This window comes from Scomber scombrus, chromosome 21 (assembly GCF_963691925.1).
Source record: "Scomber scombrus chromosome 21, fScoSco1.1, whole genome shotgun sequence".
NCBI classification, from domain to species: domain Eukaryota; kingdom Metazoa; phylum Chordata; class Actinopteri; order Scombriformes; family Scombridae; genus Scomber; species Scomber scombrus.
The window spans coordinates 11,953,416-12,094,725 of NC_084990.1; the positions used below are offsets into that span (position 1 = coordinate 11,953,416).

Here is a 141,310-nt window from a genome sequence, read left to right on the forward strand (position 1 = left end):
ACTTTAATCTGTTGTTCTCATTTTCAGAAACCTGCATCTTTAACAAGAACTCTAACTTGAATGTACATATAAAATTATTACATTTTGAATAAATCTTGGAGTGTTCTTCAGTGGATGTTTACAATGGATATCTAAAATGAAAAACTTCAAATGAATGAATATGTTTGCATCCACATCCACAATCGTAAAAGAAGCACGCTTTCATCTCCTGATGTCAGAACATGAAATAGTCCTCAAAATTCATGACTTGGTGTGAGGTGGTTTGTGGCTACTGGAGATGCATTATTTAACGCAGGTCAGTACTTTGGGAAAGGTCATTTGTGGCTAATGATCTAGGAATAGAAGAGGACGGAGAGACTAGGCCTGTTACCCAAGATAAGAGTGACGTATCAGGTGGCCGATTCTTCTTGTTTAATTTAATTTACAAGAGAGAATGTGGGATGGAGAGATTATGCTGGTCGGCTGGCTGCTATTAACACCAGCCAAGTCCTCTATTATCATTTGATCTACTCGCAGCGTCACTTAACTAAAGGAAAATCTCAATGTGCCTGGAGTCCTGTAAATATTTTAGCATTCTTAATCATCTTTTTATAGGAAGTCATATATTTCTACATTAGGTGCAAAGTCAAAACAGCCTGAAAAGCTGCATGTTAACTGCTAAAACAAACAAAAAAATTCCAGCCAGACACACCAGAAATAGAACTATTTTCAAAGCACTATTTCAATGCAAACAACTGGAGGCCTTCCCAGACTGCCTGACTTTGAGTGTATTAACATGGCAGATCAAGCACTTGGGCCGTCCCAGTCTCTCAGATCATAGTTAGTTTTTAGACAAGATCTCAGACCATGTGCATGTGAATCTGAATAAACATGGGCACAAGGAAAAAATGTAGATGAGGGATTCGGAGATGAATTCATCGCATCGCTTCGCTGTTGAGTGTTTCTAGCCAAACTTACCACACTAAGCAGGACAGACAGGCAGAGAGATCAAGGGCACCAAGTATAGCTCTTAATGAAGGAACATTCCTAATTTCAGAGATACAATCGACACTCACCAACCCAATGGTGGGTCCAGTGTTCAAATTAATCAATTCAAAATGAAAAAAACAAACTGTATAGTGGAATTCAGAGTATCTAAAGATGGCAAATACTGCTGGAAAATGTCTATTAAGTGGAGCTTAAGGGGGCAGAGGAAATAACACTAACATATTATCACCCTCTGAGTTGATACAGTGAACCTGTTAGGGTTATATATAAAATACAATATTCGCTTTCCTTTTAGCTCTGTTTTTGGTCTTGATTATTGGTGTAGCTTTGTTGATGTAGCTGCCAACAGCTGGACAATCAGAACAGAGTGGACTCATCAGTAAGGGGGCCTTAAAGAGACAGGAGCTAAAACAGTCTGTTTCAAACAGAGACTGAGCTGAGGAGCTGTGTGAAGTGTCATCATGAGATAAATAACACAAATAACAACTGTGAACCATGCAAAGATAAAACAGTGAAGTCCCAGATTAAAAATATAACCCTTCAAATGTGCATGAAATCCCCCCTTTAAATGCTCCATAGAGCTGAGAAGAACTGATTCAGGTGATAATCCTCTGTGGGTTCATCAATATGAGTGACCCATCTACTAAAATACACATTATAGCTGCTTTAAAGAAACACATTTGAGCCTTGAAATCTATCTAACAATAATGTAATTTATATATGTTCACAGCCCATAAAAAATACAATGTGATCAACAATGTGGTGTCAAACCCAACCAGAAATATAAAATAACATTATGAGGCACAATACTGCTCCTAAAGATTGTGCCAGATAATAAAAGAGGAGAAGACCAAATTGCTTTGATTATTTATGCAGTTACAGACTAACTTTTGACTGATTGCACATATCCCAGAAAGACAGAAACTACTTCTCGAGGTCCGCATATTTTCTAACACCTTAGTTTACAACAATAAGTGCTGAAGAAAAGTTTTTAAAAAAACAAAAAACATACCTGTGCAGGAAAAGAGAAGGATGTTCACTGAGGATGAAAACAATGGTAGTAACAACTAGAGAGGGGAGACTGAGCTTTATATAAAGGGTGCTGTGGGGTGACAAGGAGGTGACTTAGAAAAGAAGGAAAGGGACATTATGTGGATTATTGGTGGCTTTTGTGGGGCATAAGCTAAAGTCAGACAGGCAGGATAATGAGCGAAGGGTTTATTGTTGACCTCACAGCTGAAACAGGAGACAAAAAGACAGGTGGCAGGATATCAGATAAGAAGAGGGTAAAGTGAACGTACGGTGCTAAAACAAGATAATTTTCACCAGAGCACAAATGTTCTCAACATCAATGGTACCTTTGGTCTTGATAGCAACTTACATTACACTATGCAATCTGAACCTTGAGCCTTGAAAGGTGATTTGAGAAAGGAAGTAACTTTAGTGCTTTCCAGCTTGTTCCTCATTTTTCCACAGACATGTCAATAATACCTGAAAACACAGTATTTCACAAGAAAACTACATAACCACGCTTGCTTCTGACAGATATTCTTTGTAAAAGGCAAATGAACCCTGGCAATGGTCGAATGCAAAACATGTCCATAAAAACAAATCCTTAGTCTCAATGTGTAAATGTTAAAACAACAGCTATGAGGAGTGAGGGGCAGAAACAGCCTGCAGGAGTGATCTTTTTCTGCCATTAGGAAACATTTGTGTCAGGTAAGAGGAATAATTTGGGGGTATTTAATGACATAAAATGAGTTGACATCCTATGATTAAACACAAATATTAGACATTTTGGGGTTTTTAAGCCTGATGTTGATATTGTAACAAGAAAGGAATCAGGTTGGATGTGATTCCTGCTGTGGTCAAGTATTGGTGTTGTGGATAGGATCTCTCTTAACACTGTGCCCTAAAATAATAACTGACTCAGACTTCAAGTTATATGACTAAATTGAAATAACACCCTTTAAACCAATAATCACATTAACAAGACACTAGTAAGACATTAACACTTTTAGCATACAGTATCTGTGCAGGAAGTTTTCATTTGACTTGTATAAAATGTGTCCTTTTATGTCCTAGAAAAAATATGCTCCATCTGGTGATATGTCTGCTAGCTGCAGGTAAGTGGTTTCGTATAAACACACTGACTACAGCTACAGAACCAGTGCAATGATTTACATGCCGGTTCTCTACTGGCTTTTGGTCCACACTGGTTTTCTATGCCGATAGTAGTTCAGTCGGTATGGAATAGGTTTCTGGATTTTATTGCCTCTTGACCTCTTGTAGACTACTAACTGGACATGTTTTACCATCACATCTGGTATTTCAGTGCTGATAAACAGGACATTTTCCTACATTTTAATTTTTTAACCCAAACCCAAATCCTAACCAAGTGGATTTTGTGATTAAACCTAATCATTTTAACACAAACCATGGGAAGGATTGGCGTATCACCTGTGAGCATAAACATTCCTCCATTGTAAAATAATTTGAATTTAATAACCTGATCTTTTGCTATTAAAACCAATGCGTCATATTACTTCCATACCAAAAATAAATGGACTATTGACACAGAGGAATCTATACCATTAGCCACTTGAATGCAAAATGTTATAACACCTAGTTCACTGAATATTTCAGTGGTTATTAACATTAAGCCTCTCTTTAGGGTGTTTGACATTATCTTCACATATTTATCGAGAGTACCATGTGATGACTCAGCCGAAGAGCTGGGATGAGGCCCAGATTTACTGCAGGGAGATGCACACAGACCTCGCCACCATTGGCAGTCATGATGACTTGAACAGGCTGGTGAACACGATGACAAAAAGCAACATGACAAAAAATATGTGGATTGGTCTGAAAAAGACTGGGGGGGCAGAGTCCTGGCTGTGGTCAGTGGGAGAAACTCCAAGAAGTAATGGAGTAGCAGAATACACAAACTGGGCCAGTTTACCTGATTCCTCTCATGACTGTGGAGGCCTGAGGGATGACGGGAAATGGGCAAGTGCATTGTGTACAACAAAGCTTCCTTTCATCTGTCGGGAAGGTGAGTAAGATTTAATTTGACAGTCAGATATGATTCATAAAGGTCTCAGTTGCAGGAACAAGCTAGGGAAACTACACTCATGCATCATAGCCTCATGTTTATTCACTTGCTTGATAAGACTTAGATATGAAAATAACACCGTGATGACTGTCAATAAACAAAAGGCTAGTATGTAGTGCTAATAGTAATGGTAGCATAAAGATTAAAGTTCAGTCTGAAATGAACAAAATCCACCTTCAGTGCCAGCACCACTAAAGCCCACAAATTAACACATTACACCTCTTTTATATAATCCATACAAAAACTGGGGTGACAGAAGGACACTTCGTTTTTTTACTAGAATTATGTGCCGGACTATTTCTTGGCTGAGAGCAGTGACTTCCCGGAGTCCTGTTGTTATTGTGAGGTTTCCAGGCAACCAGCAGAGATACCAGAAGCTAAGTTAAACCAGTGCTGGCTGTAGCCATTCAGTGTGTGCGGGAGATATGTGTTTAATAGATTTTGGGTGGAGCAACACATTAAAGGGACTAATTAATAACTGATTTATCTACTTCAGCTACAATGGGATAAGAGGGCAGGTATCGTAAATAAGTAACATTAAACCTATCTATACCTTTGGCAAGTGTGAGTCCCAGTTAGGGAGAGCGGCAGGTGAGCAAACTGTCAATCACAGCTGCAAATCAATGCCCACACAGCAGACATCAAAGCCTACTAAATAAGTTTTCATGAAAGATGCTGTCAAGTTGCATTATGGGGATTGTAGGAAATGTAGCATTTTTGGAGCTTGACCAATATAAGGGACTAAAGTCAGGATATCTTGGCTTCTACTGCTTTGATTTGAATAATTCTGTTTTATATCTGTCTACTGTGAGTCCCCCAACTTTATATATCACTGTAGTATAATGTATTGTTAATTTTTTCCTATTCTCTCCAAACATTTTAATCTTTACTTATTCACAGCTACGAGCTCCGTTGGGCTTTTGTATGTTGTATTTCAAGAGAACACTTGGAGGAAAGCCCTAGAGCACTGCCGATTGAATAACAGTGAACTGGCCAGTGTGATGAGCCCGACTGAAAATGTGGCACTGCAGAGAGTAATTAATGAAAATGCACCATCGGTAAACTGGGTCTGGATTGGTTTGTTCAGAGACGAGTGGAAATGGTCGGACCAGGCCACCAGTTCCTTCAGAGACTGGCTTCCCACTCAGCCAAATCATGATGGAATCTGCACATTGTATAATCCCACTTCCACCCAGTGGTATGACAGAGGTTGTGACACTTCCTTTCCGTTCATCTGCAATGATGGTGAGCATGTAACAGGCCTACATGTTAGTCTGAATCTGTCACGTACAGTATTCCATATTGCTTGTAAGGAAATGTAATCACAAATTGATATTAAATCTGTCCTCATATTACCTACATTTTTTTTCAAATGCCACCTTTTCATTTAACCATACAAACTCAGTGTACTATACTTCATAGTAACGTGTATTTTTGCTTTTTTAGTCACAGTAAAAGTCAGAAAGCAGATCGTGAAGGTGGAAGTGCAATCAAACTCACTTATTAACTTCAATTATTTTGTTGTGAACGAAGCCATTTTGAACCAGGTATGTTTTCCTCCACTGATTTTGATAGTAAAATAATGTTGAATGTAAATTTATGTAAATTAATGTAAAATAAATGTTGCATTTTATTTTTTTCCATGCTTCCATAGATACAAAATAACTTTGAGGGCGCCAAGCTGTATTGGACAGTCCAGCTAGATGGGAAGATTTTCCATAAGAAAGAAAAGAAGAAAACCATTAAAGCCTTTGAGAATGTGACGTAAGATGAAGCTGCCAGCTATCTGCAGTGTCAAACTAAATATTATTAAAACTTTTGAACCTTGTACTGTTTGGGTGTCTTAGCTGTATAAAAAAAGAATAGTATGAGTGTCAAGGAGTGTCAGTGAAATAATTAGAAATTAACCAGAATCAGGTGATTTGACCTGTTTGAAATGTTGACCTCTGGTTGGCAGAACTATAAAAAGTTACATTTCAACAGTTTTTACAACATGTAATCAGTATAGAAGTGATATTTATCTGACGGTGTACACACACAGGTTAAGGCAGTGAGAAAAAACACACTGGAGGCTCTTTTTTCATTAAGAATGACTTTACGTTCCCTTGTAATTTTGCAATAAAAAAGGTTGACAATAGCAATATAATGGGACAAGCTCAGCTGATCTGGAGTGAAAATAAACCAAAGAAAAATAAAAAATATGCTGTCATTGAATAATAATATCATAATATATATAATGAATAATAACAAAGAAATCTGCATCACTATCTTCGATCATAAAATGTCACTTCATATGTAATCCACATCTGACCTGCAGCACTGCTTGGGACTGAATACCTGCACAGGTTGATCATAGATACAGCTTGCATTGTGGTGCATGGTGCTTGTTTAATAACACAGTGATAAAAAATAAAATATACAAAACAGATTTTATACGTCGATGGCAGTGAAATAACTGGAGTTTATCACAGTACAATTTTATAACTTGGTTAATTTGAAATGTCTACTGACCACTGAAGGAAAATGTATATTCAAAATACTGTCTGTACAGTTTGAATCAGTTTGAAAACATAAAAGTTATTTTCTGTGTGAAATGGCACTAAAATGTAATATCAGGTTACTGTGTAATAATGCCAACCTACAAATCTGATTGAATTGTGTCATTTCACTACATGTATAAACAGCCTGGCGTTCTCAGCAGAGCGTTACAATCATTTGTTGCTGGTGAAAGCAGATGAATACATTATGAGTAAACAAGATGTTTAAATACCTGGTGTCACAGCAATGTCGCACTCAGATGGTAGAAACTGACATCAACTAAACAGTCCTGCGTGTCTGTTCTCGAGACGTATTGCACACATCAGTTTATCAAACAAATTCAACAACAGTAAATAGTGGCACAAAATGTTCAGAATACTTAACTGTGTCAAAAACATACTGCACTTGAATGTATGTTAAATTACTCCCTGCAATAACATGAAGTGTTAGGAAGTTCTACCCTAACTTTTAAGTGGATAATTCATAGTGGCTTCTTTTAAAAAACAAAAAATAAAAATGATACTAAACAAATAAGCCGCACTGTACTTGAATCACATTTCTTGATTTGTTAGTCTATGGACCTTTTCCCTTCTCTCTCATCATACACGCACACTAATACAGAGGCGTTTCAGTAAAAACATCACCCCACTTAAACCAGTTTCCCCACTGACCTGTCTCTTGAATATTATCAGGCTGGCTATAAAAGTTTTCCAATGCACGAGGAAAACTCCTGACTCTCCATGATGTAACAATTATACTTGCACACCTTCCCTTCATCCTCCTTTTTTCCCTGAGCGTCGGCCTACTTGTCTTTTTTGAACTCGGGCTGACTCTTTTCTGTTCTGCTGAACTCTCTTTGGTTGGGGCCAATCAGCTGTACCAGGTCCTGCAGGGCTTTTCTGATCTGAGCACCGAACTTGTGGGAGTCCTTTAAGGGAGACACAGAGTGAAGAATAAGGAAATCAAGTGTCTGAGAGGGAGATTGCAAATTACAAAACTCTGTGAAAAAAAAAAGAGAATAATGTCAGAAACAATAGTTAACAGAAATAATATGTCGGCCAGAAGTAACAGTTTATGGTTTAGTTGAGTGTTTGAGCTTCACTGTGCAGAGTTTGACACTCGAAGACTCTTACCATTCATTCTCTGCGCCGACCTTAAATCTGAGTTCAAGGCGAGTACCTACGAGCATGATTTGAGACATCACAACTAGTTTGGAGCCAATCATGGTCCAGTATCCAACTTACACAAGTGTGATTTGGACTTTTCAGTAAAGTAGGGCGCATTTTGTGTCCAGCAGTTTACACATTTTAAGATACAAATATTCATAGATTCTGAATTTTCAATGAGGGAGAAGCAGATGTTATTTTTAAGGTTTTAATGAGTTAACTGATTTTTTTTTGTGGAAAAACTTTAGTACATAAATGATTCAAAAATATTTTTAAATATCTTGACACATGCCTGGAGGACATGTGTAAAATCTGACACTTTGATTAAACTTACAGTGTCTGGACATGAATGTTTGCTGGAGATGTGGAAATTAATCAGGTTCTCTCCATAGATGTAGTAAGAAACCCCATAACCATCATCAGCCACCTGAAACAGATACAGATGATATTTTCACTCATGGCTGCCTCATTTGAGGTGTACATACAAAAACATTACAAATATTTTCGTACATACGTGTACAGAGTGTCAAAAAGACAGCAGGTCATTGCACATATGAGATATTTCAAGAAACTGGCTGCCATTAAAATAAGTGGTTTCCATTGGAAAGATATCCCTAAAGAGTCTACACGAATGCTATCATACTGAAAGCTACCATATGGCGTACAACGAAAATTGAATTTCAGCACTGACCGGACCAAAGCCCCCTCCACAGGAGATGTACTCTGGGTGGTTAACCAGGTCAAACAGCTCCACCTGCTGGAGTGGAGTCTGACTGGTGGACAGCCTCCAGGGCTCAGACAGCACCTGAAACGCCCGTATGAAGCATCAGTAATAAGTCATAATAAACTGGACAGTCTGAGGTCAATAAAGTGACAAAACAAAGGAATAAACCTCTTTCAAGAAAGGAGACTCCACTCCGAGGTATTTGGACACCACGTAGAGGCAAAAGAGGTGTCTGTCGATGCCAGTTCCGGTCATTGCCATGCGACACAAATTCTGGTGCTTCTCTAATGCTGTGCGGAACAAACGCCTGCACACATCTGTTTCCTGTTGGAGAATTTTTAAAACAGACATTGAATGATTTATGCCAGGAAAATAGTAGTTACTGCCAAAACTATCTGCAAACACTGGACAAAAGTGATCAATTCTGGAGACGGTTTCCATGGTCACACCTCTTCACCCTCCAGCGCTCGGACGAAGGCACTGCTCTCGTTGCTGCAGGAGCGAACAGTCTCAGTCCTGCCCTCCCTGAACAGGCGAGTCATGGAGGCTTCGTACGTTAAGCAGAACATCCTCCGCTCCTAAAATGCAAAATCAAAAATCACATGCGATGGATAATATTGACACAAGTAAATGTGACTTTTAGTATTTGGATATTAACACATTCACTTTGGCTCTGTATTCCATCTTATTGGATTTTAAATAAAACTACAACGGAGAAGCACTGGCTTTGAGCATTAGTCGTGTTTTAGTGTGTGCAACTTCAAACTGGATCACTCAGTAAAATCTTCACCTTTGTAGTCATGGTTTCATTTCAGATCCACTGTGCTGGAGTACAGAGCCAAAATAACACAGACTGCCCGGTGCTGATGTATGTACCAGCTTCTTAACTGTATAACCAGCCTCACCCTGTAGTAAGCCAACTGAAGAGCGATCTGAAGGAAGGCATCTGGACTGACTCGACACTTCTTGATCCTCCCCTTGCCAAACTCTCGGAAGGAGAAAACGTGGCAGTCGACATCGTCAGCCAGGGCCTGGGCCACTGCCAGAGACTGGGATATTTGCTCCTCACACTGAGAGAGACATATCCAAACTGTTAACATCAGCAGGAATGAGACTCCATTAAACATTGAACTGTGGCTACAAAAGAATACGGCACACTTTAATACGGTTAGAAATGTTGATTCACCTTTAACACCCACTTCTACATCTTCAAATCAAACCTTAAAGCTTATTTGCTTTCTTGCCCGGTTAGAAGAGAAAATCGATAGTGCTATCAAGTCCGTACGCGTATTAAGATTAAGCACCTGCTATTATGGTTAATGTATACACAGCAGTGCAACGTGCCAAAGAGCTGAGTAAACGTGAATATTGATCAGCAGGTGTGGTGATTAATATATACTCTCTCAGCCAGTCATATCACTGCTTTCATAGCTCTGACACAGTTGTGCCAATCACAATTAAACATGGTGACGGCAGCTCAGCAAATGGGAAGATTTTGCTCAGAAATGTCTGGATGGTTCAGAGAGTCACAAGATGACAAAGACAGATGGAGCCGTTTTTTCCCATCAGTTAGTTACTGTAATAATGATAGAAATAAAACATAAAGAAATTCATTTGATAATGCTGTTTGTATGATTATACTGGACCGACCCTCAGTCGTATCTTTAATGTATCTCATGACATTCAGAGCAGCCCAACAGTCCAACACTGTAATAAATCCTTGAGATCATTATGTTCAAATTCACCCATAGTCTCTAATGATCAGAACTGGTCAATTTGCTTTAATTCAGCCAGGTGTTAAAAAGCTACTGTTTTGGCCTCATTACTAATTTGCTATTGTACTGTTTGTTTATATTACTTCTTGGTTAGTTACACTTTACACAGAGGAGAAGTTAACAGGCCTCATTACGTGACCTGCACGATATTAAACAGTAATTATTAACTAACTAAGCCCTACACACACATAAAAGTGTCACGCTACAGTACACATGGAATAATCTATAAATAGTAAATAGGTCACTGATTTCTCATAATTGGAATTTAATGTGTAATTGGAGAACTAACTTCTGGAGAGATTTCCCAGGTCAGCTTCTGCGGTCGTGGTAGTGATGAATCCACTTCTCCTTTGCAGTGACCCTCTGCATTGTATCCGAGCTGAAAGCTGTCAGTGGCCAGAGCAAACTGAAAACACAACACAGTTATGGACTCTTCTAAGTATCAGATGACAATGAAGTGCAACCTACTTTTCTTTCATGTACTTTACCTCCCATAAGTGTGCCACCACTGGTGCATCGGCCCATGAGTGCTCTGCATTAATACCAGTCTTTCCATTCTTGTAGTAAACAACCGAGAAGGACTTGTCAAACCACCTGCATAACAACAAAAATAATGACTGAACGCTGTGGTGAAGATTCTGCTTCATAACAGGAAAAACTTGAATTATGCTGACCAGCCAGGGTTTAGGTTGAGGTTATAATTACCTGTCATAACACTTTCCATGCAACAAGGACTTCGCATAGTGATCCAAACTAGCTTCTGGGTTCTCTCCCAACATGCCCTCCTCGTCATCATCTAGAGTCACGAAGAAAGCAGCTTTCTCAATGCAGTCCAGAGAGCGTTTGTTGACCCCGCTGCTGAAGTAGTTCATCCTGGCTTTAGCCCACAGCACTCTGAAAAATGATGACATCACATTAAGGATGAAGTGCGCTGTTTGGTCCATGTGTCTTAAACATCGGTGGCTTATCAGACCCACCTTTCACCGGCGGTCAGGGCCCCAAGTTTTGCCTCTCCTTTGGACGGAGGTGAAGAGTCATCGAGGATCCTCTGAACTTGGAATTCAATCTCCCTCGGGGACAGGAGTCTGCCTGCCTGGTACACCCGAAGCCGGAAGTAGCGTCCTTGGTGGTACACCGCGACGTAGTCACTGTCCTGCCAATGCTGCACCGTGTCTTCAAGCAGAAGAAAAAGGGGGAAAGTCTAAATATGATTTTAATAAGAGAAGCAGTTTAATTTCTTTTATTCATTACACATAAAAATATGTGTTAGATTTCAGGCTGTTTTATATACAATATGAATAGTAAGCAGCTGCTTTAGAGAATTCTCTATTCCAAGTTAGTATTGAAGATTTGAGGTGTTATTTGTGCAGAGGTTTACTCAAAATATCAGCATTTTTATCCTTCCTATTAGCACGGTGGAAAACCTAATCAAAGATGTTTTGTCATTTTCAAATTTTTTATTTTTTGTGGGTTGCCTTATACTTACTTTACTTACTATACTAACAGTTTTGGCAAATCTGGCAGGAGACAATTAAATTTCTGATATTCTCTTGTGAAATTAACTGGATGAAAATATAGGTAGTAGTTTGGTAATTCTGCAAATAATTTTGGCTATAATATTCTGTGAAAGCAAAGCTCACCATTTGACCAAAGATCACCAAAGTACAGTGAACTAGCAACACTCCCGCTTCCTAAACAACTACAGCTGAGAAGACCTTGAGTAAGTGGCCAAAAATAAAAGCTATTCATGAACTGGGCAGCTCCCAAGTAAAATTTGTGGTTGAATCTAAACTTCACTGAAAACTAAAACCGTCCTTTAACAACTTCTATTGCAAAATGATAATGAACAAAGAATTTGAACATGCAGAGACGCCTGAATTTTATCAAATCATGCGACACAACCTGTTGAACAACACTACATGTCTCGTCATGTCTCTACTCTACAATCATCTTATGACTAAAAGCTACATGATTATGGTCCGACCACTGATGAAGCAACCAATGTATTTGTTGTCAATTAATCTGTAAATTATTTTTCTTGATCAAGTGATTGATTGTTTGATCTATAAAATGTCAGAACATGGTGGGAAAAAAAATCAATCAATTTCCCAAAGACCAAGATGCAGCCTAAAATGCTTCTTTTGTCCCAACCAACACTCCACAAACTAAAGATTTGTAGATATTATCATCAGAGGATAAAGAAACTAATGCCAGGACAAGATACTTTTTTTTTTTTTTTAGCTTACTTTTTTTTTATAACAATATAATAATTATCAAAATAGTTTCAAATTAATTTTCTGTTGATCAACTAATCTGCAATACAACTCAGATAGAGAGTTTTATATTGATTTTACTATCAGGATGAATGAGATAACTCTAAAAAGGATGATTAAAGGTCTAGTTAACAAGTGGAGAAATTAAGACATGGAAGGTCTGATTATGCAGTCTGTGCTTTTTAAATTCTGCTTTCTAATTGAAAACTACTCATAAACATGAGGAACTATAAAGAGAGGTTGGACGGTTCAATTTTAAAATATACACAATAAAAATGTCAGGCACATGTGTATTAATCTAAAAATAGGATTGGTCCAGTTGTGTTAAAATATGAAAACTACCTGTGAGCGTTCCAGGGATTCGACAAGTGTCAAACATCCGCTCAAATTGATAGGAACAGCAAGGAACTGCAGACCTCAACAACCACTGAGTAGGATAAAAGAAGGATGGTGCAGAAAAAAAACAACAAAAACAGCAAAGTAAGGTAGAAAAGAAGATGACAGAATGATGAAACGGAAAAAGGAACCGGGAAAGAGTGGAGGGAGGAGATGAGAAAAAAAATTGTGTAAGCAGATAAAATAGACGTTAGTTTTAGAAAGAATCTTTCAAGCAGCTCAGACAGACCTGATATGAAGCCAGAACGTAAGAAGAGACAGATGAGAGATGACAGGATGGATTGTACAGCAGATATATTATGACTCAGTGAATCACATACGCCTTGCTGCAGGAAAACACACACCCACACACACACACAAGTTTGTGCAGCCATCCTTGTAAGGACATTATACTGACTTCCATTCATTGTGGACAGCCTACCTAACTCAAACCCAAACCTTAACCTAACCTCAAATCACACCTGACCCCTAACCGCAACCAGGACCTCAGAAATGATGCTTTGCCTCATAAGGACTGGGCTTGGGTCCCTATGAAAATTACTAGTCCTGACAAGGTGTTTATACTGGAAGGTCCCGAAAATGACACAAACACACACACTCACATACTGTCTTTCACACAATTTTTCTATCCCTGGTTAAACTCCAGAGGGTTCAAACACCTTCAGTAAGCCTCATCATCTTTGAAGCTGCAGTGTGTTAGGATGGCTGCCAAGCTGAAGTAAGAAACTGGTAGGGATCATCACTCGGGTGAATTTCATTGTTGTCACAGTGTGTGTCTAAGTGTGTGTACATATCAGTCTCTTTACCGGTCTCCTCTCCAGGAGTGCGTGTGGTGTTGAACATCCTCTCACACTGAGCTGAGCACAGAGGAATGACAGTGCCTGGTATGCGACTCTGGGAGATGGACAGGAGAAGACGAAGGGGAGGGGTATAGGGAGAGCAGTGTGTGTTGGGAGGAGTGGAGGAAGATGCAGAGTCAAGCAAAGAGACAAAAAAAAGAGGGGAAAAATTCAAAAAGAAACAAAAAGAAGGCGATAAATAAGAAGAAACGAAGCAAGCGAAAGAGAGGTTGAAAAGAGTACAAGAGGAAGGGGTGAGAGATGAACATGGTGTGAGAACATGAGGGAAACGTCTTCACATAAACATGAAATCTAAATAAAAGAAAGGTGATGCACGTTATCTACTATCAACAGTCAAGACACACAAACACTGACGGGTGGATGCTGCTCACACAGTCAAGACAATCATAACAAATACTTAAAGCATCATGAGTCTATGGTAGCACACAGATTATTTACCTTGAAAATTACAGTAATTGTCTCAAAATGTAGTTATTGCCATAGCAAAGAGATATGAATAATGACTGGCTCTGTGCATATGGAGCGGCTGAGGTTGACTGGTGGCTGAACTCACAGGTTTAAGCTCCTCTTTGTTGAGTTTACGGCGGTAGAGAAAGAATGCATATATGGTGTTGCCCGCTCTGGCCGCCTGGATGGGAGTGGGTGTCACATACAAGAAGTCCTGGGAGATAAAACAGAGTGAGGAAGTCAGGAGGGTAAACAGGAAGAAAAATAACAGAACTACTAAAATAGTTGGTGTGCTGGGAATCAGGATTGTGAGTGACGTACTCTGTCTGATCATCGCTATGGTGCTGTTGGTCAAAACAAAGGCTTTAAGGTGATAGCTGGTATCATATTTTTTAAACCATAAATAAGAAATATCGTCATTAGATAAGCGGTGTCCTATAAATCTTGATTATTAAATGCAACAGTGCTGCTACCATAAACTGCTGGTAAACTTTTCCAGAATTACTCAAATCAGAGTACCTGTCTTAGTCTAATAAGCAGTTAAACTTAAACATAGCACACGATTATCCATCATTTTCACTCCTCTTGCCGAACAGTCACAGACAAATGAGTCACAGTATCCTTATATACAGTACTGTGCAATGGTCTTAGGCCAGCAATAGATTTATTGTTTCAGCAATGCTATAATAACCATATATAATGATTTCTCAGTCTCTTTATTAGAATACAACCAGAAAATATGTATGCAGTATCAAAAAAACAGAAAAAATAGAAAAGAAAACAGCTTCTATGACCTAAAGTGGCAAGTATTTAATGTGACCTCCTTTTACACTTGAGCAATAGCAAAAAAACCTGGCTCTCTTAAACCTAAATGGAATGGAACCTTAATTAATAATCATGATATTTAATAATTAATGTAAAATTTAGTGTACATATTCCCTGTATTTTCAGTTTTTATGATGGTGGTGGCTTAAGACTTTTGCACAGTACTGTATATTAAATAAAGGTCATGAAATGAACTAACTGAGCTGTGGGATTGTGCAACCTGTAAACTACAAGTCTTCTCTCAATGCAAAAAGATATATGGAGAGCTTTCATACCATGCCGTAGTAGTTACTGTTGACCATTATTGGGCTTCGTCCCCGTAGGTAAATATATTCCTCCCACCAGTCACTAACCTATAATACACACACACACACACACACACATATAAAAAAAAAGTGTTAAAAGCTAATATTGCAGCCAACTAGCAGTCACATCACATATTCAGACAGGATAAATTATTCAGACGCACAGAACCTCACAAAGATATACATTGTTAATGGAATTTTAAATTTGCTCCGTGCATCTTAAGGTGACATTTTTATGTAGCCACAGTTGCACGCGCCGCTGTGGTCGACCACTTACATAGTTGGAAGACCAGAGAGCTTTGAGTTTGAGGTACCACTGCAGCCGGTTACCGAGGCTGCTCTCAAACTCTGCAGCCAGCTTGGTCATGCGTTCATACTCTGCGTCATTCATCAGCGGACGCACCGACTCCAAGTACTATACAAGAAAAATGTGCCAAATAAAAAAACACATTTGAATGAAATAATAATAAGCATTATTTAAGCAACAGCATTACCGGTCACATATACATGGAAATATAAAGAAAGGTCGGCTAATTCCCACAGTTGGGTGATATGGGCAAAGCTTACACCATTACAACCACATTTAATTCTGCTGATATAATAACCACATCTCACTGACACCTTCACTGGCATCTCTGCTGGTTTCTATCTCCTGCCATCTGTCAAATAAATCTAAATTTAGCAGAATAGATTGCTTGCGTTTTATACATTTCTCAACTAGCGTATAGACAGATGAAAAAAATATATAAATAATGACTCTGTCTCAGGGCCAGTTATCTGTGTGTTATCATTTCCTTTGCTTCGTGTGACATCTCACCCTCTTCACTGTGTCCTTGACGACAGGCACAGGCAGGTTTGGCAACGAACCCTGGTAGCTGTAGAGAAGAGGCTTTCTGCCAGAGAAGATCCGCACCAGCGCCTGGCGTGCAGAAACAAGCGTATACAGTGTTCATTTGGAATATTAGATCATGAGATTAAATACACACAGCGTATATAAATAAAACAAAAGTGCAGTTTTATCCAAATGTATTTCTGATAATGTATCAACATATGTGTACTATGCATATAAATAATTATATGAACGTGTCACCTCAGTGTGTACACCAAAGACCACAAAACTGAGGGACTGTGAAAATGATAAATTAGAGGTGAGAAGATGAATAAGACAGACTAAATAGGCATGAAACAACACTGACCACCCAGACTTTGGTGGTGTTGGACATCTTTCCATGGTTCTCGAACATCCAGCGGTGGTAGGAGAGGAGCTGCTTGAGGCACAGGCGCATGGTGAAGATGAGCAAGAGCCACAGCATGGTGCTGAAGAGCACGGCCGACACAACCGTCTGGCACTGGCTACTCATGGACTGGCTGGGAATTGTGGGAGACGATGGAGGAAAGTGGGAGGAAAAAAAAGAACGATGAGATTTTTATATCAGTTATAAGAGAGAGTTTTTAAAATGCTTATTATCAAGCCAGGAAATCTGTCTAATTTTTCTCTTTCTAAATCAGTCCTATGATCCCTCCACTTTAAAGTGAATGCAATATTTGGTTTTACATAATAAAATGAAGATGACCTTTGTTGGTACAAGAGTTAAAAATGTTTAGTCTCGTCAAAATGTTTAAGAGCAATTTGTCTGGTGTCATTTCCACTTTATATGAGATGAGATACGTCTAGTTTTTATTAGAGTCATGAGATGTGTTACCTGACAGGCAGGTGCTCCTGTATCTTGGCTATGAGTCCCATGGAGGGGTCGGAACGAGTGTACATGGTAGCCAGGATTGCTATGACCACAAAAAGCCAAGAGGACGGGCTGGCGGGATAAACGCCTGTTACCACACTGTTCTGTGAATGTTAGAGGAGAGAGATTGATTTTAAATCCAATCCTGTTTAGAGTCAGAGTGCACTCATATGTGATAGCTTACCTTTGATCAGATTAAAACATTTAGCTCATTGACCCCATTTACTCAACAAAGGAATGCTAATTTTCATTCATTTTCACTTTCATTCATGGTAAGACTTAAACAGTAGGTGCCATTCAAACTTGGTACTTTTCAACTTTTTAGCATTTCTTCTAACTGAGAATGAATGACAAAGATGAGGATCAAACTAAGCCAAGAGGACAAACTCTCATAGACTCTCACATAAAGGAGTTTACAGTATTATAAAGAGTAATGTAATTTAATGTTAAAATACAACAATGCAAATTGAGAAAGAACAGTTAAAACTACGACTTAAACTACAATTAAAACAATTTAAGACAATTAAAATTAAAACTGTCTCATTCAGTTTGTGTCAGTGTTTCAACAACTGAGGTAAAAGCACAAGAGGGTTACTTCTGAGGTTTACTCTATCTGAAAGGAAGGACGTAAATGGAAATGGATTTTTCTGCTTTAGTGTAAAAGAGCACCCTGATGAAGATGTACACAGACTTGTGAAGAGGCTCTTAAAAGTTTGCAGCTCGCAAAGGAGTGAGCTACAAACTACAAAACCCATAATCCATAACTTGGACAGGCCAGCAGAGCAGAACAGATGCTGACATGTAGAAAGGAGGAAAAGCAGTAATAACAAGGAAGAGGAGGCCCACTGTAAGCATGGGTTTTATTATTACAGATTTCTTTGAGTGCAGACACAGGACAGATGTGAAGTTACCTTGAGTCTGATGATACGTTTCTTCCAAGAGCGCACGCCAGAGAGGTAGATCTCAGTGAGGGCCTGGTGGGACAGCTGCAGATCGATGCCCTCCGGGGTGACGGTGAACTGGAAGGCCACCGCCTGGTGGGCTTCTGCCATGATGACTGGTGAATAATCGGGAAGCACAGACGGAGAGAAAAAACTAAAAGATTGTCACTGACAGAGGGAGAAGAAGTCGAGTGGAGCTGAAACAATCAGTTGAATGGCAAAAGAAGAAAACAACTTTTCCAGCCTCTTAAATGTAAATATTTCCTTTTTTCATTACTCTTGTTCAGTAAACTAAATGTGTTTTGGCTGTGGGCTGTTGTTTGTCCAGACAAAACAAGACGTTGCAACCTGGGCTTTCGTAAAACAGATTAGCATTTTTCACCATTTTCTGATTTCTTCCTAACTAAATGACAAACCAATTAATAGAGAAATTAACAGACAATTAAAATAATCATTAGTTGCTCAGTTAAAACCTGAGCATACCACTTTAAGAAAAAGTGTCAAACTTCAAACACCACATAAGGCACAAGAATATTAATGAACAACCAAACATGGCCCACCTAGGTAAAAATGTAAATTATACACAAATAATTAATAGCAGTTGCTGACATTTGTCAACAGTCCCTCCAAGATAGAGACACAAAACCCATGGTCAGGTGGCTTACTATAAACAAACAAGATTAATACACACTGTATACTAATGAAGAAAATATTCACTCTATACTGTCACAGTTGTAATAAAGTGTGGGAGGTTGTTAAATGTTCTGTAATTTCAATCTTTAGCCAGACACACTGCTGTGTCCTGCCTGGTCTTGGAGGTTGGGGTTTAGGAATAATACAAAATATGTGTGACGAGACCTCGACTGTGACATTTAGGTACCCAGGGGGCAGAAAAACCACGAAGGGTACATCTCAACAGCTGCTTTTTATACCATGAATGACCCACTTAACAACGGGACACCGAGAACTGTCAACAAGAAGAATAAACACAGAGAGCGATGTGAGCGGCCCGCAGCAACATCTCTTCTGCTCTGTGATCCCGATGCAGACACGCAGCTGCAGCTGATGGGAAACTGAGGTGGTAGCAAGTGCCGTGAAGATGATTCATCAGACTGACGATGAACTGCAAAATGTGTGTGTGTGTGTGTGTGTGTGTATACCTGGAAAAACACATCCATCTCATGCGTGAGCATTTTTAAGAGACGCTAAAAAGACACATTATTGATTCCATTCAGATGCAAAGTCAGCTTGAAATTGAGAGAGTTTGAAGGGAAAGTGCTGACTCGCTACTGATGCCATTAGGTATTTTTTTTGTTTAAGGCAATTACTGCTTCTCTTCACAAAGGGAATTGATTTACCCCCCCCCCCCCCCCCCCCACCCCCCCCCCCCCCACACACACACACACACACACAGGCAAATATAGGCTATGGATAATGCCCTGAGGTTTAGTCACTCTGACGCTGGACTGCATTGCTGCGGAGGCGACAGCAAAAATGGCAAACACACACACACACACACACACACACTTCCCTCATGGTCCCACCGAGATTCTGCTCTTTAGGTCAGATCCAGCAGATACACTCAGGTCTGTGCCGATATATAACAGTGGGTAAATTTCACCTTCCTTTCTGTGAGTGCCAACATAGACACAACACACCTGCTCAATCCAGAAATAACTGTACACACACACACACACACACTTTGCAGGAGCCGCTTGCTAGTCCCACTAGATTTTATATCCAACATCTTTTTGACTAGACTGAAATGTTTTGAGAGCTTAATCGTCAATGATAGCATGGTAATCATTCACATCTCTGCAGCTTTGATTCCCAATTCACTCCCGAGCTGATGTCTTCATAGATGTGAATAAAAAAAAAGAAAAGACAAAAGCTTAACAATGACATCTTTGTAATGATTAGGTTGCAGATTTAGTAAGATTTAATGAAGCGAAGGGTCTCTGAGTAGTGAAGGGTTTCTGAGGAACTGAGACAACTTTGTATTTTAATTACTCGCTTGATACTAAACAACAACTTTGCATTTTTTGTTGTTATTTCAGTGACACAGATGGATGGAAACCTGCCAGACAGAAAACAGAGCGGAGCAGCATGTTAGACGACGGGTTCAGAGGAGGAGGAGGAGGAGAGGAAAGAGGAAAGCAGAGCCTGCGTGTGTAAACAAGGTTAAAAAAGGAAAAAGATAAACACTTATGAAGTGTTGAGATTGTTCCAGGTTATAGACAAAATGTGTAATATGCAGGTGATTTCAGGCTCTGCTGATAAAACTAACCGTTTCATGGACTTCTCTTAAAATCATTGTTTTTATGGTTTTATGACCCTTTGCCCTCCACAGGATCAACCAGGCACAGTAAAGAGTTACAGGAACTTTAGACCCAGACAAACAGTAACAGACGTGTTTCAGTAATCTCTGCCTTATCTTGACTTATCATGACTACCTATTGTCTGCCAGGTATCAGAGAAAAGATGAAAAACCAAGCCTTCTGTACAGCGCCACGCAGTAAATATTGAATATTTGTTCAGCTTCTGTTGTCATATACTCATAAAAGGATTAGTTGCATATTTTCACATAACACAGAAATGGGAAACACACCTCAGAGAATATCAGCTCTGAGGTTTTATTGTTTTCATGTTTGAATTCACCACAAAATTCACAAATAGGCTGCACAACCAGAACAAATCACCATCAAATAAAGCAGATTTGACTCTAAACTAATTGATTAAAAGTTAATGTCTCCATGGGATTGTGAGTGTTGACCGTTACATTTTTCTACACCTTATTGACTAAAAATTGGAGATATTTTTATTAGGTAACCTGATATTTTAGTTGCTCTTTCTGATGAAATCACGTTAACATGAGAAGTAAGTAAGTTAGTAAATGAAGTAAGCTGATTTTTATTCTCATTTAATGGTCGAGTGACTCAGTGAACTCAACTATAATTAGACTACTTTTTAATCATTTACAGACTTTGAAAATGACAGTACTATCATTGACTCATCACTGATATGCACACCATTATATATTTGACAGTAAAAAATATCACTCACAATATTTAGAGTAGTATGCCTGACATCCTCAGATAAGACACTCCTTGTTCTTAAAACAAGGTGAATCAGCCTTGGCTGTGGCGCTCCCAAGGTGTGAATTTCTAGTGAAATCACAATCATATTTGTAATTACTTCCTCAGTTTGTATGGTGTTTTAAGATCTGCTGCCATTTGATTTGTGATGACTGAAAAACTGTGTCTGTGTATCTTAAGAAATGAAATAAAGTGGAGTTTCTTGTAACCCCCTAAAATCCCTTTGATTCCTATGCTGGTTAAGTTTAAACCTATATATCTTCAGATTTCACCTAGACATAAATGTGAAGTTCCTTTAAGCTTCAGTAAAGTAGCAAGTTGTATTTACTGTCAGTGTTTTATGAGGAAGAGATAATGTTTCACACATACAGACTGAGAACTTCTGCGTATAAGGAGCTAATGTGTAAGCTTTGACATGGAGACACTGGTGAAGCTATATAAGGCCTGTGATAACCTGGGACAATTTCCATAAGAGCTGTTAAGTTATGTCAACAAACAGAGCAAATACCAGCTAAGTTTGAGGTGACCCTACAGCTCTTTCTGGCCAAATCACACAGACGACAGAGGGATTTGGAGAATGGCAATTAAAGGCTATTGTAGCTAACTTAGCTAACAGTTTATACTTCAATTAAAACGACGCCAAGAGTCGTTTAACGTAAAGTGGTCCTGAGCATAAAGAAAAATATTCACGTTATGTGCACGTATTTATAATCAGACTTGTATTATGATTAGCTAATATGTCTGAGAAACCACACACTAATGCTAGCTATAATGCACCTATTAGGACAAAAGCAGTTTATAAACGATACCGCGAACTTTAGCAGACATTACTATCAGGGTTATGTTTGATATCTGAGGCTAGCTGCGGCTAACTGTGGCTAGCCGAGCGCCCAGCCCATCATGTAACGGTCAGGCTGCCCGTTGCTCACCGAAAAAGATGCGACTATTTCTGAGGTCGCTGCAACCCGCTACATTATAGTTAGATGCACGTTTACATACCTGTTGTCTGTTTGTACGGGAGGCGAAATCAAATATCCACAGAAGCAGGAGCCGAGTGTTGACTTATGACGTCGACCGACCGCCCGCCGGTGTCTGTAGGCGCGTCGGTATCGACTCGGCCCTCCTCCACAGAGAGGAACAACTGGACTACAGATGCTGGATCATGGACCTCACGCTGCCTTCACAGACCGTCGGAAATGTCGAAACCATGCGGTGGTGCGTTTTGGAGACGCCTGTATTGTAACTTTTAACGGATAGCACTGTTGGGGAGTGACTAGTTACATGTAACGGCTAAATCTATATGAACTAATGAATACATTTTCAAATGAGAGATAAATCTTGCTTTATAAGAAATGATCTCCCTTATAAATCATGACAGTATCCATGAAAAACACCTGAACTTAGATTTTGGTGGGCCTAATGGGTACACTTACCTTAACAGTTGAAAACATTCAGCAGAAAAGTAATCAAAGGTAATAAGTTACATTAATTTGATCAAGTAATTGAAATAGTTGCATTACTTACTACATTTTATCACTTATGTGCAATGCACATTTGCTACTAATTATTATATTTGGATGGATGGATGGATGGATGGATGTAAACTTTATTGATCCCCTTGGGGAAATTTAGGGTTTAATTTGTCCGGGTTTCAACTGTATCTTACCGACTTCCTCATCAGTTAGGCCACAGTGGTTAGTTTTCTGATGCAGAGGGAGCGAGCCTATCTGCATAACCGTGAGATACAGTTAAAGGCGCTCGGGAAAAAATCCACCAGTCCACCTCCAGTCAAGGAAAACTGTAAACAAACAACTGAAAACTGCTGGAAGAGCAAGTAATACTTTCATATTTCATTTTCTGTGCTACTTTGCCACTTACTGTGCTTGTGAAGTAATGACCATTTAGGTTAATATAATTAATTTGCTGTTGCTGATGTAAAAAAAACACAGCTGCATAAAATGAACAGAAACTAAACAGACACACACATGAATTTAGGGTTTATTATTGTAACCATAACAATAAGGTGGATCTCTCTTTATTTTGACCATCAATTCAATCATAATTGTTCTTTTTATCACAGGCAATAGTTATAATAGTGCACTTTTTATATTTAAATTATGATACAGACATTTCTTTTTTTAAACACCTTATTCTACTGACCCTTATGGATGGAGAATAGTTTACAATCTTAGCCAGAGTTGGGTCAATGAAAGATGAAAGTGAAGGTGATGTGGTGATGAGAAAGATGAAACTGATGATGGGGTGAGCAATCATAAAGTGTGTACGGACAGTGAGGCAAACAACTTAGAAATAGTTTCTCTTGTGCTGATGATGGCTACACGACAGGTGAAGGAGACAGACAGGTCAAAGGGACAAGGCATAAAAGCAAGAGATGAAGCTAATTAGCAAGCATTCAATGTGTGTGAGATAAATAATGTGTCTGTTAGGGTTTGGCTGTGTTAATCCATCTAATATTCCCGGGTCAGTCACTCATCTCGACAGAACACCCGACGAAGGCTTCTCATGTTATAAGCTCAAAATGCATCTGCTGCAAAGTTTTCAGCTCACTCTCACTCAGCTGTCATCCACCCATCTCCCACACACACACATTCCCGGTACTAGAGATAAAAGCGTGATAAAAGAGATGTGAGATACAAGAAAGATACATTGGAGAAGTAAGATGAGAGCAACTTGTCAGTACTGCTATCAAAGTCGTTCTTTTGGGTTGAAAGAAGCGCTCAAAGAAATAGTAATGAGAAATGATAGAGAACGGGTTTCTTGAATTAGCTCTTGATATATATTTTTGTTGGCATAAAATCTAGTTGTAAACTAGAAATAGTACATGACACAAACAACCACATGACCAAATAACTTAAATAAATAAAAATAAATAAATAAATGGATAGATAAGTGAACAAATATATAAATTAAAAAAATAAAAGTTATCAAAGAAACTGAACTGTAGCACTGTGTATCTCTCTGAAAACATTCTGCACTCTTGTTGCATATTGTGCTGTATGGAAGACTGGTGATGAACATCGACTAGTCTGATAGAGTACTGGAGTAATACTACATGACTGTCTCGAGTTGCTACTTCTGCTTGCAGAATGGTGCGACTCCCAGTGATGAGCATGGGTGCGATGGACTACTTGGCTTGTTGGTGAACACTGATGCGAGGCGCATGGGGGTTAGGAGACTCTTAGCTTGCTTCCCATTTTGAAGTCCTGTTTAACAAGGAATTGACATCGCAAGAGTTGTAAAGTCCGGCATCATGAAAATGTCCACTGATGAATTTCCTTTGTGTTTTTTTTTTCCTCTTTTTTTTTTTGTTTTTTTGTTGTTGTTCAGAGTCAGTGCGTGAATACTATGGCAATAGAAGACAAGCTCGACAAGAAAGGTGGCCTCTGTCTGATCCACAGGCCAGGAACGCTCTTCTCATTCAATGTGGGCACAAACAGCTGTGATGAGGTTCATGGAACTATTCACGCATAGTGTTTTTTTTTTCTCCATCTAGTAATGTTCATATTTCTGTTCAAATCAAAAATACTTTTCTTCAGAGCAACAGGTGTCCAATGCAAAAATCGTAGATGCATTAGTTCATATTGTCTCTGAGACAAAAGAAAATACAAAAGAATAAAAACATTTAACTTGAAACGAATGCCCGCCAAGAAGCAACTGGTTGGCTTCTCCTCACCAACACTGACGTGTTCTCTGTCTTCACTGCTGTCACTGTGCTACTGACATCCTCAAAAGAAATATGTAAACCTAAATAAAAACTAAATAAAAAAATATTTTTTTTCACATTCACTTACTTAGCTTACTTTGTTGGTTTTCTTTACCTCAGGAGAAGACACTGCTGGATTTCTCATTTCCAGGATGTAGTTTCTCCTAAGAAAATCAGGACCTTTTGTTCAGCTCATCACCACTCATTGGAGTGGTAGCAGGGTTCTAACTCTTAGGGTTCATCTGCTGAGATACATCTATATTTCTTTCAGTATGGATTGGTAATTGCATGTTGCTTGATAGTGATATGAGCGTACTGGTTAATTTTAAGAGTAATCTCGAGAACCATCACAAAAGTGTTATTTCTTTTTGGTGTCAGATACTGTATTACAATGATATGGTAGACTAGCCTATCTGATCATGTCAATCCTTTAGCAGGCTGATTTGCTAACTGGCATGCACATTAGCACTTCAAAATTCCTAGTTTGATTTGTGAAGCTGTATCTATGATGGATACCAAACGGCTCATTAACATATAACTTTTTTTCATTAAAGGGTGATTCCTTAACATTTCGTTCTCATTTAAGGGTAGGAATCCTGGTGATCCAAAGGATCAAAACAATGTTGAGAAAAAAAAGTATGACGGGGAAAAGGCTCAATCCTTGCTATGGTCAAGCACCTTCAATAACTTAGTCAAGGAAGAATAGGAATAGCTCATGGCTTGCAGGGATACTTGGAGATGAAGTTATACTGTCTTCTTTCCGGTGTAGTTCAGGCATCCTGCTGCATGGTCTCACTTTCTATCCTATGGTTGAGATTGGGTTCCATTGGAGGACAGCAGTCGGGTTCTCTCTTTCGCTGAGCCTCTGCGCTGCAGAACTCCCCCACTGCCTCCTATGCCTCCACCATCTGCTCGGTCGCCCCACTCGCACCTGTCGCCCCCACCCTCCGAGCGCCTCGAGTTTTGGCGGGTGGGGGTCCCATGGGGCCGGCCGTTCTTCTCATCTGGGAAGGGATCAGGAGACAAGAACAAGAAAGTCACTCTTACGTACAGTATACTATACATGCTACAGTGTCTCTGGTCAGGGCCAGAAATAAACAGCAACTTCATACACTAAAAAGTGGTCCAAGTGCTTAAAAAAGAAAGAGTTGACAGTCTATCAATCAAAGGTGGTGACTACTGTAGATGCTGGGAACCTATGATCTCTCATGAGTATTCTCAACATGTCCATAGCCTCTATAAAATATTTAAGCAGACAGCAATTAATGCTGATTCCACAAATTAAAAATTGAACAAAAAAGTAAATAATAGTGGACAATCAGAAAGCATGGGTTAGTAGATAGGGTTCTTTTTGGACAGACAGTGCTGAAAACAGCCGCATCATCTGCTATAAATCCTGAAAGTTTTCAGCACAGGGAAAGGAGTACATTCCATGCCCTTTATTACATAGAATAAAATATATTTCAGTGTTACAAATTTTAAATAGTAATTAATTTTAAAAAAATTAAAATAAAAATTGTTTTATAAGACTGCCCCTGGATGAACCTAAATGGATCAAATCAATAGGGACAAAGGTTAATTTCTTACAGTGGTTTGTGTTTCTGTTTGTGTAAGCAGTCTCACCAGATAGGGCTTGCACCATGGGTTGATCATGGGAGCTGAGAAGCTGGGCTTGAATCGTTTCCACCACTCGTCTGAACCTGCGACTTGGACCTAGAGATACATAAATGCACACAAACATAACCAAATGTGGATATGGTGCAAAAATATTTGATACCAATGCTACTGTAATATAATAACTTAGTTTCATGATCAAAAAAAAAAAACTAGACTATTTTAAGGTCTTATTTTACCGAGATTGAAAATAGTTTTCAACAGAAACCTTTCGAGACTTGTCAAATGCATCAATGTTTAATGGTGTACAAAATACAGTCTTAAAAAGAAGTGGTAAAAGTGAAAATTTTGATTTAATTTTGGAAACATGTCATCCAAAAAGTAAGTAAACAAGACAGAGAATCTGAGTCAAATCCATGCTTTTAGTGGCAATTTTCATGTCTTAAATAACGATTATTTAATTTTTCTTCATCAAACTTCAGAAAGTACAACCAAAGTCAGTCCAAAATGTTAATATTAATAAGGTTTTATGGCCAAAAAACCCCCCAAAAACAGTTCCATTCCCAACTTGCCTGATATGAGGGTGAATGTCACGCTGTAGATCCCCGTCTCCCTCCTTCCCTCCCTCTCGGTCCTCTCCCTGTCCCGCTCCCTCTCGCCTTCGGAGAAAGCAATGTCCACCTGGAATTTGACGGGCTTCTGGAAGACGGAGGGGCCGCCGGAGGACTTGTACTCGGCCCGGAAGCTGGTCTGGGAGAGGACGCTGTGACTGAGTGATGGGATCTGTGTGGTGGGGAGACAGAGAAGAAGCAGAGAGACCGACAGACTTACGAGGCGGGAGAGGTATGGGGACCAACGTGAGTATAGGGAGACAAAGGGTGAGGGTGAGGAGAAGAGAGAAAGAGTGAGCCATTGGTGAAAGCGAAGTGAGCCATCAACATGCCAAGAGTGAGCAAGACTCAAATAAAGAGAAAACTGAAATAATGACAGAAATGAAGCGCGTACAGTGTGACAGTGAACGTGAATTCCCTACAGCTTTACCAGTGAGAGCCATGCTTTCTGCAAACGAGCTGGTGAGCTTCGAGATACTTTGAGCTTTGCGAGGCGTCAGAGACAGACGGCATCGGATACTCACAGACAGGAAGGCGTGGACAATGTCAGCTTTGACAGAACTCAGAGGTTTGTCTCTGATCACCACAAAGATCTGCTCTTCTTTCTCCAGGCCAATGAAGTTCCCAAACCAAGACTTCTTCGCCAGCCTGGTAGAGACAGAAAATATGGAAAATGAGCAGAATAATTGAAAATGCACGCTCGCACATACACATACTCACACACAAAAACACTTGTCAATGGTAATTCATCTCAAGCGACTTTGTCTGTGCATGAATGATGACTTACTCAGGGCTGGACTCTGGTGTTAGACTAGACATGTCTTCTGATGTGGGAACTAAAAGAGACAAATCACTATTAGTTAATGCGGTGTACAATATTGCATCATTAATTGGAAGCCAGAGGACATAGATAAATGAGATATAATATATTTTTTGACATTACAGAGGTCTGGAAAGCTGTGCATTTAAAGGGGACATATACTCTGTGAAACTGTTATGATGTTAAATATCTATGCTAACCAAGTATGTAGAAATTTTCCATGTAGGTTCATATACAGGCTTCAAGCTGCCATGAATGGTTTTTTTTAGACGATTTTTTCTACCTTACCCAAAAACTATCGTCTGCTCTGTAGTCTTTGTTGCTAAGGTGTTACACATTTTGTCTGTGTTGCCCACTAGCATATCTCAGCTCGAACATCAAGCACAGATGTATTTGAGAAGTTGACATTTCGAGTAAATAACAGGAAAAAGTAGTGAAATCCTACTACTTTATGTTTGATTGTTGACGTGGACTCAGGAGCCAGCTGAAGTTTCCTGAGAGGCAGCTTCCAAGAGCTTGCCAATCAGAACAGAGTGGGCTCATTGGGAGCAGGGACCTTAAAGAGACAGGAGCTAAAACGGCCTGATTCAGACAGAGGCTGAACTGAGGAGTTACATAAAGGGCGAGTATGAGTTAAATAAGGAGGTTTGAACTGTAAATTATGCAAAGATATTCCAGTAGAGCCCCAGAATAAAACACATAGACCTGTAAATGTGCATGATATATCCGCTTTAAACAGAAAATTAGTGATTGTCAGTGTAAACTCTCACAACTCCAATACAGTATCAAGTTAAACGTACAAAGTTGCTCACCTTGCAGTTTACGGCGATGGAATCTGGGTGAGCCCAGCAGATTATTCTTGAAAGAGTTGAGGCGAGTCCTCCAGTGGGCAGAGCTGCTGGCCGCCATGCCACTTCCTCCACCTGGGCTGGAGGGCGGTGTCAGCGACAATGAGCCCACCCCTCCCCCTCCCTCCGCCCGCGAGGAGGACGAGGATGAGGAAGAGGAGGGCGGGGTGGAGGAGGGGTGGTGAGGGTGGTGTACAGGGGTGCCCAAGGGTGTGGGCAATGGAGAGCCCTGGGGAGTGACCTGCGGCACAGAGTGGGCAGAGTTTGGGTAGAAGCTCTTAGTCACTGACTTTAGGACAGAGGAAGAAGGGAAGAAGAAACGGGGGATAGGTGAGAGGAGCGGAGATGGGGAGGGTGAGCGGGAGGATGGGTTGTGCAGTGGCAGGGATTTGATGGGCTGTAGATGGGGTCGGTCGGCAGGTCCCTTGGTGGGCAGGGTCTGGGTCTTTGGATGGGGGGGAGCTTTGAGCTTGTCATGAGCCCGTGCTGAGCGAGGAGTGGTGGTGCTTCCCTGTTTGGGCTCCTTTGTTGGGGGCGTAGCGGTGGCAGAGGTGACGTCTGATTGGCTGAAAGTGAAGACGGGGCTTTGATAGGACTGGGGAGTGGGTTTTTGGGGTGGGGGTGGGGGGGTAGGAGAGATGGAAAACGAGAAAGAGAGGGGATGGAACATGGAGAAAGAAGGATGGAAATGAATAACATGCTTCATGACAAAAGAGTGCATTTTGTGAGTAGTGAAAGTGTCAAATGCAATTCTACTGCTATTATGAAAGCTTTCATTTTGGATCATTTTTTTATAAGTGCCATTAATATCTCATGGTGACAGTTGTGGTAATGACAGGGTTAAGTATGCAGTGACAGAGGACAGTGGCAGTGAAAGAGTTACTGTAATTTCTGGCAGTAAGCGTTTCCTTACTTTTCTTATTACTGGTGGTTTTCATACAAGTTTGAACATTATAAAACCAATAGAGCAAACTGTTCTGTAACCTGAAAATAAATCATGCAATTTAAAGTTCTATATTCACCTTTGAAACTATTGTGAGTTCAACTAGTTCATGCATGACGTAGAAGAGAAGTGACGTGAAGACGGTAGAGAAACTATGAAAATGCCACACAAACCTGTTAGGTGAGATTTATTCTGAGGATCTGGTGTTGTGATCATGTGTAAAAAATGACTACAAGAGCTTGATAAATGGATGTTTCATGGGGTTGTGAAGTGCGGTCAGAATTTTAAGCAGTTTAATGTAGGGATGGGTGGTATAATATGTTAAGTAAAGCAAACATCATTACAATTTTAAGTTAAACATGTTCATACACTGAATCTTGACTTATAGTTTAAATAAAATACCATTTTCTAATATGTTCTGTTATACGTATGTTATTTTGTGAATAATATCACACACCTTAAAATCCCAAGCCACAACTGATGTGCAATACTATTTTCACCCAGCAGTCAAAATGTAGATGGTCCAAATTTGATCACAGACAATGTAAACACTGCTGCATGGACTGAACCATGTGAACTCTGACTGTTGGGAAACTGTGCAGCACATGAATTGGGGATTGAGGCTTTAATTGTAGAAGTAGGTTACAAGAGGGAGATAAATAATACAAATTCATGATGTTAAAAATTCAATATTTCAGAATGCACGCTTGTATCATGTTCATAGATAGTGCAAGTACTAGCAACAGTTTTGTGTGTACAGCTGGCCAACAGGCCCTTACCCTGGGACTGCTGAGAGGGCTGGAGGAAAGACCGGTGGATGCTCCACTGACTGAGCGAGACCTGACAACAAGACCACACATTTAAAGATCAAGTCAGTCAGTATATTGAGTATAACCAACGAGAAACTATGAGACTGAATGCACTCTGTATATTTCATATGTAACTTTTAGAGTGGGTGTGTGTATACTGTTATGTGTAAACATAATATACTGTACCTCTGACTGTGTGCAGCTGTGTCCAGGGCCCTGCGAGGTGGGGTAGGAGACCCCTGTTCAGTAACACTCAACACCTCGAGGCTCTTCCTCTCGGGGCGGCAGCGTCCGTGGCGCGTCAGCATTGGAGAGTCAACCCGCTTTCGAGGAGGGTCTGCTGAAAAACATCACCAAAATGTTAACACAGGATTTACATCAATATCAGCAGTTTGGCTTTACAGTAAGTAATGACATAACCAAATAAAACCACTCTCAAAAGGATTGGTTGTTTTTTACCCATGGCAGTATTCTTAGTTGAAGTGTTTCCTTAGTAATAAACCCCATTGTTTCCTGTTTGATGGAGACGTTGCTCCCTGTTGTCACTTTGTCACTATGCATTTTTTTTTCTTTTGCAGTTCTGAAAAGTATGATCATGTAGAACGTGATTTTTCCACAGGCCTTTTGCTCACTGCACCATCTGTCACTGTGATAAACTTAGCTCCATGTGCACTGGCAGAATAGCTGCCCTATCCCAATTTTGTCCCATAGAGAAATCCGGCAGATGCCCTATGAAGTCTGGTTTCTAAAAGAAAATGCAGTGATGACTAAAATGCTACACATGATTCCATAAAAATGCCAAAACAAAATTGAGCCTTATTAAATAAGAGCCTTATTTCCAACAAAACTTCTTCCATCTTAAAACACATGAAAACGTATCCTCTATATTGGTTCATGTTTTATTTCTAACGATGGAGATCATAGTGACTGATTCATTGGCCGATGACAATAAGTCACAAATATTTCACCCATATCCTTCAAAAATCTTGCTAACAATAAGACAAAAAAAATGTAACATTCATGGTCAGATATGTATGTGAAGAAGCAGCAGAAGTATCATTTAAAGGCACCAGACTCACAGGCAGTGGTACAATTCCTACTCAGAAACTGAAGCTGAGAGAACAGCTTCCTTCCTTGAGTGGATCCCTCCTGCCCCCTAATGACTGACCTACGTCATTGCGCGGAGGTAAGTCCTCATCCTCATAGCTGGGGTAGCGCTCTTTCCTGTCCAGCAGTAGGTAATAGATCATCTTCTCCTGGTTTTCTCTGAGGAAAACAAAAGGAAAGAATTAAGTTCAAATCTGGAAGGTAATAGATCATCTTCTCCTGGTTTTCTCTGAGGAAAACAAAAGGAAAGAATTAAGTTCAAATCTGGAACGAATGAGAAGTAGATGTAGAAAGGAGCAATTTGTGACTCGAGCAGATAACGCTGCTAAAAAGTCTGCGTAGAAGATAAGCAGGTTGTGGCAAGTGACCTCACTGCACAGCCACAGGCTTTTAAGAGGGTAGACCATCCATTTATGCATACACACACATGGATTTCATATGTCAGATTATCTTTACAGAACAGTTCACCCTATTTAACAGATGACATGTTCATCCAATACTCTCCACCAAAGCTTATATTTAATGGAACAGACAGGACAGAGTTGTAACCTTTGCACCTCCCTCTTACTCCTTATCATACTACAGTTCTACTACTGTATATTCAGGGTCTGGATCCTCCAAAGGCAGCGTTCCTAAACTGAATATGTCATAAAGTGCATACTTTTATAGTGTATAATTCGAAGCCCTCTTTTTTCCTTTTCTTTTAAAGTTGACAAGGAGGCACGACTGCGCCATCACTTTTATCTTTGTGAGGCAGGATCTTATTATTAGGTAAAGGTGTGAGAGCCTGTCTCCTCAGGCTTCATCCTTTGTCAAAACAATTCCTTGAAATTGGTCACAACTTCAGTCTATTCACGTCTTTGAACACAACCTGACTTAGAACAGGAGTTTCACATGGCATGATGGAGAGGAAACCATATCCCATCTTCATTTTGCACCAGCACTCAAAATGTCTGTCCAATATACACTGGGGCCAATAAAAATCCGAAGCTGAAACATACTGAAAACAATACTGAGTAACCAGAATAACAGCTTCTGTAAGCAAGTCAATATAACAGAAGAGCTGCAATAAAGCAACATAAAAAATGACATCCTCAAACATATTGTAGAGTACAAAAAAATGAACATATCAAGTAAGGCAGTAGTGTATTTATTACATGGATATTTCATTGTATTGTGGTCACTCAGTGTACAACTGGGCAATCAGAAAGTTGGGCAATCATTTAGAGTTGGAAAAAATATAACTTACTCTTCACATTGCAAATCACGTGTGAGCTTGACTCGGTCTCTGAAACAGCCCAGCGAGTGCATGCTGTCCAACACATCTGGGTCCAGCTCAGTCAGGGACAAGATTCGCCTCACACACACTCTCCTGGGAGGAGGCTGCTCAGGACACGGCTCATTACGACCACCCCTGGGAGCCACACAGACACACACACGCACACACACACACACGCAGAAACACACACGAGTGACATGAGTATAATGTGTATGATTAGATATGCCGCAACATCAATTGAAATCAGTGTTCCATTCAACAGTCAAGTACGTAAAAATGAACATATACTCACAGATACCAGGCGTGTTTCTGGATGGTCTCTAGCTGTAAGGGGTGACAGGGCAGATGGGGCTATTAGTTTCTACAGTCTGTTAACATCCAGATGGCCACAGTGCTGCAGTGTGTAAACAGTTCACACCAGATCCCTTGTTTACGTGCACAAAAAGTCACCTCATCAGTTCTGAAAATCTACATTTTTTAAATTTTTCTTGCTACGTTAATTGATTTTGAGAATATAACTGAAAATTATAGTGTGCTGGACATGTTATCGAACCAGTTTGGTCAATTGTACATCTGATACTTGTGATGAAAGCACAGAAATATTGTCTCAAATATGTAGTATTTGGGATTGAACTGTAGGTGTCAACATGAATACAGTCTACACATGAGACTTCCAGGTGTTTTATGGCCATCCATTCATGTGTAACAAGCACAGTCCCGTACCGTGAGCCTCTTTTCAGGGTTGACCTCAATCATGCCCTTAAGCAGGGACTGGCAGTCCGGGGGGATGAAGTGTGGCATGTGGAACACCCCGCTCTTCACTTTCTCCAGGAGCTGGCGTAAATTGTCATGGTCAAATGGCAGGGCACCCTGAGGAAGAATGAGGAAGAAAGATGGGAAAAAGGAGAGACAAAAGGAAAACACAGATGGAGAATACATAAGTACAGCAAACATATAAGGGGCTATTCATGAAGGGATTAATCTAAACTCTAAACTCTTAAGGCCTTACCACCAGTAGAGCAAAGAGGATGACCCCACAGCTCCAAACATCTGCTCTCCGTCCATCATATTTCTCCCCCTGCCAAAGACAGAATCCCAATGAATTCATTCACCACTGACTATTTAAAAATGCAAATGAGCCATATTACTTGATTTAATTCAGTGAGATTATTTCAGATGATTTAAGGCTTATCCAAGACAATATCATTTCATACAGAAGAGATCTTGGTCAAAAGAAACATTGTATTCCATTTTAATGGAGCTTAGTCCATCTCAGTCAAAAACACAATGAATCAATTTGTTCACTGATACTGTACAACTGTATCTTCTCGGGCTGTCAACACCCTCCAGAATCTGGAATCAACAGCACAAGTCACAGACTCCGTTTTCCATTAAGGCTTTTTAGGGTATTTTTTATGATTTTGTAGCAATAGATGATGTACTTTTGTTTGGCTCAAACAGTAGGATCCAAAAGTCTGAGACTGCTTTCCTATTTAAGTGGTGTCAGACTTTTGGACGCTACTGTATAACCTTGAAATAACTATGTCCCTCTGAATGAATACTTTACTAAAGTCCTTTGCTTATTTTTATTACATGTAGCGACATCTGAGGAAGGTGCTGTGCAGGAGCTGGGCACTTACCCGTATGACTTCAGGGCAAGCGTAGTGTGGTGATCTGAAATAAAAGGGAATTATGTTACAGGTAACATTACTATACTTGTAAGTCTGGAAGAATGGTCAGAAATGCTAGTACTACTGTAAAAACTATATATGTTGTACTGTATGCATGTATGTATGTATGTCTGCATGTGTGTATGCATGTGTGTATGTATAGTTATGTACGGATGGATGGATGTATATTGGCACATTACATAACATTATGTAATATGCATTGGCTTACAAGTTACTAAACATCAAAATATGAATATTCTTTATGCACATTTTTATATGAAAACAAACAAACACACACACACACACACACACACACACACACACACACACATACACACAGTTGGTACTCACCCACAGCTGGTCTCTAACAGACTGTCTCCCACCTGTAGGGAGGCCATGCCAAAGTCAGCGATACGGATGTTGTTTTTCTCATCCAGCAGCAGGTTCTCAGGCTTCAGGTCTCTGTGACTGCATCCATACGACAGAAACTGTTTTAGTGCTAGCGTACTGTATCAGTCCTCTTCACTCCTGTGCAGTGTATTACTTGCTACGATTAAAACGAAACATTACAATTATCTCGGTATTACTAATATTATTAAATATGTTTTTTTAAATCTATTTTAATGCTACTGTTTAAGCTAGCCCAACCATGTGACTATTTTCCATGACACATCATACTGGCATTGATTCTTTATTGTTTAAAGAAAAATCTATGGATAAATAACACTAGAGCCACAGTGGTTTTATTTTCAGATCAAAGGCCAAAACAAATTAAGTTAGCAGAGGAGCCCACACATGACCAAAACCCCAATCAGTTAAAGCACAACTGCTTTATGCAAAAACTAACCAGATGGAGTGACTGTGGCAGAAATCCAAAGCAGAGATGATCTGCCTGAAGAACTTCCGGGCCTCTTTCGGAGTTAGCCGGCCCTTCTTTACCAGGTAGTCAAACAGCTCTCCTCCTGACACATGCTCCAACACCAGGTATCTTCCACATACAGGGACAACAGTGTGATTTAAACCATAGTCTCTGAGAGATAACTGGAGGATGAAAAATTATAACCCAGACACTTTAAAACTAATAAATAATCCATTTGTAATTTTCAGTTGATTCTAGGACTACAATATTGAGATGAAATCTTGCAATTTATCTTTTTCATGTATTCACTTTAAGCCAGCCAGCCAGCCAGCCAACCTGCCTGTCTACTCCAATAGCTATTTTATAAAACTGTTCTTCCTTAAGATAGATCAAAAACAGATTTTTTTTTTGGAGGGGAAGGAAAAAGTGAGAATGAGAGTGATGACAGCGGATTATTATAGTTCTTAGAGCAATATTTGTCAATCCTACACCAAAGTTTAGTACTCAGCAAGGGGGAAAAAAGCATGCAGACTGCACTAAGCCCAGTTATGCAACTTCTTTGAATGCAGAGTGAACTCACAGATATTTGTTATTCTCGTAAACATCATGCAGCTTCAACACATGCGGATGCTCAATCAGTTTCAGAATGGCAATCTCCCTCTCAACCTGGTCAGGGAGAGATAATAAAAAGGAGACAGACAGAGACAGAGAGAGGGGAGCTAAGATGTCATTGAAAAGCAGTAGACACAAGGCAGTCAGTGTCACTTTGAAGCAACAGAGCTGTGGTTAATTGATTAACTAATACAGAAGTTAAGCATAAGAGAATAGGGACAGCACAATGCACATTGCTATATAAAAAATTACAATTGCTATTGTCACTGTGAGCAACAACCTCAACCACGTCATACTGTACCTTCATCAACACTGACTCAGACAGCTTCTCTCTGTTGACTATTTTGATCGCTACCTTCTGACCCGTAATACAATGGATACCGAGCTTGACCAGTCCTGAAAGACAGACAGAGATGTTGAGACGGACAAACATGATATACAGAAAGAAGCATCATAAACTGCATTTAATTCTACATAAAATTGCAGTTTCCATCAATTCCACATTCTAAGTTTTGCCATTATTTTATAGTAAAAAAAAATATTTAAAAAAATGGTGTACTCACCTGTCTGTCCCTTCCCCAGTGTCTTTTCCAGTCGATATGGCCCAACATATTGAGCAGACTGACTTAAAGACAGTTCCTTACTCATACTGCTCTTACTGAATGCTAATGCACTACTACTACTACTGCACTGTGATTATTGCAATAACTGTGATATTATACAGCTTATACAGAAGTTGTTGTGGGATACAAGACAAGTGGTAAAACCAGAGGGACTACCTTTTTATTTCAGTGATAACACTGCTTCTCTGAAGTTACTGGGTGAACATGGTTTCTTTTTTCTAAAAAAAAATGTCCAACTGGAGCTGACTTACAACATCTGGATGATGATAAATAACATTCATTTAAACCTGGTTAGCTAAATGCGTTTGCTTTTTTTTGTTTTGTTATGAAGCACGGTAAACATGTATAATATTTAACAAAACAGCGTGTTAGTGGTAGATAAAAGCAGAGAATGATGACAAGTAAATTACTACGCTGTTTTATGCATTAAATACGGACCACTTCCCTAAAGGTAAACATAACAGTGATGACAAACTAACGGGTTTCACCTCTGTACATGAGCTTATATGAATAACTTACACCATGTCACATATATAACGTTACCTAATTGTTAGTAAGAAAAACAACGCAGAGTGACGTTAACGTTATATAGCCTTTAAAACGAGCAGGGTTATCACACGTCCGCAGCGAAGATTTATTTATCATTTGCTGGTTGAGTCTCCCAACAAAATGTCAAATATGTCAAGCGCCGTCAAACGAAATCAATTTAAATGTCTCACTCAGGCCTGTTTTACAGGTGCAACAACATGCTATTTTAGCCTCGCCGCCGCTCTCCCACTCAGCAGCGAGCGAGGCTAGCTTTAGCTTCAACGCCTTGACCGACGGCTGTCTCGCTGTCAAAAAAACCCACACCTCCTGAAGTTTTTGGGCATCGAGAAACGGTAAGGTTTGTCACACGGCTGCCACACTCCTGCAGTATTTCGAGGTGAAACGCGTACTCCTCGCAAAACAACCATCTTTAACGTAGCGTAGTCCTCCCCCTCCCTGTCTGTCCCCCCTCCGTCTCTCCCTCTCTACATCCCTGCAAGTAGCGGATCACAGCATCTTCTCCTCTCTCCTTTGGCTTGTCCTCCTCCCTCACCGGCGGATACACAGGTGAAAAAAAAAACACACAGATACACACAAATAAAATATCAACTGCCCTATTCCCTTTCTCACTCCCGATTATAGTTCACGCAGGGTAAAGGCCCCTGTATTACACTCCCTTCGGTTTTCTTGCCGTAAATCGATATTTTCTCTCTCCTCTTCCTTCCTTCGTCTCACTCGCATCAGCATCCGGGTCCCACTCCCTCTCCATCCTCTCCTCCTCCTCCTCCTCCTCCCGATCGTCTTCCTCAAAATACGCTTATCTCTGCATTCACCTCAGCTCTGTGGGCCTACTGTGCTCCTGCGGGTTGTTGTTATTATAAAAAGACATTTATCGCCAGAGGCAGCGGATGGGACGCTGTAGGTTAGGGGCTAAAGAGGTGCTTTTGCACGGCTCTGGCCCCTCAGAATAACCGGTGTCCCATAGGTGCTATTTTATGGTGGTATTTTTCTGTTTGATTTGACATGAGGTGTCAAATTTGAGGTGTTCCACTTTAACACAGAGAAATGTATTTATTGCATGCAGGTGTGGAAGAAGCATTAGGACCTTGGTGTAAAAACACCCCATTATCACTAGTGTTTCCATTTTATGCCACTTTTTACTTCTCAATTATTTTAGTGGGAATTATTATACTTATATGATATTATTATACTAATTATTATAATTATACTATAATTATTATACTTATCATACTCTACTCCACTACATTTATTTGATGACTATAGTACTTTTCAGTAAGAGTTTACATGCAAATCATAATCACCTTATAAAATATGATGCATTTTTATGATTAAACTACTAAATTAGCTTCATCTCAATCAGTTTCAGCATTTATTTTTAAACTAATATGCAGCATTTTATGTACATTTGATCCTTTTTCTTAATTAAATTCAATTAATTTCATAGTTCATAGTTATTTATAATTATTCAATTCCCAGTGATAATTATTCAATTCGCAGTTCACACAATAATACAATACAGTTTGTTGTAAAACTGTCATATATCATGCCTCCATTACATGTCTTTGTTACACGTGTTTGATAACCACGTTTGAGGGATCATTGCGTTTGTATACATATTCTGTGTAGAGAAGATTATTGGCCAATATATTGATATCAGAATTGTTTTATCCCTTAATATTGGTATAGGCATTAGTAGTATCAGTCAGGCTCTATTTAATAATGCAGCAAAAATAATGATACAATAATACAATAAATGTAGCTTAAATACATTGAAATGGGGTATTATGCATAATAGTTTTGATCATTTAAGAACATTTTGTTGATAATACACTTTTATAGTATTTTTGCTGTTACAATTGTTGATAACACACTTGAATTCTTACATTGTGATATTGCTTTTGCTCAAGTAAAGGATCTGACAACCTCTTCCACAGCTTTACTTTACAGTATGTGTCATTTGGGATATTTAAACCTCACTGAAATCTATACGGTACTAAAAGAGAATATTTTTATTTCCTTAAAGAAAGGTGACCCATCACGCCTCCTCATCTAGGAGGAAACTAAAAAGTGTTGGGTGCTGATTCAAATGAATCACACAGAGATGACATATAACAAAATAATAAGTAGGACATTTGAATGTATCATCTGTAAAGTGAAAAATCTCTTAAATCTCAATTTGAAATGTGTGTGGGAGGATAATTCCCAAAAGCCCATCTTCATCTGCGCCTAGCTGGTTGATTTTCACGCAGCCAGAAGGATATGTCTCCAACCATGGAGCAGAAATAGAACGGGAAAGATACTCATCCTTCTATTTTTCTGGTTTGTTCTGATGGGACAGAAATGGTCTTTTGAGATCAGAATAATATGCCATATCTTGCTAGAGTAGATGGATAAAGGAGACCTACACATGGGGAACACATCAAATAAGTCTACATTTAATATAGATACATTTTTTAAAGTCATGCTTTGTAGAAAACCACATTGTTTGATTTTCTTACCAGCAGGATTTGAAATAAAAGAATGGCAGTAACAAGGGAGTCCATGAAGCACAACTGAAGGAAGAAAAAGTAGGACAAAACTCAGTCTAGTTCTAAGGTTTTTAGGGCAGAATTAACTTTGCCTTATCCATACATCTGAACATATATACTGTAGTTTTCTAATGCAATTCAATGTAATTCTGTATTTCTAACTTTCAAGCAGATATTTTAGGAGCTTGATCCTGAAACTCGGGCAGAAAAAAAAAATCTCTTTTAGGTCCTTTCTCCAGTGTAATCTCTGGACATTCCCACAATCCCCATTGCTAGAGCTCAGACTGGAAAAGTGACATTAGACTACTCAGTGCAGGTACTAATGCGCGGATTAAGCAGAGATTAACAAGCTCTTCTTAATTCCATTAAGAGTAACTGCGCAGTGTAAAAGCCTATATGCTCGGCCAGTGGAAATGGTCCAACAGCCAGTACATTTAAACATGATCCTTTAAGACTATAACAACAAATGCTGATACATTGACATCTGTTATTATCAACAAAAAGAAAAACAATACAGTGTTTATATTAAATAGACAAGCTTGTTATTTATTGTAAAATATCTGTATTTTGTTGCATAAAAATGTGCATTGACATTCAGTTCATAATGGAATTGTAAAATGTAAAAAAAATATTTCACATTGATAGTAAGTGCACACAGTATGAGTGGCATCAGCTCCTCTCCAGTCAGATTGTTCGGTCCAGTGCAAGGGAATGCTGGGAAGGTGGAGTATTTTGATCAACTGAAGCTGGGATTTAAAAAAAAGAGAAGCAAACATGGCAAAAGTTACAAGACTGCATTAGAATAGACAGAATATATTACAAAATATATGATTAAAATAATGAAAAACTTATAACAGAAATTCACACCACTCACAAATGATTGCTTCTATGAATTATAAAGAACAAAATCAAGTGTTATTTAATACAATTATTGGAACGCAAGAGTTAGTGTCTGACAAGTTTGACACAAAAAGGTTAAATCCTCCTTCTACACTTCATGTAAATGTATATAGTACATAGTTTACCTCCTATAGAACTCACTGATTGCATCCTTAGTTATTTGTTAGTATTTCTTATCATGATTCTTTATTTAATTTAGATAAATTTGGCCTCATATGGTTGGTTGTGTTGGTTTTTCCATTTCTTTTTCATTTTGTCCTTGTAAAGCACTTTGTAATGTCTGATTTTGATAAGTGTTGTATAAATAAACCTCATTATTATTATGTTAATATCATAGTATGGATTGTACAAAGGTGGGACAGTACAAACAAAAATGCTTTTGGTATAGAAACATCACACAGAAGCAACATCTCAGTGTCAACTGCAACACACATTCTTCTATGGCTGCTTATGTGTAGTCTTGATTGTGATACTATGTGATACAATGCACAGAGCTCCTACAGTGTTTTTTACACGGTTTATTAAGGGGGAAAATGAATTTGTGTTGATCTATTTTTACAGGGATTTATATGAACTTACATTTTACATATATTTCCTTGTGCATCACGATCCCTCGGACAGGGTTTTTACGCAGGCCTGGAACGCATCTACCAGATCTTTACAGTTCTCTGCTCCCTTCTCTCTGACACTGAAACACAAAGCCACATTTTACAATCAACACGCTCATCACATCTCTACACATGAAGCTGGTTTACTCTTCAACGCATATAACAAGATTTCACACCTAAGAAATTGTACCTCCTGAAACTTTACAGATGACTATCTCTAAAATTGAGTCTACATGTGCATCAGGGATTATTACAATATAGCCTGATAATAATGTACTCCAACTCGAGCATCATCCACAGCTGCCCTTATCTGCATCTAGTTGTGTACAAGAACATGAGTGAGTAATCTGTGCTGCAGCTCTGCTAACACTAATCACCACAGCACGTGGACATACACCAAATGTCTGTCGCTTCTTGTGTGCACGTAACATGAAGCGACAGCATGGAATGCGCCGGTCCTCTGCAATAGGTCATAGGTGTTGAAGCCTATTTTAAACCTCAGGTCTATTAATGCTTCTCAAGACATTTATGTTAATGTAAGAGCTCTCTGTAAATGTCATCATGTACGGTAGAGAGGATTTGCTGAAAGTTGTGAGCAAGTATTCTCCATGAACTCCAGTTACAGCTAATGAACTTCCCCACAAGTTGAGCCCAGATGACAAATTAATATGAATACGTCAGATTTGATGCGTAAAAAATTGAATTAGCGACGACTGAAAATGGCCAAAAGGATGTAATGGAAAGGGAATGGTATTTAGCAGGAGCCCAAACACAGTTAATGAATGTTCCTTGAGGGCACAAAGTTAAGCAAAGACACTAAGTACAGGCACATGCGCTCACCAAAGACCATCATAATGGTTGAAGCAAACTTAATAATACAAGTACGTGTATATTTGGATTTTCAACATCTAAAATTTGACATCACTCCCGTCGACTCACCATTTGTCAACATCCTCTTTGATGACCTGGCACGGCGCTGGCACAGCTTCGTTAGAGTCTGGCATTTTGACAGAGGAGCTGGAGTTTTTGTGGAGGTCTGCTGCTTGCAAGGGCTGCAAGTCAAGTATGGTTACAGATTGGTTACAGAGATAGAGGGAAAGATGGTAGAGGAGGGAGAGAGGGAGGGAGGGAGGGAGGGAGGGAGGGAGTGAAGGAAGGATGAGGCATGACAGTGACCATGTATGATAAACTGGGACAAGTCAAGGAATCTGATAGAAATTAATCACATGGAAGAGATTACTCAGGGGGATCAATTTCAAGTCCTACTGTTTATTGCAATATGTTTAAGTGACCTCTTTCTCTTGTTCTAACTTTTCTCCATCTCATTTATTTACAGCCACCTCTATAATTTAAGGATTCTTCAAATCTTTAATTCCTGCCCTTTGTTTTATTGTCTTCCTAATGAATATGCAGATAGCTGACCTTTTGAGTCAACTATTATGCATTACAATGGCCTCATAATGCATTTTAAATACTCTCTACAGGGGAGCTGGCAGAGAGCCTTTTCCTGAAAAGAGACTAGAGACCATGATTTTGTTGTTGCAGTGTTTTCTCTGCTTAAGAGGTCGAGCCATAGCATTTGTTTAACCGATCGATGCAACTAATAATCTGAAAATAACCCAGAAATCTGAGACTTTTACATATTAATAAAAAAACAGATGTGGCCAGCATTAGAGTGTAATCCCTAATAAAACACACATGTGTTTCTTATTTTTAACATCCAGCTCATCCTGACCTAATTGTGTTGTTACAACCATATTCACACTGACATGCTGTGTTTGAGCATTTTGAGGTTTAACTAAAAAGCAAAAAGGTGTAAATTAATGCACTGCTATCTATCCAAACATATTGCACTTTAAATATTTTAGCATTCACATAATTGCAGGACTTTATATAAAAAGACACTCCTCTTTCCTTACATATAATGTGAAACATTTACCTAATTTTGGATGCATCAATATTTTTTCCACAGAAAATCATTACAAATATGGATTTTACCCATCACAATATATATGAAAAACTGAGCACTTACAATAACATCCTCTGGTAGTTTATTTTTAAATCTCCAAGTTAATTTAAAGAAAGTAAATCTTGTGGACATTCATGAAGAAGACAAGAATACCAGCCACATAAAGAGTGAAATTACAGATCAGGACAAGATAATGAATGTGTCCTGTTTTATTATTTCATTGTAGAGAGTATGTAAGATACTAATTAATTTACAACTAATCACATCTTTTAAGATGACAGTCTCAGGAAGAGCCCTGTTATTTTGCAAGACATGCGATTAGATAAACGTTACCTAAAGGTGACCCAAGGTTTGGATGGATTGAATGTATATTTAATTTAAGTTTGCCTGAATCAGCAAAACACAACACTGCATCTCTTAGATCCACACCCATGACTTATTTATGATGACACAAGCCAAAGAAACTAATTGACCCAGAGACAGTAAAACAAGCATTTTGAATATTTTAGCCATCATGATAAAGGAAGTATAGCTAATATGTATCCAGTGTTTTTGTTATAGAAATGGTAGGCTGCATAATACTGACAGGATGTCTAAAGGTAGTTCAAATCGATAAAATGTCATTGCTGATTTTTAAAAATATATTTTAGTTACAGTGTTTAGCCAGGAGAGGGCAACAAATGCTTATACGCCCTACACAATGCTGAATTTCTTGACAAATTCTAGTGTGCTTTATCATTTACTGTAAACAAAAGAATGACATTTACATTACACTGTCACTAACTAATTTAAATGTTTGTTTGTCCACCTACTGTGTCATTTTTGCAAATTACCTTACCCTCTAATACCAATTAACTTGGGTGCTTTGTGTAATTGCAGACAATGATATGATGGTCAGGGCAGATGCAGTTTCCCTCAAAAAAATAAAAATAAATATTTGTCAGAGCTAGTGTCAATCACCAATTATATGATATATGTGCAAAACCAAAGCACTGCCTCTCTCTCCTCCTCTATAATGACCATAAAAATCCAGTGTGCCATCTGCTGGCGCACAAATCAAGTGCATGTTGGGTCTGGCAGACAGGTTGTCCTAATAATAAAATTAGCAGTGTTCAGTTTTAAAGCAGCTTTTGGTATATTTTAAGAATTTGGCATGCACGAAAGCAGCAAACACAACCCTCATAGTGGCCACTGATTATAGTGAAACTGCAGCTTATCTAATTAACCAAGCATGTTAATTGGATGCAGGAAACATCACATTCTCTCAAACATGCCTCACAAATTGGATGTGCAAAGTGGTTGCTGGAGGCCTGCTTAAATCTGGTTACTGATGGATGTATTTTACTCCAATGTGTCTCAGCCAATCGCATCCACCGAGATAGACAGCTGACTTTTTTTTTGTTGCTCTTGTTGTAAAATGTAGGGTTAAAAAGAAGCACAGAATACGCCTAACAATAAAATGAAATTGTGGAAAGACTTGTAAGGCAGGCTGGTAAGAGTCAGGGTCCGGTGAATGGAGGTCACCGCAAACACGGAGTGAGTGTCGGCGGTGGGAGAGAGAGGAGAGAGAGGGAGGACGGACAGCGGCCAGCCGCCTTCAAAAATGGCGTCTCCGGAGGAAAATGAGTGAAAAATATTAAAACGCGGCCTGCTTTCTTTATACTTCCTCGTTCGTTTTTTTTGTTTTTTCCTTTCGTACTCTGGTTGGCATTTTGCTCCAGTGTGAGCAAAGCCGTCGTCACCTTTTTTTTGTCTCGAGTGGCCGGAGAAAGCAGAAAAATGGGCAGCTAAGTTAGCATTTGTGGAAATAAAGGCAAGCCCTGTTATATTTTGATGCGTCGTTGCTGACAGCTAGCATCTGCTGCTAGCCTTTACAGCTCTGCTCCGGAGGGGGGTGGGAACGATTTGCATGCAAACACAGAGGAGAAAAAAAAGAAAGGATTTTGAAATTGGGGATTTCTTTGCTCCGTCTATGGGGAATGATTGCGACCAACGTGGCCTGTCGATTGCAATATTTTCTAGCGCTAGCAGCATAGCAAAAACTAGCCTAAAGAAAGGGGAGGAGAGACGGGGGAAAAAAAGGACGCATTCAAATCAAATGTTTATCAGCATTTCGCTCCATCACCGGCCAAACCCGCGGCATCTTCATCATGACCGCCACTGATTTTGGAGGAAATCTGCATTCGTGGAAATGATAAACGTAAGAGACGAAGGAAAAGGAGAAAGACTGGCTTTTTTTGGAGGTGGTTGGATTATAACCCCGTAGACCCCCCTCTTTTTTTCATCCAGCTTTCTCCTCCTCCCCTCCATTTCTCTTTCAATATGCTGTTTTCCACTCCTGAGGACTTGCTTATGAAACCGGGGAAAATAGCCTGAAACCGAGCACGGGAAAGACTGGATTTTTTTCCGTAATCTGCTCTGCGACTTTCTTGTTGCTTTCGTCCCCATCGCACCCATTGTACGCCACATAAATGGATAGAAATTACCCGGGAACAGGATTTGGCGATTTGGGCGCTGGAGCAGGATGGAGTTACGAGAGATCGGCAAAAGCAAGGTATGCATTGGATTCAGACAATGTGCATGCATCACTTGGTACTTTGCAGGGCACGGTGTGACCCCATGTAAACAAATTGTCGCCATTCGCTTCATACATAGTGGCATGCCTTGCACTACATTATGTGTAGTGCATTGTCATCCAAACAGATGCATAGTAATAATATTATAAGCAGGAATCGAGCAGTGTGCGTGTCGTGGGGGTGGGCGGGGTAGAGAAAGGAAAGGTTGAGGATATGAATTGATTGTGATTGACAGACAGTGGGGTTTTTAGGTAGACCTGGCGGAGTGGTAGAGGAGGAGGAGGAGGAGGAGGGAGGAGGAGGTGGTGGTGGGGGTATGTCTGGAGCATCCATAGGAATTATTGTTCCCTGTGTGCATGCAGGCCTGGACATACAGAGCCTGATAGATACATTTTTTGATAGGACATGTGAGGAGTGCAGACGCAGCAAACCCCCTCACAGCAGCCCCCCTGACAGACATCAACAAGAAGCATTGATACATTAACCAGGAAGATGCATTCAAGGGAACCTATTAATTATACATTGTAAATTATAAAGGAAATAAAAACATTTTAAGTGGAGTAGATGACACACATAATCAAGTTTGCTGATGCATTTTGCTCCAGCTTTATCTAGACAATTAGTAGTGGATTTTTGGATGGTTCATAGTCATTTGCATAATGAAATGTTGCCATTTTCCCCACCGCATCCAACTTGCAATTTCCTGCTGGTCTAAAATAAATACAATTAAATTTTTTTTAAAAATGGCAGGGTGAATTCACAAGACAACGACAACGATGATGATGATGATGATGATGAAGAAGATGTAAATTGCTTGGTCTGTACCAAATAGCTCTCTGTGTTGTAGCCTCACGTTAGCCTACAAGCTAGCGTTGTAATGCATGGGAGTCAGTTGAGGCCTGTGCACGCAAGCATCACTGCCTCTTATTTAGCTGCACATATTTGAGGTAATTTGACCCACAGATATCTGTCCGGTTATACTCTAAACCCACTATGGTCCTATGGGATGTGATATTTAGTTAAAGAAACCTGGTTAGATGCTGCTATTTGCATGCATCTTAGCATGCATTTGCGTCGACTTGCACCATCCAGCTGTTAGCTACATCAACATAATCAATGCCAGCAGATAAATTTGTCTTTGCTGTTAATCGAGTTTTATATGTATGTATTTTCCACTCGGCCTTAATCTGCACATCGGTCACCTGTGGTTTATTTACACATAAAATACCGACTTTGCACTTTGGGCCTAGTCTCTGCATTTCTACCTTAGCTGCTGTGCATCGCTGCTAGGCGGTGCTACCAGCCAGCAGCACAAATGCTAGCATGTTATCTGGCCAGCCAGCCACGCATTTCTGCTGGCTTTTGAAAGCAAAGTTGTGCAGCTGACTCGTCTTCAACCTTGAACAAGAAGCTTATTTAGGTCGTAAAATTATAAATAATATATAATTATGGTTTTGTCTCGTGGACTCATTATAGTAATAATTGCAAATTAGCCATCCCATTATTTTGCCATGATCATGAAATTGTTTGTCTGATAAATTTGCATCCACTGTAACACTCAAGCATAATACTGAAGTTTGTAATTCTGTCACCAACAATTTATTTGGATATTTATAGGATTTCTTTCCACCTTATATCAAATATGAACTAGACTAATGAGTGATTTTGATTTTCACAGGAATGCAACTGTTGATTTGCTTGAAGTTAAAACTAGAAACTAAACTGATGAACAACTTTGAGTTGACTTTGGATGTTTAATTGTAAAACAATTAAATGACATGAGATTTTGTTTTATTATACCAGTGACCGAAACCAAGGCTGCCTTTTCTCAGGGGTCATATTCAAGGGACAGACAAGGTTTATGTAAATGTTCTCTGAAATTAATGACACTTCACAATCCTCCCGCTCCCCTTCCTTCCTAGTCTTGTATATGGGAGTTCCAGATCATCCCACCCTGAGTCTGAGCTCCTTCACCGACAAGCCTACGCCACCCCACACCCTCTGCAGGGTTATGCCACCAATCACCACCCAGGGAGCTCTGGCCAAGGCGGAGCTTGGGGAGCAGCTGGACGGAGTCTGGGTGAGATAAATGTCATACCTTCCATGTCACCACCATAAGGGGCCCCAGCAATGAATTATTGTGTCTGTCCGTGCAGGCTCTGGTAGAGAATTGTCATTGAAAAATGTGCACAGCATAACTCAATTTGGTTGAAGCCTTATATGTTAAAGGAGAAAAGCCTGTAGTCATAGCATTCATTCTCACTCTGGGAACTAATGGCACTGATTCATATTCTCAGTATTTGTGACAGTAACCCCTGCAAATCAGCTTTCATATATTTGAAATCAAATCTAGACTCAAAAATCCTTTTAATTAATATATTTACTAATTATCTATTATATTTCCATTTACACCTGTGTAAGTAGCTATTAATATTGATGCTCCTGATCAATTAATCAATTTTCATGGTTTTTTCTCTCCTCCTTAAAGGTCTGTCGGGGCTCTTTGACACTGGTCTGCACCATGCCAGCCCCTCCGCCCCCGATGCCTCTGTCATGAATCTGATCTCAGCCCTGGAGTCCCGAGGTCCCCAGCCTCCGCCTTCAGCCTCCTCCCTTCTCTCCCAGTTCCGCACGCCATCCTGGCAGACAGGTGGGGCTCTGTTGGATCTTCCCTCATGTGTTGACATTCAGGCCCTACTGTCAATATGACATTTAAACAACCTGCCAATGTTTGGCTGCATTATTATTCTGCAGGCATTACTTTGTGAGCATTTTCATATCTCATGTAAGCATTTTCTGTACATGTGTTTAGTCTTACTCTAAAAAGATAAGAAGAGGGGATAATAGCAAAGGATTATTTTGTTGTGTTCATTAAATTGATAGATTGTTGGATACTGAATAATTTTCCATTTTTCTCCTTTTCTTAACAGCGATGCACACGCCTGCTCCTCCAGAACTATTCATCTCTGGAGCCCTTCCTGGTTCTGGCTCCTTCCCCTCCTCCTCAGCTCTCTCAGCCTATCAGCACCCAGCATCCTTTTCCAGCCGCTCTTTCCCCACCGGCTCCCTCTCCCTCCAGGACACCCCCACGTTTAGCCCCACATCCAACGGCCTGCTCTCCCCACACGACCCCCTGCTACACATCAAGGCTCCTTCCCAGTCTAGCCTGGGTTTTGATAGACTCCTGTCCTCGCAGGGTGCTGCTGCAGCTGCCTATAGGGGCAGCCAGGATCCCACGGGTGCCACGTCAGCCCAGGCGTCCTCTGCCAGGCATCTGCAATCGCACCAGTTCAACCTGCTGTCGTCACAGCTTCAGGACCAGTCCTCCCAGCTATACAACGCCTCCGTCTTCTCCTCAGCCCAGCCCCAGCCTCAGTCACAGTCCCAGTCCAACTCTGCTCAGGAGCGGGCTGTGCCTCGGCAGGACAGCGTCATCAAGCACTATCAGCGCCCCACGCCTGCCCAGTCGCAACTCTCGTCCTCTGCTGCCCACTCCCTCCAGCACTACCTCAGCTGTGGAGGGGCGGGATACCAGCAGATAGCCACCCACCACAGACATGCTGGCCTCTCTTGCAGCCCGCTGGGCGACCAGAGCCCCTCATCTGACCATAAGGCTGCCTCTCGCACTGAGCAGTATCGGCCAATTATTCAGCCTCCATATTCTTCATCCTCCTCCTCCTCTTCTTCTTCAGCTGGGAAAGGTACCAAAAGCAGCTCAAGCAGCGGCTACTCTTCTGCCAGTTCAGCATCATCCTCAAGAACTCCTCACACGCCCCCTTCTGCTTCCTCTACCTCCTCTTCCTCTTCCTCTTCTTCTGCCACCTCTGGGGCTCATCCCTCCAACTCGATCCCCACCTCCAGCTCCACTGCAGCCCCCCCTTCCAGGCAGCAGCCGCCCCCTCAGCCGGCTCCGCCTCCTCCGGCACCTCAGCAGCAACAGCCCCCTCCCACCTCCACCTCAGCCCCCCAGTCTCTCCCCAAATCCTGCCTCTCAGGCTACGGTTCTCCTGTGCCCCCAGTGAAAACCCCCACCTCTGCTCTTACTGGTCAGACCCCTCCCCAGCAGCAGGCCCAGTCATATTCCCCCAATCAGCCCCCCACCTCCCACCTGGCTCAGTCTTATGGAGGCTTCAGTTCCCCACAAGCCCAGGACCTGAGCTCAGGCACCGGTGGGAAAGGCTATGGGAGTTTAGGAGGGCGAAGTCAGTCATACTCCACTGATATATATGGAGCTGATTCAGCTTATGGATCACTTCCATCCTCTCTGGGTGGAGCTGGAAGCCCATCACTAGGCTACGGAGCCCCAGGTCATTCCCCTGCCCTTTTAAGATCAAGTGGTTCATCAGGTAGTGGGGCGTCAGGGGGAGGAAGCAGCAGTGGTACAGGAAGTGGAAACTCTGGGTCAGGAGGCGGAGCAGGAAATAGTATGACCAATGAGAGAGTTGGAGGAGGGAGTGGAGGAGGGTCTTATCATATTCCAGATTCTAGCCCCTCCCCTTCAGGCAACTCAGGCATTATCCGTCCAGGGTTGCACTCCCCAGTGCCTGCCTGCCCCACACAGTCACCAGGAGGTGCTGGCTCGAATAAATACATTTCGTCAGTTCTCTCCCCGACCTTCCTCGCCTCCCCACAGGGCTACCCCGACACCAGAGGCCCGAGCTCCCAACCTCAGTCCTACCATTCCACCTCCTCCAAAACAAAGGCTGACACCTCCATGCTAGGAGTGGGCTCTCAGAGATCCCAAGAAGAAGTAGATGATGACGACGAGTTCTTGATCCAGCACCTGTTGCAAGCCCAAGCAAGTCCCGGTCCCCAGGCTGCTCATCACCATCCTCAACAGTCACAACAGACATCCCAACAATCGCAGCCTCAGCCCCAGTCGGTGCCACCAACCACAGATACAGGCAAAGGGCTGAGCTACGACATGGGGAAGTCCTCTGAGGAAAGGTACCACCCTCAGAGTGTCATACGTACCCACAGTGCCACATCTTCTGCTGGAGTGGGTAACGCAGGGTCTGGAGGGTCCATCCCAGGGCTGGAAAATCAGCTGGAGATGTCACTAAAGAAACAGCAACAACAACAACAACATCAACAACAACACCATCATCAACAGCAACAACAGCAGCAAAGGAACGAGAGGTCTGTTGGAAGCAGTAGAAGCAGTGGAGGGCGAGGCAGTGCTGAGCAAGTGCATTCCCATCTCCATCACCATGACAACTTAGGCTCCGTAGTTCACTACGGGCGGGGCGACCCGTACACACAACACTCCCTCGCTCCCCAACACTCGTCACACAGTCAGCACGTGTCCTCACACTCGCAGATACCGTCCCGCACCCAAATGGAACTCCAAAAGAAGCCACAGGACCGCGCAGAAATCCCTTACGCTCGGAAAACACCGGAGATCCAGCAACAGCATTCCCAGTCTCAAGCTTCCGGCTCCCTCATGGACTCCCCCACCGATCAGTCCCGCCAGCCGCCACACCTGCTCCAGTCAGTGCTGTCCCATACAACCCGCAACAAGCTGGAGCCTCATCAGCAGCACCACAAGATGGACTCTCACCCACAGCATCAACAGCAGCACCACAAGATGGACTCTCATCGGCAACACCAACCGCATCAGCAGCACCCAAAAATGGACTCCCTCCCTCAGCACCAACAGCACCAGAAGATGGACACCCATCAACATCAGCAGCACCACAAAATTGATTCCCATTCACAACATCAACAGCACCATAAAATGGACTCTCATCCCCAACAGCAGCAGCACTCCATCAGCCAACAGCAAGCCGTAATGGAAGGTGCTGGCGGGAGACTCGCCTCAAGTAAACATCAGCCTCAGTCTCAGTCCCAAACTACCCAGCTCCAGCTCCAACTCCAGTCCCAGGCTTTGGAGGTGGCAGCAGCTCATTACAACCACGGGCCCCCTACACATCCGCACGAGCAAAGCCAGGTTAAACAAAGCTCAGTGGTCTCTTCTTTGGACATGCTGGAGCGCTCTCTTTCTCAGACCTCCAGCACAGACGTGGCCGTCGCAGAGGACAGACGCGGTGGAGGAGGTAGCGGGGGAAGGAGCGGAGGTAACAGCGAGCGCCTCAGACAGCAGGAGCAGCAGCAGAGGCAGCACCCATCCCACCATCAGCCGCAGCAAAGCCACCACTCGCAGCAACACTCGGCCTCCGAGCTACACTCCTTCCTCTCCGAGCCGGACATCGGCCTGTCCACCCCTTCTCACATGCACCACCTTTCGCAGCACCACCCGCAGCAGCAGCACCCCAGCTCTCAACACCAACAAACTCATTCTCACCACCCTCACCACATACCCCCACCCTCTGCCTCAGGCCACGCGCAGTCTCAGTCGGACCCTCAGCAGCCGCTCTCATCCCAGCTCACCCCTCAGCAGAGCCAGCTGGACCAGCAGCGCTCAGATCAGCACCAGTTTGACACAGTCAGCCCGGTGGAGAAAGCAGACCAGAATCAACAAAGTAACCGCTTTGTGCCCCTAACGTCCATCTGCTTCCCTGACTCCCTCCTTCAGGATGAGGACCGCTCCTTTTTTCCGGGAATGGAAGACATGTTTTGTGCAGATGACTACAAGTCAAGCTGTGCCGGTGGTGGAGGACCGGGGCAGGAGGAGATGAATGAAAGCCACACTGGGCAAGAGGGAATGGATTCCATGAAAGGTGGACAGAGTGGAGGTGGAGCAGGGGGAAGTAGTGGAGCTAGCTATGACATAATGGGTCACCATGGTGGAGATCAGGGTTATGAGCAGTACTGTCATGGCCTGGAAGAACCCAGCAACAACACCATGACCCTGGACCTAGACTCCCTTAAAACCCATGAGCTGCCTTCCACGGTCAACACTGAACAGCTTGGTTTGATTCAGTCCCAGGCCCCAGCTATGGGTATGGGCGCCAATAATGCTGGTCCTAACAACTCCGGAGCTAAAATGGCCTCTGGGCCTGGAGGAACTAGCGCGGGAGCGGGTTCTGGAGGCCTCCAGTCTCCCATTTTCTGTTCATCTCGTCCCAAGAAGCTCCTCAAGTCCAGTTCTTTCCACCTGTTAAAGGAGCGCCGGGACCCCAACACACTGCCTAAGAAAAGTTACGCTCAAGAATACGAGTTTGAAGACGATGAGGATAAAGCCGACCAGCCAGCTGACATCCGGTTGAACAGCCGGAGGCTCCCAGACCTTCTGCCAGACTTGGTGTCCAGCTGCAGAAAGGGAGGAGGGGGAAGTGGGTCTCTCAGCCCTCTAATGGGTGACATTGACTTCTACCACTCCTCTGGCTACTCATCTATGGGTTCACACTCTCTTATGCCTCAGGAAGGCCCCAAGAAGAGGGGCCGAAAGCCCACCCGGCCCAAGAGAGAAGGTCCGCCCAGGCCTAGAGGCAGGCCTCGCATCCGCCCTATGCCTGAGCCCTACACCCCAAGAGGGATGATGGGGGAGATGGGTGGAACAGTAGGAGGAGGGGGAGGGGGATTCAATGTGGAGGGGCGAGGTAGGGGCAGGGGCCGTGGAAGCAGAGGTAGAGGAGGGAGGAGGGAGGATATGTACATGGAAATGAGCGGGAAAGAGCAGGAGCAGATGCAGCACCATCACCTCCAGCAGCAGCAGCCACAGCAGCTTCAACACCAGCCCCAACAGCAACAACATGAGCCGATTCCACCTCTGAAGGTCAGTGGTATTCTGTCTGGAAAAAGTCAAAGTCAAAAGGCAATTTTAACTTTAAACACGTGCAACCCAAATCAATAGGAACATTTCAGGGGTATAATCTGAAAAAACTAAAATGTGTGGATGTGGTTCACAAATGGACCCCATCTTTAAATGAGTGAAGATCTTGTGTGGTTGAAAGGAGAGGCCAGAAATACCTGCGGTTTGTGTGCTGAAAGGTTTAGACACACTTACCAATTCCTTTTGAACGAGAAAGTGTATCCAAAATTTTGACTCGTACTACATGTGATCATATTAAGTAGTCTCCATACTTGCAGATCTCTCTCCCTTACTCTTTATTTTTTAATATTTAGGCAATTAGGGTTAGACTCAGATAGTATGTTGCATTTGACTTTGTCTTGTCTTAAGTAAATGCCAATAATAAAAGAATTTCCCATTCTTAAAATCTAACTGTTGTCTTTATTTTCTTTTTAGATTAAGTTACCGATTGGTACCTTGTCCTCCTCGGATGCCTTGCTGAGGACGGACTCTTTGTCCGGCACAGACCCCGCTTTGTCAGACGGCTCAGTGGGCTCAGCTCCCTCACTTGGTTTAAGCCCCGGACCTCCATGCAGCACTGAAAGCAACAGGAGTCAGGACAAGAACAAACATAAAAGCCAGATGATGAGTGAAGGAGTGGATGAAGAGGGGCTGGAGGAGAGGGTAAGAGCTAGAGGATTATATTCCTTTCTGTGTTACATGGAGAAAATAAACAATTTTCATTCAAACTTGTTTTATTGTCAGAGTTCGCTACTTTAATTGTGGTATTTGAACTGATTAAAAGTCTCTGTGTTCCTTTAGGGTGATGAGAAGGATTCTGAGTCCAAGGCTGGCTTCGTTGCTTCATTCTTGGACTTCCTGAAGACGGGGAAGAGACCTCCGGGCTTGGACATCTCACCAGGAATGGAACATGACAACGGTGAAACCTCACCCTGTAAATCCGGGGGTCTCCGCCCATTATCTCCTGCGCCTCCTCCACCGCCACCACCTCCATTCGGGGACGGCGAAGGAAACGGGGGTCTTGCTCTGGGCAACTGCCCCAGCCCCAAGCGCGTGGAGGATGAGCTGAAGAGGAACTTGGAGACCTTGCCGTCATTCTCCTCCGATGAAGAGGACTCGGTCGGAAAGAACCAGGACCTCCAGAAGAGCATCTCCTCAGCCATTTCTGCTCTGTATGACACACCTCAGCTAACGTCTAACATCCAGACCCCGCTACCTCCTCCTCCTCCTCCCCAGCCTCAGCAGTCGCAGTCTCCTCTTACACCCACACTGCAGCCCCCAACGCTTAGCCCTCAGCCCGCCATGCATACACCCCACGCCCAACCCCAGTCCAACGAACCTGACGTGCTCCAGCCGGAAGATGGAGACATGGATGAGAACAAGGAGGAGGAGAATGAGGAGGAGAGGAGCACAGGAGAGGATGAAGAGAGCGATATGATGGAGGAGAGAGAACCACAGCTGGAAACTATGGGGGCTCCTAAGCTTGAAAGTGAGGCTGGTTTTGTATTTATCATACCATCATTGATTTTCTGCAGCTGAGCTTGAGAAAATTAAGAAATTGTTCCACTCCTGCTGAGCTATTGCTGTATTTTAGTCTGATACAACATCTCATTATGTATTTGTTAAAAAATAATTAGATTAAATTCTTGCGGCTGTATTAATATAGTGCTACGTTGATCTGTAAAATTGACCTGAATCTTAATCTCTTTCCTTCCAGTGTCCCTCCCTGAGATTCCACCGGCGCCAGAAACCCCCGAGCCTCCATCCGCCCCTCCGTCTCCCGCCTCATCTTCCTCTCCCTCTCATTCCCCCCTCCCTCCCCTCTCGCTCCCCTCACCCCTTCCTCAACCAGAGGAACAACTGGAGAATTCCCAGCCTCCAAGCCCCATCGCCCCCACGTCCCTGTCTCCGTCACCTCCCCCGTCCACTACTCTCCCCCCACCTGCTGCCACCACTCCTCCTCCTCCTTCTCCTCCCCCTCCTCCTCCTCCACCTGCGACCACGGCGACCTCCCCTCCTCCCCCATCTTCAGCTCAGAAGGAAGAGTCTCCCATGCCATCTCCGGAGTCCCCCGCCTCTCCTGAAGAGCTCCCACCTCCCAAGATCACCTCCCTGCACTTGGCTCAGAAGCAAGAAGATGCAGCCATCGTCGGAGAGAGCGAGGAGGACGAGAGCGAGAGCGGCGGGGAGGGCATCTTCAGGGAGAGGGACGAGTTTGTGGTGCGGGTGGAAGACATTCGAACTCTCAAGGTATTTGTGCGTGAATGTGCAGAAATGTGTGTGTGTGTGTGTGTGTGTGTTTGACTGTTAAAGGACCACAAAGAGAACCATGAGACCAAAAAATAAGTATAATATCTCAAATAATGTCTACTTATGTACATACTGAATAACTTGTGGATTTGAGAATGAGAATTTTTATTGAACATGCTGGAAGAAAATCAACAGAGGAGTTTTGAGTAATGCCACAGTTGGTGTCGTTACAGGCCAAAAATGTCATCTAAATTCAAATGAGTACCACAAATGAGTAAAATGTATTGATATTTGAATTCTTCAGTAGCTGCAGAGGTACTGACACACATTTATATTTCCCTGTGTCTTCTGTGTTCGGGCACAGCTGGCCCTGCAGACGGGCCGTGAGCCTCCACCCATCTGGAGGGTGCAGAAAGCCCTGCTGCAGAAGTTCAGCCCAGAGATCAAAGATGGGCAGAGACAGTTCTGCGCCACAAGTAATGTGAGTTCACCTCAAAGCCTCAGTCGTCTTAACCACAACGGCAAACACTCATATTGATTTGTACACTTTTCACAGTATAGCATGTCATAAAGATACAGTAATTTGTACTGTAATATATGTGCATGAATACAGACAAATGTATTCATACATGTGTCATTTCTCATAAAGTCAACAATAATTAAATAATTTAACAAATTTCATTTAATCGGTTTCTTGCTCAGTATCTTGGCTACTTCGGAGATGCCAAGAGGCGTTACCAGCGAATCTACGTCAAGTTTTTGGAGAATGTCAACAAGAAGGACTACGTCAGGGTCTGCTCTCGACGACCATGGCGCAGAGCCACACCTGCTCTCAGGTACCATTACTTGACACCCCAAAAAGTACTGTTGTTTAGACTTGATAGATTACCTTGCATGATGAGAAATACCAGGCCATGGATGGGGCTGTTTGAAGCAGGTCCCTTTAGTGTCTTTTTAAGGGCTGTTTTATAAGTTGTTGTTTTTTTGTAGTATTTACATTCTGTTAAAGTCAGTTGTGTCCACCTCATGTGCAACAGACGTCAATCCCTCCCCAGGATGGCTTCCCCTCCTGCTACCCAGGTGCCGCCAAAAGCCGTGGAAAAAGAGGAGAGAGTGTCTCCACCCATCCAGCGCGAACAGCGGGAGAAAACGAGAACGACAAAAGAAACACGCAAGAAGGAGGAGGCGCCAGCTGTCGTGCCCAAAGCCAAGGAGAAAGACAGGGAGCCGGAGAAGGAGAAGCGAGTGCAGCCACCACAGGAGAAAGTGGAGAAACGCGCTGCCGCAGCAGAACGGGGGAGGGCTAGGGAGGAGAGGAAAGCGGTGGAGAGGAAGGAGAAGGAAAAGCCGGAGCGCCCTCCCAAGTCAAAGCCGGCAAAAGTGAAGGCAGAGCCGCCGCCCAAGAAAAGGAAGAAGTGGCTGAAGGAAGTGCCTTCATCATCTGATTCAGACTCATCGGAGGAAGCAGCCAGTGAGAATGAAAGTGAGACACCATTTTTCCATTAAAAAGTTAATTATCCCATTTGAATTGAAGCTGATTATATCTTTTGAGTGGATGTAGCTCATTTCACTACGCCATAATAACAAAGCTGTTTTGTTATTAATGCAATGAATAATAGTAAGAAAGTTTTTTTTGGAAGGTTTTCAACTCTGATTTTAATCCACTCAGTGCCAGTGAAAGGTGGAGTGAACAACCGTGTCATGAGGGAGATGTTCAGGAGCTACGTGGAGATGCTGGTGAGCACGGCCCTTGACCCCGACATGATCCAAGCCCTGGAGGACACAGACGGTGAGAAGTGCACACAGCTCACACTGCCTCCTCAGCAGATTTGCAATTTGAGCTTCCTTGAAAAAGTCTACTGACTGGAAATATAATGAGAAGTTCAGATGCAAGCCTGTATAAAGTGAGAACAAATCTCTGACCTAACCAGACCCGCCTGCCTGTCTGGCAGCTTGTTTTCTACAGCTTAAAAATGTCCTCATTCAATTCGGATTGAGGAATTTTGATGCTTTTTCAAAAATTCTTACACAGTTTGGGCAGGTTGAACATCACCACCACTGACAAATTGCCAAATTTCAGGTCAAGCCATCCAGCTGGACCCTTGTGATGCCAGGTGCTTTTGTTAGAATATTCTGTAGCTGCACATTTAGATTTATCTTTAAATTGTTTAAAACAAGATAAACAAGGTGTGGCAGGTTGAAGGGAAACCCCAGGAATGCCGACAGATCCACAGCCAGAAAGAGCTGCTTTGAATCTGCCCTTGGTATTAAAATGATTGACAGGTACATTTATGATGACTAATGTAACTTCCTTTATTGGCCCCCAGATGAGCTGTACCTCCCTCCCATGAGGAAGATTGACAGCATCCTCAGCGAACAGAAGAGGAAGTTGTTGAGGAGAGTTGGTATGAGCTCTCCGCACCAGGTAATGTGCTCTGAATGTAGCAGCTTCTCTCTTTCTGTCTCTCTCCTTCAGGACTTCAATAACATCCTTGACTTTCTTTTCAATTTTTATTTCCTTCGTTTTAATTTGAACTATAAACTAAAATGGTGCTCCATTTAAAAACTATCCTAAACTATTCCATTGGCAAGCACTCACTCATTCCAGCTTCTAAAATGTATTGTTTGGCACTTTTTTTTAAATTGTTTTTTTTAATTTAATGTCATTACTTGTTTGATATATTTGGGATTTTGAGTTTTGGTTTGATAAAGCTTATGCAGCTCTTTTTGTCTGAGTGTGTTTCTGACTCATTCCCTCTTTTTTTTCTGCCTTGTCCTCAACAGGAGGTCCTGCATGCCTACCCACAGATCATTGTAGACCCCCTGGATTCAGGAGTGGTGAGGGTGCGGCTGAGCGGCGACGCTTATAACCGCAAGACCCTCAATAGAGTCAAGAAGACCCTGCCTAAACCACAGGTAGGACTTTCAACGGGGCAGTTTGAGGGTTAAGACTTGGCTTCACAGTTAGGCTTAAAATAGGGTTTAGCTTTAGTTTACGTTCAGGGTTGGGTTTAGGCATTTAGTCGTGATGATAAGGGGGTAAGGAATGAAATTATGTCAATGAGTGTCCTCACAAAGATTAGATTAGAGTCCTTTTTATAGTTGATCAATAAAATTATTTAAAATTGTAATTTAAAAATGCTACACTAATTCCCTATTTAAATTTTATTTACTCAGTTATTAAATATTTATACATTAACATGACCCTATATAGTATATTTTTAGCATATGACCAGGTGATCCTTTGTGGTTTCTGTGTAAGAAAAATGAAGTATCGAACAAACCAAAAAAATGAGTACAAGCTGTTCCAGTTTGCAACATTAGGAGAAAACATAGTGAAACAACAAAATTAACTGTTGCTGTAAAAAGCTAAAAACAGTTAAAGGCCAATAACAGATGGATCACTGGGGCTGAAATGGGTAAAACAACCCCAGCTTCCTCTGTAACACCTGCTGCCAGTTTCCAAAACTCCACTTTCACTCTTTCTTCCACATAACTTTCAGATTAGTATCTACGGTGTTTTAAGGATTTTTCTGATCCATTAAGTTGGTAAAATTTGACCAAATCTTCATCTGATTTCTTCATTTTAGGACCTTAAACTGTCAGGCGAGTCATATCGGATCTACAGTCTGTACCACTCCCTGCATCACTATAAATACCACACCTTCTTACAGTGCAAGAAAGAGGTAAGCTTTCACATTTCAATGTATTTTCCTCAAACTGATGAAGGACAAATGGCTTCCCAGAACCCCAGATTTGAGTCTCGGCGTCACAGTCTGTGTGTTTCTGTCCCGTTTTTCTAGACCAACACCATTGAACAGGCAGCTGAGGACCCGGGCCAAGAGGAAGTGGTGCAGCAGTGCATGGCCAACCAGAGCTGGCTGGACACCCTCTTCAGCTCCTTCATCGAGCTGCTCACGCTCAGCACCAAAGCCTGAGTCGACCACAGAGAGGAAGGGAATTATTTTAACGCAAGAGGATTAAAAAGACAAAGAAAAAACAAAAAACTGAAAGAGATGGATCCCACTGTACAGCCCCCCGCCCCCAACCCTCTTCAAATCTCTGAGATCTGAGGATGAATTTTCAAGGCCCTTGACGAACACAAAAGGGGTCTGTTCATGTGACCTCAGACACTGGCCTCTGGTGTTTTTCTTGTTGTTGATCAATGACTAAAGAAATGTCTTACTTTTGTGAGAATGGGGGGGAACCCCATCCAGATCAGGGGTCACAGTGAGTCAAGATGGAATTGACCGTTGGTGAAAAGGAAGAGACGCGAGGTGGAAAGGACAAAGAGGAGGAGCTGTAACGCCAAGTCAATGGAGGAGCCACTAACATCTTGTTAACTGTGTGTCATTGAGACAATAGTTCAAAGAGAAACTATTACTGCTTAGTTTTTACATAAATTATTTTTTTGAAAAGACTAACATCAGCTGTTGGCTTTTGAAAAGAATGGAAGGGGGTGAGAATGCTTTTTAAACTGCGTGTAGAGTGTGCCGTGAGCAGTGTGAACATGGACTCGTCCACGGACAGAAACATGAAATGTGTTAATAAACGCTCTCTCTCTGTCTCATCCTGTGCTATGTGAAGGGCAGCACCAGTCCGCTCTGTGATAATATATAAACACATTTTTATTATTTATATGAGGAGGTTTTTAACTTAAACTCTCACAAGCGCTGTTGCTGCCCTAACATTTTAAATACCTTTTTATTTTCCACAGGTTCAGTATACAATCGTAACCCACATATCCGAGTCGTCTTCCCCCCCCCCTCTATACAAAAAAGAGCAGACGCTGAGACAGAAATATTGTATCAAATACAGTGGGTGTAAAATAAAAAACAGAAGAAAATGGGGAAAAAAGAAGAGAATGGGAAAATCTATCTGAAACTTTACATTGTTGTGCTTCAGTTCAATCATCAGTCATGCAGGTGCAAAGAAAAAGAAGTAAACTATCCGTTTCCCATGTGGGAAGAAGGAGTATAAATAAGTAATATTTAAAGAGGAAATAGTCATTTCATTTTTATCATTTTGATGTCTGTGCATACTATTGACTTATTTTGAAAACAATCTAATTTTCCATAAAAAAGGAAAAAAAGGCGTGTAAATATTGTACAGTTCTTGATGAAATTCTTTGTCCTTCTGTACATTAACTCCTGTATTTGAGAAACAAATAAAATCTGCAAAGAACAAATTGTTTCATTTCCCTACTGTGTGTGTATGTATGTGTGGTCTGTCATAGGCTACTTTTGGGGACAAATTTTATACGCAGAACCAGTTAATTGGGGACAAAAGCTGTGTCCCTGATAGGGCAAGAAGCTGATTATTGGGTCAGTGCTTTAGGTTAAGGTTAGGGTATGTCTCCAGGAAATTAATTTAAGTATGTAATGTGTGTGTTGTGCAGGAGCTTTTACACATTCATCTTTGTGAGGACATTTTGGCTTTAAAAGTGAAGCTTCAGCAGATCAAACAGTCTTTTTTAGTAAAAAATGATTTTGTGTGTCGACAGTGTTTTCCTGTTCAGCTGCAGTGAAAGGGTCTTAAAAAGAGGAAATCTGGCACCATAAAGACTAAACTCTGAAAGACATTGACTTCATTTGACTAATCTGGGCAGCTGCAGCCTCATATAAGCTTCAAATAAACTTCTAATTACATTTTTTTGAACAGAAGGAGGCTTGTGGATTTTGGCTCCCATCACTTACACTGTAAGCACATTATGCAGGGATCTATTAATGGTCAGTATGAACAAGAGGAATAATTACAGCAATAAAAACCTGACTATTGTTTTAGGACAGACTTGGAAAAACTGTGAACATATCATTCAAGGTTATGATTAATTTCGGATTTATAGCAATGACGGTAGCTGGCTCCCAGCTTTTGAGTCATCTTAAAATAAAGCAGTGTCTTCTATGCGAACCAACATATACCGTGTCAGAAATCTCTTAAGATGAATCTTCAGTCGCACTGCAGAATTTAATGTTACTTCTTTAATTTATTATCTTGTCATTACTGATGCTAATAAGGGTCCTCACAAGTCTATAAAAGCGTGTGTGTGTGTGTGTGTGTGTGTGTGTGTGTGTGTGTGTGTGTGTGTGTGTGTGTGTGTGTGTGTGTGTGTGTGTGTGTGTGTGTGTGACCCCCCCTAGCGGGCCCAGCTGGTCTGAAACTCTGCTGACGTCACATTTGGAAAACGAAACTGAGGATCGGAGTTTCCAGAGAAAGCCTCTGCTATTAAGAAAGCACCCTCCTCGGTATATAAAGCAGTGGGGAACCGGGTTTCAGCTCGTTCAGCTGATATTATTATCCTGAATAATATTTCTGAATTCTGAGCCTGGAACGGACAGCGCTTGAACACAACACACAGCCGGCCAGTGCAACGTGACACTGCAGGTAGGACTGTCACTTTTTATACAAGATGACTGGCAAATGTTATGTGTATGAACATGTAGGGCACTGTCACATAGGCCATGGGAATGTTTTAATACATTATATATGGACAGAGGTAGATAGTTACTATTAAATACTGTGTTTAAATGTAGTATCACTCCAGTATTTTCACTATGTGCAGCTTTGAAGCCTGCATGCAACAATGCTGCACAATGAAATGGTGACAATCCATTCAACCAATGCACAGTGCTCTGCTTCAGCATATTTGTAGCTACTATTTACAGCACCTCTCAGTCCCATTTTGAGTGGTTTTACCTTGTGATATTGAGTTATTGAGGAGGCTGAATCAGACCTGGCTTCCTATTGGCAGCTTCCTCTTTCTAGGAATTTAGAAACTGCAGATTACATGCCAGACAGATGTTCCCAGTTAAAGGAGAGTGCAGCTGGAATAAGGATGTTGATACTCTGCTGGGTTGCTGAATTGTCTTTGATCAATCAGGGGGAATGAAAAATGATAGCCTATAGAGATCACCCCTCATTCAAAGCTAAATATAAATGACATAATATTTTAGTGAAATTTAAATTGCTTTTTATTTACTTGATTGGTATTGATTGATTACCAATTTTGCTTGAAAAATGACAAAATAGCGCCATCTACAGGCAAAATGTCACTTTTAAGGTGAACCTGAAATTTGTAATAAATTGGTGAATAGATAACCACCATGGCTCAGTGCTGTGTGATGTAACAGCTTTTCTGTTTGTTTGTTTTTTGCTGTTGCATTGAGTGCTGGTAATCTTGTGATTTCTACTAAAATATTTTATTAAAAACTTAAATGTCAATTTTAACAGGCACTTAAGTTTGAGATTAAATAAATAACAAATGTTACAAAACAAATCTTAATTTGCATCAGAACTTCATTACGTACATCAGCTGAGAGTCATTCAGTAAACATGCTCACACCCCTGAAGTATATAACAACAAGCCAAGCCAGTGAGACATGATCAGGGATTCATGCTGAGACATGACATGTTTTTCTTGCTCCTGTAGAAATGTCTCATACGAAACCACTGCTCATCCCATGGCTGCGGGCCCAGATTGACGGCGAGAAGTATCCTGGTGTCCGCTGGACAAACCAGGAGTGCACAGAGTTCTGCATCCCCTGGAAACACGCTTTGAGACAGGACTCCTCCAGCTTCGACATCCTCATCTTTAAGGTGCACTGATCATAAATAACATACAATGAAAAGACATCAGGAAATAGAATTTAAAGGATTCGATCCACATGCTTGTGATGTACACCATGTATTAAACCTTTCTATTCACATAGTATAATTACTCCTGCCTTCAACCTGTTTCTTTCTTGTAGGCCTGGGCAGAGGCCAGCGGCAACGGCCCAGCTCAGGGAGACTGCTCAGTCTGGAAGAGGAACTTCCGCAGCGCCCTCCGAGCCAAAGGCTTCAAAATGCTCACTGATAACAAGAACGACTCGGCAAACCCACACAAAGTGTTCCGCTGGCCAGAGGAGCCAGGGTCAGGAGGTGAGCACCGATCTGCCTTTAATTATAGTGGATAACAGGTAACAGGCACATCAAAAAAGGCTTCTTTTAAAATGTTTAAAATTGTGAATATGCTTGAGATCATGCATACTATTTGGACTATTGTAAGATGAACCAGACAGTTCAGGGTAACCTTTTTCAAGAATTAAGATTAATATCCAGTTGTCGTAGCTTGTATTTGCCAGCACCTGGCACAAGAATGCATGTCTAAAAAATGCAAAATCAGAGCACATGTTTCATTTGTTCTTGCAGCTTTATTCATGCAAAATTATTCAGCTCATGTGTTTTAACTACAATCCCACACAGGAGGGGGGTCGTAGTGTTAAATGTTTATTTTGCTCAAAACCACAGGAATCCACTGGTTCTCCATGTAGTCATGAATATATCAAGAAATATATATTTATTACCAATGAGATTAATACAAAAGTCAAGTAATACAGCAAGTGCAAACTGAGTTATGTTTGGATTTGAACTGACAAAGCAGCTTTCTATCAGCATGACCACAGACTGCCGAACAATTCCTCACCTGCTTTAGACGATCACATTATTCTCCACCTTCTTTGCACTGATGTCTGGATTTATTTTTCCGTGGTTGAGATTTACCAAGCTAATATGCAAATGTGAAAGTCAAGTCAATACCATTTGGTAAAGGGGCTTATAAGATTAAAGAGCAGCATACATGATGAAAAGATCGTATGAGCTGATATTAACTGAGCTCTTTAATTCCACTCTCAAAGCAAACTCTTCTGCTGGATCCCAGGACCAAGAAGAGCCGGATTTGTTTGAGGGTTTTGTCCTTCCTGTACAAGAAGTAAGCGTTTGTGTTTGTGGGTTTCACTTGTAGCAACACAGATAGAACAGATTAGTGCTGAATAATAATGTCCTGCATATGAACTCATTTTGGGTGTGTATCTATGACATCTTAGAGCCAGACTATTCACTGCTTAGAAGACTGTCTCTACCTTCCAGAAGAAGCTGTATTTTCAGGTACGGCAGCTCTTCTCTTGTTATTTATTTCCTCCTGTCATGAATTTTGAATCTTAGAAGAGAAATTCACTTAAATATTCTTAGAAATGGTCATGAATTTGATAGTTAATCATATTCTTAAAACTTGAATATTTGCTTGCAGACTCCACTATCAACCAGGATATTCTCCAGGAGTGTCTAAAGGGACTGAACATTGAACCTGAAAGAGGTAGACTTATCCGCACTACTTATCATTTCCTCCCTGTGTGCTGCAGTATGAGCAGAAAACGACAGCATCCAAGGTACTTTTCCTAGAAACACCTTTTTTCAGTTTATCTAACTTTTCCACAGAGGGTACGGCAGGCTTCAAGGCTCCTCCTGGGCAACAGCAGCTGGAAAATCAGGTTGTGATTGGTGCGTGTGCGTTGCCTGGGCAACAGCAGTATCCAGTAACGTTTGAGGGTGCAGTCAGTGAAGCTGGGTTGCCTGAGCAACCAGCACATCCAATGGTGGGAGCTGTGGGAGAGGCCTGTGGTGGGCAGTTTGTGGAGCAGTTCCTAGATACGATGAACAAGGCCAATGACAGAGACCATTTCAGTAAGTTGAAATATGTTAGAATAAAAATGAAAATTTACACAAAAATACGTACAAAATGATATCCCTCCTGAAATAATCAAATTGAATATCTTTCATAAGGCCGTTAAACATAATATGAATGATTTGAGTGCATAAAAGTTTTTTTTATAACAGGAACAGTCTTTCTCTTACATGTTTTCTCTTTCCGAATCCTCAGAGACCCAGTTCAGAGTATGTGTGTTTTACAGAGGGGTGAAGGTGTTGGAGCAGCTGGTTGAGAATGAAGCTGGAGTCCGCTTAGTTTACAGGTAACGTTAAAATGAAGCTTTGATTAAAGGAAATATGTTTATCCATTGTGTAATATCGCCAATCTTCTTGGCATGATTGCAAATAAGGGTTTTTTCCAAACGTCAAACGATTTCTTTAATGTCCCCAGTGACTTTGACAGTTACATAACCTGCTATTTATCTTGAAATTAATTAACGCAATTATGTTATGTTGTCATTTTAGGCCTGAACTCAACGGGCCAATGTTGGACCACCAGTCAGGCCTATCTGTGGTCTCTCTGCCAAGTCCTGGAGCCATGCTGGATAAAACCCAAGCCAACCTGACCCAACGCATCCTGGAGAAGCTGGGTGATGGTTTGGATGTGGGGGTGTCTGGCCATGTGGTCTACGGCCAGCGACGGGGAGAGATCAAAGCTTTTTGGAGCTTCTCTAAGTTTGACCAGAGCGGACGGCCACAAGAGGTTTCTAAACTGCAGCCACAACCACTCTACCTGTTCAAGGACTTTTTGCGAGGTGGGCGAATAGAATCACAACTTTTTTTGTCAGCGTACCTATAAATACATTGTGCAACTTCTGCTATGCTAGCTTGATATAGTGATTGACTGTTGTCTCTGCTGCAGGAATAATGGAGTTCACTGGTGGGAAAGAGAGCTTTCCCTGCTCCCTGTTCTTCTGCCTTGGGGAGAAGTGGCCTGACCCTGACAACAGGCCTTGGGAGAAGAAACTCATCACAGTGGAGGTGAGAGAGCTTTTAAATGATTAAAACGCAGACAGAGTTGTGCTCAAATCGACCTTAAAGCTGTATTTCAGTTTGGCAAAGCAGTGATCAAACCCCCAAAACTGCCCGTTCAAGGGAGCCAAAGTTAGCAGCACTTGAAAAGCAATGACCATGGACTATGATTATGTCAATTTTGCCTCAGTATTGATTAATTGCACCAAAGCAACAAAGCCTGAATACCGATGGTGACAGCTGATCAATCAGGTAAAGCAGGTTTATCTGCTGTTGAGCCCCTACAGATGTGTAAATCCTGAAAAAAGCTGATACAAATAGTCATCGCCTGAGCTGTCTCAAATCTCACAGCCTCTGCCAAACTCACGTTAGCCGTCTTGCTCTCGTCATTCAGTGTATGACTTCTGTTTCCTGCTTTTTTTCGGTCTCAGGTGGTCCTGACTTCAATGGAGTTATTGAAGAATATGGCTGTCGAAGGCGGCTCCTCCTCTTTGCAGTCTGTAGAGCTACAGATGTCCCTTGAAGAGATGATGGAGATGTGCTGATGCACTTTGCTGCACTTGAAGAAAGTTGATGCTGTAATCTCAGAAATCGGCATGTTTACATGTTTAATGAACATTTTATATTTTGATTTAATATCTTATTGAATAGAACAGTTAATTATAGCATTAATAATAGAAAAAATTGCAATGGTGCTGGATTCTTCGCTACAAAAAGAAAAGCATTTTTTAAGGTGCTTCTTGTACCACATATACACACATTGAATGCAGCTAAAGATTTAATCTGTCTGACATAGACTTTGGTTTCTGAGAATTAACATTTGAAGGTACTGTGTTACCAAAAAAAGAGAATGAGAGAGAAAGAGCTTATACTTCATGCCATTGAAACAAATGTCTTAGTGTGGAAATAAGTGCCTTCTTCCTGCCTTAAAGAAAAACATCTGGCACTGGCATGGAAATGGCATTAAATGTGCAGCTCGATCTAGAGGCTGGCAGTCATCCTGTTGATGATCTTATGCACTTATTTATGAAAAGTAACTGTGCAGATGTTTCAGAATGAATGTGGCAATGATTTATGTACAAATAATAACATTAACAATCAGAAAAAGGTCCACCTTCAGCTTCATAAAGAGCACTTTGGCAAAATGTAAATTCTGAATACTGCAAACATACCTGAAACCACAAACAAACAGAAAAACCTTGAACTCAACAATCACGCTGCAGTATAAAGTATAAAGTTGTAGTCGATTCAACAGCACAGATGTGAGAAGAGCATCTGGAATCAATCTGAATATTTTTACTGTCTTGTAACAGAGAGTTTTTGAACACAATCCAATCCAGTTATGTACCAAAACACATCATACTGACTGTTCAGAATTAAGTAAACATGCTGTGCAGATGTTTCATTCATCTTGTTTTATTTAAGGGTAACAGTATCAGATGTAGCCCTTTTACCATCTGTTTCACTGCAAAGCTGTAGAGAAGATTAAATAAAACTAACTATATACAGAAGCAAAAACAATTAATCAGTACACACCATAAGATTTTAAGACTTAAAATATTTAAGAATATTATCATGTTATTAGGTTGAAATCAGTTTGTTCTCAAAATCTGCTATGAATTAAGAATTTCATTCATTCAAGCCATTGTGATATTTTTACTCTAAATAAATAATTATCCTGAATCCAAAGTTGAAGAAAAAAAAAAATCAAAAATTAGGGTCTGGGTGAAAACTACATCACGTTGTTTTTATGTCGTCCATACATGTACAACACATATTTATGCACTGTCAGACTTTAGGATCAAGTTAGTCCTTCTGTCCTTCGTCTGCTTCTCCGTCGTGCTCTGACCCAGACTTCCCCTCCTCAAGGGAGTTCTCCCTCAGTCCTGCCATCGGGACCAGCTTCCCCTCTGCGTCCACTCCCATCGGCTGGATAATGTTATCTCTACGAAACAAATGAGGTGTCAAAAACATGGATGATTTAATCATCAGTAATAACATGGATCTTATCTGACTTTATCAATGTTGGTCTTCTATAAGTCTGCTGGATGCTCTGTGAAGATGTTTGTATTTTCTTTGTTTTTCATCTTTTCTTTTTGTTTTTTGTTCTTGGTGTATTTTACTAATTTCAACCTGTTGTCACTGTTAAAGCCCTTTGAGATGATCTGTGATCAAGAGTTATACAAATAAACTAGTTAAGTTCTATTTCTTATAACGTTGTCTCTATCATGAAGCTTCCCCTCTTGGACATGGATTGATATTACAGTAAGCTTACAGATAACATGTTAAACAGAGAAATGGTAAATATGTATATATATTGTTTTTAAAGCCTTTTTAATCAACTATTATCATTATTATTTATATAATTTTAAGAGATCAGTTCTAATTCAAAATAAAATCTCTTTTAAAAGAAACATGTTTATTACTACAATTATGCTTTTACACACACTCCTGTAACAGCTGACACATTTTTGTAGTTTCACTGACCTGGACAGCTTGTTAAAGAGCATGATCAGCCTCTTGGCCTCCTCCTCCTTCTCCTCCTCCGTCATGCCCTCCATGGGGTCCGGCTGTTCTACCTCCACCCGCCCTGTCACAGGATTGATGCGATCTTTCATCTGCCGGTACTCCTCGGTGTCCGAGTCGGAGTCGCTGGAGTATTGGGCGTCAGAGACGGGGGTTCTGGACCCCCCGCCAAGCAAGCCTCTGGTGGCGAGCAGGCCCGCTGCGTTACCGTAGCCTGTGTATTTGACAAAACGACCCACTGGAAGAAGAAGAGGTGGGGGTGATGGGGGATGAGTGGTGGAGACAAAGAAGTGTCATTTTCAGTCAGGTGTGTAAGCCGTGCACAAGTACAAACCATTTTTAACACCACACTGACACACCAGGGGGGAGTTGATTTATAAATCTTTTGTGGACAAATTGCTCAAAAACACTGAATTTTTTTTAACTGATTTCTAAAGTTCCTAAATCTGTCAGGTTGATTTATCAGATGTACAGTGGATTCAGAAAGTATTGAGACCCCTTTGATTTTTGTACATTTCATTGTCTTGTAGATTTAATGTTAAAAGGCTAAAATTGCCATTTTTTGCTTGTGTTAATGCCAAGTTTAATAATGACAATGATTTTCGAAATTTTTGCAAACGTATTAAAAATTAAAAAATGAGTATTCAGACCCTTAATTCAGTACTTGCCCTGATAGCAGCAATTGTAACATTGCCTATTAAAAATATTTGGCTTGTTAGGATTTAACATTTCAGAAAACATTGTTCCAACACTGAATTTGGGCAATGTATTAAGTAAATGTGTGGTTTTCTCAAAGGGTAATTATTTAAAGCCATTTAAGGGGGAAAAAAATGTGACGATAAAGAAGGTTTAGCTGAACAAAATAGTTCAGATTTTTGCATCCTTATGCTTCTTATCCTGTCCTCTAATTTAAAAAATCAAACCAAAACAAAAGTGAAGTACATTATCCACTGTCATGAGCTGATCATTCATCAGTTTTCTGACTGGACTTTGTAATAGAATCTATCTGCATTAATCCAGAGGGAGTGATAGTATCTGATCTTACCATTTTCCTTGCAGAGGACAAAAATGAGGTCAGCGGCGCAGTGTTTGACGTCTGTGTCCAGGTGGGTCATGAGACGAATCAGACGACTCTTCACTGTGGAGCCTTCCTCCGGCCTGTGTGAGACGTCTTTCAGAGGAGGCAGGATCTAATGAAGGGGATGAGTTATTTCAGTAGATTTTAATATTTTAAGCACTGACAATGTGGTAGGTTTTTTTTCTGCATGTTTCATGTCTTTGGGGTATATTACATGTTTCCTGATGTAGTGGCGTGTTTCTTTGTGGGACCGGCAGCTCTCTGTCAGCAGATTGAGGATTGGTGTCAGCTTCTCTTTGACCTTATCACCCTAAGAAGCAAACACACGAGGAAGAGCCTTTTTAGTTATGTCAGTATTAGCTGACGGTCTCTTTTAAACTCAAAAATATCAACATCCTTAAATCTTAATTCTAGCTTGACCTTCAAGCATTTCCAAATCCTTCAACCCTTCTTCTGCTTACCGACTCCAGACGTCTCTCCATGAAAATCAGCAGGGTGTGGACACAATCCATGTTGACCCCCTGGCACTGTTCTGAGTTGGGCTGCGGGGGCACCATCAGCAGCACGTCGAGACACTGAAGAGGAAGCGCTGTCAAAAGGTTGACTGAGTGACTGTGGGATTGGAGAAAAGAATACAGGAACACTAAGAGGTAGCCCAAAATGTAAGTATTTGGTTAAACTCAAAAAATACAATAAGCAGTAATTATTAAATTATTCATATATATATAAAAAATATAAATGTGAGCGGAAGTAAACATTTCGCAAATCCTGGAATAATACCTCATTAATTCAACGTTAAAAAAAAAAACCAAACAGTATATTAACTTCAAATGTATCTACATCACTGTAATTAAAGATGACTGTAACAGTGATTTCTCTTTTATCCAACCAATGTTGCATGCTCACCCCTGCAGCTCATCAGTATCATCTGTCAGTAAACACTTCCTCATGAGGCAAGTACGCAGGATGGCCACCAGATGTCGGTAAAGAGCTGCATCATCCTGGAGAGAGTTCAATCATATTGTACAGCTCGTTTCTCACTGAACATATAATTTAGGCTGATAATATATAAGAAAGAGTGGAAGGGAGGGGAGATTTTCATTTAATCTATTCTTTAGTGAACTTAAAAATAGTATTTCTTCAAAGAGAGATAGAAGACTGATAACAGTCTTATCTTTATGCTGTGACGCTTGAAGGCTGTCTGGTTTATTGTGGATTGGTAGTCACTGACCTCACTTGGATCCTGCCTGTGGATGCTGTAGGTGATGTTGAAGAGGATTTTGAGGATCTCTATGGCGCACTGAGAGGCCTCCAGAGAAATAGGAGGTCCTGCCGGATCCAGCTCACACTCATACTGATCTTTCCACCGAACCTCCAGGCAGTTCTCCAGAGAAGTTGTGAGGATGGATGCACCGCCTTCCTGGAAGAGGAAAATATTGAGCGTGAGGACAGGATGTTAGCCGGTTCACTCTGAGAGGAAGTGTAGGTACAGAACTACATACTGTAACATATAAGTAAGTGAGTGATAATGTGATGTTACCTGTTGAAGCTGAGTGCTGAGCTCTGACCGCAGCGCAGTAATGAGAAACAGGAGTCGTAATTCATAGAACTGAACACTGGAGGGAGATGAGCAACTAACGCCGGAGGACAGACGCTCTGTGAGACCACACATGAGCCTGACAACAACAAAAAACAGGAGATTAGTTGTGTGGAAATATGTTAATCACAACAATAGAGCCATAAAAGTTAGAATTTGTGAATATAAAAGTGCCACTGTGATTTGTCATACTTTCAATCTGTCATATGTATTTCTATTTCAGAGCAGATTTGTAGTTCTCATAATGACCTTTAACTACCCTCAGAGATCAGGCATGAACTTGTTGCTTTCTATCAAATGTGGGTCTATGTGTATATAATGAGCCAGGCAAGAAAATAACTTGTGAATCCTGGGGCATGTCTATTGTTTTTTCTACAGTGAGAAAATAAGCCTTTACTCTTGGATTCTTAGGGATTGACACCAACGATTGATGTATACCACTAAATGTATAATATGGTTTCATTTACAAGATGATTTTCTGATCCTTTGGCTGGAAATTCACTAAAGTGTCTTCCGACTGTCTAAATTTGACCATTATCCACAGCAAAACAGAACAGTGTGTATGTGTGTTTTTGTCAAAGCCCACCTGAGAGCACTGAACCTCTCCTGTGCCCAGGTGCTGTTGTACACCACGTTACACAACACCTTCATGGCCTCTTTTCTCTGTGCCTCTTCTCCCTCCTCCTCTTCTTCCTCTTCATTCCCTATCATCTTGCTCTCTCTGCGGTCCCTCCTCCCTCGTTCCAGCCCCTTGTTATGCGTGCCGCCTCTCTGCATTTCGTTGATGCTGGTCCTGTGGCTCCCAACCCAGCTGATGCTGTCCAGTTCTCCGCTGTTGGCGTTGCTGACGTCGCTCTTGGCGTCGTCATCGTAGGCAAGACACTCGTCAATCGGGTCGCTGGTTTCAATGTCAGCGTCGTCTCCGTCAGTGCGACTGTGGAACACTCTGGTCTCAGCGAGAGTGGAGATGATGTTATCGTAGAATTCAGAGTCAGACTCGTTGGCTTCGTCGCCTGCATCAGTTGTGGTCAGCCCGGCAAGTTTGGCTAAAGTGAGGAGAGCGGTGTCGGTCACCAGGGGGCTCAGGACCTTCTGGTCTCTGGAGAGGATCCTCAGGGTGCGCAGGGCTACTCTCAACAGACGACATTTAACCCCTGTTCTAATGAACCTCACAAGGACAACGCCCAAGCTCTGAGAACAAGGACAGAAAAAAAGATATATAGTTTAACAGCGATCTTTAAACACCTCTTGCCAAGCAGAAAGTGATGGGTGTCAGGTACCTGTCTGAGGATGACGCCTCGATCCTGCTGGTCGTACTCATCACAGTCTGAGTCAGAATCAGTGTAATCTCTCACTTTATTCTGCCTGAACTGGTACACCAAGACAAATATGAAATGTGATTAAATCCTTGATACTTCAAATCCAACATTATGAATTAGTTTAGGGGTGCAATATTAAATATAAATATGAAATATTCAGTACCTCTTCTAGTTTTATTTTCTGTAGGAGGAAGGCAGTGTGATTTCAGTGAGCAGTTCAGGAAGAAAATGATTAAATACTATGAGTACACCTTTTTGTAATGCTGTTCAATGGCTGCAAATAACAGACAGCTGAAAGTGTTGAATAGATTATCACGCTGTATGCTTATGATTCAATCGCTTTGCCTGGGCTCAATCTGCCTGAGCATGCAAGGAGAGAGGATCAGGGACAACTGATACAGCAGAATTACTAATCACAAACAGACTGTGGAGGAGGTGTGGGGAGGGGTAGAGTGAGGAGGAGGAGGTTGGGGGTTGAAGTCGGGTGATGTGGAAAGGAAGGTGGGGTTTATATAGAACACAGGTAAGACAGGGATGTGACAGTAAACTTTCTCCCAGTTGGCGGATGCAGCTACATAAAAAAAAACTTACTTTCCTTCGATCCCTCTCCTCTGTATCAAAGAAGAAGCACTGGGCATACTGGAGGAGAGATACGAAGATGAAACAGTCTGAAATTGTCACGAGCAGCAGCGTATCATCCAGACACAAATATGTGCGATTGTACATGTGGTGTTACCTCTTTGTTGAATTCCTGCAGCTGTGTCTGAACACCGTTCTCATTCCCCTGCCTGATGCACTGGATAATCCCTTCCACGTCTATATCCATGCCTCCTGCACACACGCACAAATATACACACACACACACACACGCACAAAAAGGAATAATCATTCTGGCCATAATAAAAATTAAAGTTACGCAACAATAATGCTGAGAATGGTGGTAAAAAGGGTTATGCATTAATAAAAACAGAGAAACAAAAAAAAAGGGTGCAAATTTCATGGTCCACTAGCCAAATGGTTAGCAAATTTTACCAGGCGCTCAAAAGGGTTACATTGTTTTTTTGGCTGGTGAGTGAAGCAAATCTATCAGCTAATTGCATATTTTACCAGCATCTATTTGGTGGCTGGTGCTAATTTTGTGCCTTGTCGATAATGCACTCAAAATATGAAAATACAATAAATTAAAACCTTAATATTTAAATATGTTAATTTAAAGATCAGGAATGATATACATTTAATAATCTACTCATACTGCCATCATCACAACTACACAACATTGATAAATGCTCCTTTGTTAATGAAATCCAAATCTGCATCTAAGCACATGACAATTATATATATTGAGATCTATTCTACATACACATAAAAACAATTCCAGGCAGATTACAAGAGGTTAACTCCTTGTTTGTCTACACTTACCTTGTGCAGTTCACTTTTTCAGCCAGTTGACAAACTAAAAGTGTGTTTCAATTACCCTGCCAACTCAAGGTGCTGTCTCAGCTTCAAATTTGCTTCAGCTTGCTTCCCAGTGTATCTTTATACACATACGCACAGTGTTCTGCCGTTCAATTTGCTCAATTCACTTGCTTCTACAGTCTCCCTGATGTACTCAGCCTAACCTTCTCTCTCTCGCTCTCTTTAATCCAAGAGAGATGCAGGGGCCATGGAGTTTATAATCCACTAATGGACTCTGAGCTTATATCTCTCTGTGTTGACCCTCTAACCTTTTACAGGTTTTCTAGACTGGTGCTGCACAGCGCTCTCTCTCTCTCTCTCTCTTTTTCCAGCTTTAACACAAGCTTTCACTCAAATCTCCTAATAGCTCAGGAATCACTAAAATAACCATTAAGATTTTGTTTGTACCTCCCCTCTCTGTTACATAACTGTGCTGGATTCAATGTGAAAAACATTGCTGATAAATTTATCTGCAGAGTCTGCTAAGATGGCATTAGTATTTTTACAACTTAAAAATATGTTTTATTCAGAAAAATCATTCCAAAATGAAAAGAGTTACAAATTGGTCTTTATGTATTATGATGCTATTTGTGTATGCTTCCACAAGATGGAGCTATTTTCATAACCGCTTCCCTGCTACTGAATAGAGTTTATTATTATTACAGTTAATAATATGTGAATTATAAAATATTTCTATTAGAAGTTAACTTTAGAATAACTGAATTAATGGTAAAAATATGGCTCACATATCAAATATTTTTATTTTCCCAACCCACTCTACACTGTTACAATCAGTGTACTAGAAAGCAAAAAAGAAGTCTGCACACCTGTTGCAAAGTGTCTTGCGTGCCCTGAGAGGCGAAATCTGTGAGAAGGTGATGTACAAGTGAATGACAGCCTTTCCTGGCAGGATGCTCACTCTTGTGCCCAGTGGGTTGAGGAAACAGGGCCAGGGGTCTTTAGTGGCCGGCTGGTGGCTGCAGGGTTACAACAACAGGATGCACAGTACGTCAGCGATAGCGGGAGAAAAGTCAGAGGAGACATGACAGAGTGCTCTCATTGAAGTAAAAGCATATTCCTTCAAGATGAATTAAGAGACTTGAGATGTAAGATGTCACCCAGTCAGAGCTGCGAGAGACTGTTGACCCTCTGTGACGTTGAAAACCAGTGGAAGGAAACGACAATTGTCACTGACGCATGAAATTCAGGAATATCCACTTGAATTATTCACACACAGAGTACATCGTGACTTGCTGTTATAACACTTGGGACACAATATGCTGCATGTAGCCTAAACTCCATTAACCTCTATAAAGCTTTGGAGAGTCAATTTACTGTATTGAGATTCTGTTACGTATGGCTCTCTGCGTTTTTGTTATTGTGCATGTCTGTTTATTTTGCACCAGATAGTATGGCTGTTTGTCAGGCATGGAGTGAGTTTAAGAATAAAATACTATTGTTTTCAGGCGCTAATTTATATACAGGCAGATGACAAATTAAAGGAAGTACCGGTACTGGTCTTAACTGGTGCTTAACTCTTACAGTGAGGGGATCTGGTGGCTCACTCTGATATGCTGTCAGGTGTATTTTGCTGGCATGGTTTGGGTCCACTTGTACCCTCAGAGGGAAGGGTCACTGCAAATCAATACAAAGTTGTTCACCTTTATCCTATGATGAAACATTTCTATCCTGTTGGGAGTGGTCTCTTCCAGGATGACAGTGCTCCCGTCCATAGGATGTTAGGGGTTACTGAATGGTTTGAATCATATGCTATTGCCTTCACAGTCACCAGATCTCAACCCAATTAACACCAGTGTCAGGGCACACTGAAGCTGATCTGCTGACTCTTGGAGGCCCAACACACTACTAAGACAATTTATGTTGTTTCTTTTATTTGTCACCCATATGTATTCATTCTCTTTTGCTCTTATTTCTAGGCATGCTAGCGGCACAGCTCTCTGGTTGGTTGGTGGAGGCTGAAATATCTCAATTATTAGATTGCACATAAAAAATTGTACAGACCTTCCTTGTTCTCATATAATGAGGCATAACAACTTTTAAGATCTCTGACTCCTTCTGGTGCCAGCATGTGGTTGACATTTGTGGTTTTGGCAGATTTACTTCAGGCATTCATGCCCGTCAGAATGAATCATAATGCCTCTCATGATCCCTTAGTCTTTTCACATAGTGTCATCATCAGGTCAAAATTTCTGACCAAATACCTGCAAAACTAAATATATTCCCAGCAGCGTCAGCCTACTTTTTGTTCAGTGCTAATAAGCGAATGTTAACATGCTAAACTAAGATGGCAGATAGCAAGCTGCCATGCTAGTGTTAGCATTTAGCTCAAAGCACTGCTTTGCTAGGCCTTCAGAGCTGATGTCATTGCTGTTGACTTTTATTCTTGTTTGTTTGTGTTGATTTTTTAAGGTTTTTACGTGTTGTAATATAATATTACAATATAATAATCATTTTATTGATGTATTTGTCTTTTTTTTTAAATGACAAAAATGGTACTTACACATACTCTAGGATTCATAATTTCTTTCAAATCGCATTGACCTTATAAAAAGGCCATAACAACCTACCGACTGGAATCAATATATGACAACATTTGTGACAACGTTTGCTTAAAATGCATTTATTTGGGATTAAAATGTTTCATTACAACTGACTCAAAGCTAGGTAGCAGCAGGTTTACAGGCTATGCTTACTTTGGTCACGTCAACTCTGCCGTCATGGTAGTTGTAACCTTTTAGAGGGAAATTATTCATAAAACAACACCCGGTGTAATCCACACTTAATCATACATAAAAACAAAAGGTTGCTTATCATTTGACTGCGAATGCTCTTGCGTGCACGCGCGCCAGTGATGACTCAGTGAACTACTATGGCCACTCAACCTGACCAGATGTTATTCACAGGAAGAGTACACAATAGACTCACGAGGGGTGGTGGAAGTTGTGAGTAGGAGATGTGGAGAGGGGCTGGGAGAAACAGAGTGTGGAAATTTGAAAACATTAAACATGACATTAGTTCCCCATGGACTTACTGTACTGTATTAATGAAAGATTAATACATTTGGAATCATTTCCTAGAGAGATACTGGTATGTGGCTGTGAAAGTGTGCTTGATTTTTTTCACAATTCTCTTCTGTGGGGATTTCTAGGTGAGCTAATAAAGCTATGAACCTATTCTGATAAAATATCATCTGAATATCTATAAAATAGGATTTATCATCTTTGAAAACAAGTTGTTTTTGAAGCACTGTATAAAGGTGGGGGCGGGGGTGTGTGTGTGTGAGTGAAGGACACTTCAGGAATAAACATGGTGACGGCAACAGTGACTCAAGGGAAAAAGGCACAGGAAAAATGGGGCGATAAAGAAAAGCCTGGAGGAGAATTGGGGTTATTTTGGGCTCTGCGGGCTTCCTGCAGGTGATGGAAATGAAAGAACGATTTCTGAAACAATTGCTGAGCAGCAAGTGGAGTGGGAGAGGAGAGGGATGGATGGAGGATGTGGATGAGGGGGGGGCAAAGAGTGAACATAAGAATCAATGTAAACACTACTGGACGTACAAGGTCGCTTCAAGTATAGGTACAATGTTGTTTTCGGACGCTGTTGTTTAAAACTTGTTTATGTTAATATCATAGATCTTGTAAATAGAGGATAAAACTGCCACCATAACTGATTAATTGCGTGGGAGTCGGTCTGCCAAAAATAATGACTACATTATAGACACACCCCCTCACCCTGCCTTCACCCTATAAAGGACCAGAAGTGGTCAGGGGCATCCAACAATCGGCAAGAGACTACACCAGCACCTCTGGACTGACGGTTTACTCAAAAAGCCACAGCAGATTTTTACATTTTTCTTGGTCGTAAGTTTTATCCTGGATCTGATTCATGCTGTTTTGAAGAGCATAATTTACTGTCACAAAATCTTATATCTTTATATTCATTGTGAAGATGATAGTATGTTTCCTCAGCATCACCTGTTCTTTCTCTGCCACAGGTCAGTGCGGTATGGAGATAGCTGTTCTGTTGCTGCTGACTGTGCCTTTGATTGCTGCCTCCCCACTCAGACCAACTCACAGGTCAGTAAATATACAGCCAATGAGAGAAAAGAAATACTAACAGTAACCATTTTGTTTGACCTATACTAATCTGTAAATGGAATAGGAAAACATCTATGCCTTAAGAGTAATATATACATTTAGAAATAAACAAACAACTAGACTATATGTAAGTGTTTTCACCCTATATTATTGTAAAACTGACATTTTTGGTTCATAAACTGCATTTTAAGCAATACCTTTTTCTGTTGGACCCACAGGTCAGACGCAGCCACTGTCCTCACAGAGGACACTGTTCAGGCTTCGGGGGTGAAAAGGTCAGAGGACACACAGGAGCAGCAAACTCTATTGCTGAAGATCATCCCGTATCGTTCAGAAGACAAACATCTAGACATGGATGCAGCGAAAGTCAGGTAAAATTAACAGCTATGAGTGGCTGTAAATAGGAAACAACATTGCTGCTGTGCTAAAAAGGAAGGAAAAGTTTCTTGTACAGGCAGGCAAGTGTTTTCACTTGCCTGCCTGTGTTATGACATGTCTTAATGCAAATGCAGATCACAAGGAGCAGTCGGCAGTAGCCTAGTGATGCAGCATCAATGCAGAAATAAATACTGTAATCTAATTAAAATCAGCTTTCTCTTTTTGATGAATTAAAGTAATTATTGAGTTCCATGTACTAATCATGGCTGTTAGCACTACCTCAATTGTAGGGAATATTTATTTGAAAATTGGAGATTACTTTTGTGAAATCCTGAATTTTCTTTTTCATCACCCACAGCATGGCAGTGAAACTACGTCCAAGGCGCGCACCTCAGCGTGGATGCCAGCTCGGGACATGCCAGCTCCACAACCTGGCCAACACTTTATATCACATCAGTAAAACAAATGGAAAGGATGAGTCGAAAAAGGCCAACGACCCGCAGGGATATGGCAGATAGAGCGGAGAGGAATCACAGACTAAAATGTATGGACTAACAAGACAGAGAGCTCTGAACAACGGTCTCAATTTATTTAAAACCAAATCTTTCTGTATGTTGTGACTGACTGGTACTTAATATGCTCTGTAAGAACAAAGAATGTGCGTGTTTGTATACTGTGTGAAATGCTTAATCCTATTACTTTTTATAAAAATTTTGAAATCCTTCCATATTGAAATGTATTGTATAATAAATATTTAAATGCTGATTAAAGTTGCTGAAAATGAATTGCATAACTTGCATAACGGTGTATTGATTTGTGCAGCGAGAGACATCTGCCCTACTTGTCCTGTGGATAATCCTGGCCTGAGCGTGGGATATTTTTAGACTCACAACTGCTTGTTGCTCAAACTCGAATGTCTTGTGTTGTCTGTCTGATACAGTGGTGTTAAAATGTGTGTCATCAGTGGTCAAGAGCATTTTCTGTACAACTTCCCCGCCTCTGATACCACACATTTGAGAAGTTAAGCAGTGAAATGAACCCACGTTTTATCAAGGTTATAATCAGTACACAGGCCCAGCTCACACCCAATGCATCTTTGTGGTTTTTTGAGTGACTCCTCCTATTTTCCTCAAAGTTTGCTTATGATAAAACCACACCCTCACCTGTGTGTTTTGTATGCCCAGCACCTAGTTCCCTTTCTGTCTGCTCACAGACCGGTGGGAATGCCAATACCGAAGTGCTGAGCATATTCAGCTGTAGCAACCCAGTAATTTGGTTTACGCACTGGAAGATGGCCAAAATGAAAAGCTGAAGTGTTTTTTCCCCCTCCCTGGTATCTCTCACTCACTGAGTCGGACAGAAAAGAAAGAAAGAAAAAAAAAAAAGCAAACATGAGAGACACAGGAGAAGGAGGAGGCGACGGAGATACAAACTGTAAATCCGAGAAGGACCAGGTGGGTAGACTTCCCATAACATCGTTGTGATTGTGTCATTTTTTATGGCGTTGATTTGGCTTTGAAAGTTGCGAAATTGATGAATAAAGAGTGGGAATCTACGTCTGGACGTCGTAATGAGAAGTCGCGGCTGCCCCGGTTATTCCCTGAGGTTCTGAGTCACGATGGACCGACGTCTGACTGCTTTGGACCGCACGTATCCAATAGTCGTGTAACAGCTAGTAGTGAATAATACTCACGGTTCACGGTTTGTTCCAGAAATAACAAAGCCACCGTGTTGCTGTAACAGTGTAAATAGACTCGCATTTTTGTGCCATCTGTGGCTCAGGGAAGCTAGTTTCTGCTCAGTGTACGGTAACGTACCGTGTGCACAGTTGCTGTAACCCGGCGGAAGTTAGCTTTGTTACGGGAAAGACACATTGGACTGATTTACGTGCTCAGTGAACTTTAAAGGTTTTTCATGCTCAAGTAGTAATGACAGGAAAAAAGCGGACAGGAGCCATATTCTCTCAGTCACTCAGCGTTAATTAACTGAAAAAAGAAAAAAAGGGAGCACGCCCATTATTATAAGCTGTTGTTTGTGCTGCTCCGTGCTCAGCATTTCAATAGCCTCACTTTTTGATATTATACGTATTATAAGTTAACAGACACCGTTAATACAATGAAACAGTAATTAGTTACATTTAACAGTGTTACGTAATTTTACTAACTAAATAAATGTAACTGTAATCATTTACTGTAATCCTTTACAGTTAGGCCTACTGACAAAAAAAAGTATTTAAATTACAGTAATTTATGAAAATGTTGATGATATAAAGGGGGTTGCATAGTCAGACCTTTAAGATGTTGCTCAGGAGGAGAGTTTCCTCATTCTGTATATTGCTGTTTTTAATTCTTTGAAATCTATTTTATATACATTTTGTAATTAAATCATGACGTTGGCTTAAATTGTGTCACAGTACTAATTAAGCCCATGCCAGACTTTTGACTTAAAAAAAATAAATCTTTATTTTATATTCAAAAATCTATATTTTGAAATGAGATATATAAATCTTACTTTATAAGAAATGATCTCCCTTATAAATCATGTCAGTAGGCCTATCCATGAAGTAATCAAATGTAATAAGTTACATTAATTTGATTAAGTAATTTAAATAGTTACATTACTTATTATAAAATGAAATATATTGGCACATATTGGACAACATAGTCACTGATACCGATATATCTGTGATAGGTTAATATCGGCCGATAATATTGGCAAACCGATATACCGGTCGGGCTTTAATCGATTTCAATACAGATCTAGCTTACTGCAATGTGTTGCCAAGTGGTTCATGCCGGCCAGAAAGCTAATGATCACGGTAACCATGACACAACTAGTAGTTTCTAAGCCTCTGTTGACATTACACCATAACTTACACATAGCTGGTGAAACCCAAGCGACAAGATTCAAGTCAATGTGGCATTACCTTAAACCTGCGTTCTTTCTGATGGTCAGCAGTGGGTGACTCCACTGGTTGCACAAAAAAAGCCAAAGCATCTTAATTACCCTCTGGTGGCTATTTACACTATGTATGAGCCAAACAAAAAATCAAAGAACAAGTTATTTGACGATATAAAAAGGGGGTGTGATGTCATGATTGACAGCTGTGACAGTCACTCTCAAACCTCCATCAGGTGGCAGGACGACTGCCGCCCGACTCTACTGCACAGACTCTGGCTTCAAATGACGAACCCATGTAAGATGGCAGCTCCCAGAAACAATATATTTTGGCTTCACTTATACACAGCAGTAGAAAGTGGAGATGCGTTGTCCATATTAATATACACTCTATGTATTGGGCCTGCCGGCTCACTGGTAGTGCGGCCTACTGGCAAAGCTAAATGAAACAGAGTCATCATGTTAGTAATTTGTAGTTCCTGCTTTCACAATGTCCCATGAGGAAGACCTGTAGCGGAAGAGAAACTGATTTCTTTAAAAGGAAAAAAGACAAGTAGTTTTGCAGTTGTACTGTAGTTTTGTACTCGTAGCACAGAATGCACTGTATGCACTTACTTACTATGTACAGTTATAAACTTGTCCATCAGCCCACCTGAACACACACTTACAAACTGCCGCTGAAACTACAGCACCATGCCAGAAGTCACAGTCAGGTGTTAATGCACAGCATATCTCACCACGGTATCACCGGGTATTTTTAGGAATTAAAGTCAACATTTCTCCTTTGAACAGAGTTTCCTTGGTGCGAACATTCAGAATTGAACTCCTGTAAAATTGAAACAGCCTGTATTTTAATTCATTTTATTTTATTTTCAGAGTTGGATCCCCAAAATCATCAAGAAAAGAATCTGCACCACCTTTGTAGAAGATTCTTTCAGGTACTGTGGACTCTGTGGAGCACATTCCTCTGTGATAGTAATGGCTCTCTAATGACTGTGGCGATGCATCAAAAGGTGGTCTCACATTGACGTGTTCTCCTCCCTTCTCTCAGTAATGGTGCGCTGTGCCAGTGTGGGGGTGTAAGAGATACCCATGCCTCTGTGGCTCTCGGTGACTATTTCAGCACAGCAATCGTCAACCACTGGGACAGCGCTCAGCACTCCTCTGAATACCCGACTGACGCCTTTGGAGAGTTGCAGTTCGCAGGAGCCAGCAAAAGGCATAGCTATGTGGGTGCTTTACAGTCAGCCTGATAAATACTCACTGAATGTCTCATCAAATGCCTGATTCCTGCAGCATACCTATGTAGTCTAAGTTCAAATCTGTCGTGTAGGCAGTATTTAAGGGCAATACCTCCATAGGTGAGGCAAATAGTAATCCAACTAAGAGCTGCAGTAGTCAGTACTTTTATCTTTCTAACCTTCAATCTACTGCTGCCCCTAAGTAAACAAACAGGTTCGTTTAGACCTTCAGACCTTGTTCCTTTTAATCAATCAGTCTATGTTGTCTCTCATGGGGACCTCAGTTCCTGCGTCTGTCATGGGACACACCCCCGTCTATGGTCTACACCCTGATGACAGCCCACTGGGGTCTGCCTGCGCCCAACCTGGTGGTTTCTGTTGTTGGTGGAGAAGGCAGGACAAAGGTGAAGACCTGGGTGCGGGAGGTCCTCAGGCAGGGTCTGGTAAAAGCCTCACAAAGCACAGGTAAACACATCATTAAAATGAAGTTATAACTGTGAAGTAACTAAATCACCACTGCTAACACTGTTACAAAGGTGGACCATACTGTAGGTTACATACCAATGAAGTGCACTGTCTAACCATGTACACTGTTGTCTGTGATTTTTGTTTCAATACGATTGCTGTCTTTCTGTGTTGCTACTATTTGAATATGATTAGCATATCTCTTCAGGTTTTCCTTATACATAAACAATGGTTGTTTTTATTGACATGTAATTTGGTTACGGATGCTTTTCCTCTTTGACTTATTTTACTGCTGAAAATTTACTAGTAACTAAGCTTAACATGACCCTACTTTTGGAGCAGTATGTGTAACTAAAAATAAGCAAATTCAGTTAATTATTAAGTTCTTTTACTGAAGTTGATTTTTTTGTTTACCTCTTGTATGTTTTCATTTGACATCAAGACAACAAAATTAGCAATATTTGTTTCATATATAAAGAGCTCTTCAAATCTGGTAATTGTGTATCAAAGTCTAAAGACTAACATACTGGTTAGTTTGGCATCTTTTTGCCTATGTGGGAGTTTTCAAAGGAGGTCCTCATGAACTGAAATCCCGCTCAAAGCCATCAACATCTCCAAACAACTGACTAACAATGTAATGTAATGAATCAACAACTTCTTGGAAGACCTATAATTTACTCATGTTGGTCTGAGCAGGAAAATTCCAGCTGTTACAAAACATAGGGCCATTACATTGTATGACTCCCTGGGGTCCGATACTAATTTGGTACTACAATGGACATTTCCTCCTAACTACTGTGCCAAGTGCAGGTGGCACAAGGCATTACTGATCTCCTGTCATCTAAGGTCATCTTGACAAGTCATCCCCAAATCAAAGCTAAGAATAAACAGACGCACGCAGAAACGATCAGGCATACACATTAACACATACCATACGAAGTGCAAACTGTGCTGTACTGTACACACAGTTTGTATTTGTCCTGCTAAAGTGCTAAAAGTTGTTGCACATGCAAATGTGAATGTATGTGGATTACTATGGTGTTGAATATACTTTTTTCTTAAAACTACTACTTCTTTTATAAATCAGTATGCATCTGTCTGCCTCTATGACTTACCGTCTGCACTTCTGCAACACTTTAATTTCCCTCTTGGGAATCAATAAAGTGTATCCGTCTGTTTTTTCATCCTTCTTTTCCTTTGGTTTCAATTTTGTTGCTTTCTTTTTTTTTTGATAACTTTCTTTATTGGAAGCAATTCCACAGGTAGCAACACATCAGTACAACGTGACATAGAGGACTTCCATTCCAACATTTTTCCCCATTTTTTACCCCTCCCACAATCCCGACCCACTCAAAGGTGAACAGTTCTATGAGTCCAATAATATGTAAACAGTACAGAGTACATACAACAAATACATGAATAAGGAAAATGATAAGGCAGGCAAGTAAATGAAATTAAAATGTTAAAAACAAGAAGAAAAGACAAAACAAAAAACAAAACAAAAACCCCAACAAAAATAGAATAAAATAAATGAAATTAAAATAAATAAATAGGGGGGGCTCAGTCGTCACAATCAGGCAGAGATGTCAAAGATTCAATATGATTTAAGAGAGGTTTCCAAGTCTTTTCAAAATGACCTATGGAACCATTGAGGGAAAATCTAAGCTTTTCAAGTTTAATGGACAGTAGCACTTCTTTCACCCACCTACTATGAGATGGAGGTTGAGGGTGTTTCCAATTAAGAAGTATGAGTCGCCTAGCCAACAGGGTGGCAAAGGGAAGAACAGTACGGAAAACTTTAGAGGCAAGAGGCTGCAGGGGGGAACCAAATAGGCCCAGGAGAGGATCAGGAGATATAGTAGTGTTATAAGCTGTGCTAAGAGTATTAAAGATTTCAGACCAAAAAGTGGCAAGCTTGGGACAGAACCAAAACATATGGGAATGGTCAGCTGGAGATTGTTTGCACCTATTGCATGAATCAGTTACATTGGGATAAATCCGAGATAGCCTCAAATTGGTGTAATGAGCTCTGTGCACAACTTTACACTGTAGGAGGCCGTGTCTTGCACAGATTGAAGAGGAGTGAACCAACCGTAAAACTTGTTGCCAATAATCATCGGGCAAAGTGGTCCCAAGCTCTTGCTCCCATGACTCTTTGGGACCGGAAGCCGGGGTGTCAATAGCAGAATTAATGAGACCGTAAATATTAGAAATTAGTCGCTTTTGTTTAGGATCAAGAGCCAGTAATGAGTCAACCAAAGTTTCAGGGGGACGACTAGGAAATTTGGGGTTCTGGTTCCGAATAAAATGCCTTGCCTGGAAAAAACGAAAAAGGTGGGATTTAGGCAGGTCAAATTTTGTTGAGAGCTCAGAAAAGGACATAAAGGTCCCTCGGTTGTAAAGGTCCCTAAATTTAGTTATCCCTTTGTCAAACCAAGTCCTAAAAGCCAAGTCGGTGCAGGAGGGCAGAAATAGGTGATTGTTTACAATGGGGGAGAGGTCTGAGGCTCTATGGAGGCCTAGGCTTTTCCTAAATTGAATCCAGATTCTAAAGGAGTTACTTACTACTGGGTTTGAGGTAAAATTGGAGGCAGGCAAGGGGAGTTGGGAGCAAGCCAGGGAATGAAGGGAAAGTTTAGAGGATGCTAGTTCCATATCTACCCAAGCAGGGCGCTCTTCATCTGCTGTGTTGTTAATCCAGTATAAAAGTTTATTAACATTACAGGACCAGTAATAGTGTAAGAAATTGGGCAACGCTAAGCCACCTAGAGCCTTTGGGAGCTGCAGGACTGATCTTCTAATGCGAGGGTTTTTATTGCCCCAGAGGAAGGAGCTTATTAATTGATCAAGCGAACTAAAAAAGGACTTTTTAATAAGGAGAATTTTGTTGCTTTCTGTCGTACTGTTGTTACTTGTCTGACTTCAAGTTCAGATTATTTTCATTCTAATCTCATTTCACTGTTTTAGTCTATTTGAAGGGTCATGTCAAGTAAAACCGTACAACAAGTGTTTCTTTTCCTCTCACATTCACTCTTTCACTGTTCTACCCAGGAGCGTGGATCCTGACAACAGGCCTGCGTGAAGGTGTAGGGAGGTGTGTCGGCGAGGCAGTGAGGGATCATGCTACTGCGGCGTCCTCGGTCTCCCTCAACAAAGTGGTGGCGCTGGGCATCGCTCCCTGGGGCCTCGTGCACAACAGACAGCAATTGGTCAACCCTCAGGTTGTATAGGAACTTAACATTAATACATTTCTTTACCAATTAAAAAAGGATATTTTTTACTTTTATGTGCAACATTTTATTGATTTGTATCTGCCTTTTTAGAATGTAGTTTTTTAGTGCTTTTTTAGTGATTCAAATAGGAACAAAAGGGTTTTTATTTTGACTTTTAGTTGAAGAGCACCTGCTATAATCCCATCCTTCGATTCTTCACTTTGCAGGGCAGTTTCCCCGCTAAGTATTTTGTCCAGAACACGTCCCGGGACTCCTGCTGCCTGGACAACAACTACCAGGCCTTCCTGCTGGTGGATGATGCGAGTGTGGGACGCAGAGGTGGCGAGACAGGCTTCAGGGCCAAACTGGAGGACTACATCTCCCACCAGCGTACAGGCATCTGGGGTGAGAGATGGGATAATGAAATATAATTTACTCATTAATATTGGCCACCACTTCTCTAAAGGAGGTTAGGCTTAAACTGTCTTGCCTCTTTTTTCTTTGTTGATGCTTTTGTTGGAATTTCAAGTAGAACTGGATATGAAGAGCATTCAGCCTGAATGAAACCTGAATGCAAAATGACAACAGATCTTCCATTTCTTATGCTGCTTTGATCTCTTTTTATACTTTGCTATTAGTCCCAGTCTTACTGTTGTTTTATTTATGTGAACAAAATGAATAGCAACCAGACATTTCAAAACAGTTCATTGTACTTAGAACCATGAACATGGTCTTTGGCTTCCAGCCTTGATTTCAAGCCATCTGCCCTCTTGTGGTGATTCTGTATTAGTGCAGGTGATGATAGATAAGGCGATCCTTTGGTATCCTCTGGATGAAAGCCAATGCATGCCACTGCGTCAAGTTGAGGCTTAGCTCTTCAACATGTTATATCAAGCAGAGATCTGTCAAAAAATTCAACGGGATACCTTTTCAGATGCAGCTGTGTTTCAGCCCTTATTTTACAATAAATGATATATAGTTTTACTGTCTGTATATCTGCAAACACTGCAAAGTCAGTATAATTTTTCCTAATCCATAACTTTCCCCATGGATGAAATTGTAAAAATGTCATTTATGTTTTCCAGGCAGTGGCAGCATTGACATCCCTGTCATCTGTATGCTGGTTTCAGGAGAAGCAAGCATGCTGGAGGTAAAAAAAACCCACCTTTTAATGTCTATAGTTGGCCACAAAGAGACTGACATTACTTCTGCCTCTTTATTATGTCTCATAGAGAGCACAGAGGGTATTTGGTAAATAGATCTGTCTCTCACTTGGTCTCTCTCCTTTCCTTTTTCATCAGAGAGTGGATCTTTCTCTGAAAACCGCCATGCCCTGGTTGGTGTTGGCTGGCTCAGGAGGCGTGGCTGACTTCTTAAGTGACATCTTGGATAACCTGTCATCGGCCCCAGCAGTCCAGTCCTCCGGCGAGGGTGACAGTGAGGCGGGTCCCAGTGTCGATCTGAAAGACAGAGTGGCAGAACGGGTTAAGAAGTACTTTCCTGCTGAAGCGGAGACAGATAAACTTGTTGAACGGGTTAGTGCTGTGGACAAAGAAATGCATCATCATCCCTTGTTTTACAACGTGCAGAACAGGAAGAGGAATTCCCTGAGAGCTTTCTATACCATGAGACAGCTTTCTGTACTATGAAATTTGACATTAATATTCTTCACCTCAGAAGTTTCCTAATGTTTTTTATGGAACCTTGACCTTTCTTTTAATGCAGTCAGGTCAAACTCCCATTGTGCACACAGGATATTTCATCATATAATTGGCAGACTGCCAGGAAATTTACTGAGCATATCCATACTCCCAAGAGGATGAAATGTTTTGATTTGAATCCCCTCATGGCCTTTTTCTTTAGTGCAACCCTCAGGGTATTTATAAACATTTTTAGACCCTCTTCTGATGATACTTTAAGAAACATAAAAATGATCAGTGTGTTGTTTATTTCATCCAACATTTCACAATTGTTGGATGTAAGAAAGATGATTGAGTTTAGGCTGTTTCTCCATAGGCAGTGAACTGCCCAGAGGGTTTATTATTTTCTGCTGTCTCACTGTCAACATTTGGGATGAACTAAACAAGCCTTTTATCCCTGATACCTGAAAGTTGAGGCAGCTTTTCATTTTCTTTGTTCTTGCCACTCCAGAAAGGACTCACTCACAATCTGTAGTTTGGATGTCACTCTCACTTTTCAACAAGTCATGAGGGGCTATTTTTCCATCAATGAGTGGCTTCACAGTGTATAAGCCAATAACAATCAATTTATAAATGGCTCTGATGCCATTCATCCAGCTCTTCCAAGGACCTCTGAAGTCATCAGCAAGAACAGTGACTATTGATAATCTTTTCTCATCAGCTCAACTTAATTAAGCCTGCCTTTTATCAAGTGTATTAGCTCCAGCTGTGTTTTCCATGCTATGACACCTCTGTTGAAAGGGTCCACTCAGAAGCAAATGTAACACAGCTACAATGTGGTGCTTATCAACTTTAGGAAGATATCACATGCTACCTTGGATTGACTCATCATTGTCCTAATGTTTATTGAATCAGTAATCAGTGCCTGAAATCCAAGTCATTGTTGAATAAGGGACTGATTTGATTCACATTCTTGTTCTTTTCTACTTGTTAGTCAATTATTACATGTTGGTACTTAACTTCCAAGGAGCTGATAAGGTCTTTAAATGTCAGACAGCCTCTTACTCAGCATGGGGATGCCTCACACTTAACAATATCATGTGTCTGGGTTATCTTTTGTCACAAAATCTTTTCTCATCACTATTTGTTTGTTTTTTAATCTTTGTCTCTGTCTCACCAAGTGTTGTGCTCGTTTTTTCTTTGTCTCCTTGTTGTGGATCTCCAGGCTCTAAGCATTTACCAGAACAGAGACTTCATTACAATCTACCATGGAGAGCAGGAAGGTCCGAATGACTTCGATACAGTCCTGCTCAAAGCTTTGGTGGGAGGTAACTAATCCATATTATGAAGATTTCCCATGATTCCCCTTTTAGACAGCAACAAGTCCTTATTTCAGTGTGATTCTGTGCTTTTCAGCTAGTAAGCAGCGTGCATCAGTTGATGCCAGTCCTTACAACGAAGAGCTGAAGCTAGCGGTCACCTGGAACAGAGTTGACATTGCCAAGAGTGAACTTTTTAATGGAGACATCCAGTGGAGGGTGAGAGCAAAAATACATCAGTAAAATACCACCACTACACAGCAGATACAGTCTGTGTATAATGTATTATTTGTGTAAAATAAAACACTTCTATGTGGCTTTGTTGATATGAAATAAATGAACATTCCTTCATAAAATGTTCCGCTTTAATCTAATCAAAACAGTATGAAGACTTGGAAGACTCCATGACAGATGCCCTGATCAACGACAAGCCACAGTTTGTGCGCCTTTTCATTGAGAACGGCCTGAATATCCTGGAATACTTGACTTACAGCCGACTGGAGAATCTCTACCGCTCCGTGGCTGACGGGACTCTTCTCTACCAGTTACTTCAGCGCCGTCTAGTGGAGCGACTTGGAACTCCAGTCTCTGTGCAGACACATTCTCCCTCCAAAGATGAGAACATAAAGAGTGTGCCAGTGAGAGAAATCAGCCTTTTTGAGGTGGGTGTTTCTGACATTAGACATCCATGCCTCTGGTGTAATTATGCTTACATGAAATCATAAAACTGTGTTTACACTCTTTCTTGTGTTTGTCGTTCAGGTGTCAGGGGTCCTCGAACTGTTAATGGGTGACGTCTGCCAACCATTCTACTATGATGCTTTGGACTTACAACAGACCTTGTCCAAAAGGAGGGCACTAAGGGTACTCTTAACGTTTCTGAAATATGTCTTATTGCCTTTTCTCTTAATGACTGTTTTTTAATCCTGTAGTCATCTATTAAAGCTTTTAAACTATAAATGTGAGGTTTTAGAAGACCGAAATAAAGGACCCTATCTCTTTTAATTCATGCCAGTGGGCCAGCAAGCTGCTGCGTGGAGACTGCTTGTATCGAGAGAAACGCTGCCTCTTTCCCTGGGCCTCACTCTTCATCTGGGCCGTCCTCCAGAACCGCAGCGAAATGGCTACTTTCTTCTGGGAGATGGTATGGCCTCTGAGACTCTGAGAAAGCAAATTATGCTCTGATGGTGTTCAAATTTGTATGAAAAAAGCATATACATGCCATCTTGGTGCTAACAGGCTCATAGCTATGTACTTAAAAGTATGGTCTTTCCCTGATTTTTTCCCCTTCTATCTCTCCCAGGCAGGGGAGTCGGTGCTGAGTGCTCTGAGTGGCTGTAAGATGCTGAGGGAACTGTCTAAACTGGAGGTTGAGACTGAAACCAAACTTTCCATGAAAGAGATGGCCCAGAGGTTTGAGAACCTGGCACATGGTGAGACTATGAATCCATCATCAGCTAAAGTTTAATTAAACAATGATGGATACAAACATACAAAAACAGTCAGATGATTTGGTTTCATATTAAACGTTTTGGTACTGTGTAATATGACCGAAAAAAAAAGATCTTCACCTAAAGAGAGAATTTGCTCACTATAACACTATTTTCACCCATTATGACCCTTGTGTGAAGCTTTACTTTCATACTAGTGTCTTTTCATTCCTGTTCTAAATGGTAACCGTGGTAACCTTTCCTGCACTTGACTGCCCCCCCCTTCAGATGTCTTCAGCTCTTGCTATCGGAGCAATGAGAGTCGCTCTTTCACCCTGCTGATCAGGAAATCTCCGGTATGGGGTGGTACCACCTGTCTCCAGATGGGCATGAGCGCTGATGCACGACTTTTCTTCAGCCATGATGGAGTACAGGTGTGTCATTGATTTTATACCTGTGCGACAGAAGATGTTTGTTTCCACTTTACCAGTTGTATTTATGCTAAATACGTTTTTTTAAATGGCTGAATCACAAGGTTGCTTATCTAGAATTTCAGGCAAAAGCCTACTTTTATTTGTATCTTGGAAAAAATTGTATTAAAATACATAAGCTGTCAAAAGTTGACTTATAATGATTGGCTTAAATCAGCTTGTTTCTTTTTATTCTCCAGTTAATAGTCTGATTTCCTTCTCCCTCAGTCTCTGTTGTCCCAGATCTGGTGGGGTGACATGAAGAGAAACACAGAGGTGTGGAAGCTCCTGCTCACCTTTTTCTGTCCTGTCCTCTGCTACACCAACCTCATCTCCTTCAGGTGAAGTTTATTTTATTTCACATTTTCTTCCAACTCTTACCTTATTATTTCTGTCATTAGCATTTAGAAGATACCGATTTAAAAACCATTTGTACTCTTATTTAACATTTTGCAACACGCTCAACCTCACAGAAAACAAGATGACCAGCAGCAAGAGAACGAGGGGAAACCTAACGAGGATGGAGTGGGCCGAGACAGCGACAGCCTCTACGGCACCACCATCTTCTCTTTCTCAGACATCAAGCACATGTAATAACCCTGCATTTACTATTCAATGATATCCTGTAGAGCATCATTTTGTCAAGTGACAGTTCATCCTTTTATAACATATTTTATATTGTGTTAACGTAAGTGAATAGGATGCAGTGGTCTCAAGGTTGTGCTCCTTTATGATGCATAATTAAAGTTTCCCCTTGTTGTTGTGTGTTAAACCACTAAAAATGTGTCAATGTCGTACCAGTGAAGCAGATACACAAGGACCAAACACTCCCAGGACAGCTACAATCAAAGGCAAGTCCTGTTAAGCAGAAACAATCATTTTCAGCAGCTTTTTTTTGACTGTCATCATCTATTAATCATCCGCTTATTTATACAGGCATACCATACTCACCCAGACCACCCAAACGTCCGTTCATAGTGTCGAGGTGGCGTCAGTTCTGGTTCGCACCCGTCACCGCATTTCTGGGAAACGTCCTTATGTACTTCCTGTTCCTCCTGCTTTTTGCCTATGTGCTGTTGGTGGATTTCATGCCTCCACCGCCCTCTGGTCCGGCCATAACGGAGTATGTGCTCTACTTCTGGGTATTCACCATTGTGTGTGAGGAGATCCGGGAGGTGAGTGAGGAGTGTAATATCTTCCATATTTGATGCGTGTACTTCATACCATATTTAGCCATTGCAAAAGTAGATTTGTCATTCTTAAAAGTGAGCTATGCACAGACGACCTCTGAAGGTGCTTTTCAGTCTTTGGCAACATGCACTGTATATATGATATGCAGTGCATGCATATTTATCCTTAGTGTAGGATTACAAGGCTTTCTATTCATATAACTGGTTAAATAAGTCACTGCACTAAGACGAACAATGAAGTTGATTGTCTCTCCTCACAGACGTTCTTTTTGGGGACGATGACTTGGCGTCAGAGGATCAGAGTGTACATTCAGGATGTTTGGAACAAGTGTGACCTCACTGCCATTATTCTGTTCATCATAGGACTTGTCTGCAGGTACAGAATAATCTCTACATAGTGGCTGTTTTATGTCAGGTCCTTGGTTTTCATATTACAAATTGACTTAAATTTTTTATATTAATTAATATGTTATCAGTGGCTTTGCTTTGTGACAACTTAAAACAAGGCCTTGTGTTTTACCTATGTCACAGGGTCATACAGTGAATATAGAAACTGTTCAATTTAAATGAGCTTCTCAAATTATGTGTTTGGTTGTTTACTTACGGTAATTATTAGCACATAAAGAGGATAACATTTCTTCAGTATTTTCCAAGAAATCAGATTGGACTGAAATCAGGAAAAAACAACATGACAGTAAATTATTTTGTCACAAAGATGTCGTAAGTGTCCCATAAACCAACTGATGATAACATACTGTCATGACCCTCATTTCCAATCCCCAGTAAACATCCAAATTCCACAACTCTTTTAAGTGCAGTTATTTTACAAGTTGACCACTGGGTGGTGCTGTTACCATAGTGCTAATGCTTAACTCTGCTTGTATTTTAGGATGTTCAAATGGTCATATGGATTTGGCAGAGATGTCCTATGTGTGGACTACATGGTGTTCACCCTTCGTCTCATTCACATCTTTGCCATTCACAAACAGCTGGGACCCAAAATCATCATTGTTGGCAAGATGGTGAGAAATATCCAAGCTTCTATAAATTGACATTATACTGAAATTACGAAGCTGAATGTTGGTTTTATAATGATGACAAGACAATTTCTTTCTTTTGTTCAGATGAAGGATGTCTTCTTCTTCCTCTTCTTCCTGGGTGTGTGGCTAATGGCATACGGAGTAGCCAACCAGGCTTTACTTTACTCCTATGACCCCCAACTTGATCGCATCTTCCGGCGGGTTTTCTACAGGCCATACTTGCACATTTTTGGACAGATCCCTGTAGAAGAGATAGATGGTATAACTGTTTGTGTGTGATGCATATTGAGAAAAAAGTGTATTTTCTGTAGTCTGTAACATATTTGTACATCTATTGCAGATTTGTAAAGGCATACTATGCAGGATTTTCCTATAAAACAATGGATAGATTCACAAAAATAATCCGTCTCATCCTCAATTATGACCCAGTAGAGGTTTATCTAACAAGACTCTGCCCTCTGCCTGTATTGTTTAATATATTTTATTATTATTATTATTTATATTTATTTATATATCTCTTCCTCTGGTGTCGTTGATCCAGGGTACAGGGGCCAAATTTGAATGTGCAAACACCAACCGACAAATCCTGAATAGTTTGCCTTTAAATTCATGACAGTAATAAGAATACACTACTACTCTTAATTATAGCATCAGACAGGACATAGTTTATTCTTTCCTGTATGTTGTGTGTCTTCCAGTTGGGAAGACGTGGGACATGCCGTGCACAACCAACGAGACACTGATTCAGGGAGGTGCGGAGCCATGCAGAACTCTGTATAGTAACTGGCTGGTGGTAATTCTGCTGGTCGTTTATCTGCTGGTCACCAACATACTGCTCATCAATCTGCTCATCGCCATGTTCAGGTAAAGTACAATGAGATAATTGTCTGTCTCTTAGTCTTCATGTCTGTAACAATGCACGCTGATCTATATGAAGGATTTTCAACACTGCTTCTTACTTGTTCATCCAGCTACACCTTCAATGAGGTGCAGGCGAACAGCGACATCTACTGGAAGTTCCAGCGTTACAACCTAATCGTTCAATACCACTCCCGTCCCTCCCTGGCCCCACCCTTAATCATCTTCTCTCACATCAACCTCTTCATCAAGAGGACCATCCGCAAGGTTCCCTCTGTCAAGATTCACCACTTTGGTCAGTATTTTAGTCTTTTTAAGTGTCTTTAGTGATTCTTAATTATGTAATGAAGTTATTGCCTCATGCAAATTGAATGCTGAGCGAGATGGTAAAAACCAAACAAGCATATTTAACAATGTGCTCAGGTGCTAGCCTGTTGGCCTTTTATCAATATGATTTTTAATTTGTAGCCACATTTTTTTGTCCCCCAGACCATGTGTTTTTTCTAATTGCAGCAGTTAAAGGAATTGCGTCATTGTTGACGTTTCTGTTGGCTTCCACTCATGTTTAATTATGATTACAATGATTTTGGATTTTTGTCTTATCTATCAGTGTTGCAGTTAAAAGGGAAAGCAGCTAACCGGCTAATGACATGGGAAACTATTCAGAAGGAAGACTTCCTGACCACTCAGAGCAAGATCCAGAAAAGTAGTGACTCAGAGAGGCTCAAACGGATGTCTGTCAAGTGAGCTCGCATTCCCACTCCTTCCTCCAATAGCACTATGTGTATATTTTTGTACATTAAGTTGAAGTGACTGTCTTTGTTTTATAGAGTGGACGGTGTGGTGAAACATCTGACTGAAACCAGAGACTTTGACCACAGGCTCAGGGCTTTGGAGACTGAGGTAAAACTAAAGAGTTCTATTTTTAGCCCTCTTATTAGTTATTTAACTATAGCTTACATTCTGTTTATCCTACTGTGCCTTTTCAGTGTCTGTTCTTACATACATGGCATTGCTGTAAAATATCACGTATGGTCAACCAACTTATCCTGCATAAAGGTTAAGCAAATGTCACCACTCCACATATAGGCTTTAACAGGGTTGAGTGGTATATATATATATATATATATATATATATATATATATATATATATATATATATATATCAGAAACTAGAACTGTGTGTTCTGATATTGATATTACAATATGTGATTATGTATAGACAGTAAGACATATTTGTCACAGGAAAGGTTTGACATTCTGGGATACACTTTTTTTTTGCTTTCTTGCAGCGAGTTAGATGTGATGATTTATTCTGCTCTCATGTCTGTCGGTAAATATGGAGCTTCAATGGTTTAGGTTAGCACTAAAATTGAAAATGGGGGAAACAGCTGTTGTGTGCCGGACTATTTCTTGGCTGGTACCAGTAACTTCCTACAGGCTCTCCTGGTTGTCTGGGAACAGCTCAGAGCCGAGAAAACATTCAGTACATAGCTCCCATTGAAACAGCAATTTGTTGTTTTTACACTTTTATTTTTGTACAGATTTTTAAATTTGATATATTGTGCCAAAGGTGTCCTGTTAAGGTTTGTAAACAAACTGAAGTTACATTTACATTAACTGTTACTCACCAGAACTCATTGTACATATCCTTGTGATCCACACGTGTTGAATCATTTTCCTCCAGTATTTTAAATCCTGAATTAACTGGCTGGCAGTCTTCTTCTTCTCTGCTTTTGTTGGCACATTACAGCCCACTTTATATCAGTGGAATAGTGTGAAATGATTGGAAGGACTGTGTATCACGTCACCCGCAGGCATGTGAGCGCACATGTGCATCTTAGTGTGTGTGCACGACACAAACAATACAGGAAACTCGTCACAAAAAACTGCTCTAAAGAGTTACCAGAGGACCAAAACTACACAGGAAAGCTTTAATTGTTGAGCTTTAAAGGTGCTGGTAGGAGGTTAACTGTTGGACAGAGTCAGGTTAGCTAAGCTAAGCTAACTGGAAGCTCACGATAGTTTCATATTTAAACGGTCAGATATGACAGTAGTATCAATCTTCTCATCTGACTCTGCCAAAACTCATATTTCCCAAACTATTGAATGAGACTGCAGGATATTCTCATTTTCAGCTCCATTTTCAAAATCATCTTCTTGTTATGTTAATTTAGACAAAAACATCTCACAATGTGATTGCAAAGAAGTACAAACAACAGGAAATGTAGTCCTGGCTTACTGCCAGGTATTCCCTAAATAATCTTTCCCTCAGGTGTCTTAGCCGCTGTAACCTTAAATTGACCCTGTGTGTGACACATGTTATACAAATAAACTTGCCTTGCTTTACTCTATGTTAATAAATGGCTTTTGATCGTCCTCCTCAGATGGAGTATTGCTCAAATGCTCTCAGCTGGATTGTGGATACTTTGGCACAAGGCAGCACATTCAAACCTCCACGGCCGCCACCAACATTAAGAGGTACTTCCAGAAAGTTACAAAACCTGAAAAGTTATTTTTTTTTTTTTTTTTTTGAAACAAGACTTGTAATGTCACATTCTGTATTCACTGAGCTTGTTTGACCAGTTCATTTGATGGATCGTGTTCTCCACCAGTCTTTCATACCCTACGTTGTCCCCTCCCTCACATGACTCTACCTGTTCTCCTCCACAGATGCATTCCCTTCTTCATCCAGTTCTGCTTGACACAGCCTCATTGATGCCTTCACTTGCTCAGGGTCAGTAAAAGACAAGAATGAAGTGCTTTACCGTAGCTGCCTCCACCCCTCCCATCCGTCAGTCTTACTGTTAACACTGGATTCGTTTACCAAATAGTCTCAGTAAGAGGAAGCCATTAATACTTGTTACAGTATTGAGTAAATGTAAATGCTGATTTTTGTTTAAGTGTGCAATCTGATACTCAAATGCCAAAGACAAATATATGTATTTATGATGGTGCACAATATATATATATATTATGTATTATACAGGCCAATGCTATAATGTCTTTATTGCTGTAGTCAGAGCTGACAGACAATTCTATGTTTTATATATTTTTTAAATGTTTTTAATGATATATAGATACTATAATATTGTTTACAGGGGTTACATTCGGTGCACATTTTGTGGCTAAATGGTTAAACACTAAATGCTAAATCTTGTCTTTGTGTTGCTATTATTTTATTCTGTTCATTAAATTATATAATGTATATTGACCAGATTCCGAGTGTTAATTCACATCTTGAGTCATGAGTTTAGACAAAGATATAATGGGTATGTTCTGGTGTCAGTCCCTTTCTTTCTTTTAACCTACGTAAAAAAGCCTGAAGGTAAGAAAGAAATGATATATGGAGCCATGCTGTCAAGAATAACATTCCCCAGAGGAAAGAAAAGGTGCTAAAGGGTGAAGCAGGTTGTGATAACTCGATTCAAAGAAATGAAATAATGGTGAACTGTAAATGTGTGAAAAACATGGGAGTGAGGTAGAGGGGACATTGAAGAGTGTGAAAGGTGCACCATGGTGCTGAGTTTCAGTATGCCAGAGCTCTATTGAAGGTCACATAGTGGAGCAGAGCTGTTGAAGGAGCCTTTACTGTAAATAGCCAGCTGGGCCACCTGTCAATCGCACTCGCAGCTCACACTGAGAGAGGCAGTGTCATCACTTTCTGCCTCGCTGCCATGTCCCTCTATGACGGTTGCATGTGGAAACATACATCCATGTAAGTCAGCATGTGCGCCTCACTCTGTATCTCAGTCATTTTAATGTAATTTCTCCTGATTCTACTACAATACTACTAATTGTTTGACTGCAAACATCTCCTGCTCTCCACCTCATCTGGCTTCATATTCAAAATCCTGGATCTATACCTTAAATATAAGCTATTTCAGGAATGTCAGCTGCCCATGTCTGCATGTTAAGACACTGCACATGTGCAGTCTGCCATCATCTCCATTTCCGTCTATTTACATCCATTCTATACATCATTCTGACATGTTCTCCTCTGCTTTGAGACTGGCAACCCAATACAGGGAAGGTAACACAGTCAAGACAGTCTTTCAGACGTGTTAGTCTCGTGTTGGTCGTTCCATAAGCGCAGCATGTTAACGGGTGCATTACATTACCTTAATTGATGTCCATAATATTTTGTATTATTATATGTACTTCCTCTGAGGCCTTTCCTTACATGGGTCTGCAAATGCACTGTCCTGAAGGCCATACATGCCTTGGGGCAATAAAGGTTATATGTCATCATTTTTGTAATTCTTTTGTATGTTTAAATAAATGACATCAAAAATGAAAAAGAGAGATAGAAACAAGGGATGTATTGGTGCACTTGATTACACTTCCAATCACTTTATTTGTCAAGGAAATAAACAGTAAAAGTCTGTGGATACCATGTGCCTTTCTTTACGTGTCTTATTTGTGACTTCTTTGCTGTTGAATCATCAATTACATTTTCTTTTTCATGTGACTTTAAGTTTTTGTTGGAGTGTTTCTTTTCCAGGGATGGACAGACATGCGAACACAGCAGTCACAGTTACATAATTGAAGCAAAACAAGCTCAAATATACAAGTGTAGATATAAGCATGTATATATGTACCTGTTTACAGCAAAAATACAATACATGAAGTGTTGTTGAAAAAAAATTGGCACTATGACAATAAAACGTCATCTTTCTTTAATTTGAATTATTTAATGTCAGAAACTGAACTTCCCCCTCCCTCTCATTTACATATGTTCTTTGACCTCGCTTTTCCCCACCCTTCTTTCAGTCAAACCCCTCGTGTCTGCCATACAACACACGCCCACCTCTCTAACACACTGGGTTAAGGGCATCAGGAGCATTCTTCCCAGACATGTGCCTCTGTCACTCAAGCACCACACACCCAGTTGTGTTTCTGTGTCCTCTGTGTTCTCAGCAGCACAAGGCTGGCACACAGCTCTGTCACTCTTGTGAGCGCGGCCCACCTCTCTGCAGCCCGGAGCAACGACCTGAACAATATCCCAGAGTTGTGTTTAGTTCCTTGCCAAACAGAGGTCTCTTCTGTGGATTAAGTGCTTTAAGTGTTGGAAACCCAACGACTGTCTTGGTTGTAGGTGGACAAAACAGGTCAGAACCCCTCATCCAGTGTGGATTTGTAACTTAGCAGAGCTGTTTAAGTCTTCCAAAATGGCACCTATGAAAAGCTGGATGGTAGGGCTACTGCTGGTGCTACTGTGCCCATCCCAGGCCCCTCTTTCTGGTGCGGTAAATGCCCAGGACGTGGCCGACACAGAGGCAAGCGCAAGAATTGTTGAGGAGGTTGTGGCAGAAGAGGTCGAAAATGCTGAGGGTGATGATGGTGCAGGCGAAGAGGAGGAACACGTAACGGAGGGGGAAGCGGAGGAAGAGTCAGATGATGAGGCTGAAACTGATGAACAGGAGGTGGAAGAGGAGGAAGAGGAATCTGATGAGGAGGAAGAGGAATCTGATGAGGAGGAGGAGGAGGAGGAGGAAGAAGAGGAAACTGCTGAAGAGGAGGAAGAAGAAGCTACTGCTGAGGAGGCAGAGGAAGAGGAGGAAGCAGAGGAGACTGCTGAGGTGGAAGAGGATGCTGAGGAGGAGGCAGAAGAAGAAGAGGAGGAGGTAGAGGAAGCTGATGAGGAGGAGGAAGCTGAGGAGGAGGAAGAAGAAGAAGAAGAAGAAGAAGAAGTAGAGGCCTCTGAGAAGGAGGACGCAGAAGAGGAAGAGGCTGCTGATGAGGAAGAGGAGGAGGCTGATGAGGCAGACGCAGCAGAGGAAGACGAGGACGAGGAAGAGACTGCTGATAAGGAAGAGGAGGAGGATGCTGCTGAGGAGGAGGAAGAAACTGCTGAAGAAGAGGAGGAGGCTGGTGAGGCAGAGGAAGACGAGGAAGAGGATGCTGATGAAGAAGCAGAGGCTGAAAACGAGGAGGCGGAGGAGAACGAGGAGACAGCTGAGGAAGAAGAGGAGGAGGCCTCTGAAGAGGATCATGAGGCAGCTAAAGAAGAAGAGGAAGCTGATGAAGAACAGGGGGATGACAATGCTGAGGAAGAGGGAGAAGATGCTGATATTGCTGGAGATGAGGAAGACGAAGGTAACAATTGTATTTACACAGTGATTTCATATCAAATATAACTAACAGGTATTTTTCTGCTCTTTGAGTGACAGTAGGAATGCTGTCACACATATTAGTTCTAAAATAAACTGGCTTATCAGTGTGGTTGCTGGCACTTGAAACCAATCATGCCTTTTGTTGAGCAGGACTATTTTGAGACTGCAAAACCAGTACTGCTGAGGTGTGTACTTCATGTAAACACTGTTAAAACACTCAAATAGAAGAAATATTCTAAACACAAATGCTGGCACTAAAGAAAACAGGAAAACCTAAAATAACATCCTAATTACTGAGTCAAAATATTTATTTAAATGATGCTTCTTAGCTGAGACTAAGACACCTATTGGCTTGTATTACAATCACAAGAGCTTATTTGTCTTATTCTGTGGTATTTGCAATAACCAGTCTTCCCAATGTGATTACTACTGTTTGTTTTAGTGATAATTTACTCATTTTTAGGATTAGGGTCAGGGCTAGTGGGTTAGAGTTAGGGTTAAACATCTGTCACTCTGGGTTAGGGTTAGGGCTAGTGGGTTAGAGTTAGGGTTAAACATCTGTCACTCTGGGTTAGGGTTAGTGGGTAAGAGTTAGGGTTAAACATCTGTCACTCTGGGTTAGGGTTAGGGTTAGGGTTTAACACTCTGGTTTAACATCTGTGCATTTGGCCTTCTCACTGAAAGGCTATCTGCTCATATACTCACATCACATACAATAGTTGTGTATAGGTATATTGGCTTTCATCATTGCCTGAAAAACCATGACCATAATGTTTTTGTGTCTACAAACACAAACAATAAAATTTCATGTGGGTCAAGGGAAATTTTACATTAAACAGAAGCTTTGTTTTTAAAGGATTCTGTTGATTTTTCTACAGATGAACCTGAAGGCGGCGACACAGCAGAAAAACATGAGGACATAAGTGAAGAGGAGGCTGCTGCTGATGTGCAACCCTACCATGCTGGCTCATTGTGTAGTGTTTGCTCCATCTGCGAGGTAAGAATCAACTCCCCAGTTTCAAAATCATGTTCAAAAGTTTTACATTGCTTCAGTCACACTGGTACTACATGAATTACAAAACACAACTGCATATTATGTAACCTTTCTCTCTGTCAGTACTGTTCCAGTAATTGTGACAACTGCCCCTGTGAGGAGGAAGATGAATCGGATCACTGTGAGCACTGCCAAGTAAGATCATGTTCTTGTTCCCTAAATATTGTAAGTAATATACAGTAACAGCAGGACCAGTAGAGCCTCCTCATGCAAACACTTTTCTGTCTTCCAGGAATGCTCATCCTGCTACCTCTGCCCCATACTGTGTGACACAATTTGCACACCAGGTAAATATTACTAATACTATCTTAATATCAATCTTTGACTATATATTCAGTGAATTTTGACATGTTGTAACTGTTGAATGTGTTGCTTTTTTCAGGCGGTTTGGTTGATGAGCTGACTGGGACCATCTTTCAGTAATTTCATTTTTCATTTTCACATTGACACATGATACAATAGAAGGTTTAGTGTTAAGTTCACTAATGGCCTCTTTTTTTGCAGGACTGTTGCCTCTTTACTCTGAACACCCTGCAGACTGTCGCCACTGTGCGGCTGCATCTGGTACCTGAGTCGAGATTGGAGTTGTCCGCCTGCTCAGACATCATCCGCAACATGAGGATTCAACATCATAGTTTTTTAATGAAGCTGACAAACAAAAACAAAACATGTATTTATGTTTTTACTCATGGTTAAAAAAGGTTTTGTAGAGTATCAATTATTTTTCTTTAATTTAACGAACTGCCTACTGTCTATTTTCAATGCAAAATTACTTAATATATTTTGCTTGGGCTATAATGTGAATTGCTCAAACTTTGTTTTGTTGGAGCATTGTTGTAAAATATCTTTAGCTAAGCAAAAATGTTTATCTTGCACTATAAAGATCAATATGAAGTCTGCTCTGTTGCTCCTGTAACACACAGATGTACATTTGCCTCGAGACAAGTTATAGTACAATTTTATACATATTAATAATAAAACACCTTATGCAGTGTCTCATCCGATAATAAAAATTCTCTTTTTCTGGAAAAGAGAAAAAAAGCTCTATTTGCAATGTGTTGCCTATTTTTAGTCATTCTAGCTAACTAGCTTTTTATAACCTCTTTAGTATTTCTAGATATTTTTTTTGTGCATTTACTACAAGTGGCCTACCATTATTATTAAAACCGTGCAACTGATGTCAAACCAAAATGTGAGTAGGATGCTTTGTGTGTGACAAAAAGCCTCATACAGCAGCAAGTACACCACTGCCTCAATGTCCTCCATTGTTTATGTGTTTTGTGTCGCGTATAAAATGAAGTCACAGCAGTTTCGCGCAGCCGTGCTATGACGACCCCGCCCATGTTGAGTAGGTACTTTTTTGTAATGGATAGTTGGTTGTAGCGTTACTACCAACTATGGTTGTAACAACCAACTATGGTTGTAACGCTGCTGCCGGTATTTAAAAATGCCGGACGGCTCATGACTCTTCCAGCGACAACTCTTCTCACCAATCAGCGGCCAGCAGTGTGTCGACGTCACATTTTAGTACCGGCTTGGCTCGCTTGGAACCTCACCAGAGCATGTACTAAAAAAGTACCAGGTACCAGGTACCAGGTACTTTCCCTAGTGGAAACGCAAAAAGAACCTACTCTTTTATACTGTCTATTGCTGACCCCCTCCCTCGGTGGAGTGAGTTTCAACCAATCCGCTCCTTCCGCCCCCAACATGTACGCACGTTCTTCGCACCCTCTTTCACCTCAAAATTAACTCACGTTCTTGGCGCCTATCCTAAAGACGCCTTCAACCACCTTTTATGGCTACTCCTTCCGTTTCTATGCTAGCAGGTGTTTCGCTATAGGGGATTTCGGATTACATCATTAGGGCCTCAAGTTCTGTATTTTTCCACTTACTGGGTGCTGCCCCCTATCCTCCACAGCTGGTATTAGCTGTGTGGGCAATGTTTATCACAGATTTCTTTAAGTTCAATATTACCCAATTACTCTTATTACTGCATTCTTTCCTATAGTACTAATACTAATAATAATAATGTAAAAGTGTGGTATATATAATCACATATATTGTGGTTTCTCATACTTATTCAATCATAAAGTACTTATTCACTCAGTAGTTGCAGAATCACATACACCTCTTTGTTTAACCTAATGCCTTCAAATTTGATCATCTTAAGCAAATAATAATCAACAATCAAATGCCCTTTTAGTACATACAACATTGTTCATTGTTAGTAATTATCACCAAAATTTTACACTACACTATCAATAGCCTACTGTAAAGACTTGTGACCACCACAACTTGATGACACGCAAATAATGAGGTTAATTGTCTAACCAATTATGATTAATAAATTAGTCCAGCTTTCGGCTCAGGTTCTCCCCAGAATTTCCAGTGAACTATTTCTGAATGTTCCTAGATGCCTACTGGTAGTCTGTCCTGTTGCGATGTCCTGCCCAGTGTTATGGAAAAACAATGTGCTTATTTACTTGTCTACTTCTTGGAAAAAAGGAGGAGGAAAAATCTCTTGAGTGTGTCGTTGAATCAACACAGACAGAGACAGGGCACTATTGACCTTTTGATATCAAAGTAATGATAGGCTACAACCTTGTGTGTATTATAGCACAGCAACATAGTTTGCCCCTTTTTCTGGGCCATTTAGTGAGATGCCTCTCATAGTCAACCATATTAAACAAAAATACACAGAAAAAAACAAAATATGCATATACATATAAATATACATCCATACACAAATCCCAGCCCATAAACAGCGCAGCACATCTCCCAACACTAAACACTGTGTCCACAAAAAGAGTATATGATAATATAGATATACACGAGTTGTCCTCCCCTCACATGTTATAGGAACCTATTCCCCTCTTATATGATTCAGAAAATGACCCCAGACCTGGTAAAATTTCCCTTTGTTATCATTCAACCTTGCTATCATCAATTCATAGGAGGCATTATCCGTCATCAGCTTAACCCAGTCAGTAAATTCTGGTCGAGTCTGACTCTTCCAGTGGCGAAAAATGATTCTAGCTGCATTGATGAAGCCTGTCAGTGCTAGACCTAATTCTGCTTTTGATATTCCTGGTGGTGACCTTGACCTGTCTCCCAGTAGGCAGAGTTGGTGGGATTCTGGTAGGACTTTTCCAAGCCATTCACCCAGTTTTCCTATAACCTCTTTCCAGAAAGGAAAAACCAAAGAGCACTCCTACAGTGAGTGTAAGAAGGTCCCTGCCTGTGCATTACTGTTGAGGATTAAGCAAGGTGGACCCAAGAGGCAGGAGAGGCAGGGGAACTGTTCAAAACACAGGTTTATTGCAAACGGAGGGTGCTGCTGGACAATAGCAGTAGTTGGAAGAGGGGAATCGGACTGGACTCCCTCCTGGGGCAAAAGGGAACAAAAAACGGACCACTCCAGGTGGCGTAGCGGGCAGCGGTGGCTGGGGACTGGAGACTGGAGGCTGCAGGCTGGAGGCTGGTAGCAAGGACACAGGCTGGGGGGAAACAGAGAGAAGCAGGTGAATATCAGGTCAGACACAAAGAGATCACTGCTGCTGTTGATAGCTCTACCGTGGCTTGGTAACTGAATCATCTGGCAGGGGCGTGGAGGTGAACCAGGCTTTTTCTGGAGTGGTGGTGATTGTAGATTGAAACCAGGTGTGCTCTGCTCTGTTCCCTGCTCCTGTGACAAGTAGGTCAACCCCGCCCCCAAACCACCGCCAGCCCTGCAGGAGAGACAGAAAAAGGAACACCATAACACCACCCCAAACCCCAGTCCACAACACATTACACTTCCAACACAGATTGTTCTGTATCAAGCCCATTTTATGGAGCCTTACTGGCGTATAATAATAACTGTAAATAATTTTATAATGTGTGAATTTGCCTCGGACGTCGCTGATGGACCACCCTGTGTTTGCTATTGTGTTTCCCATACATCTTCCTCAATATCACAATTTAGATCTCTTTGCCAAATTAGTCTTAAATTATTATATTTCCCACACTGGGCATCCACAACCATATTATAGAGAACTGAGGCCGAGTGGGGAGAACTGGGCAGCTCAAAATAGAGTCTGATCACATTTTCCCCTTGGTTTGGTTTAATGCCTGAGGTTCTAACACTACTTTTTAACTGGAGGTTCATAGTTCATCTTTAAACTTTTGGAATATTTACAATAAGGACTGAGCACTGAGGACTCCTGTCTTATAACTGTGTTTGGTACCTGTTCAGATATAATCAATTAATGAAATGGTTACAGAGATATTTACAGACACGTGTAATTTAGGCCTATGTGTATGTATATGTATATATATATATATATAAAAATGTATATATGTTTTAAATAAACATATAATTTGAATAGTTTTTACATGACTACAGACAAACTAGGCGATTAAAACCAGGATATCTCAGTCTCTGTTGCTTTTATTTTTACCATCTGTGATTCATATACTCTGTTATTTCCCCATTCCAATTCACTTACCACAAAGTACATGTCATTGTTTGTTGTTTTGGAAATGTTTTCTTTTCTGAAGGATAAACATAGATAGGGCCTGGTGTAATGAGGCGTGTGTGAGGACACAGGGAAGGTAAAAAAAACCTGTTTTGGAGGTTCATGTAGATGACTAATAATGTGTGTGTGTGTGTGTGTGTATGAGGGGATCTGGCTGCTATGTTATGCTTTGGGGGGCATTTTACCAGCTTGTTTTGGGTGTACTAGTCCCCTTAGAGAGAAGAGTCACAGGAAACCAATACAAAATTGTTCTGAGTGATCACTTTTATCTATGATGAAACATTTCTATCTTTATGGGAGTGGTACCTTCTCTGATGACAATGCCCCCATACATAGGGCTCGAAGGGTCACTAAATGGTTTGATGAGTATGCGAATGATGTGAATCAACAGTATCTTTCAATATAAAATCAATATCATGAATAGTCAATCATCAATCTAAAATGCTGCTATCTGCTCTTATTATTACTTCAACTTTAACATGCTGAGTGTTCATTTTATATGCACAAGTAACCAATTCCAGGTGCAGTTTGTCTGATGTGTAAAATATGATGTGAACTGTAGAAAATCACATAATCATCTTAATAAAGTGGACTGAGAAATGTGACAAGTTGAGCAGCTGTGGCATATCATATGCCACAGCTGCCACAGCAATGCCACAGCAATGTGAGATGCTGGAACATATCCAGCATCTCAAATTGCTGTGGTTTATAGTCAACATCCGGACAGTAATTTGTGTAAGCTTGAAGCCTGACATAATTCAGTGCCTCATTTAACTTCTCAGGTATCAGTTTGCAGAGCTGCTTATTAATCAAAAGCTTAATCTACCATTGTCTACCCCATGTTTAAATAAAGGGAACATTATTTCCTAGGCTGTGCACACACACTTGCAGGGAAATTACACTTTTTTTTCTTTCTTTTTAAAAACACTTACAACTAAGCCAAAGTAAACCACCAGACAAGCTGGGACAAATTGTTGCATGTATATCCTTTTATCTGGATTGTGCTTTTGTGTATATGTGGTGCAAGTCCATTGTTGCAGAGGAAGGAAGACTTAAATACCACCTCCTTTCTCTGGAGTAAAACTTTAAATTGGTCATGTTTCAAGTTTTGCAAAAACATTAGCTGAAGCCTGCACTTTTGAAGTATATTGCAGTTTAATGTCACAGCTGTTTGTAGTTTATTTAAATGACAGTAAATACATTAATGAATTTTAAAGAAAGGTCTTATTAAACTTGTTAAACTCATTCACCCTTATGAGTCAGCACTGTAAACTGGGATCCTGTGTGACAAAGTAGGATTCTTTTAGCTGGATAACTTAGCTGAAAAAGAATCCTAAAGATCATTAGCTCGCTCCTGACACCTGTGTTTTGATTGCAATGTTCTGACAAAGAACACTGTTGTCATGTCATGTGTCTTCCCCATACAGGTTTAATGTTGTATATACAGTGGGCCCCCATCCCAAAGCACGTCCTCCTACTCTATATGACTGACCTGACACATACTGGGACACTTCACTTAACCACTGATGGACTTACCTGGACTGTTTTTAATGTGACACATCATACTAACATTTTTTTTTTTACCTTAGAGACTTCAGGCCTGGATGATAAGGTAAGACGTTAACATTTTAACAATTGCATGCTTTTCTACTCTCTCCACAATTGAAATTTACCCAAATTTATATACAGAAGCCACTTAGGAAGAAGCCAATAAGGACAGATGCTCCTTAGTTAACAAAAAGTGTCACAGGGCTTCATCAATTTATGTGTCAATTAGACATCTCAGCATCTTGGGCCTTTTCCTGTTTCTCAATACTTTGTTACTTGAATGATGAAAACCTTTGTGAGGTGGATTTTAGGCTAACTGCGTATCCACTCCAATTCAACAAACATGTCATTGACTGGTTTCCATTCTCTTCTGAAGATGTCTCTCTCATCTGTTCTTCTTTGCCTGAGTTTGGGAGCTTTGGCAAACTCTGGTAAGTAATATGAAAATAACTTTACACTCACTTGTGTTGATGAGCTTTATCCATTTCTGCCACTTGAGGTATCATTAATATAATAAAGTGAATAGATTAGTGAGGGCAGGATACACCTTTTTTCTCCCACAAGTTGTTTCCATTTTTGTGGACAAGTGGGCAATTTATGTAGGAAGTTGAAGTGTCAAGTTTGAACACATCCTAAAATAAATCCTCAATTGAATTATAGAAAATTTAAAGATGAGTGGAAAAAATATTGACTCTTAGATTGTACACTGCCAGAGGAATATTGTATTGTATTGCAAAAATTATGTTTTTATACTAATTGGGTCCTGCCGCATTTACAATATTGTCTGTATTTCTGCTTCAGCTGCTGGAAGTGACTGGTGCTACAGTGGCTGTGGTAAGAAAGCACAAATGTCTGATTTACTGAATTATTTGGATTAAAATGTCATTAGACTACATTGGTTAATGGTATTAAGAGCACCTATACTTTTCATAGAACACACCCCGGCACACTGGAAAGATATCCCAGATGCTTTCTGTGGAAACAAAAGGCAGTCTCCTATTGACATAGTCACCAGCCATGTTTTGACAGACCATACCCTGGTGAACTTTACCCTCACCAACTTTTCCTCTCCACATGTCATCAAGACAATCGAGAACAATGGACATACAGGTATACAAATGTGCCTTTCCCCCCCTTGTCTTTGGTGTTTTTACTTGACTAAAATGTGCAACAGACAATGCTCTGTTGCTGTGTGAATGTGTTGGGGGTGCAAAAAAGTCACTCATTTCACTGAAATGTCCATGAATAAATAAAGGAGAGAAAAAAGTATACATGAATATTTGTGACATAAAGTGTAGGATAACTATAGTGTGAGTGTAACTACATACATGTTTCATCTTTTGCTTACATAGTTAAATGCAACCTGGTGGAAAATGAGGTTGAAGTGAGCGGAGGAGGACTCAAAGAAACATACTCTACACTTCAGTTGCACTTTCACTGGGGTGATACAGAACATCACCCAGGTTCAGAGCACCTGATTGATGGGCACAGATATCCAATGGAGGTAAAGTGTTGTTCGGTGTTCACTGGACAACATTCCTTTGCTTTGAATATACTGTGAGCCTAACTTTGTCACAGCTTTGTTTTTCATGTAATTTCTTGTAGATGCACATAGTCAGTCTGAAGAAAGGTCTCACTGTGGAGGAGGCCAAGGCTGATCCAGAGGGAATTGCAGTTCTTGGGTTTTTCATAAACGTATGTCCTGTAGTTCAATTTATTCCAAATCTATGAAAAATCATAGATTTGCCCACCTTTCAATAAAATCTCACCTATATTTTACAACATTACATCACAGGTCAGGCATTGTCTCTCTGATAGCTGCATCATAATCACAATGTAGGAATGGTTATTTTACACATTATCAAACTATTATTGCATATATAATCATGATAATGTCCCTCCCCTAAAGGCAACAGATGATGGTGATATGTCAGAACCATGGAGCAATCTCACATCTTATCTGATGAACAAAACAGGTAAGGGTTGTCCTTTATGTCTCTAAGATTTCCTGTACAGCAGATTGTACTGATTGAGCTGGCAGAAACAGACTGTGGTGCGGGAAGCTGGTGCCAGAGCATGCACATAAGAGAAACTTAAGAGAGGTCTGCACATTTTTCCTGAGTAGCACAAGATAACGAATCACACCTTAATTAAAGCACATGTTGCAATACTTCAAATGTTGAAGTGATTGTAATTCTTAGTCATGAACCAATGAATATCTGTGGTACTGTTTTTCTTGATAGAAAATTCTGATCTTGTACTTCTAATAGTATATGTGTGTTCTCTTTTCAAGGTCAAATTATAAATATACAGCCATATTTGTTTCTTACATCTTTCCACAGAACCTGCTGTTAATATAACACATAACATATCTATCAGTGACCTGATTGAAAATGTAGACCTCACAAAATTTTATCGATACATGGGCTCCCTGACCACCCCTTCATGCAATGAAGCTGTCGTTTGGACTGTCTTTCAAGAGCCAATCAACATTCATAAAAATCTGGTGAGTTTGGTAGACTGGAAATCTTTCTTTGGCAGGGTAAGTGGAGGAAAGGAAATGCCCTTTTTAGTCAACTCATGTCCCCTTGCAGAAAAATAATGTCAATGCCAAACTTTACTGTCATGTATGGAAAATCTGTTTTAAAAGCACAGTGTGGATCTAAACCTGTGTCCAGGAAGAGGTGGAAAGTACTGGCAGAATAATAAATCACACTCATTATCAAACTCAACTATCATTGAATTTATGGCACAACAAATCTGTCTAGAGGTGTGGGGTGTGTCTTTTGTTCCTGGCTGGGTTGTTACATCTGATGTGTTTCCAACTCAAAACAATCATATGACGGTTATAAACGCTAACTGGTTTAACATCATTCACCACCTAAGGCTTACTTGCTCAGATAATTCAGGTGAAGTAATTAAAATTGCGCTGACCTTTGGCAAGTGGAATCTAACACTCTTACACAAGCAACTAATGATGCATGCATGCAAGTGGACAAGTGCCAAACATACTGCTGGTATTTGCCGGTGTCTCGTCTGGTATCGGTTTTGACAATCTGGCTTGTGTTATTTTCTATTGAGTGTAACAACAATTGAACATTTTTGGCCAGTTGCATGTGACTGAAAAATCAGATCGTTTGTATATATTACATGTGTATGTTGCAGAATGACACATGCAATCTGGCTCTTCATCTTATCTATCTGACAGCCATTGTCACTTTGCAGCTAGATAGTAAAGTGCACATGTCTCTGCAGGTGGTGTGTTCTTGCGCACGTGTGGTGTGATGACTTTTTGACCTTAACATCAAGCATGCAACCTATCTGTAAGACACGCTCTGAGACTTGTGTAAAGTTTTGCAGTGTTACTTGATGTTCAAGGAGAAGACTTGTTAACTTCATACATCTGTGGAGTTTACCTGCTGACTAGTACATGGTATCTGGTATTTCCATACGGCACCTCAGGAATGATCAACCACCTAACCTGCAGTTAGACTAAAATGACTTAACTCACAGTGAAGGGAAATAGTTGTACATTTAACACTTTCAAAGGGAGTGTCTATTCCCTGTGACTCAAAGCATTATTGGCCCTCTGACACTGCTGGAAGAAAGGAGACCTCGAAGTTAAGCATCCCTGGTATTTTGGGACCTCTAGGCATTTATGCCCAGGGGCCAGTCAACTGGTCTGTCCATGCTGCTACAACATGGTGTCACTTTGTATTCATCAATAACATAAAAACTTTATTTTTGCTCATAACATACCTGGTGGAAACATTTGTTTTGTTATGCTTTTAGATTCAACTGTTTCCCAAAGTGACAGGACTTACCAATGTCTTCCGTCCCACCAATAAACTTAATGGACGTCAAGTGATTGTCTCTCCTGCAACTCCTCTACCTCCCAGTGGGTTGGAAAATCAAACACACATACACAAACACACATATACACACACACACACACACACACACACACACACACACACACACACACACACACACACACACACACACACACACACACACACATGACTGGATGAATTGTCTGTGACTGTCTTTCTATTCCTCAGGTCCATGGTGCTATGATGATCATCACGGTGATGACTGTGGTACGTATCAGCAAATGTGTGTGTATATATAAATTTGATGATGTGGGGAGAGTTTAACAGTGTTGATACTATTGGAATAGATTTCAGTCTTGATGTGAAAACATCCTTTCTGCCCTCAGAGTACAGTCCTTCGAATTGGCACCTTCTGCCTCAGTCCCACTGTGGTAAGAAAAGCCAGTCACCTATCAACATTGAGACAAAGGAGGCCATGACAAACAAACATCTTAATAACTTCACCTTTACAAAGTTTGACGACAAACATGCCATCAAGTACATCACTAATACTGGCCATTCAGGTTAGAACGTTTTCTTTCTATCAAGAGTTAAATTAAGGACTTTTTTTTTGATAGACTGGTGGCTATATTCAAATATTTTCTCTATAATATTTTTTCCTCCCCTGCCTTTTTCACTGAAATAAAGAAAATGTTATACGTGTCTGTAATCATAATTTACATTTCCAACTTGTGTTCTCATTCAACTTCTAGTCAAGTGTGTACTGGAAGAGGATATGGTGGAGGTGTCCGGGGGTGGTTTAGGATACGTCTACTCCACCCTGCAGTTCCACTTCCATTGGGGCAGCGAGTCACATGACTCTGGGGGCTCCGAGCATACAGTGGATACAAAAAGATACCCAATGGAGGTAGTTAAAATAATTTAGCAAGTGTTACTGCAGTTAATTGTTTTCTAAGACTCTGCTCTGTCAGTACACTCTAACTGTTATTAACTGTATTGGTCCAGATGCACATAGTGAACAAGAGGAAGGATTTAACCCTGGAAGAAGCCATAAAGACTCCGAATGGCCTGGCAGTGCTGGGATTCTTTATCGAGGTAACATTCGGTGCATTAGAATACAGTTTTGTAGTGATCCAGTAGCTATGGTCAAATCCAGACTATGAGTATATAGTGTGTTCATACTAGAAAGTTACAAAATGAAGTATACTCAAAACAGTCAGTAAGCAGTGCACACTAAAATACTCCTGATTTCAGTGAAGAAAAGTCACACTAATTGTGGATTGTGGTGAAAGAGCTCCAGGAAGACCATGGAAAACACCAGCAGTTACATTTTTGGAAAGACATTTTGCTGTGTCATTGACCATTGCATTTTAAAATCTCCAGTCAACTCCCAGTTTGACATTAAGTGGTGCGAGTATTACATCATTTTCTATCAGTATAAAAAATGTAAATCCTGCAAAATCCAAACTGTACTGAATACCTAAATTATCACTGTTAATGAACAGATAGTGGTGAAAAAAGAGCAACTAGTTTAGCTTGACTCAACAGGTGACATTTCTCACTGATACACACCAGTATTTTATCTAATGGGGGACCAAACGTCAGGATCTGCACCTGCTCTCGTTGCTCTACGCTTGTTTTGTGCATACCTGAACAGAGTTATGAGGTTAACATACTTATGAGACTAGACACTAAATATCTCTTCTGTACTGTATGTGCCATTCTTTCAGTTGTCTGATTGACAGCATGATTAATACTTGATTGATGAACTGTTTCCTTATCATGATTCCAGTATGACAATGGGAAGAAAAGAATATTTCATTAAATATGTTTTGCACACAAGTCAGATACAAAAAATACAAAATAATTTTTTTTTAAATTGTTTTTATATTTTTAATATATCTATATTTAGTGATTTTATAGTGCATATTAGCAAAATATAATGAACTGTCTTTTCACTCGCCACTCTACATTTCCCCTCTCAACCCACATTTTGATGTTTTTCTGCAAAGAAATTGAGCCTATTGTGTGAATGGCGTTTTGTGTACTTGCTAGGCACCTCATGCTGACAAAAGTAGCAGTAGTTCAGATCATCATGAGGTAAAAGGCCAAGCCAATATTTTTTTCCTTTTTTAACAAGACCTAAAATGTTTATAACTAAGTTTCATTGGCCAGCAGATTGTGCTGCTTTATAGTGAAATTTAATCTTCACAAAACATAATCCATCTTTCACCATGTTTGTCTCTGTAGACAAATCCTACGTCAACTACCACATCAAACATGGAAGCCTGGAAAAATCTCACCAACTACCTGTCAAAAATTCAAAATACCAGTGAGTGACATTTGTTTTGTTGCATATAATCTTAAACACTCAGTGGACATATAAATGTATCACAACATCTAATTTATATTTTGTTTTCTGCATGTAGAAACAAAAGTTGACTTCACAGAGATGATTTCCATTGATGACTTGCTTGGCGAAGTGGACCGTACTGCATACTTCCGCTACAATGGCTCCTTAACAACCCCTTCTTGCAATGAAGCAGTGGTTTGGACGGTCTTTAAAGAGTCTGTCAAGGTGGACCAAAATCTGGTACGTGCTACTCATTATCTTGGTGCTGAAAAGATATTGAACAGGTGGAGTGTCAGTCTTTTATTAATAATTGGCATATTTATAATTCTTAGATACAATAGTTCAAATGAAAGTTTCCAGTGGGAGTTATATTAGTGTTTTTATGCATATTTACATAAATCAACCTGACTTTGCATTATCCTTTTTGAGCCTTGCACAATAGAGTAGTTTGTTGTTTACCATCAGTTAAGGGGTAGGTTATACTGCAATGCAGTGTTATCAGAATTTTTCTTTCCTTTGTTTGGTATCTTTGTAATGCACACGAGGCTCCACTTCACTGATATGGGAAGGATTTGAAATGAAACAATCATGAGATCAAATCGCTGACTTGCTATACATCCAAGTACTTACAAGACACAAATTATGACGGAACCCTGTGTCACAGCATCCAGTACTCAGCTGTAACTTTAGGGCAGTAAGGTTTGCATCAAATGAACAGTGGAGGAACTGTAGGACTTTTTACACACAGGCCTGGACACATAGTAATAAGACAACTTAATCTAGTAAATGTAGTCAATGACACCTGGTGACTTAAATCTGACTTAAAGACATGATGCTGTGCTAGGTTGATGCTTTTGCCTCCTAAAAGGGCTTTTTTGGCTTCCGTCTGGTCTTCAAAAAAAGAAACCCATCTCCCAAATGCTTGGTAGGGAAGAGTGGCCTCACCGAAGCATGCCACTAAATCATACAGCCGTTTAATTCAGCACTTTAACGTCAGTCATTTTTAAAAACAAATCAGGATTCAGTGTGCTGGTATTTTAATCTTAAAAAAAAATAAAAAATAAGCTGCTCTCGGGTGAAATGAAAAACTGCTAATGCCAGTTAGTATGTCAGTATGATACTCATCAGTGTAGAGCAGGGACTGAACTGTTTGGATATGCCTGAGTCAGCCATATCTTTAAGCGTCTCTCTCTTAATTAGACAGTAATGGTGATGGCATGTAATCTTTTCACATTCTGTAGGTAATGACAACAGCCCATTTTACACATATGAACGAACTCAATGACTCAAACAATGTATGGCGTTGACAACTTTGACTGGCTAAATGGTGCTGACTGAGGCTCTGATCTTATTTGTATAGTAAGTAGGGAGAGTATGAAGCAATATTTATGTAAAAACCTGTCTACAAACTTTAATTTCAGGTCTGTTGGCTTTTTTCGATGTATGTTGAGAGCGCTGAGTCAAAATAAACAATATAGCAGTACAGATTTTTTGCATGTGTTTTGAAATGCTGTCTAATATTGAGGTTGCTATGTTAGTGGTGGTTAGACTCTTGAAGGACAACTACGACCTGCAGGAGAGGATCATGGGACCGACGGGATAGCTAACCTAGCACTTCTGCTAGCAAACTAATCTAGCTTGATTTTTAATTAATAAGTTTTTGACACATTATAATAGGAAATTATTGTTTAAAATGATGTTTATTGTGTTATTTCTACACTGGCATTGACCTTTCTTCTTTAGAGGAGAAACCTGTCTTAACCAGTCATAACCTGCTTTTTTGTGATTTTTGTTATTTTTATACTGTTATGATATTTGATATCTGTTAAACATGGTCAAAGTTCCAAAACTTGAGATGTGAAAAGCCAGGCTTCAGCCTCCTCTGAATAATGAATGTGTTAACTGTACTTCCTTTTAGTGGCGATGTCAGATTGTACATGCATGGCCCCAAATGGCTGTCAGTGTAGCTGCTGTTGCTGAGGTTTGTTTCATGGTTGCTCAATTTAGCCATTTGCATATTTCAGATCGGATCGGGCTTGAATATACATGAGTGTATTTTATAAGAGTCAAATGCACTTGTGTATGTTTCATTTCAATTAAAGAAGGAAAAAAAATGTAAAATCCTACTACTACTGGACCAAAATTCAAAAGTCTGTCGGGCAGCTTCAGGGAGCTAACCAATCAGAACAGACGGGCCAGTATAGGATACGTTTTTGGAACTTTTTTTTTTTTTTAAAGATTTATTTTTAGGCATTTTTGCTTTTATTTGGAATTAAATGGCATATAGGCCGACAGGAAACAAGGAAATAGAGGGGGGAATGACCTGCAGCAAAAGTCCCTTGCAGGAAAGGAACCAGGGACAGTGCCATTATGTGGCATGCATGGTAACCACTCGACTACCAAAGCACTCCAGGTTTTTGGAATTTAAACCAAGCAAAGATAATCCAGTAGATCTCCAGAAGAAAAATACGGACACAGAAATGTGCATGATATGTTACCTCAATATCTGTCTCTCTGAACAGACATTCTGATTTGAGTTAGAAGTCTTTTGCAGATCCACAAGAATTCTGTTAAAAGAATGATGATGAATAAACAACTCTGTCTGTCACATGATCCTCTCATTGCTGGTCGTCAGGTTTCCCATCGTAGGCGACTCACTATTAAATCAAGCTAGCTTGATGTTGATATATCCGTTTTCGAAAGAACTTTGCACAATCTTTGATTAGCAAAAGGGAATTTTGTCAGATCTTACTACTACCTGAACTACCTGATTTTTAAAGAAATTTGACCAAGGTCACAGAAACTGAATTGCAATATTGTCTCATATATCATAATCAGTGGGTAAATGCATACACACAGTGTGCTATCAAACAATAAGATCTCATTGTTGTCTCATGTTTGTTCTTGATTGATACTGTCAAGAAAAATTAAGTGTGCATTACAGCCTTTGCAAGAGTTGGTTTAACGTGTGAATTGAACTGTTTCGTGAATAAAACATGCACACAAGTATAAAGATTGATAAGTATAAAGACTGAAGTATAACGATTGAAACAAATACTTCAGACTCTAAAATAAAACCTGTTTTTTTACTTTGACCAGATGATGATGTTCCCGAATCAGACCAAAAATCACAACGTGTATCGACCCAAGCAGTCTCTCAATGACAGGAAAATCTACACCACAGCAGGATCCAGTGTGCATGGACCCATCATACGGTTTCTGCTGCTGGCCTGTTTGTGCCATTTTAATCTCTAAGTTTGCATCTGTGAGAAGGTTTGCTAATCGGGGAACTGCTTTTTAATAATATCTGTCCTGTACTTTTCAGATTATATTTTTTAATATTTGTTAAGAACTGGGAAGTGGTATTTATGTGGAAGTCTTTAGTATGAAAATGCATCAGACAATCAGGATAATGGCTGAACAAGGAGGCATTATATACCTATTGGATCTTCTGCTCTATTCATTGTGCAGCATGTTAGTAGTTTGGACTGGAGAGTGGGCTTAACAAGTTTAATGTTTTTGACTAGCACTATTCTAACTAGCATTTTAAACTTCAACTATAATAGAATAAGTGGAAAACTGCAAGACTACCAAACGTAATATGAATTAAATCAGTTTAATATAATCTACTCTGCTAAACCCTTAATTGAAAGCATTAATATTGTTTAGTATTGTTGATTATTTCTTATATTGGAGACTGATCACAGAAGAATAATGGCTGTATAAAATGTTTTAAACATGGACATGGAAAGGACCAAGTATAGTTTATTATTCCAAAGTGTTTTTGTGCATTTTTCAGTGGGAATGTATTCTTGCGATCACTTATATTTAAATAAATATTATTGACACTGTTTAAAAGTTAAACATTTCATTACAATTTTAATTTACTGTTACATATGGCACCCTGTTGCAGAAAGCTTCATCTATCTGGTTTCAGAATGTGTTTGTAGTTGACGAATACTGTGACCATAATTATTAAAATTATAAATGTAATGACAAGCAAAATTGTCATTGCTGCTTGCACTCAGTCTTTTATGGGCTTGACACCAAAGTCTATGAAATATATGGTCACACTTATTGGCGTAATGTTAGTTTCAGGCCCTAACTTCACTATTATATCATATTAGACGTTAAAGAGCTATAATGTGACTATGAATCAAAATGTCTAGGTTCCAGTTTTTTTATGTTTAGAGATTAGTTTTCAGTGTAAGTCATGTAGCTTCAATGTTCACTGCACTTTGAGCTGGAACTAAAGCTACAGTAAATTCTGATTACACATCACAAAGCATGAACAACCTGTGCAGACCCTGGTAGAATAGTTTTGGTTATTTCAGTTTAGTTTTGTGGGCTTTTATCTGCTCTTCTCAGTGTTTGAAGTGGGCGGGACTCAGTTGGGAAAATGTGGTGTAACTTTGCACCAGTCAGAATTTAGCAACATTTCAATCGAAAGTGACAGTTCTAACTAAACCCACACAGTCCTGATGATTAGCTTTGGTTTTGAGTGTTTAACTCTTGATAAATAACCTGAAGGTGTTTTTCCCCCCCAAATTGTAACTTGGGAGGTACCTTTTTTTGGGACATATCTATTAAAATGGATGAGTAGTATCCATTTTCTCCAAAAGAAATGCCTACATGACTAAGACTAATATTACTTTTACTCAAGGCGAGGCTTTCTGTCAAGTAGGAACAACCAACCAGAGGTATTTAAGATGATGCTACGATAAGTAAATGAAATTTTCCCTGCACTTTGCTCTGAAAAAAGGGCATAATGTTTTTGAGATGGGTATATTTATCAGAGAGAATACAAACTGTTAACAGTGTATGAGAGCATTGCTGCAGTTGATAAAACACACTGGAGTAATAACTTCTTTAAACACAGTGCAACATTATTTATAGGCTGAATGAACACATCACTGTAGTCAAAGTTGAAGATAGGCGTTATACCTGGCATCCATACTTAAACAAGAAACACACGCTTGATTTCATCCATCTGACAGGCTTGAATGGAAATGAAGTGGAAACAAAGCAAACATTTGAGGGATGAAAGTCTTATCTGATCAAACCTTTATGCCGCCACAACATTTGTCAATCAGGTTTGAGAACTATCACGACACAGTAAGATATGTATTAGAAAAATGTTTGACACTTAAAGGTAAAAAAACAGAGAACATCCTATGTTCGGCCAGATATTAACCTCCCTGGGACCCAAAAACATTAATGCAACCTAATATAACACCACTACAACTAGTAAACACTACCACACCTTGTAAAGGTCAAAATACACAACAGTCAATAATCAGGATCAGTCTAAACTCTGTAAAAAGCCATGTAAGCACTACTGTCACCAATGGGACTTAACAGACTTCTCAGGCAGCCGCACCATGGGCAAACACATTGACATTCAATCAGTAAAGAATATAAACACATGTTTTGTGATTAGACTCACCCCACCCTTGCTTGCAGATTTCCCAGAATTATGACTCAACTCAACAGTTCCATCACTTTCAGCTAGTTATTTTGGATTTTATAGTCCCTGCATAGCTGCATTCAGAAAGTATGCTTCAGTCAGCAACAAGCTCTGATAAGCCCATGCATTCACTCCCTGACCAACACAGAGTTGCAGATTATTGTTTACTTTGTTTGCACAATATCAAAGTAAAAATAAACTTGAGAAGTCAGATTATTATAAGGGGTTGACAAAAAAAAGTTTTAATGCAACATTAAAAACCTGTATTTAAATAGAATTACTGGGAAACGTAAATCCTGATTTGGGGACCTGCATTAGAAAGTTTAAATTGTGTGTTTGAAGTCCTTGAAAATACAGGCAGAAGCTGACGACGGCTTTTGGTTTTTGGTTTTGTGAATGGCACTAAATATAATGAAATAATCATTATAACAGCAGGAGGGTTACTGAAATAATAAATAAACTGAACAACCTAGAGTTTATTAAGTGCTCAAACATTGTTTTTATGCCAGGAAAGCTCAAACTTATAGAAGACTTTATTACGTCTTACTTAAGTTTTTTTATTTATTCCTGAATAGTATATTCTATTTCTATTGTACAGAGTGAGAAGTAAACAATAGTTAGTTAAGTTAAGTTAGTTAAGCTCTACTGCTCTTAAAAAAAGAATTTGAGTAGGAAAGCTTTATAACACCATTGAACAATTTTATCATGCATTTTATAAGCTTTTTGACAGATCTGGTTATTTTGTTTATCACATTAATACGGTGGCTCTGAAGTGCCAAACACAAAACAATTCAACAAAAAACACCATATAAGAAATCCAAAAACACATCACCTAATCAGAAAACGCAACATTTCTAAAACCACAGAAGACGAGGAAGCTCGACATTTCACAAAACCCATTTCAAAAAACACAACAAGAAAAGTAACTCAGTGTGTCATTAAACATAACATTTCAACACAACATTTTAAAAAAAAGAAAAGTAGAGACAACAATTCTCTTGTAATTTAAGTTTTTATGATTTTTGAAAAATATAAATGTAAGAAAACACAAGACCTGTAAATCAATGAAAAATTAGTAACTGAACAAACAGAATAAAACAAAACAAAAATAAATCTGGGAGAAACAGAATTAGCTTCAAGTATAGTAAAAAAAAACAACTAAAAAACTGTGGTGATAAATGAAAAATAAAAAATTACGTGGCACCATGAATCAGTGATACATTTCCTTAAAACAACAACAACAAAAAAACTAACAAATTGTAAGAATATTTACTTTTTGGTTCCTTCCTTTATATACATCAGATCTACATATCATATACATTAGAAAGTTAGAAATAAAACATTTCCTTGGTAATTATTAGAAATTCAAAAGAGCATATGCTTCATCAGTTTTAACTATTCAGCAAGATCTGATTTTGTCTGACTCTTCTAATGTAGAAGAACAATCCTTGAAGCGTTACAGTGCCTGTATTGGCCCCAAGGAGGCAGCACATATATTTCCTACCTGCAGCCATGCAAGTTGGTTAGTATTTCCATTATTTCAGTCTTTTAGCCAATTTTGTCATCCTGCTGGAGGTCTGGCAGAGCACTGGCTAAGATGGGCGACTGCTGTAGGTCTGGTTTATTAGTAACCATAGTCTTTATTTTTTGCTCCTGCCCTAATACATACACCAGTGCAGATACTGTCTCAGTTGGCGTAATGGATTGAATTGTCACTCAATCAAACAAATTATTTATCAGTAATATACACTACATTTACACCTTTAACCCTGTGTTGCAATACTTTCAAATGTAAAAGACCTGTTCATTGTTTAAATGGTCCAATCAATTAAAAAGGATTAGATCATTTCTTTCATTTAGTGATGCGCAAACTTTCATTAATGCTTTAGCCTAGATTACCGTTACTCATTATTTGCCACACTGCCACAGAAATCCATCAACCATCTCAACTTTCACAAAATATTGCAACAGGGTTCTTACAAGATCTCAAAAATGTGAGCACATGTTCCCTATTCTCATCTCATTGCACTGTTAACCCGTGGTGTTCAGAATTGGCATTAAAATTAATTGTATTGTTTGGTTTTAAATCACTGAGCTGCCTTTCCCCATCTTACATTATCGACCTTCTGACCACTTACACCCCACTGAGAATCAGCCCTGTTAATAGCCATGTTACACTTATAAAGGGCATAATTACACAATGACACAATGTTATGTCTCGTCAAGTTTGTTAATGTCTTGTCTTGTGTCATGTGTTGGTCCTTTATGTTTTAATTTAGTCAAGTCACTCATGTCCCGTCCTGTCATGCACTTCCTGTTTTATTTTGTACTCACCTTTTCCCTCTTGTTTCAGATCCTGACTTCCTCCCTTTGTGTGCCTTCCCTCCACTGTGATTGTCAACCCCGCCCCTGATTGGTTCCACCTGTATCCCGTTACCTCATGTTCAAATAGTCCTTGTCTCCCTTGTCTTGTGTCAGTTCGTTTTGTCTGGTCAGCGTCACCGTCATGCAGCCCGAGAAGCCTTGTTTCATTCTGTCCTCCAAATGAGCGTTTTTTGTTTAATAAATTCCCTTCGAGTTAAGCGTTTGAGTCCTCCTTCCTGTCTGAGGTCGTTACAGAACGAACTGACCAACAATGGACTCAGCTGACTTGAAGAATCTCCAAACCTCCATGGCTGCACAGGTCACAAAGATCCATCAGCATGCAACGCAGCTTAGCACCGTCGGCCGGGGTGTGGAGGAACTCTCCAAGCGTCAGGAGGATTTTCAAGCCTCAGTCACTTCTCAGGTTAACCACCTGGCGGGTCAACTACACCAAGTCCTTTTGCGCCTAGGCACAGCCCCCCCGGCGACACCACCGGCAGAGAATCCAGCTGCGGCACCTACTGGACCAGTTGCCTCCATATCCCCGCGGTTGGCCCCCCCTGAGAAGTTCTCTGGAAACTCAGGTGACTGTAGAACCTTTCTCCAGTGCGACCTGCACTATAAGCTCAACCCAGCAGCTTTTGAGTCAGACCAAGCTAAAGTTGCCTTCATTGTGTCCCATTTAACGGGCCGAGCCGCCGCTTGGGCCACGACCGAATGGTCCAGAGACTCTAATATCTGTCAGTCACTCACAGATTTCCAAGATAATTTAAGTAAAATATTTGATCGCTCCTCACCTGCCAGAGATGCTTCTCGGGTCCTCATGCAGCTCAAACAGCGCCAGCGCCAGGTGGTTGATTATGCCATTGAGTTCCGCACTGTGGCCGCAGATAGTGGGTGGAACACACCCGCACTAACAGATGCTTTCATGAATGGTCTTACTGAGCCCGTAAAGGATCATTTAGCACCTTTAGAGCTCCCCCAGGACCTGGAAGCCACCATCGCAATGGCTATTCGGGTGGACAACAGGCTCAGAGAAAGGGAGAGAGATCGGCGTCGGACTGCAGTTCGTCCTCCAGGTCACGAAGGTTACTCTCCGGGATTCCAACCTTCAAGGGCCACTTCGTCTCCCATGTCAGGAGGTGTTGGGAGAATGCGGCCTCCCCAAGAGCCACAGGAACCTATGCAGCTGGGGGGAACCAAAATCACTGCAGAGGAGAGACGGCGTCGTCTGCAAGAGGGATGCTGCTTCTACTGTGGCCAGCCAGGCCATCAACTTGCCACCTGTCCGGGGAGAGGGTCGAGCTCACCAGCCATGAGGAGGGTGCTGGTGAGCAGGCTTACCTCCGCCTTTCCTCCTCGTCAACTGACCCAGGTGAAATTCTCCATCAACAACCAGACAGTTACTCATGGGGTTTTAATTGACTCTGGGGCAGACGAAAGTCTCATGGACTGGAGCTTAGCTCGACAGAACCAGGTTAAGACTATTCCTCTGACCCATCCGGTAACTGCCAGTGCCTTGGATGGTCGTCGACTGTTTAGAGTGACTCATTGTACTGAACCCATTCAGGTGACGTTCAAAGACGACCACACCGAGGTCATGCAGTTTCATTTGTTTAACTCGGCACAGCATCCACTGATTTTGGGGTTTCCGTGGCTTAAAAAACATAACCCTCACATAGATTGGCGCTCAGGGGAAATCAAGGGGTGGGGAGGAGACTGTGCACACTCATGTAAAGTTAATCAGGTGAGGCAGACCAACATCCCTGAGAGCCCAGGAAGTGAACGCAGCAGGGGCATTGACACTTGATAGCATTGACTGTCCAGATTTATGTAATGTACCCTCATGCTATCATGACTTAAAAGATGTGTTTAACAAGAGGAAGGCCATGTCTCTCCCTCCTCATCGACCTTTTGACTGTGCCGTTGACCTGTTACCTGGTGCCCCCATCCCCAAGGGGCGTCTCTACTCCATCTCTGGGCCGGAAAGAGCGGCCATGGATGAATACCTAACCTCTTCACTGAAGGCCGGAATAATCCGACCCTCCTCCTCTCCAGCTGGTGCAGGTTTCTTTATTGTGGGTAAGAAAGATGGTTCACTCAGGCCATGCATTGACTATAGCCCTCTTAATGACATCACCGTAAAGAACCGTTACCCGCTTCCGTTAATTGCATCTGCTTTTGAATTGCTCCAAAAGGCCACCGTCTTCACCAAGTTAGACCTCAGGAATGCTTATCACCTCATCAGGATAAGAGAAGGAGACGAATGGAAGACGGGTTTTAACACTCCTAATGGTCATTACGAGTACCTGGTCATGCCTTTTGGGCTATGCAATGCTCCAGCTGTTTTCCAAGCATTTGTGAATGATGTTCTGAGAGTTTTTGAACATTTTTGTGTTTGTGTACATCGACGATATTCTGATTTTTTTTTTTTTTTTTTTTTTTTTTTTTTTTTTTCACCAGATAAGGAGTCACATGTGCTTCATGTTCGTCAAGTCCTTCAGAAGCTGTTGGAGAACCAGCTCTATGTCAAAGGTGAAAAGTGACTTCCATGCAGCTACTGTCAGCTTCCTGGGCTACGTTATCACGGCCAACAAGGTACAGATGGACCCAGCAAAGGTCAGTGCGGTGGCTAATTGGCCAACTCCGGACAGCAGAAAAAAGGTACAACAGTTCCTGGGATTTGCCAATTTTTATAGAAAGTTTATTCGTAACTTCAGCTCTGTTGCTGCACCACTGCATGCACTCACCTCCTCCAAGATACTTTTTCAGTGGACCCCCCAAGCCCAGAAAGCCTTTCGGTGCCTCAAGGAAAGGTTCACCACAGCTCCTGTGCTCACGGTTCCGGACCCCCAGCGGCAGTTCATGGTGGAGATTGATGCGTCCAATCAGGGCATTGGGGCAGTGTTATCCCAGAGGTCCGCCGAAGACAACAGGGTGCATCCATGCGCCTATTTGTCACGTAAGTTGACACCTGCAGAAAGAAATCATGATGTGGGAAACAAGGAACTGTTGGCTGTCAAGGCAGCTCTAGATGAGTGGAGGCACTGGTTGGAGGGGGCAGAACAACCTTTTATAGTCTGGACCGACCATAAGAACCTTGAATACATCAGGAAAGCTAAAAGGCTCAATTCACGTCAGGCTAGATGGACCTTGTTCTTTAACAGGTTCAACTTCACACTATCTTTTCGCCCAGGCTCACAAAATGCTAAACCAGATGCTCTATCCCGTCTTTATGACCCTGAACCTGTTGCCAAAGAACCCGAAACAATCCTTCCACTGAACCGTGTGGTTGGAGCGGTGTCATGGCAGATAGAATCAGAGGTGAAGCAGGCTAATGATGTGAGCCCAGTACCAAGTGAGTGTCCACAAAACCGTTTGTTTGTCCCTCTGTCATTACGCTCCAAGGTAATCCACTGGGCTCACACGTCCATGCTCGCATGTCATCCAGGCGTCAAGCGAACCATCTATGTAATCAAGCAGCGGTTCTGGTGGCCGACCATGGAAAGGGAGGTCTCAGAATATGTGGCGGCCTGCCCCGTGTGTGCACGAAATAAAGCCTCACCTCGGGCCCAAATAGGCCTGCTGCACCCGCTGCCAGTCCCTCAAAGACCATGGTCCCACATCTCCATGGATTTTGTAACAGGACTGCCGCTGTCTAAGGGTAATACGACCATCCTGACAGTGGTCGATCGCTTCTCCAAGATGGCGCACTTCATCTCTCTTGTCAAGTTACCCTCTGCCAAAGAGACTGCAGAGGTCATGATGATTAATGTGTTCAGGATCCATGGTTTTCCCAGTGATATCGTTTCAGATAGAGGGCCGCAGTTCATCTCCAGCTTCTGGAAGGAGTTTTGCCGGCTCCTTGGTGCCACGGTGAGCATGTCCTCCGGGTATCACCCACAGTCGAACGGGCAGACTGAGCGCCTCAACCAGGAGCTCGAGACGTGCCTACGATGCCTTGTCTCCCAGAACCAAACCACCTGGAGCGACCACCTCGTCTGGGTGGAATATGCCCACAACACCCTTCCCTCATCTGCCACAGGTCTCTCACCTTTCCAGTGTGTCAACAGCTACCAGCCTCCCCTGTTCCCTGCCAATGAGAAGGAGGTCACGGTCCCCTCCGCTCATGCCATGGTCAGACGCTGTCAGCGGATTTGGGCCGGTGCTCGGCGGGCCCTCCTCCGGAGCTCAGCTCGGATGAAGGCAGCTGCAGATAGACACAGACAGCCAGCTCCTCCCTACAGGGCTGGCCAGAGGGTGTGGTTAGCCACCAAGGACTTGCCCCTTCATGTCGACTCCAGGAAGTTGGCTCCCAGGTTTGTGGGTCCATTTCCCATATCAAAAGTCATTAACCCTGTGTCTGTGCGTCTACGCCTTCCCAGGTCCTTGAGGGTCCACCCCACGTTCCACGTCAGCAAGAGCAAGCCGGTCAGGGAAAGTGCTCTGGTGCCTGCCGCCGCCCCCCCTCCGCTCCCCCGGATTGTCGGTGGCGGGCCTGTGTATACTGTTAAGAAGCTCCTGGCGGTTTGTAACCGTGGCCGTGGGAAACAGTTTTTGGTGGACTGGGAAGGTTATGGTCCAGAGGAGCGTTCATGGATCCCTTCACGTTTTGTTGTGGACAAGGGTATGGTCAGGGACTTTTATGCCCACTCTGGGAGTCCTGGGCCGTCAGGGGTCGGCCCTAGAAGGGGGGGGTACTGTTATGTCTCGTCAAGTTTGTTAATGTCTTGTCTTGTGTCATGTGTTGGTCCTTTGTTTTAATTTAGTCAAGTCACTCATGTCCCGTCCTGTCATGCACTTCCTGTTTTATTTTGTACTCACCTTTTCCCTCTTGTTTCAGATCCTGACTTCCTCCCTTTGTGTGCCTTCCCTCCACTGTGATTGTCAACCCCGCCCCTGATTGGTTCCACCTGTGTCCCCTTACCTCATGTTCAAATAGTCCTTGTCTCCCTTGTCTTGTGTCAGTTCGTTTTGTCTTGTCAGCGTCACCGTCATGCAGCCCGAGAAGCCTTGTTTCATTCTGTCCAAGTGAGCGTTTTTTGTTCCCCTTTATCATCCTCCTTGAGAGCGTTTTTTGTTTAATAAATTCCCTTCGAGTTAAGCGTTTGAGTCCTCCTTCCTGTCTGAGGTCGTTACACACAATGATACAGTTAAACTAATGACATGTTTATCACCTTTGTAAACAGTCAGATTCCTGTTTGGATTGAAAGACTGATTTACAACCAAAGCATGCTGTGGCAAACTATCAGTGGCAGCTTCAACTCAATTTAACATTTTTAATTACTTGTTTTTATCATTTGCTGAAAATAGTAAAATGATCGTCGATATAATCACCTGATTATGGGCACTGTATGATGAGTTTTTTTTAAAAGAAAAAAGACTTTAACTTTGCTCCCCTGTTAAATAATGCTCCACTTGCTCCATTACTCAGGTGCAATGAAGCAAGTGATCGGCAGATTAGTTTCTGCTCCGCTCTGGGAAGGTTGTTTGTTCCTCCTACAAATTACATGATGTAATACATTGCAATTAGTCATCGTTCTTAAATGTTGAGCTGTTTCGGTAAAGCTAAAAGGCATTTTAACCCTTTGGAGCCTACCACAGCCTACTGTTCGCATTGTATATGTCATTATCTGTTTCTTTTTTTTTTTTCTTTTTTCTTTGACAATTTTTAAAAGACTTAAAGTACCATCAAGGGTTTCATATCCTCCAAATCAGCACAACCTCTATCCAATTATAAACTAAATAAGATGTACTATAAAATTCAAGATATCAAGAACACATTTGTAGAAAAAACATGAAACTCACCTATCAAAATGTATTTTTCTTAATAAAAAACAGACAATGGTAACATAAAGAAATAAATGGCAACACAAAAAACACACAATAAGGTTCAGAAATGTCCCAGAACCATTTTGAACTCCTCATTCAGTCACTCTTACCATTAAAGCCTTCAAACAGAGGCTTTAACAAGAGGCATTTTTGCCCTATATTTATGAAACCAAGATGAACTGTAGCTGTGTATATTTCATGACAGTTTCTGTCCACAATGACACTGAAAGGTAACCGACATGCCTTGCCCATGAAATTAATGGGCCCTGCTGACGACTGCCTCTGCTCCTGAAGCTGGTCTAAAATTGAAAAAGGTGGTGCACCCCTACTATGACTCCGGGCTGTTGGACTGTTGTGGAAAATGTCTGTCAAACGTATGCAATTCAAATGTTAGTTGATCAATACAAGGCCCAGTTAGCTCATATCAAGGAGAAACAAGCTACTAATAGGCTACATATGAATATATATAGTACCATTAGTTGGCTTTAAAAACAATTAGTCAATCTTCTCATGTTTGAAAGACAACCAGTAGCATAAAGGTGACCGCCTGACAGAGCCTTCCTCAAGCTATTTTACTTGGTGGTACTTCCTCCTGAGCAGCTCAGAACACGTGAACAATGTGAGAGTGAGCTTAATTGAGCTGTAAGGCACAGTCAACTGGCTCCTCAGTTCCAGCAGAACCTGATTTAGTCTGTTCATAGACACCTTTTTGAATTTATTAGTCACACACAGTATAGTTGTTTTCAACTAAAGTGAAAGAATGGGCCTGAAAACCAAAACAGTCCTCTATTCTTTAGAGGGTCATGAGGGAGCTGGAGCCAAGCTCAGCTGACACTGGGCAAGAGATGGAAAATCCTGGAAAAGTCGCCAAGCAATCATAGGGCTGACACAGTACAGAGACAGTTGCATTCACATTCACACCTAACTTGCATGTCACCAATTAAAGCGACTCTCACCTTTCTTGCATTTCACACAGCACTTTGAAAAAAACTTGAACAGCAACAACCCCTCCTCAGTCCTATGTCCCAGCCCCGCACTCCCTTCCCCTCCACCCCCAGAACCCTCTGGCTGTGAGATGATAGACTATTGGCTACAATACAAATGTTGTCAGATCAATATTTAGCTCAAACTTGGTAGCTAAGGTCTTAAAGGTGCACTGTGGAGTTTCTGACCTCTAGTAGTGCTTTGGAACAGTTGTTTTATGATTGGATCCCCATTTTGTTAGTCTCTTGCACAAGGATATATGTGCACACAGATGACACAATACACTTCCCTGCCAATGGTCTTGCATTATTGCACTGATCTGAAGGCAGTAACAAAGACTGCAAGCTAGTAAAGGTGGATGAACACAATGCAAAATTAAAATAATAAGATAATCTGGTTTATTTTATGAGGAAAGAAATGCATTCAACACTTTTTTACATTTCAAGGCTACATATAGTTTAATTTGGTAAATAACACTCAGTTATACACAAATTAGTTTGGGCCCCTTTAAGTCCCATACTATTTAATTCTAAGCAATTCTAAGATTTTAGTATGTAGTTGCAGTATGTCTCTTCAAAAAAGTTGTGGATGCTCTTAATATACACTAGTGTCCCACTGAACATTGCACACAAGTTCAGGAGCTAAAATTTTCAGTAAATTAACTGTTGATTATGTAGTGATTCAGCCCCAGGTATACTTCAGAAAATACAACATTAAATCATAATTAAATCTATGTAGTGTCATTTTGGAAGTTGAATTGGCAGTAGTTTTCCAAATTTAGTTTGAGTGATTCCTGTTAGTACAACATGGTAGAGCACATAGATTTCTTGTGTATCAATGGTTACATGGTACATACTGAATACAACTGTTGTGCTGTATGGAACTAGGACAGAGCCTGACCCAGAATATCCACCTCAGTGATTACATTGCATTGCATAATGTAAGCACTGGGTTTTGTAAGGAAGAAGAATGCAAGGAATGATGTTTAGCTGCATTGACTGAAAACGGTCCATTGTCTGTCTGGCAATGTATAGAGTGTGATTATACATCTTTAAAGACTCTTTTTATTACTTGATTGCCTCACAGGAATGTTTTCTATTTGTTCTTAATACATAGTTGAGTGGTGTTCTGTAGTGTATTAAGATAAAAGAAACACTAGGAGATAATAATATATATATACATATACTTTTTATTTATTTATTTTTATTTGTGTGAATTTTTTTATTTGTGTGAATTTGTGGAACTATTGCCTGTTGTGGAACATTGGAGCCACTGGTTCGCTGGAATTAAACCAGGAAAGGCCTTTATTTAGTTGTTCAGGAACTACCTGGCAGTTTGATCTGGGGGAACACCATCAAACACGTGTCAAGTTCCTGGTGCCAAAAAAATTCTTAAACAAATGTTTTAGTTTTCTAATTTGGGACCTGATGGGTTTTTGTGTGTGGAGAAAACAGACAAGAAATTCAAAACCTTGCGTCATTTCCTCCTTGTACATCAATAAACAATAACCTTTATTGTGTGGATGCAGGGATACATAGTACACAGATTATTTTAAAATAATTACATAAAATACACTTTGAGAGGATGTAAATATTTATATTCCCTGACAAAAGCTTAAAATATAATGGCGACTAAATTGTTGATTCATATATTAAAATGGTGAGCAAATTTAATTGTTATTCATTAAAAAAATAACTTGTACAGGCATATTTACACTTACTATCAATTATGTTTAAATGGCAGGAATCCAGATGTAACCTTTTGCCTGGATTGACTTTTTAAAAAGCCCCCTATGAACAAATTATCTAAAAACTCATCTCTGCTTATCAGCCCCAGAGAATTCTTGCAGGGACGTAAAAACCTACTCAAATGTCAAATAGAGGCGGTTTCAGACCTGCTGCTGGGTGTGTGGAGCCAATAAAAAGAGGGAGGATGAGGCTCTACAGCTGTTGGCTAACACAGAGGAGGACAGGTGCGTCAAAGGTAAGACACTCAGCTGCTCAGGAAAATTGCACACAGCTGCAGCAGAAAGGTCTTGCTTTAATTAACTGCAACAGAGTTGATATTTAACTTTAATGCTGCTTTCAATGTGGAATCTACTTTTTAAAAAATGTAAATTTAGTAAACTTACGATTTTCTTTTTTTTTGCCCAGCATTTAATGTTTTTTTTCTTTCTTTTTTTAAAATTTAGATGAACTGGTTTGTAGCTGCCTTTGCTGTGTGTGCCCTTGTGCCCGGCGTCCACTGTGCCTCAGACTCTGTCGGTAGGTATTATTAATATTATTATTGTTATCTTTAGTGAGTCTTACAATAAACAAAGCATTTCTATGTATCATGAATAAATAAATAAATAACTGAACTCTTTTCTTCCTACAGCCTGGTGTTATGATCAGGCAAGCTGCAGTGAGTAACCCTCTTTCTCTACAAGCCGACATCCCTGTCTCAGCTGCTGCTCCTCTGCAAATACTCAAATACTTGTTTATTTTTACAGATGACGCTCAATGGCCAGTGATTGCTGCTGAGTTTTGCAATGGCACTCGACAGTCACCCATTAACATAGTTTCAGCATCTGCCAAAGGTGACTCCAACCTGGTTGAATTCACTTTTCGTAACTTCAGCAGCACCTCCGCCCTGAAAAAGATCAAAAACACAGGCAAGACAGGTGAGTAGTGGGTGTGGACAGAAACCCTCTTAAATTGGACTAGATTTTTCTATTACATTGCCCTCTCACTACACAAGAACTGGGTTAGTCATCTTTTACCCTGCAAGTCACTGCACTGGTCTCAAGACATTTCTTCAGTTTTTTTTTTAAAACCCTCTTTCAGTCAAAGTTACTCTTGCGAGCCATGTTGGGATCTCAGGAGGAGGCCTGTCCGAGTCTTATGACAGCCTGCAGTTCCACTTGCACTGGGGTAATGGCAGCAGTGTTCCTGGATCTGAGCACACTGTGAATGGGAAGCGATATCCCATGGAGGTATAGTGCACAGTTTTCATTTCATGTTAAGCAATGAATTGGGTGTTTCTACATTAAAAATAATTTACTCCACTCCCGCAGTTGCACATTGTTAACAGCAAGTCATCCTTGAATGGGAACACGACTCTAGCTGTTGCGGACTCCACAGGACTTGCTGCTCTTGGTTTCTTCATTGAGGTCAGAATTTGAAATGAAATAATTTAAATATCAGTGGTGGACTAAAGCTGTCTGAGGGGCAGGGGTAAAAGAATATATAAAGGGCCCCTGATACATTTATTAGGTACACATCAGCAGCAATTGTTTGGTTAAAGAGCTACATCCCCAATTATGATTAACATTTTATAGGGTTATTCAGAACATAAAGAAAATTAGTTACTATAATATTCATTTTTCAAACCTCTCTAATACAATTTAGATGGAATGGAAAGTCTTGTCAGAAAAGTGAGATGCAAGAATGGTGAATTAAAAGCTGCCTCTAGCTGCTTTTTGAAGATTGCTTTGTATTTTCTTCAATTTTCTCTCATTTTGGCATTCTGTAATCACTGGGTACCACACTACAAATCTAAGCTTCCACAAGTACAAGTTATACCAAGGATTAAAAAAGGGATGTAAATGCATTTTGAATAACGAATACTGTAATTTATTTATGCCAGAGCCCCTTGAAGCATACTTTGTATTAAGCAGTGTACACTTTTTTTTCTTTTCTAGGAAATGTCAGGTAATGCAACTGGCCAACCTGAAAGCTGGAAAAATCTGACCTCTTACCTGACCAGCATCACAGAAAAAGGTAAGATGGTGTTAACTTTTTTCCAAATTTAGCTGAGAATTTGATATTTTGGAATCCCTATAGTGCATCAGCTACAGTTCCTTCAGTGGTCATGTTTCTGTCCTCAGACCAGAGCGCTACAATTGCAGCTGGGTTTTCTCTGGATGATCTCCTTGTTGGAGTGGATCGCTCGAAGTATTATCGCTACCTTGGCTCCTTGACAACCCCCAATTGCAATGAGGCTGTGGTTTGGACTGTGTTTAAGGACACAATTAAAGTCAGCAAAGATTTGGTGAGTTTTTCTGGCACAACTATTTTTCATATTAACTAAAATGGCAAGTATGACGAACACATATGGTATAGCGGCTAACTCGCTCCATGTCTCATCTCCAGATTGACCTCTTCAGCACAACAGTACGCATCTCCAACAGCACATCGCATTTAATGACCAATGTCTACAGAAATGTCCAGGCAGCCCAGTCAGTCACAACACAAGCTAAGAGCTCAGTCTCTTCCACCTGCTACTCTCTAGGGCTGATGACCCTGAGCATTGCACTGGGGCTGAGGACTTAGAGGCACAAAAGGAAAAAGCATTGTTGTGGTATCTCGGCAATTTGCACTGCAGATAAACATGTTGGTAATAAGAATACGCCTTTGTCATTCATCCACCTTTTCTACATGATTAATATGACTTTTAGACATCTCCAAATTGTTGTTAATCAAATGTACCTGTATGCACTGAATACTACACGTCAATAAACATGATGATGGTTGACTTTGCTCTAATGTCAGGCAGTGTTTTCAGGAGAGTGATTAGCTAAAATGAATTATTTATCCATAAACTGTAATTTACCTGTTTGTGTATGCTTGCATTATTTGCATACTAACTTTGTTCCGCACAAGAAGTTTTCCTTTTGTTGGTAGCACAGCTCTTGGCTTTGTGTTGAAGTGCCTAGAAGAAGGGTACATCCTTGCACTGGGTTTACTGATTACTTGTACTAATGGTCATGTAGAAATCATCAATATAACCTGATAACCTAATATAACCTATTCTACCAATAGTTTTTGCAGAATATGGTAGTTTTTAGATTTTATTTTTTATTTTATTTTTTTAAGTGCCTCATTAGCATTTTATTTATGCTCATACCCTGACTTGTACATCAGTGTACTCAAGATACTCATTGCCAAACTGAACACCCAACATGAAACCTGTGCTACCTCTTTCAGTTGGTGTAATGAAGGATTGTCACTCAGTTGAATGAACACCATTATTTATCAGTGATGTATATTATATTTATACCTTTTTGGTCCTGTGTTGCACTTGAGCATGAAACAGAACTGTGAAACCAATCTTGTTAAATGTCAAATAAAATAAGTAAGTCAATTACTCTTTTCCTGCACTCCTTGTTTTATTCTAATGTAGAACAAATAAACTTAAAACATGTTTTTAAATTAATATTGTAAAATATCAGAATTTTAACCCCTATTGTTGCACTTGTACCCAACCTGAGCCACTTGAAACCTGGCTTTGAGTGCCTGCCCTTATAGTTCAGATTACATAAAGGCCTGCTTTACTGATCAAAGTGGTATACTTTAGCTCAAAGGTCCAAGCTGCTTTGTGTATTTGTACCTGATGCCAATTATTCCTCATCATTTTTTGACCTGTGCCATTTACACCACATCTTAACATTTACCTTCAGGAACTGAATAAATATTCCTGTGCAAACTTCCTTGTATATTTTGAATGTGCTATGAACAATAGATTTCAATGGTTGACTAGATGCATTATTAGTGATGTGTTCCAAGTAAATGAAGAGGTTTGCATAAGTTGCAGTGAAGTACACACCTGTGCATCAGTCTACTTTATTTACCACTGAATTAGAGTTTTACATATGTTTAAATAGGTTTATGTGTAACCTGCTTTTGATTTTGAGTTATCAGAGCTGCTTACTGTAAATCGGAGCAGCTTGTTCTCATATCGAACCATTTGAGGAGAGTCTGAACCAACATATGAAGCAAGAGTAAGGAGAAATGCACACTAGTTCATCAGGCTAAGTGACATATGACAGACATTCTTGTCATTGTGCTTTACTTCCACTTTGTTAGTGACCAGCTGCAACACTCATGACTTGATTTCACTGAGATAAGCATGTCATAGCACAGGAGGGGAGTTGCTGTTGAAGATACAAATCTAGGCCGAGACATAGGGAACAATTACTGGAGACTGACCAGCATGTGCTGTAAGGATCCGCACATCATGTGAGTCATAGTCATAGTCATGCATCATATACGTGCATAGCAAGAATACCACTTCAGCCTGACAGAGGTGAGATGACAAGATATTTTTTTAAGCTTAAGAAGTTACAGTAGCCAGTTGTAGATAATAGGAACAAAAGATACACAAACACAAAAGACAAACTAAGATTAAGAATTTTTTTATGATGATATTTTCAAAGAGTCACTTAGAAATTGTTACATTTTGATGATTGCTTAACTACATCTGGCCTGACCTGAGAAAAACATGTCAATCAAACTCCCCAAACCCTGTTAACTGGAAGCAAAGAAACATTTACATAACAGTGAAGTATTGGTAAAAAAATGTTATCTTAGGGAATGTGTTAAGCTGCCCTGCAGACAGATCTGCAGGAGGAATCCTCCCCAAACTACATTACATCTGAGGAGCTTACCTGCATTTCAAAAGCATTACAGTGACAGACTGACCCTATACTTAAAAACATTCAAGTATTCAAGAAAACATTCTACATTCATTCACATACCCTTCTGATCATTTCACAAAACACAGTGTACAGTTTTTATTTACCACTAAAGCAAAGACATAAACAAATCTTCTCCGGATTCTAAGAAATGACCTTTGATAAGGACATTGCTAGACTGCAATTTAGTATGTTCATGTTGCCTGTTGGGATACTTACTGTCCTAACATTCAGTAAGGCGGTTGTATAAGGCTTCATTGTGAGGGAGTAGCCAGAGTGCTGTACTTCAGTGTTGAATTTCCATACATTCTCCTATAGGGGTTCCCTGTAATCCAATACTTACTCTAGACAAAGGAGGGCTGTAATTCTAGCAGGGTGGAGGCAGGATGAAGAGTAATATGTTCGGATCAGGAAACGTATTTACAATAACATAGGATTTTTGTTCAAATATAGGGCAAAGGTTTAACACCAGTATGTAATTGCTGTGGGCCGGCTCATATGGAGTCAACATATCTGATATGTAACTTGGACCTAGACTTAGACGTGCTTTAAAGGTGATCAGTAAAATCTTAAAATCAATTCTGAAATGAACAGGGAGCCATTGGAGAAAAGCCAGGATTGGGGTGATGTGATGTAGTCTGTTAAAACCAGTAAGAAGCCTATCTGCTGCGTTCTGAACTAGTTGGAGGTGAGAATGACAGATAAAACAAAGATCAGGACAAGCCAGCTGCTTCTTAGACATGAAGATGAATCCTTCAGGTCGCAGGTGCACTTTGGGCACCCAGGATTGCCTTGTGGGGGGGTTGGAGGAGGAGCTGGACATCTGAGCCAGAATACACCGGTGGATTTAGGAGTGAGAGGACCTTCATTCAGTCTTCCGTTCTTCTGCAACCAGAACACGTTGTCCTTGAAGAAGTAGGCATCTCCTAAAGAGCAACAGCAGCAGTCATCCTTTAGTCTTTTTCATCCCATGTTGAGTAAAACATCAGCCTATCATTTCCAGTATAGAGATACTTTTTAACTCCACTAGGGGGAACTAATGGACTTTTTACTTCATTACATTTGATCTGATAACTAATGAGGCATATTGCATTCACTTGAGAAAAATAAAAAGCTCAGTTTTTCTGAATTAATGAGATAATTTTCCTGTTTTTCTGAATTTTAAAAAACTGTTTTTCTGAATTAAAGATATAATTTTCCTGTTTTTCTGAATTAAGAAGATCATTTCCTCTGTTTTTCTGAATAGTTTTTCCAGTTTTTATCTTCCTGTTTTTCTGAATTAAATATATAATATCCCTGTTTTTCTGAATAATTTTTCCTGTTTTTTCTGAATAATTTTTCCTGTTTTCCTGAATAAATGAGATAGTTTTTTCCCCCATTTTTTCCATGGAGCACTAAACAAGCAGACCATGTGCTTCAATTAAATCAAGCTCTCAAGAAGGGAGTGAAAGCGTCTGTTGTTTTAAATTATCTCGTTAATTCAGAAAAACAGGAAAAAATATCCAGGAAAACAGGAAAAAATATCTCATTAATTCAGAAAAAGACTGGAAAAATTATTCAGAAAACTGGAAAATGACCTCATTAATTCAGAAAAACAGCATTTTTATTTTTTTCCCAAGTGAACATAATACACTTCCGTAAATAACTATAGTTCCTATTTCAAATTAAAATACTGCTTATATGTTAATGAATCAATAATAACACAATGATATAATTTAAACACTATAACACCTTGAAAGGGGATATTCCGCATAATTAATTATTGTAGTTTTTGTACTTCTAATACATTTAGATAATAATACTCATATTGTGTTATTGCCATTTATACTTAAAGGTAAACAAACAAACAAAAGTTGTGTTTACACTCAGACAGCAAAATAACATCAAATCAACAGCAGAATGTGAATCACTACACATGTGTTCCCACATGTTTACCTGTGCATTCTGTTAATATCAGAAATCAAAATTTAAAGCTGGAGTGTGGGACTTTTGTCACCTCCTTCTGGCAATAAGAGTAATTACCAAAAAAACTGTCAACACGTGCTTACTGCATTTTGCTATCAGAATTATATCCATTCGGCCCAAAAACAAGTTAGCAGGAGGCTAACTTGGAGTTAGCCCTATAACTCTTGGCTGGCAGAAGTCTCTATGTGCATGCCCTGCCCATACAGCATGCAAATTATGCATTCATTCAGTCAATGTAAGAATGTCAAAATAGGCACCAGATTTAAAAACTCTGAATACACTGAAATACAGAGAGATACATCTTAATCAGTATTGTGTGAACTGTTTGGCAAGGGCTTGAATGTAATAGATGTATGTATGAAGTATGTATGTAAATTCTAATCTGCAGGTTTACAGATGACATGTCATTTGATATTTATTTGATGTGGCCATTTCTGTGCAGATAAAGTATGTGTACTCTCTATTTACTCAAGGTGCTCATGGCTTTTAAATGTAATAACATAGCAAGGTATTATTCCCGCCAGATAGTAGATTCATGGTGGTTAAACATCTTATCCTGACATTGATCAGTTGTTTTGTGTTGCTTACATGCCTTTAAGTCACTTGTGTATCACTGTTGAAAAATGTCACGGCTCTAAACAATCCTCTCTGTTGCCTTCTGATTTATCTATTACTGATGTCAGAAACGTATCACATATTTATCCAACATTACCTTTCCAGCTGATGATGTCATCGACCTGGGTGGGCACTCCTACCCAGAGGCTGATGTTGCGTGGGTAGTCTGGCTCCAGCTGCCGGGTCACCTGTCCATCTTTACGGCTCTCGTCGAACCTCCAAAATTCATCGCCGCTGAACAGGTAGGTCTTGCCGTTATGTGCCCAGATGAAGGCTGCGTCCACCCTTTCCACTGGAACCCCACTCTTTCTAATCATTCCCCAATCAGAGAGGGGGCGCGGGTAACCGTCCATGGCCATTGTGTCACGGAAGACCCAGTACTGAGATCCTGACAGATGGAAGAAATTTGCTTGTGCGAGTTAGGCTCAAACAGAAGTTTGTAATTTTTACACATTTTTACCATAACTTTGTCATGATGGTTCACAGGTTTAGTATGAAAAGTAATAACTTGTTTATTATAGATTTTTATTTTAACATTTTTAATGTATTATTTTTGCTGAGGAGGCCTCACACAACCATGTCTCCAGGGGATTGAGTCTGTGTTTTTTGGTCTGGATTGTTTATTCTTTCTGTTCAAATCAAATCTTAGTGTTAGGCAACAATATTCTCTCACTAGTCCAAAGAAATCTACTCCGTCTCTCTTGTAAAAACTTTATCTCTGTGTCTGCTGATGGTATTATTAGTTTGATGATGCTTTAGTTCTCAAAACCACAGCCTTCAAAATAATAATGCATCAGCACAGGATGTTGCTTCTCACCGATGAAGAAGATGATACGGCTGTCACTCTTCCTCTCATACACAGCATCAACCTTGTTTGTTCCCGGTGGGAGGCCTAACCAGAAGTTTTTGATCTGAGCTGGCTTGTTGGAGAGCAAAGACCCATCTTGCTTTGTCCTCCAGAACTGTGCACCTTTCAAAAAAAAAAGGAAAAAAAGAGTGAACATGTCACCAACATGTGTGTGACTGTACATTCAATAGATGTTGAGAAAAAGGATCACATATAAAACACCAGTGAATTCTGAATATCTTTAAGCAGTTCAGACAATTACACATATTTGGGAGTCTACATAATCCCACACATTATTCTGTTTTGAGCATCACAGATAGTGTTTCCTTACCTTTAAAAAAGAAGACCTCTCCCCTGATATTGGCCACTGCATCAAAACCTCCCTGACAGCGCTCGGGGAATGTGGGGTCAGACCTGGGACAGAAGAAGTTTTGTCAAAAAATTTGCTGAAATTGTATTTTCATGGGATGTATGATAGAGTTTCACTAGAGGGTGCAACAGGCCAAACTGTCACAATGAGGATCACTCAGAAGGCCTTTAATGGCATCCACTGGTCTTAAATTAATTCTTATCACTCATTTGTCCCTTTTAAAGTGAGTGCTTCAATGTGATTCAGACTTTGTATCGAATGGATGATGTGCAAGTTTTATGACCCTGTTTGCTCTGGCTCAACTCACAACTTTGTTGGTTTTGGTGGAGGTGGACTGGGCAGACGGGGGATGTCAGGATCATCACCACCTGGTGACCGGCCATCCTTCACACCTGAAACGAAATGGAAAAAGCAGATAATGTTGAAGAGGTGGTGAAAGCAGATGACAACATAGAGCAAATTGTACAAACATCCTTTCTCAGCAATCAGGGGATTTTTCACAGGGAAGGAAGTAACTGTGTGAAACAAAAACAGGCCTACACTAAGGCTGCGGTTGCATGACATCACCTTCACACTTATTGACCAAATTAATACATTATTTAATTCAAGGGCAGGTTTTGCCGCTTCATTTGGAAAAGTGGAAAATAAACCGTTATATTGTTGTTGTTGTTCTTTTAAATCAAGAAACCTTAACCAAGAAACATTTCCTACTAGTTATGGCCAACACTTTTCTATTTTACAGCTCAGTGAATCAAGTCATGTGAAAATTCTGGACAGGATAAACTTGATCCAGTCTGAAATATCTCAACAATGAGTGGATGGATTGGCATGAAACAAAATGACAAAATTACTTTTGGTGTATAACTAAATTCCTGCAAAACTAAGTGCAAGTTAGCAAATGTTAGCATGCTACTGTAGCACTTTAAACTGAGATTGTAAACCTGCTTAATACTGCCTGCTAAACATCAGCATGTCAATGTAGTCACTTTTAGCATTTAGCTCAAAGCACCACTGTGTCTACTGGAAGTACAATCTTACAGAGCTGCTAGCATGGCTGTAGTCTCATTTCCCCACATATTTAATAAACTGAGAACAAGTCCAACCACAGCAACACAATGTACAACAACCAAAATATACAATGAGCCATTTTAAGTCCCACAGAGGAGTTAACAGTTGTGCAACTGCCCTCCTGTTTCCTCAAGTTTCATCATTCAAGACACACATTAAAAACACACAACACATACTGTAAGTGTGATCTTATACAGGTCACAGACATCAGTTTGAGATGTACTTTATGATCCAAAACACAGTTAGTGCGACTGTTCACTGACCGTAAAGCTGCTGAATGGCCAGTCTGTCATCCAGATACAACTTGAATTGGTTCATGTTTTCAGCACCCTGGTAGTATGGCCTCATGATGGATTGGTCAGCGGAGGAATGGCCCAGGCCCAGCGCGTGACCAAACTCGTGCACTGCAACTGCGAATAAGTCGGTGCCTCCGTTGGAATCTTAGGAAGTGTGAAACAAGTGTTACTGAGTCGCATCAACAACTAAATTGGGGTTTTGATGTTCAGTATGCAGATATATTTTCTGCTTTTCTCACTGACAACACAAGTGCATTAGATGAGAACTGTTCTACTACAGATCACTATATTGTCATACATTTCTGAGGCTGACTATAACACATTTCTTATGAACAGGTTCTCCAGCCATCATTCATCCATCCACCATGATTACAATCAGTAAATACCTCCATAGCTCCATTTCTCATCATCATCAAAGTGTGTGTCACCCGCCAGTTCACCCCCGCTGGGGAAGAAGGCGTGGGCCAGGGTGCCACCCTCTCCGTCAAAAGGGTACCCATCGTCATGCATCAAGCTGGAAAAAGACACTCTGATATCTCCATTGTCACTCAGCTGACGGAAATTCAGGGGGGCCGCGTCACTCCAGGCTTTGAAGGCGTAAAACAGGATGCTGTTCACCAAGTCTTTATTCATGGGTGATTTGGTAGGTGACCCAAGGACGCTGCAAACAGAAGTATATTTTGTATTAAAAGAAAGTTGTAGATGCAGATGTTGATGACGCTGTTCATTTTCTGTGAGGTTTTTTGTTTTTACCCTTTGTTACCCTTTTTGTTTTATGTTGATAACAAATATGTGATTTAAATTCATAGCATTTCCTGTTGTCTCCCAACAGGGAACGCTACCCATGAAGAAAGCCTCAAATGAGGCTGGAGTAACACTGTGTGTATCCTTGTGATAAGAAAATCCACCTTTTTTCTCTTCTTCTCTAACAATGGATTATGGTAGGATTTTATGAATTAAGAAAGTTGATATATTAAAAGTAAATAGTGTGATTCTATTCTTTTTTGTTTTGTTTGTTTTTTCGTGAACATTTTGTAAAGAAATATTTTTTTCTTTAAAGTGCAACTGAAATTAATCTGCCTTTTTTTGTCTACCAC

General features: G+C 40.6%; 10 protein-coding genes and 2 long non-coding RNA genes across 13 annotated transcripts in view; 6 read left to right on the forward strand and 6 right to left on the reverse strand.

The window, feature by feature from the left end:
• Window positions 1–6,185: 6,185 nt before the first annotated feature.
• On the reverse strand, window positions 6,186–22,314 carry LOC134002995 (carnitine O-palmitoyltransferase 1, liver isoform-like). Of its 2 annotated transcripts, XM_062442073.1 has the most exons (19): window positions 22,186–22,314; window positions 18,062–18,207; window positions 17,115–17,254; window positions 16,608–16,779; window positions 16,229–16,330; window positions 15,689–15,826; window positions 15,382–15,459; window positions 14,388–14,495; window positions 13,781–13,868; window positions 11,283–11,478; window positions 11,011–11,199; window positions 10,794–10,899; window positions 10,595–10,711; window positions 9,436–9,600; window positions 8,980–9,108; window positions 8,699–8,854; window positions 8,498–8,611; window positions 8,141–8,233; window positions 6,186–7,568 (listed from the first exon to the last, which is right to left on the reverse strand). In XM_062442073.1, exons 2-19 carry the CDS (start codon window positions 18,200–18,202, stop codon window positions 7,443–7,445), a joined length of 2,358 nt encoding a protein of 785 aa, XP_062298057.1. In that variant the 5' UTR covers window positions 18,203–18,207; window positions 22,186–22,314; the 3' UTR covers window positions 6,186–7,442. The 2 variants fall into 2 exon arrangements, with proteins under 2 accessions (XP_062298057.1, XP_062298058.1); XM_062442074.1 differs by lacking the exons at window positions 13,781–13,868; window positions 22,186–22,314 and adding an exon at window positions 12,921–13,005 and having other exon boundaries at window positions 18,062–19,439.
• A 3,400-nt stretch (window positions 22,315–25,714) lies between these two features.
• On the reverse strand, window positions 25,715–36,730 carry LOC134003252 (serine/threonine-protein kinase BRSK1-like). Its single transcript, XM_062442390.1, has 19 exons — window positions 36,646–36,730; window positions 36,384–36,478; window positions 36,051–36,136; window positions 35,459–35,599; window positions 34,963–35,079; window positions 34,582–34,615; window positions 33,951–34,019; window positions 33,665–33,811; window positions 33,234–33,265; window positions 32,912–33,076; window positions 31,724–31,821; window positions 30,742–30,895; window positions 30,526–30,586; window positions 28,768–29,326; window positions 27,923–27,971; window positions 27,660–27,783; window positions 27,097–27,307; window positions 26,534–26,623; window positions 25,715–25,914 (listed from the first exon to the last, which is right to left on the reverse strand). Exons 1-19 carry the CDS (start codon window positions 36,728–36,730, stop codon window positions 25,715–25,717), a joined length of 2,517 nt encoding a protein of 838 aa, XP_062298374.1.
• Window positions 36,731–40,316: 3,586 nt separating this feature from the next.
• LOC134003745 (uncharacterized) lies at window positions 40,317–42,571 on the reverse strand. Its single transcript, XR_009927654.1, has 3 exons — window positions 42,230–42,571; window positions 41,262–41,370; window positions 40,317–40,528 (listed from the first exon to the last, which is right to left on the reverse strand). It is a non-coding gene; the product is annotated as an uncharacterized LOC134003745 (long non-coding RNA).
• Window positions 42,572–44,573: 2,002 nt separating this feature from the next.
• Window positions 44,574–60,971, forward strand: prr12a (proline rich 12a). The gene is made up of 15 exons (XM_062442889.1): window positions 44,574–45,813; window positions 47,758–47,915; window positions 48,324–48,485; window positions 48,766–53,513; window positions 53,985–54,212; window positions 54,351–55,038; window positions 55,267–55,799; window positions 56,164–56,280; window positions 56,502–56,635; window positions 56,837–57,282; window positions 57,469–57,588; window positions 58,127–58,224; window positions 58,584–58,715; window positions 59,390–59,485; window positions 59,603–60,971. Exons 1-15 carry the CDS (start codon window positions 45,731–45,733, stop codon window positions 59,735–59,737), a joined length of 7,878 nt encoding a protein of 2,625 aa, XP_062298873.1. The 5' UTR covers window positions 44,574–45,730; the 3' UTR covers window positions 59,738–60,971.
• Window positions 60,972–62,016: 1,045 nt separating this feature from the next.
• Window positions 62,017–66,865, forward strand: irf3 (interferon regulatory factor 3). The gene is made up of 11 exons (XM_062442891.1): window positions 62,017–62,183; window positions 63,229–63,395; window positions 63,548–63,719; window positions 64,475–64,548; window positions 64,664–64,724; window positions 64,867–64,932; window positions 65,055–65,300; window positions 65,497–65,587; window positions 65,790–66,079; window positions 66,187–66,305; window positions 66,728–66,865. The coding sequence occupies exons 2-11, from the start codon at window positions 63,231–63,233 to the stop codon at window positions 66,839–66,841; spliced, it is 1,398 nt and encodes a 465-aa protein (XP_062298875.1). The 5' UTR covers window positions 62,017–62,183; window positions 63,229–63,230; the 3' UTR covers window positions 66,842–66,865.
• Window positions 66,866–68,083: 1,218 nt separating this feature from the next.
• On the reverse strand, window positions 68,084–73,957 carry si:dkey-94f20.4 (synembryn-A). Its single transcript, XM_062442893.1, has 13 exons — window positions 73,553–73,957; window positions 73,408–73,455; window positions 72,980–72,997; window positions 72,778–72,867; window positions 72,084–72,688; window positions 71,441–71,576; window positions 71,132–71,320; window positions 70,807–70,901; window positions 70,362–70,512; window positions 70,115–70,210; window positions 69,868–70,012; window positions 68,784–69,060; window positions 68,084–68,241 (listed from the first exon to the last, which is right to left on the reverse strand). Exons 1-13 carry the CDS (start codon window positions 73,814–73,816, stop codon window positions 68,103–68,105), a joined length of 2,253 nt encoding a protein of 750 aa, XP_062298877.1. The 5' UTR covers window positions 73,817–73,957; the 3' UTR covers window positions 68,084–68,102.
• A 6,129-nt stretch (window positions 73,958–80,086) lies between these two features.
• LOC134003634 (transient receptor potential cation channel subfamily M member 4-like) lies at window positions 80,087–97,744 on the forward strand. Its single transcript, XM_062442890.1, has 28 exons — window positions 80,087–80,221; window positions 82,542–82,603; window positions 82,717–82,894; window positions 83,191–83,371; window positions 86,423–86,592; window positions 86,811–86,988; window positions 87,669–87,733; window positions 87,885–88,118; window positions 89,449–89,551; window positions 89,640–89,761; window positions 89,926–90,204; window positions 90,305–90,406; window positions 90,558–90,686; window positions 90,846–90,975; window positions 91,261–91,406; window positions 91,671–91,783; window positions 91,916–92,032; window positions 92,244–92,293; window positions 92,379–92,617; window positions 92,893–93,008; window positions 93,522–93,654; window positions 93,757–93,931; window positions 94,371–94,536; window positions 94,644–94,825; window positions 95,141–95,273; window positions 95,361–95,433; window positions 96,918–97,011; window positions 97,204–97,744. The coding sequence occupies exons 1-28, from the start codon at window positions 80,159–80,161 to the stop codon at window positions 97,233–97,235; spliced, it is 3,765 nt and encodes a 1,254-aa protein (XP_062298874.1). The 5' UTR covers window positions 80,087–80,158; the 3' UTR covers window positions 97,236–97,744.
• A 1,957-nt stretch (window positions 97,745–99,701) lies between these two features.
• LOC134003923 (cilia- and flagella-associated protein 251) lies at window positions 99,702–102,123 on the forward strand. The gene is made up of 6 exons (XM_062443278.1): window positions 99,702–100,400; window positions 100,452–100,537; window positions 101,601–101,643; window positions 101,764–101,835; window positions 101,933–101,987; window positions 102,083–102,123. The coding sequence occupies exons 1-6, from the start codon at window positions 99,702–99,704 to the stop codon at window positions 102,121–102,123; spliced, it is 996 nt and encodes a 331-aa protein (XP_062299262.1).
• A 2,873-nt stretch (window positions 102,124–104,996) lies between these two features.
• On the reverse strand, window positions 104,997–105,410 carry LOC134003779 (uncharacterized). Its single transcript, XR_009927655.1, has 2 exons — window positions 105,274–105,410; window positions 104,997–105,197 (listed from the first exon to the last, which is right to left on the reverse strand). It is a non-coding gene; the product is annotated as an uncharacterized LOC134003779 (long non-coding RNA).
• A 2,731-nt stretch (window positions 105,411–108,141) lies between these two features.
• On the forward strand, window positions 108,142–117,206 carry LOC134003868 (carbonic anhydrase 4-like). Its single transcript, XM_062443219.1, has 16 exons — window positions 108,142–108,196; window positions 108,567–108,599; window positions 108,699–108,875; window positions 109,118–109,269; window positions 109,371–109,460; window positions 109,675–109,741; window positions 110,108–110,307; window positions 110,444–110,456; window positions 111,827–111,853; window positions 111,985–112,161; window positions 112,351–112,505; window positions 112,604–112,693; window positions 113,654–113,698; window positions 113,849–113,930; window positions 114,028–114,191; window positions 117,051–117,206. Exons 1-16 carry the CDS (start codon window positions 108,142–108,144, stop codon window positions 117,204–117,206), a joined length of 1,683 nt encoding a protein of 560 aa, XP_062299203.1.
• Window positions 117,207–130,789: 13,583 nt separating this feature from the next.
• Window positions 130,790–132,911, forward strand: LOC134003630 (carbonic anhydrase 4-like). The gene is made up of 8 exons (XM_062442886.1): window positions 130,790–130,862; window positions 130,975–131,001; window positions 131,090–131,260; window positions 131,424–131,572; window positions 131,654–131,749; window positions 132,281–132,359; window positions 132,467–132,630; window positions 132,732–132,911. The coding sequence occupies exons 1-8, from the start codon at window positions 130,790–130,792 to the stop codon at window positions 132,909–132,911; spliced, it is 939 nt and encodes a 312-aa protein (XP_062298870.1).
• A 2,787-nt stretch (window positions 132,912–135,698) lies between these two features.
• Window positions 135,699–141,310, reverse strand: part of mmp25b (matrix metallopeptidase 25b) — a 17,996-nt gene continuing 12,384 nt past the window's right edge. The window contains exons 10-16 of the mRNA XM_062442664.1: window positions 140,600–140,874; window positions 140,181–140,357; window positions 139,157–139,241; window positions 138,811–138,893; window positions 138,450–138,602; window positions 137,730–138,020; window positions 135,699–135,978 (exon numbers count right to left, since the gene is read on the reverse strand). Of these exons, the coding sequence (XP_062298648.1) occupies window positions 135,731–135,978; window positions 137,730–138,020; window positions 138,450–138,602; window positions 138,811–138,893; window positions 139,157–139,241; window positions 140,181–140,357; window positions 140,600–140,874 (1,312 nt within the window). The 3' untranslated portion in view covers window positions 135,699–135,730. The remainder of the gene's footprint in view (window positions 135,979–137,729; window positions 138,021–138,449; window positions 138,603–138,810; window positions 138,894–139,156; window positions 139,242–140,180; window positions 140,358–140,599; window positions 140,875–141,310) is intronic.

Bases quoted from the DNA above. Each gene is read 5' to 3' on its own strand.
- LOC134002995 (XM_062442073.1), bottom strand. From the start codon at position 18,202: ATGGCAGAAGCCCACCAGGCGGTGGCCTTCCAGTTCACCGTCACCCCG. The intron at 16,780-17,114 runs GTAACACATCTC...CACAATTCCCAG, and splicing joins CAGGAGCACCTGCCTGTCAG to CCAGTCCATGAGTAGCCAGT. The intron at 16,331-16,607 runs GTCAGTGTTGTT...TCTGCACGCCAG, and splicing joins ACACCACCAAAGTCTGGGTG to GCGCTGGTGCGGATCTTCTC.
- prr12a (XM_062442889.1), top strand. From the start codon at position 45,731: ATGGATAGAAATTACCCGGGAACAGGATTTGGCGATTTGGGCGCTGGA. The intron at 47,916-48,323 runs GTGAGATAAATG...TCCTCCTTAAAG, and splicing joins AGCAGCTGGACGGAGTCTGG to GTCTGTCGGGGCTCTTTGAC. The intron at 57,283-57,468 runs GTGAGACACCAT...TAATCCACTCAG, and splicing joins AGCAGCCAGTGAGAATGAAA to TGCCAGTGAAAGGTGGAGTG.
- si:dkey-94f20.4 (XM_062442893.1), bottom strand. From the start codon at position 73,816: ATGAAATTTGCACCCTTTTTTTTTGTTTCTCTGTTTTTATTAATGCAT. The intron at 71,321-71,440 runs GTAACATCACAT...TTCCTCTTCCAG, and splicing joins TCAGCACTCAGCTTCAACAG to GAAGGCGGTGCATCCATCCT. The intron at 69,061-69,867 runs GTAAGATCAGAT...TTCTTCTTCCAG, and splicing joins TGTCCTCTGCAAGGAAAATG to TGGGTCGTTTTGTCAAATAC.
- LOC134003252 (XM_062442390.1), bottom strand. From the start codon at position 36,730: ATGAGTAAGGAACTGTCTTTAAGTCAGTCTGCTCAATATGTTGGGCCA. The intron at 35,080-35,458 runs GTTAGTTTTTGC...GTATGGATGCAG, and splicing joins TGCCACAGTCACTCCATCTG to TCACAGAGACCTGAAGCCTG. The intron at 29,327-30,525 runs GTAAGGGCCTGT...CCCCCAACAAAG, and splicing joins GCCCTCTCAGCAGTCCCAGG to GAGCCCAAACAGGGAAGCAC.
- LOC134003868 (XM_062443219.1), top strand. From the start codon at position 108,142: ATGTCTCTCTCATCTGTTCTTCTTTGCCTGAGTTTGGGAGCTTTGGCA. The intron at 108,197-108,566 runs GTAAGTAATATG...TTTCTGCTTCAG, and splicing joins GGGAGCTTTGGCAAACTCTG to CTGCTGGAAGTGACTGGTGC. The intron at 108,876-109,117 runs GTATACAAATGT...TTGCTTACATAG, and splicing joins CGAGAACAATGGACATACAG to TTAAATGCAACCTGGTGGAA.
- LOC134003923 (XM_062443278.1), top strand. From the start codon at position 99,702: ATGGCACCTATGAAAAGCTGGATGGTAGGGCTACTGCTGGTGCTACTG. The intron at 101,836-101,932 runs GTAAGATCATGT...TCTGTCTTCCAG, and splicing joins ATCACTGTGAGCACTGCCAA to GAATGCTCATCCTGCTACCT. The intron at 101,988-102,082 runs GTAAATATTACT...TGCTTTTTTCAG, and splicing joins TGACACAATTTGCACACCAG to GCGGTTTGGTTGATGAGCTG.
- LOC134003630 (XM_062442886.1), top strand. From the start codon at position 130,790: ATGAACTGGTTTGTAGCTGCCTTTGCTGTGTGTGCCCTTGTGCCCGGC. The intron at 131,261-131,423 runs GTGAGTAGTGGG...ACCCTCTTTCAG, and splicing joins CAAAAACACAGGCAAGACAG to TCAAAGTTACTCTTGCGAGC. The intron at 132,360-132,466 runs GTAAGATGGTGT...TTCTGTCCTCAG, and splicing joins GACCAGCATCACAGAAAAAG to ACCAGAGCGCTACAATTGCA.
- irf3 (XM_062442891.1), top strand. From the start codon at position 63,231: ATGTCTCATACGAAACCACTGCTCATCCCATGGCTGCGGGCCCAGATT. The intron at 64,549-64,663 runs GTAAGCGTTTGT...ATGACATCTTAG, and splicing joins TTGTCCTTCCTGTACAAGAA to AGCCAGACTATTCACTGCTT. The intron at 65,301-65,496 runs GTAAGTTGAAAT...CCGAATCCTCAG, and splicing joins CAATGACAGAGACCATTTCA to AGACCCAGTTCAGAGTATGT.
- LOC134003634 (XM_062442890.1), top strand. From the start codon at position 80,159: ATGAGAGACACAGGAGAAGGAGGAGGCGACGGAGATACAAACTGTAAA. The intron at 90,407-90,557 runs GTACTCTTAACG...AATTCATGCCAG, and splicing joins CCAAAAGGAGGGCACTAAGG to TGGGCCAGCAAGCTGCTGCG. The intron at 93,932-94,370 runs GTATAACTGTTT...TGTGTCTTCCAG, and splicing joins CCCTGTAGAAGAGATAGATG to TTGGGAAGACGTGGGACATG.